At 31.4% G+C, this 144,179-nt stretch overlaps 5 protein-coding genes and 1 long non-coding RNA gene across 6 annotated transcripts; 1 reads left to right on the top strand and 5 right to left on the bottom strand.

Moving 5' to 3' along the window:
• Positions 1-7,808: 7,808 nt before the first annotated feature.
• LOC145313342 (uncharacterized) lies at positions 7,809-22,772 on the bottom strand. Its single transcript, XM_080152705.1, has 26 exons — positions 22,654-22,772; positions 22,462-22,555; positions 21,656-22,300; positions 21,218-21,305; positions 20,851-20,945; positions 20,362-20,420; positions 20,194-20,262; positions 19,566-19,622; positions 19,193-19,359; positions 18,924-19,043; positions 18,352-18,448; positions 17,722-17,886; positions 17,142-17,201; positions 16,738-16,859; positions 15,716-15,819; positions 15,043-15,107; positions 14,186-14,319; positions 13,843-13,949; positions 13,260-13,370; positions 12,465-12,608; positions 11,350-11,485; positions 10,721-10,879; positions 10,438-10,541; positions 9,811-9,880; positions 9,093-9,288; positions 7,809-8,614 (listed from the first exon to the last, which is right to left on the bottom strand). Exons 1-26 carry the CDS (start codon positions 22,733-22,735, stop codon positions 8,436-8,438), a joined length of 3,429 nt encoding a protein of 1,142 aa, XP_080008831.1. The 5' UTR covers positions 22,736-22,772; the 3' UTR covers positions 7,809-8,435.
• Positions 22,735-46,490, bottom strand: LOC145313333 (uncharacterized). The gene is made up of 29 exons (XM_080152695.1): positions 46,384-46,490; positions 45,882-45,981; positions 45,431-45,570; positions 44,990-45,138; positions 44,480-44,749; positions 44,144-44,284; positions 43,244-43,474; positions 42,890-42,987; positions 42,497-42,558; positions 42,269-42,337; positions 41,986-42,027; positions 41,495-41,656; positions 40,952-41,005; positions 40,393-40,513; positions 39,589-39,694; positions 39,179-39,293; positions 36,974-37,067; positions 28,233-28,323; positions 27,744-27,841; positions 27,301-27,365; positions 26,903-27,039; positions 25,808-25,914; positions 25,017-25,127; positions 24,667-24,817; positions 24,013-24,141; positions 23,539-23,697; positions 23,338-23,441; positions 23,156-23,225; positions 22,735-23,085 (listed from the first exon to the last, which is right to left on the bottom strand). The coding sequence occupies exons 1-29, from the start codon at positions 46,481-46,483 to the stop codon at positions 22,795-22,797; spliced, it is 3,567 nt and encodes a 1,188-aa protein (XP_080008821.1). The 5' UTR covers positions 46,484-46,490; the 3' UTR covers positions 22,735-22,794.
• A 129-nt stretch (positions 46,491-46,619) lies between these two features.
• On the bottom strand, positions 46,620-69,027 carry LOC145313351 (uncharacterized). The gene is made up of 34 exons (XM_080152713.1): positions 68,909-69,027; positions 68,041-68,134; positions 67,541-67,662; positions 67,179-67,258; positions 66,605-66,673; positions 64,823-64,877; positions 64,465-64,667; positions 64,306-64,380; positions 63,029-63,142; positions 61,299-61,396; positions 60,610-60,668; positions 60,239-60,295; positions 59,322-59,468; positions 58,672-58,847; positions 58,340-58,405; positions 58,118-58,243; positions 57,737-57,800; positions 56,939-57,026; positions 56,431-56,526; positions 56,150-56,231; positions 54,392-54,472; positions 54,081-54,190; positions 53,667-53,731; positions 53,272-53,408; positions 52,612-52,705; positions 52,165-52,288; positions 51,806-51,866; positions 51,459-51,592; positions 49,930-50,014; positions 49,576-49,734; positions 49,099-49,202; positions 47,693-47,762; positions 47,212-47,372; positions 46,620-46,737 (listed from the first exon to the last, which is right to left on the bottom strand). The coding sequence occupies exons 1-34, from the start codon at positions 69,021-69,023 to the stop codon at positions 46,704-46,706; spliced, it is 3,405 nt and encodes a 1,134-aa protein (XP_080008839.1). The 5' UTR covers positions 69,024-69,027; the 3' UTR covers positions 46,620-46,703.
• Positions 65,963-66,587, top strand: LOC145313371 (uncharacterized). The gene is made up of 4 exons (XR_013877317.1): positions 65,963-65,997; positions 66,083-66,147; positions 66,223-66,291; positions 66,421-66,587. It is a non-coding gene; the product is annotated as an uncharacterized LOC145313371 (long non-coding RNA).
• Positions 69,028-69,626: 599 nt separating the features above from the next.
• Positions 69,627-91,333, bottom strand: LOC145313360 (uncharacterized). The gene is made up of 32 exons (XM_080152724.1): positions 91,210-91,333; positions 90,623-90,716; positions 89,624-89,696; positions 88,370-88,514; positions 88,014-88,078; positions 87,560-87,695; positions 86,744-86,826; positions 86,159-86,262; positions 85,649-85,707; positions 85,440-85,490; positions 85,206-85,352; positions 84,604-84,693; positions 84,152-84,214; positions 83,647-83,743; positions 83,374-83,425; positions 82,803-82,892; positions 82,590-82,659; positions 82,053-82,147; positions 81,616-81,689; positions 81,020-81,197; positions 80,504-80,610; positions 80,104-80,168; positions 79,535-79,671; positions 78,829-78,935; positions 78,453-78,563; positions 77,898-78,071; positions 76,456-76,570; positions 76,041-76,199; positions 70,897-71,003; positions 70,414-70,483; positions 69,922-70,215; positions 69,627-69,764 (listed from the first exon to the last, which is right to left on the bottom strand). Exons 1-32 carry the CDS (start codon positions 91,295-91,297, stop codon positions 69,717-69,719), a joined length of 3,348 nt encoding a protein of 1,115 aa, XP_080008850.1. The 5' UTR covers positions 91,298-91,333; the 3' UTR covers positions 69,627-69,716.
• Positions 91,334-102,251: 10,918 nt separating this feature from the next.
• Positions 102,252-103,871, bottom strand: LOC145332296 (uncharacterized). The gene is made up of 2 exons (XM_080177261.1): positions 102,936-103,871; positions 102,252-102,611 (listed from the first exon to the last, which is right to left on the bottom strand). The coding sequence occupies exons 1-2, from the start codon at positions 103,460-103,462 to the stop codon at positions 102,428-102,430; spliced, it is 711 nt and encodes a 236-aa protein (XP_080033387.1). The 5' UTR covers positions 103,463-103,871; the 3' UTR covers positions 102,252-102,427.
• Between the last annotated feature and the right edge of the window lie 40,308 nt (positions 103,872-144,179).

Here is a 144,179-nt window from a genome sequence, read left to right on the forward strand (position 1 = left end):
GACATCGTAAATCAGCAGAATAGTTAAAAGTTTAACTAGGAAGTTATTAGATTACTTTGATAAAAATAAAGTGTAACTTTTTTCTTCTGATTATTATCCCTGTTTTAAAATTAAGTATACAAACTATATAAAAGTATGCCAAAAACTTAGTTTTAGTAAAATATCATGAAAAAATAAATTTCTTAGATAAAAGAGCTTAAAATTATAAAAAAAGTTTACTTTGTACTTCTCAAAATCTTGACCAATAAAAAGATAATCTTTCCTGATAAGGAAATAAATTGTAGGCTATGTTCTATATGTTACTTTGGATGTGGTCGAGGTGTTTGTTCTTACTCATATATTACATTTTTTTAAACCAAATTATCTTTAAGTTTTCATGGCCATTTACACTTACATGGCCATTATAGTGTTTGTACGTTCCAGTCATATTTTATTTGCATTTAATAGTAATATATATATCAGCATAATTATTTAAAAAATTATATAAGTATTGAAAAGCACTAGTTTATAATGTTATTTATATAAGGTGTTTTGTCTGTAGGTAAAGGTCTCGGAAAATGCCAGTCCAAATTGGTTGTACTTTTTCGAGTCATTAGGGGTGGTTTTAAGCTATTTTCTCACTTTTCTAGCCCTACCCTAGAGATTGTTGATAAGATACATTATACAAGCACTGTGGAGATTAAAAAACATTTTCTGAAAATGCAAATTTATACCCTTATGAATTGTTTAATCCTTGTAGTACAGTTAAAGGATCTCTGTCTGTGTGTACTTAAAGATCTCGTTAAACACTGAACCGATATAGTTCTCCTTTACATGGTACCTTCTTATAGTCCCTGGAAAGGTTTGTACCTATTTTGGGCGAGAGTACCAAAACTCTCAAAAAAGAAATTGCCCCTCGAAAAAATTAAAATAAAGAATGTGTTGTGATATTAGGGTAACACCGGCAATGATAAAGCGAGTTAAGGGTTCTCTTTAAAAACTACCAAATATCTATAAAAATTAGCTAACTCAGATAAAAAAATTACTTTCATAGGACAAAATCTTAGTTTTTTTCATCTTTACAGTTGTTCATTATGTTTCTTAAACATTTATTTTCAGTTAGTCTTAAATGTAAAGTAAATGCGTTATAGTTTTAATAGTAACAGCTGGGGGTATTAAATAAACTTTAGCTTTACTTTATAACTAAACTAGCGAAGCACCCTTAGAATATAGGGGCTCTGCATTATAGATGTAGAAAAATATAGCCTAAAACTATCTTAAGACTCAAATCTATAAAACATAACATATTAAAACCATCCTAGGGCCTTTGTCAATCTTTCCTGAAATCTATAACCCATACGTTTCAATAGTTCTTGAAATCTTATGCTAACGAGAAAAACCTTACTACTATCCTAATATATAAAGTAACTAGCGGCTACGCCCCTAGAGGCCTCTAGGGGCACTTGAGGAGAGAGTCGAATTTAATAATTTACGTTTGACGTTTGTTTTTCGTTGAACTCTCTTTCTAAAATTGAGAAATTTAAAAAAAATTTAATTTCTCTAGGGAGGGTGGTGTCACCCTCCCCCAAAATAGTTATAAACCTTCCCAGGACATATGAGAATCTACCCTGTTAAGGAGAACCCAATCGGTTCAGCAGTTAGCGAGATCCTTTGGTACAAACATACAAACACACAGACACACAAACATTCTGTTACTTTATTATAAGGATAAGCTTTTTTGTCTGTACCGAATGATCTCGCCAACCGATGAACCGATTGGGTTCTCCTAAACAGAGTAGCTTCTCATGGATCCGAGGAAGGTTTATAACTATTTTGGGAGAGGGTACAACCACCCTCCCAAGAGTAATCGCTCCTAGAAAAAATCAACCCCCCCTTCCAAAAAAATATTACTAAATTTTATAAAAACTTTTTTTTGTAAACTAAATTTTAAAAATGGTTTTTGGGATTCAACTACCCCCCCCCCCCCCCTTAAGTGCCCCTAGAGGCCTCTAGGGGGCGTAGCCGCTAGTATATTATAAAATACAATAGGATTACTAAAAATATTTAAACGTATTAATTTAAATATTTTTTGTGAAGATATAAACACTTTTTAGCTAAAGATGAAGTAAGTTGGTGAGCAGCATGGCAAGAAAAGTGAAAGTGGAGACCTTTTTTCACTGGCCTAGCAATGACTTGCCGTTTTAATATAGAACTCTACTTTCAAATATATCATATAGGTAATTTTCAATTAATTTGAATATTATATGCTAATTTTAAAGAGTCATAAAAAGTTTTTGTTTAGTTTTAAAGTTAACGTAGTTGTTAATTATTTGATATGCTTTAGACATCTTTATCAAAAGATAAATTTAAAGAAGGTGTATCAACTATTTTTTTTATAGCTAGCCGGTTCTTTTAGTAAGTAGTAGATGTAAAATTTTTCATAGAATTCAGATATGCAATCGGTTTTTTTGTAGACCTCTTATTTTTTAAGTAATTTAAGTTTAAAAAAAAAAAAAATTAAGTCGATTTTAAGGTACTAAAATGCAACAAAAAAAGAAAGAAAATGGTCATTATGGACAAAAATAGTAAGATCTTTAATTTGACACCTTACTTTTTCAATTCTGTCAGGTAATTATTGAAAAAATCGATTTTTTTAAACCCACGAGAATAAAAACTTTGAACTTAATTTTATTATTTCACAAATAAAAAAATATGGGTTCATATATACCATTAGAATCAGAAAAATATTACGAATCCATTGTAAGCAAAATTGAAAAAAAAAGTTTACAATATAGTATATAAACTACAATAAAAGGAATTATATGAAAATATCATATTATGTTGTACAGGCAACGTCTTAATTCTTCAATTGAGTATAAAAATGGGAAGGGGGTAAAGAGGGGGTAAAGAGGGGGTAAAAAAGGGAAAACAATAGTGTTGTCTGAACAAAAAAAATAATTGGCCATTTCTGTAATTTTTTAATTTTTTAATTTTTTTCAATTTTGCTTACAATGGATTCGTAATATTTTTCTGATTCTAATGGTATATATGAACCCATGTTTTTTATGTCTGTTTGAGAAAATATTTAGGTCTAAAGTTTTTATTATACCGAGGTTAAAAAAATAGATTTTTTCAATAATTACTCAACAGAATTTTAAAAGTAAGGTGTCAAATTAAAGATCTTACTATTTTTGTTCTTACTGACCATTTTCTTCTTTTATTTTGTTGCGTTTTAGTACCTTAAAACCGACTTAATTATTTTTTTAAAAAACTTAAATTACTTAAAAAATAAGAGGTCTACAAAAAAACCGATTGCATATTTGAATTCTATGAAAAATTTTACATCTACTACTTACTAAAAGAACCGGCTAGCTATAAAAAAAAAAGTTGATACAACTTCTTTATAAAGTTTCTTTTCTTTTATCTTTTAAGGCAATTTTTATCTTAATATTCTTCAAAATAACATTTACTAAAAAAATAAAACAAAATTTCAAATGATTTAGTTGTAAAAGTGGGAAAAAATGGAATTAAAAATTATCAATGGTCAAATTATTTCGTAAAGGTTTCGTGAAAATTCTTTTTATCTTATACAATCCAGGGAGGGAGGGGACATTGGACTGTTCAGAGTTTATTTCTCTAGTCCCCAAAGCAGTGTTCGGATTTTGGTGCGGCTCCGGCTCCAACCTAAAATCAAGAAAAACTCGACATATATTTTTCCCCCATAAAAAAAATATTTTTTATTTTTGACTTTTGAAGGTTTGAAAAGTTCAATTTTTGATAAAAATGGACTTGAAAAACTTAAAAAGGGCATTTGCACATGACAAAACAGAGTTACCAAATTATAATTTATAAAAAATCTCTTTATTTATCTAGTCCGGAGCCATTTTTAACGAAAATTACGGCTCCGGCTCCAGCTAAATATGGCGGCTCCACGGCTCCCGGCTCCGAAAAACTGCCCCAAAGTGTTGTAATAATGTTTTCTCGTATTCATTCGAATCCGGTGGATAGGAACCGGTTCTCATGCATACGAAAAAACTATGTCTAGCATCGTATTATATCCAGTTTTCTACGAATATAGAAATGTACAATCATAACATTAAAACTAGTTTTTTAGCCGGTGCCTTCGGCACCACGGAGCTAAAAAAACTAGTTTTAATCTTATAATTGTACATTCTATATCCGCGGAAAGCCGTTTATAATACGATACGAGAAATAACTATTCTTTTAATTGGCGTCGGCTTAACAATTTTGGAGACTTTTGATTAATTTTGATTGAGTGGGTGTCCAAACGCTTCAACCACTAATTGTAATGAAATCTACAGAAGTTTTTTTGACCATCATCATTGGGTGTGGCATAAATTTATCCCTGGGTAAATGATTAATAAAAAAATTGCTGCCTTTTGTTAAGGCTCGGCAGCCGCAACAACAAACTGCCATCAGCCGCACTAACAATACGACTCAAGGTCAGCCGCGTGACTATGTTGACAACTAAGTAAGCCTCAGCCTCCCTAAGCTTCGCGGCTCAATGACCCTGTCTTTCGTGTAGACGCATAAAACCCCCAGAACGTAATTTATTTTATAAACGAAAATTTAAAAACCGACAAAAAATGGCATAAAAATTAATTTATTGCATTTAATTTATAATACATTCAACTCCTAGGGAAAAAAGATTAGTTATCTATCGCATCGTACTCTAGACAGCTTTCCGCGGAGCTTAAAAATTAAAAATGTACAATGAATTCCCATTTCGTTAGCCCCGAGTGACCCAAATAATTTTCTAGATAATCCTTTCGGCCAAAAAAAAATCAAATACGTATTTACTGTTTAATTTCAAAATCAGTTTCACTGACTGCCACAAAAAAGCCTAACATTATATCAAGATCCATTGCACTGATATCAACCTCCATTAGGGTTACAACAATTAATACAAAACGACAACAAATTGTAACATGTAATAGTAATAAAATAGAAATAAAAGCAGAAATATAATAATTATCCTCTAAATCATCCTTGCCGATATAATTTTTAATCTACCATTCCATTTTGCCTCTATTGGTAATGATATCATATATGCCAAAAAGATTTTTTCTAAAATACCATACAAATTTAAAGAGAGACGAAAGGGAATTTTTTTTTATCATCGACATAATAGAAATCCTCAAAGCTATTTTTAAATACCTACTAATCTTAAAAACTGAAGAAAAAAAAATTTTATCTATAAAAAAAGTTTTAACCTCCTAACTGTGTAATAACCAATTAACCTGTTTTTCATCTTTGTTTTAACTAAAGTAGAAAAATTGATTTAAAGTTGATGATATTTGATATTTAGTGAGTAAACGGCCGCAGTGTCAGAACTTAATAAGATTATGTTTATAGCATACTTACATTTTTAAGGTCTTGTTTATTATAACATTATACCTTGTTGTCCTAGGAATCATTTAACAAAAAATGAATTATTAGGATTGTTAAATCAAATAAAATTTGTTGCAAAAAATTTTAAAATGGATATTTTGAAATGGATAAAACAATCCTAATATTCCTAGATTAACGATAAGAGATACAGATGGACTGACCCTGATTATAAAAGTCTTGCCTTTAAAAACAAGGATCACAACATCCATAAAAGCGAAGCTCTGAAACGGTAGGACAAACGAACATTAACACTTCTAGAGTGTCAGAACTAAATAATCAAAATATAAATGTATCTAAGTCGAAACAAAATTGCTTGCAAATTTGTCAAAAACTAAATAAAAGATAATGCTTAAGGACATACTTACATTTTTAGGGCCTAATTAAAGAGATGCTTCGCCTATAACAGTGTACTTTGTTATCCTAAGAATATGTATTCCAAAAATCACATTAATCGCATAATTTAATTATATCACACAAAAATTTGTTGTTAAAAATAGACGTACGGACATTCTGGTAACGATTATAGAGTTTTAAATTTTGTAATCGATAGGACAATTCTAACATGTCTAAATTAACGAAAAGAGCTATCCGTTCCGGACCAGGCCTAATTATAGAAAAGCTTAGCTTTTGAAAACAATATTGTTTTAAAATAACATAAACTGGTCCTACCAATCATTATTAGACAACAAATAATATTTAAGGGCATTACCCTAACCCATTAATGACAATAGGGTCTTAAACGACGCACAATTTCAAATCTATACTATCAATCTATTTTTTTATGCTGTCCTTTTCAAATATTTGTAAATAACTGAATAGAGCTTCAAGTTTTGTCCTCTACATTGCTTGGGCTCTCACTTAATTTGATGACCAGATGAAATCATATTTTCATGTCAGAGGTGGAAAAAATAGGAAAAAATTTCCACACCAGGTCTAACTTTTTTCTTTTAAAGAATTAAAACATACTTATTTTTTATTAAATATAGCATTTATTATATATTTTTAGTTTCTGCTAAGTTTTCTTTAATTTTAGTTAGTTTACATACAATTTTTTTGATAAATTGTTGTGCGTCGTCTTCGACGCATCCGGACTAATCATTTTAGCCATTGCGTCCTTTTTGACCTTACAGGACTAATCATTTTATGATTTTACTGTATAATCTCCTATAATCTGCTAGTTGCTTCGCCCCTAACCTCTAGGGCGGGTGGGTGATGTCAGGAAAATAGCATAAAACCATCCTAAGGTATTTATAAAGCTTCCCTGATAAGTAAAACCAATTCAGACCTGCAATTTCTATAATCTATGGCTTGAGACAAAAAACCTTACTACTTTATAGTATAGAATACAAAAAAAAGCAGCGGGTACGCCCCTAGAGGCATCTAGGGGCCCTTAGGTTGCGGGAGGAGTCAAATCCCCTCTTTCATCATAATTTTTAAAAGAAATTTTAAAAAAAAATTATTTTCAATTTATTTTCTAGGGGTGATTTCTCTTGGGATGGTGGTGGTACCCTCCTTCAAAATAGTTAAAAACCTTACCAGGACCTAGTAGAAGCTACCATGTAACCGAGCACCATATAGGTTCAGTGGTTAGCAAGGTCCTTTGGTACACACACAAAGACATACAATAACCTGTTACTTTATTTTAAGGATATAAAAATAGTAGCGCAGATAATCTACAACTAGGGTCTGTCTGTACGTCCACCCGCCTGTATTTCCATAATTGCATCCAAATAAATAATAGCTACCTTACAACTAGGGAATGTATGTATGTCTGTCTATATATCAAAAATTACAGCCAATTAAAGACTGTAATAGTTATTTCTCGTATCGTATTATAAACGGCTTTCCGCGGATATAGAATGTACAATTATAAGATCAAAACTAGTTTTTTTAGGCATGTTAGAATTATCCTATCGATTTCAAACTTTGCATGGTGATTCCTGTGGTAGTTAGGTACGATCTAGAAAGCGTAACAACTCAATAATCATTACCAGAATGTTCGTACATCCATTTTAAGCATGTTGATTTTTTACTTTTTTAACAACAAATTTTTAAGTGATCTAATTATACGATTGTTCTGATTTTTGGTATATTAATTCCTGAGACAACAAGTACAATATTATAAGCAAAGCAACTCTATAATCAAGTCCTAAAATGTAAGTATGTCCGTAAACATTATCCTGTATCAAGAAGTTTTTCAACAAATTTACTCACAATTTTGCTTTGACTCTTATTCATTTAGGTTCTGATTATTCAGTTCTGCCATGTGACTATACAAGTGTTAATGTCCGTTTGTCCTACCGTTTCAGAGCTTCGCTTTTATAGATGTTGTCATCCTTGTTAGACTAGAAGTACTGTACACAATTTAGTGACCATCACTGTTGTATGAAACAAATAAAAATAATTGATATTCAACATTCAATGCAAAATTGTTTATTATATCTTTATTTACAAAAATAATCATTATTCTATTATAATAATAAGACACTTTTTATCAAAATTTTGTGAAAAAATAAGATTTACTTGTATAGGTACCCTATGATATAAAGTGATAAGATTTTTTTGAAGCTAAAGGCTATTTTTCTGACCTCTTCCTTCCTTCACTAGAGGCTAGGGGCGAAACAACTAGGAAAGAAATAGCATAAATTATGTTGAGAATTTACTAAAATTTTATTTTATCAAAAACTTACATAAGGGCTGAATTTCACTAGATAGGTATTCTAATAAGATAGAGATTTTTCATAAGTATATTGTTTTCCAAAATTATCATTTAAACTTATTATTTACCCTATAATTATAAAAATTTAAAGGCATGTAAAATTTTTGCATTAATAATGAAATAACTATTCAAGATTTACATAAAAACATAGTACATAGTTTATTTTGTTTATACAATAAAATTAGGTTTACTTATTTTAATTTCGACTTTTTCGGGAACATTATACTACTGTGACGGTTTTGCCAATCTTAAAAAAAAGGAATTGAGCATTTTAATATTAATAATACAAATTGGGTTTTGAACTTCTACCAATTGAGCAACATAATTATTCTGTATTGACAGCATCAACTCTGGTAATAATCTGAAACTGGCTGATAATAACCTCCTCCTTGACTGGTATTTCAGAGGCGGGTGTCTTGATGCCGGTCAGCGTGTAGTCACCTACATCAACGCCATTACCGCCGCTGGTTTCTACAATGTGTACGTTTTGTACAGGTATAGCTGTCACTAGATTTTAATACTTAAATATGTACAAAATAAATTGATGGGATGTTACACCAGATTGTAGTGTACTCTAATAAAGCTGTACTCGCAGCTGGTTAAAAAAACCTCCCCTCCTATTGGACGAACTAACTGAACAATAAATTGAGTTTATGTTAGCAACCTAAATTGACGACGAATTTTCTATATCCATGACAAAATAAATATGATTAAAGATAACACTTTGTCCAATAATGCAATAAAACATTTTTAGACTTAAATCATTTTTTAAAGCGTTTTTTTAATAGGATCAATACAAAGATATCCAAATGCGAAGGGGGGAAGAGGTGTGTAGCCCATAGATTTATAAAACTACAACCCTTTGAAAATACTCATTTTACCTCTCTCCCCGTACCCCCCAAAAACGGAGACGTATTTGAATTAATATCTAAAAACAAAAAATATTTTTTTTATGATTTAAAATTTAATATCTAAGTAGTAATCCCTGAAGCAGTTTCAATCATCGTTAAATTATGATGTGTCGAAGCCATCGGTAAAACACCAGTTTCAAATCCATCGTTTTCAGCTAGATTATGTTGTTGTAGCTGTAACTTTGATGGAATCGTCCCTTTCTCCTTGTGCACTTTTTTCCTGTGGATCTTGAGTGCGTCCCTAGTTTTCACTCGTACACTACATAACTTAAAAAGTAAAATAATAGTCATAATTTGTTCTAAATTCACAAGTTAACAAAAGTTATAAGCACATGGTCCACAGGGTGGGGGGGGGGTACATACTGTTATTTAACCCCTATTGTTTAACTTTGCTGTGACAACAGATTTACAGTATAGATACATTTACAGATAACTACATCCCTCCCTTTTCCAAAGACCTTTTTATTCTCCTAGAAAATTGTTTTCTGAAACTTGGCTGTGTTAATATAACCGACACCATTAGTTGATTTTCAAAGACCTAATTAAGCATCGGCACAAGATAATTGGGAAAGGAAAATACAGATATTTAACCACTTCCCCCTCTAGCGTTTTACTCTAATTATACCAAATTGTTACAGAAACACTCTTGAAAAATGGTAAAATTCGACAGGACGATTATGAAATACCGTAATTAATGAACTTTCCATGAAAAACAAGACGTACGAAATTACGGAAGCCCAAAATTGTTTAGCTTAAAAACTGAACTAATACTAAAAGTTTGAAACTTACATCACAAGAATATTTTCTAGCAGTTGTATGTGTGGCTATATGATTCTCTAACACTTGCTTCCTCAGAAACCTAAAGAATAGTTACAGGTTTTACAAGGTGAATTAAGAGCAATTAAATAAAGTACAATTTTCTTTGATTCTATCATTTTATTATCTTCATAATGGGTAGCGACGTAATTTTTATATTTTTTTCCTATTAGTGAGTTCTCAACTAAAGAAAACTATTCCATTCGGTCATTGAATGGAAAACATCTTAATCTCAATAGGGAAGGAGTGGGGGATATTTCAAGTTTTGGAAGTACAGAAGTTTTATTGTGGTGGGGGGAGGGGGGGGGGGTACCTGTCTGAGTATCTGTCCATGTTTTTTAGGGATTATCTTCAGGTAATTAATGTGATAAGATAATGGCTGATAAATTGATGTACATCCCCTATGATAAAACACAAAATTGCCCCTTCTGTAGATTCAAATCAGTGGTTGAAAAAGACTCAACTAAATGAACCAACCAATCAAAATTTAAGTCTCAAAGTTGTTAAGCCAACAGAAAATAAAGCGTTATTAAAAAACTTTGGGACTAGTGCGATAGACACAGACAGCCCATTGTCCCCTCTCTCTCTGGATTATCTTACCTTAGATGACAGTGTGGGCATTGATGTGGCCGTTCCATAATTGGATTGTGAATTTGAATGTGCCTTCGCAGATTCTTCTTTAAGTTGAATGCTTTGCCGCAAACCTAAAACAGGAATGAAAATTGTAATAATTCTTGAAAAAAATTAGTATTTTTTTTGTAAACTTTAAAATCTATAGGTAGATTATGGGCAAAAACACAAGTATCAATCAAATTAAAAATCATGCAATTGAAAAAAATATAAAATTTGTATTTATTTCTTTTTGTAATTAAAAAAAATGTACCTCACAACTAAACTCGAGGTTTGTATTATGTGATTGTTCATGTATGACCAGGTCCCCCTTCCTCTTGAATGTTTTGGTACATTTTGTACACACAAATGGTCTGGCGTCAGTATGTACGTACTGTACATGGTTTATTAGGTCCTTGTGTGATTTCAAATTCTAAAATACAAATAAAATTTTTATTAAGTTTGAAATAGTTTGATTTTTAAAACTTGTTTTGTATTTTTTTAATGTATGTTAAACAGCCTATCATATTGTTTAATTTAGGAAACAACAAATTATTTTCCCCGGTATTGTTTTGTCCGAGGGTTGAAAACTAGCATACCATCAAAATTTTAAGTCCGATTAATTCCCGCGGTATTATCCTCTAAGAAATTTTTATTTCAATTTTGAAAATTTGAGTACCCCGGTCCCCCCCCCCCCCCCCCCCCCGACAGCGAACTATGAACTCAGCCGCAGCGCCATTTCCGCTAGAAAAAAATGTATTGCAAAATCGAATCAAATCACAGGAATAATTTTTCATTTTTTATCACAGACAACTCTAAGTTTTTTATAACTTTATCCTCATGTAAGGCTTAATAGGCTAACCAAAGAAATTTTATATTTGGATTTGTCCTATTACAACTTACCATGGAACATATATGGCAGATAAAATCTTGTTTTTCACAACTTGTTTTAGTATGGAAAACAAAGCTGCGGTAATTGTTGAACTTTTTGTTACACTGGCCACAGCCTCGAGTCACGGGGAAGGATTTTCCTTTACATCTAAATTAAAAATGTTTGTTTATTTCTCTCAAGAATTGATATATTATTACTTGGATTTTGCACCAAATTTCATCTACTGGATGAAAGTACTGGCCGACAAATGAATTCCATATTAGCAAGCTAAATTTACGACAAATTATCCCCTGTCAATATACCCACGTGTATCCTATATTCATTCTCTCAAGGAGAGCGAATTGTTTAGTGTTTTATCTTATAAAATACAAATTTTTTTAAATTATTGTCTTAAATTTCTAGTTCATATTCGATTTATTTGTCTAGATAAAGAAGTTTAAGAATCAGATTAGATAAGTTTTATGTTGCTTCACTGAAAAAAAAACTTAGGCTAAGATAAAGTTTATGCACAACCATAAATCCTGTAGGTTAAAGGTTGGACAAACAGATAGTTATACTTCTTTTGAAACATACTGGACCCTATTCTACTTTCAGGCAGCTTGAGTTAAAACTAGGGATGGCAATCCGTCAAATATTTGGACCGTATTCGGATGAGGATTCTTACACGAATCCGTCAAAAAAATGGCGGATTCCCGCGGACTCTAGATTCTAGCAATACTTTAAAAGGCTTTTTTTTAAATTAAAAAAATTAAGTGCTACATATGTCCTAAAAATTAATGTTCTTGGTGTTCTCTATAATTCACTTCCGAGAATCGAAACAGATTTTATATATAATATATATAAAAGCGGGAGTTGAAAGAAAAAATTTAAGACGCTTTTTTTAGCCTACCAATTAAGAATCCGAATCCGCTAGGTATTAAAAAACGGATTCCGGATACGGATTCGGATACCAAAATTACCAAAAATTAGGCGGATTCCGGATCCCGGATTCGGATACAGATTGCCAACCCTAGTTAAAACTTAAAGATTAATGTTTATGATAAACATAGATATTCAGTACTTTTTATTTTTTAAAGCATCATGCGTCTTTTTAAATACAATCTGTATATATTTATCAAATCCTTACTTGGCTAAATGGTAGGCAAAGTAGACAGAACTTTTCTGATTCTTACATCTCTGTTGTTTACAGACAGTACAGTAGTAAGAATCCTTGGCTTTATCATACAACTCTCCATTCTCACAGAGGTTCTCTATTTCAGGGTGATGTGTACTGAAAATAGCAAAAATATTTTCAGTATTGCTTCGAAACCGATTAATATCCGGTGGATTAGAACAGGTTATCAGCCATAATGAAAAATTATGTATAGCATCGTATTATATCCAGTTTTATACGAAAATGAAAATGTACAATCAAAAAATTAAAACCAGTTTTCTAATCCGTGCCTTCGGTATCTTAGGGCTAAAAAATGGTTTTAATCTTATAATTGTACATTTTTATATCCGCAGAAAGCTGTTTATAATACGACGCAATAAATAACTGTAATATCACAGCTCTTTATGAAATTGAAATCACATCACATCACATCCGCTAGCTAGAACCGGTTCCTATATCTTTGCCATTTAAATTGATTTGTGCAATTTATTAATTGGTTTCTATCATAAGTCAACCATAGTAAATTTTAGTGTTGTTACACAAAGTGCCTGTTGAGAGCACTGATACCATGCAGTTATCTAACCTTGCCTTACCCAATATAACCTAACCTAAAGTGACAAAAACACTTAATAAACAATAAAATACCACCCTATTTTCAAATAGTAAACAAAAAAACAGTGGGGGGAGAGTATTAGTGTAAAACAAGGTACTTTTTGTGAAAGCGCCAAAATTTCAATAACCTTATAAAATGTTATAAATAATTTTTACCTGAAATGTTCCTTAATATCCGTATCTTTGATGAAAACTGTATAGCAGACATGACATGGGTAGAGGACAGGAACTATTTTACCAATCAAAGCCTCACAAACCCATTTAGATCTAAAATATAAAATTAGTTTTTAAAGCTCAATTTAGGTTCTATGAACTGGAGTACCAGTTATTAATCGCATCGTATTATAGATAGCTTTCCGTTGATATTAAAATGAACAGTATATTATAAACAGTTTTGTTAACCATGAGGGGCCAAAGGTCCGGGCTAACGAAATTGGTATTAATATTATGATTGTCATTTTATTATTCGTTAAAATTGTTTGTAATTCGATGCTATAAATGATTTTTCAGTATAGCTGAGAAGCTGTTCTAATCCACATATTAATCGGTTAAGAAGCCAAACTGGAGTAACTATTTTTTAGGAGTGTGTTATATGAAAAAAAAAGGCCTTGGATCCTGTACATGATTAATTAAAACCTTCCAAAAAAGTACAATTGTTTGTCCAGCTATGAAAGGGAAACAGTTATAGGAGATATCATTACAAAATTATTGAAAATTTAATAAAAAAAATAATGATGACCTGAGGTTTATAACTCTAAGAGGTTTGTTAACAACACCCCAAGGATCAATAATATCTTCAGTGGTGTCATCTTCTAAACCTTCTTCCTCGTGATCTTTAGCCAGTCCCTGGATGATAAGGAATAATGTTAGATTGTACCTTTGTATTTGATTTTATATTATTATATTTAATTCTTTATCAATTCACACTTAGGGTTTAGAACTATTTTGGGGAAGTATAATATCACAAAATAGTCCCTAAAAAATTTCGCTAATTTTTTACTTTTACATTTAAACCCTAAAATTAAAAATAAGCAATGGTCGACATCACCCCCCCCCCCCCCTCCGTAGAAAACTAAACTTACCACCGAAGGATCCACAAGGCACTGTTTGAGATGTTTGATAAAGATGACCAGGTGAGTTTTAACAACTGTATTACAATACAAACAACTGAATTGTTTACTCACAGAATCGTAACAGCTACCATGCTTTATCTCTCCTGAATACGTATAAAATAACAATACATAGGATTTTCGTTACATTAGGCTGCAGCCGAATGTTTATTACACTTGAAGGGGTACATTTGTGTATCATTGGGATGTACATCAATTTATTAGCCATTGTCTTATCCCTTTAAATCTCCGGCTTTGACTTGTTGAAAAAGAGTAGTTTTGATAGAATATCAATATCAAATCAACATCAAAATTGATGTCAAGAGGCTGGTGGTTGCAAAAGGAACATTTGTTGTAATGTTAGCAACTATTGTCTTTGCCCTATGAGGTAAGGGGAAGTCAACCCCCCTATATAGAATTTGTTTTTAAAAAATAGGCTCTGCTACAGACTGACGCCTTGATGCCTTTGTTTTTAAAAAATAGGCTCTGCTACTGGCTGACGCCTTGATGCCTAGCAAAAAAATAAAAAAAGGGGTGTTGAAGGATTTTTTGCTTTTTGGGGGTGTCCCACCCTCAAAGAAAATAGCTTAAAACCACCACAGGACCAATAGATATATACCCTGAAGAGTAGAATCCGATCAGTTCAGTGGTTACCGAGATCTTCAAAGCTGCAAACGGACGGACAGACATCAAGCTATTTTGTATTATAGATTGTGCTTGCAATTTAACCTTCTAAAAATAAACGTCTTAACAAGTAAAAATTACAAAATTTACAGCTTGAAGTTGCTGATTTCATATTTGATGTCTGTAGCATTGCAAGAAATATTCACCTTTATGTTCTGTATTTCTATGATCTTCAAGATCTTCTTTGCTCACAAAAGCTTCATAACAGGTCCTAAAAATTTAGTTTCTAATTAAGAGAAAAATAAACTTAGGGTATAGTCCCTTTCGTGGCAACGCCCCTTAAGGGGCGATTCGTCGTACTTTCAAAATGGCTTTTGGTAGTTTATTTAGGTTGGGTTAGGTGATTGCCCAGCAGGGTTAGAGCCCCCCGCAGTGGCTTTAAATAGGAGAAAAGCTACTGTTAAAATACGAAGAAACGCCCCTTAAAGGGCCGTTGCCACGAAAGGGACTATACCCCACGAATAATATCATATACACTATACATACAATCAAAGGTGTGCGCGTTGATTTATCAATTCAGGGATGCAGTTTGACTTTAAGGTGTTGGGTGGTGGACACCAAGGGGGGTGTATCCATCCCCCTGAAACTAGAAATACGCCCCTCTTGTTGTCTGTAACACATTCTCTTTAAAAATCACAGCCCCTTCTATTTTGGAGGAAGAGGGTTGTAAAAATCGTAAGTGGGATGTCAAAATGTTCAGGTGAGCATCACGCACCCCACCCCTGTACGCCACTGCATACAATACACTTTTACCTAAAATAGCTTAATATTAAAAAAAAACTAAACTAAGTAAACTTCGCTTTTATTAATCATTTTTACCTGCAACCCCATATTTCATCTTTTTCCACGCCAAGAAGTTGTTTTGTCAGATGATGAATATTTCCCCGACCTCTCACACTGCTTATGCAATCATCATTGGATGTCTATATAATAACAATTGAATTATGTCTATAAGTACAGAGTAGGGAAGTTTTTTAAAATTAAAGGAAAAATAAGGACATATAATAATATTAAGAAAGAGATTGTAATATAGATGAAGAGCGGAGAGAAAACTTTCGATTCAGTTTAAAATCAAGAGACTATTGCTAAATGAAAGACATGGTATCTTCTATTTATAAAAGCAAGAATAGATCGAGGGCCAGTCTTTGCAATATCTTAGTGCGGACGTTCTAAGATATAAAGATTAGATTAAGTATCATTCTTACCAGTGTTTCGGAGCCGGAGCAGCAACATTTTTGGTGGAGCCGGAGCCGTATTTTTCGTTAAAAACGGCTCCGGCTCCGGATTAGCTAAAAATGATTTTTTAAAGTAATATTATAATTTGGCAACGGTCTATTTCCATATAATAAACTGAAAAACTATTGTTACTTAACAAATAGACACACATCCTTCTACTTTTATATAGCTTTAATCAAATAAAAGCAAAATATTTTATATTATTTATTTTATTTTATCAAATTCAATAATGAAAAAAAATTGATATATTAATTTTAAGGTAGGAGCCGAAGCTGGAGCCGCATCAAAATTATACGGCTCCGACACCCTGATTCTTACCTCATGACAAGTTATGTATGTTGAATTATTGTCTTAACAAAATGGATGTAGAATGTAATGGACATATGACAGTGGAAAAATTGTCATAAATTTTGGGTTGCTACCATGAAACTCACTTATTGGTCAACTCATTTATCTAATAGGAGGGGAGGGGATCGTGTATAGTGGGTGGATTTGGGGTATCGTTATTTTATCCCGCTGTGTGTTTCACTTTATTAGAGAACATGAAAAACTGGTGTAAGATCCAAGTAATAATATATCCATTTTTAGCAAACGGCAAACGATACCTTTAATGATCCTGTTGAACTGTCATAGAAATCTTGATCATCCGGACCAAGGATATCATTAGCTTGTTCATCATCAACACCACAATACTTGATATGTTTCACAAACCATACTATATGCTGCACCTGCTCATCAGACAAGAATGTGTTACTCTTGGATAAAGAATATTATACGTGGGTATTATGACAGGGGAAAAATTGTCGTCAAGGTGGGTGGGGGGTAGTTATTTTAGCCAACTACGAGTTTAACTTTATTAGAGAACAGGAAAATCTGGTAACAGACCTTATCTATGAGATTTTTTTAGAGAAACACGTTTGGACTTTAAAAGTAAATCATATCTGGTGTCCAGTTAAAGGTTACTTAGATTTATCATTTTAAAAACATTGGTATCTAATGCACATTTTTTCCTTGATTTGTTTATCACATGTTGGACACAGGAACGTTGTAGGATCAATAAAATACTTTCCTGTCCAACAATTTTGTTTCAATTTATATACTCCAAATTAAGAGATACTTGTTCTTTTCCTCCTGTATGATAGGATCTTTGGTTCTTGAGGGATAAGGGCCAAGGGAGGTCTTTCATTGCAAAAAAAACACTAAGACTTACACGAGTCATTTCATACATATGTTGCTTCAAACAAACAAAAAAGTTATTTATTAATAATAAATTCAAGCGCATAAGCCAATCAAGCTGCCTTTCTGTAAAATAGAGACATGTCGTTGGCGAACAATCAAAAACACATACATTCAGACAAATATCCTGCCTATTCTATACATATAGTATTAAACTCTTCTACAGCGAAGCTTTACCTTCTTATAGGAAAGGTTTATAACTTCCTAGAGAAATCACTCCTAAAATTATGCCCCCACCCCTCCCCCCCCCAAAAAAAATAATTTTCTTTCTAAACCAAAAGGCCTGGAGGGGTGAATCCGCTGAGTACACGTAAACAATTAAATTTATACGACTTGCAAATGAACAAAATTGCCTTGTTTAGATTTAGCTGCAGCATGATCACTCTGGTTATGATTTGTCAATTCTATCTTATCTTTAAAATATTGGTAACATATTGTACAAACAAAGACGACATCAGGTACATTTTCTGAATCTGGGTTGCTATCAAATAATTGGCTTGGCAATGATTCACATTTACTTCCTGTTTTAGAGGACTTCTTATTTTTTTCATTAAATGGCTGCTTTGATATCCAGGGATCTAAAGGGATAAGACAATGGCCGATAAATTACATAAAAATTACCTTTCTGTAGATTACAATTAGTGATAACAACGTTTGGACACAGGTATAAGGTATAACCAACAAGTAAAATAATTCTAAAATAATATTTGTGGGGCAAATTGAGAGGTCGTCAATTTTACGATGTGTTGCCCCCCAACGACAGCTGAAAAACACGTATAGGATTCGTGATTTTTTCTCGAATTAATTTCGTTATTGGTATAAGCTGGTTTGGACACTTAACATACGGAACAAATAGTTCTGTCAAATTAGACTGTCAATTGGGTCTTTGAATATTAGACAATAGTGTCGGATATATCTTAAGAACTTCTACCTGTCTTTTTGTTGTTGTTTATTCAAATATAGTGCAAAAATAGATTAGTCCTTTCCTTTATTTTTTCCATGAAAGTAGAATCTTGATCTCGTGTCACTTTGGTGTTTAACAACTGGCTTTGTTTCTATACATTCATTCAACTCATTTTCCTAAATTATTTAGAGATGAAACTCTTAAAGAATAGTTTTTAAAACAAGATTGCATGAAAACTGAAATAAATTATATAAGAAACAAACCCTATAGAAGGGTTTTTAAAATAGGTGGAGATACGCAAAACTTCCTTCAGATAGACATCCTACAATTTTAGTAGAAAGACTTCCTATTAATGCATAGAAAGGTAAGAATTATTTTTTAATTTTAAGAAAGGTTTGACACAAACAAACTTTTAGAGACCACTGTCTTGGGAGAACCATAGAGTTATACAATTGACGACAAAGCAGTAAAAAAATTTAATGGGTTAAAAACTATAAGCCTTTTTTTCTAAAAAGCATATAAAATAGTAGCTGTACTGGATAAAATGTGTTCAGTTTCAAAACAGTTAAAAATTTGTCTGGAAAGAATAAAAATTTAACGGACATGTACTAAAATTATCATAATTATTGATTGTAAATTGTCAATAATCACCTTATTATGTCCATCAAGTAGAGAATACTCAAAGATGTCGTCAGTTAATCTTCTTCTTTTCCTGTTGGATTTCCGCACTTTGTCATCTTCAAGATTATCATGAACAGACTCTTCTTCAACCTTTATAAAAATATTAATATTTAAACAAATAAATATCTGGAGTTTGTTCGGTGATCAATTCTAATTGTCTGCAATTAAGTAAAATAAAATCCAATGGCTTTGGAACTATTAACTCTAAAATTCTGTCATAGAGGGGTAATAATAGTAACCTCCATTTTAACTTCCTCATTCTCATTGGATAAAGATTCATCCTCAATTTTCCATGTATCTTCTTCTAATGCATATTCTTCATCTACATTTTCTTCTGGATTTTCGTAGATTTCCTTAGATGTTGTTGGAGCATTTTTTCTTGGTCTTCCTCTCCCCCTTTTCTTTCCTATAAACAAAATTCGTTGTTTCTAATTCATGCTATACCATTTATTTTGTAAAAATAATTATGAAATCTTTCCTAAAATGTTCTAAATACAAGTTTTAAAAAAGGGGTCCTAAACAAACACACAAGTCTTTTGAAATTACTGTTCAGCAAATCACTTCAAAAGTTTACAATATAGTTTTAAAAATTTAAAAAAAATAATGGCTCACCTATCAAGAGTACATTTGATGAGATATCTTCTTTTATTTTCTTTGGAGTTCTAGCTTCTAAAATTTCAGAATTTATAGTATTGGTTTAGACAAATGATATTCAAAAGAGCAAAGAATACTTTAGTTCTTGACTATAAAATATTGTACAAATATAACAAGTAGGTATAGGTAGATACGAATATTTCTGCTGCATTGCTTGAAATAAATTAGTATCATTTAAAAGCCTAATGATCTGTAAGCTTTCAAATTACAAGATTTCTAAAAATAATCTACTTTTATATCAGACTTTTAGTATTTGATTTACTCAACCCTTTGATAACTGAAGGTCTGCAACTAATGTTGTATTCTGTCAAAAATAGAAATATATTGGGTGTGTTTAAAGAAAATATTTATTTTTTCTTGAATAATCATAAAAAGTCTTGTTTTGGTATTGTTTGTAATACAGAAAAATTACTTTTTACAGATCTTGTTATATTTTTCAAGAGTAGGTTTTTTTGATTGTTTTTCTTTTTCATATGACTAGTACTTCATCAAAGAAAATGATAATACAAATGCTTCAAAGGTCAATCATTTTTTTAAGATTTTCACTTCTATTCCCCTCTAAGTATTCTGTTTACAAAATACTTACTTTGAATAAATGTATTATCCTCTTGAATAAATGGTCTAATCTCTGTTGTAAATCTATCTGCAGGACATTCTAAAAAGTAGTCAAAAATAATTATTATACAGACAAAATACTTTATTATTCTTCCATACAGTTATAGTAAGTCAAAATTGTTTAAAGAAAAAAACTCACCTAGAAAATGTAAAACTTCAACAAGCTCACTTATAAACTTTTCTGACTTTGCAATAACTCTGGTAGACAAAATAACATAATTGCAATTATTTATTAATCAATAATAAGTATCTTAAATATTCTCATTTGAGATAAAAAGGATAGGCTCTTTAACAAGAACGTCCAAGTTTTGTTAATTTTTTTTTTGGGGGGGGGGGTTTCACTGATTCTTAGGGCGTAATAATCAATATTGAAGGGTAAATTTAAAAAAATTGTGGGGGGGGGGATAATTCAACCTGAAAGAAAACTCAGGCCCATGAAGGCTAAATTCTCAAATATGAAACCAAACAACCCAATTTTTTGACCCCAATCCCACTGTTACATTAGGTCAGAAGCCCATTCTTCTCTTATTTTGACCAAAAAAGTACATTGAAAAGAAAAAAAAGAGATAAAAATTAATTTAAATTTCTTTAACAATCTTTTGATGTAAAAAATGTTATTAATTCCTGCCTGCCAGTGTAAAATAGACATAGAACAGATCTGACAAGAATATAACTTAGGTCTGGCGTATTTATATCTACTTCTGCTTCTGTTGAAAGTATTCTCTGAAATTAAGTAAATATTTTATAATCATATTATCAGTATTTTTTGATAGTTTAGGTTAGATAAATGTTAATGATTGTCCCGCATGGTTACAAAATGGGCCCAGCTTAGTAAGAACTCCCCCCCCCCCCCCGTTGTAAAAGAAAAGCTACTGTGAAAAAACGACGAAACCCGATACTTTGTTTTCTTTCCATGATCCGTAGGTACTTTATACTTATTAAATAATTTAGAATTTAACATATCCTAAATTCAATTGCTGCAAAGTTGTGCTTACCTTGAAAAATGCAGAATTCATAGCCAAAACTAACTTGTGAACTCTAAAGACAGCTGTACCACCTTGGACCCGCCATACCGCATCGCTGTCCTGTCTCAAATAACAGATACTTTGTTTCACTACATTATTTCCCCAAAGTATTTAAAAGAAACCAATTATCAGGTTATTTTAAAACTAAACTTAATATTATTGGGTTGGTAACAAGTATTACTTATTGAACTATAATTTTAGATTAAATTTTCCAGTATGACTACAAATCATTCCCACTGGATTAGAACCAGTTTTGAGCCATGAAACTGAAAAATCATGTTTATTGTAGACAATTTTAAACGAAAAATAAAACTCATCTTTGATTCAAATAGGTATTCTAATTCATCATCTAACTGTCCCCGGAAAACATCTATAATATGATGCGATAAATTACAATTAAGTATCTTTTCCTGTCCGCTAATCAAACGCTGTTCCAACTCTGACAGTAGATGCTCTGTTTTCCTTTGTCCTTGTCTTTGTATTTCATCAACATTAGAAGGGGTATTATCAAAACTCTGTAAATGAGAAGTACCTTCTTCATTGGTTTTTAATAAAATAACTTCACCGTTTTCACTAAGAACAACTCTGTGTTCAATATTGATGTTAGTATTACCAACTATTTGTTCTCCTTCAACATTGTTCAGAGATTGATCATGCACTTCAACAAGATGTTCCTCAATTTCTCCTGCTACTTCTTGATCCTCGCGACCATGAGGTAATATCTCTGATATAACTGGAATAGTCTCAGCTAATGATCTTGGGGTCATAACACCTGATGATGACGTCATAACTATAATTGGAACAGCTGATGTTGCAGCACCTGTAGATGGCACAGCTGATGACGTAATTCTAGTCATAAGTGCAGGCGATGACGTCATCACAGATGAGAGAACAACTGAAGACATTATTGCTGAGGAAACAGTTGATGACGTCATGACTGGTGGGAGAGAAACAGTTGATGACGAAATAACATTTACTGGTTTACTTGGTACATCAAAATCACTTTGAGATACTTTTTCTATCAAGAAATTTCCAAACTGGGCTTCCATTTCCCTAAACGATAGTCAAATATTAGTTACCAAATGAAGTCCTAAAAGTTATACTAAAAAACAACCGTTGATTTGGTGGTGTGATAAAATTCGATACGGATAAATCAAGTTAAATGTAATATAAATTATTATCTTATCTTTTTATACTGAAATCAAAATTGTCACCTGTGAGATTTGGAGTTGTTGTGAACATTAAGTTTATCTCTTTTGGGTTGAAGAGTTAGTTTGCACAGTGTACAATAAGCCAAATCACCTACGCCTAAAAAATATGAACTTAAGGCTTTACTTTTTAAAAATTACTTGTTAAAATTCCATTTCTTGTGAAATATTTTAAAATTCTAAGTGATAAAAACATACCTGGATATTTATCAACCCATTTAAATTCTTCTTTCCATCTTGCCAGGGCTTTGGCACTCATTCTCACCCCTTTTCCTGACATTTTATCTAGGTAACAATAATAAATTTTTAAGAAAGCAATGCATAATAATTAGGTAACTTTTATTCATTAACAATAATTCTAGTTGTGGTAGAGGCTACAATATTAGCTGCAACAATAGGCAGGTCTTCTGGAGAAGTTAACAGATCGTTCCCGCCATTTTCAATTTCCTCTACTCTCATTGATTGTTCTATATTTGTAGATATAGTTTGCGTATTTCTAATTGGCTGATGATGTAAATCGAAGTTTGGTTCTAACTGTGCTATTGCCTGGCCTGCTTTGGCTGTTATTTTGTGAACTTTTTTCTTGTGAGCCCATAGAGCATCTCTAGTTTTTACTCTAACATCACAAATCTAAACATAGTCAAAATAAATGAAATTTGTTTTGTGATTTATTACATAACTTTTAAAATAGGTTACTTACATCACAGGCAAACTTCTTGACATCAAAGTGTGTAGCAACATGATTTAACAACTTCTGTTTCAACATAAACCTGATAATTTCACACAAATGTATACCTATAGGTTAATTTTTTTAAAAACAAATAAGTTTGATTAACTTTGTAAGCAAGAAATGCTGAACAGCTATGATAATCAAATATTTACCTTAAAGTGCAATGGGGGCATTTATGTTGCCTCTCCATGTAAGACATATGACATAGCATGTGTCTTTTCAATTTCTTCAAATGATTGAATAATTTACCACAATGCTGAAATTAAAACAATTACCTAATAATGCAATTAAATTAAGGATGTTGGTTAAAACTTAAAATTTTATTTTATAAAAATATTTAAAAATCTTCAAACCTCGCAGCTGAACTGAATCGAAGAATCATGGTTCTTCTGATGGCTTACAAGATCACCTTTTCGCTTGAAAGATTTTGAGCACATGTTACACACGTGTGGACGGAAGGTGGAGTGTACAAAAGTCAAGTGATTCCGCAGGTCTTTGCGAGTTTTAAGTTGCTGAAAAATAAATTACAAATATTAGGTTGAAATTAATGGAAAATATCCTTAATATAGAGTTATACCTAATGTTTTTTTTTGTGGAGCTAAAGATCTAAAGTAGTATTTTTTCAGGGAAGCTTTAATATGCCTAGGGGTGGTTTTAGGCCTTTTTCCTGACATCCCCAAGGGCCAAGAGTCTAGGAGAGAAGCAACTAGTTGGTTAAATAGTACTTCTATGAATTTATGTGAAAGAAAAGAAAAAAAATTGATTGGTAATTATTAAATGCAAAATGTTCCACCAAACTTAATAATCAATGCTTTTTAAATGCTTACCATTTTACAGATATGACAAATGAAGTCTTGAGTTTCACAATTTGTTTTCATGTGATAGGTGTATGTTCTGAATTGGGTAAATTCTTTCTCACATTTATCACAGGACCATACTACCAGGTGATTGACTCCCTACAAGAAATATAATTCTTTTATACTAGGTTAAGTTACAGGATCTCTGTTTGTCGGTACCGAATGATCTTGCTTACCGCTGAACCAATATGAATGGTTCTTCTTTACAGGTTAGTTTCTCAAAGGTCCTTGGAAGGTTTATAAAAATCACCACCACCCTCCCAAGAGAAATCGCAAATAGAAAAATACTACACCCCCCCCCCTCAAATAAATTATTTCTTTTCATAACTAAAACTAAAAATGGATGGTGGTCGTCTCCCCCCCCCCCTACCTATATATTGTTCTTTTTCTTTTTAAATATAAAATAAAAATCTGGGTTGTCGAAATCAACCCCTTCTCCCCTTAAGTGCCCCTAGAGGCCTCTAGAGGCATTTCCAGAAAAATATGAACTAGATAAGTAAAATTAAATATGTACTGATGACAAATGTCAAAGTCGCTCTTAATAACATAATTTAAGACTGAATTCCCATTATTTTCAAATATGTATAATACCTATAAAATCATACATTTTAATTCTACCGATACCTGACATTTTTGCATGTGGTGAATGAAGAATATTGAATTCTTTTGATTCTTACAGACTTGTTTCTTACAGCTGGGGCAGGTGTAGCTGTCTGTCTTTCTGTTGTAATAATGACCATTCTCACAACAATTCTCCACATTCGGATGCTCTGCCCTAAGTTTTTTTTTAGAAATTAAAAAAGGCTCCTGTATTTTATTAAGAATAAACTTATTAATTAAAAATAACAGTGATAAGAAAATAAACAGTATTGATTGACTCCCACATCTTCGTTATTAAAAAATAAAAAATAGGATTCTATCAAGTATTGTATTCTATTCTTTTTTGATAATTATACAAAATAGAAAACATTTACCTGAAATGTTCTTTTATTAGTTTTTCATCAGTGAGGACTTGATAACAGACATGACAAGGATATATTATTGGATAAAAATTTCCAGTTAAAGCTTCACATACCCATCTAGACCTAAACATAATGGAAAAATTAATCCTCTTTCCTTTGAATTCAGGGAAAGGGAAATGGGATTCTGACATCCAATTTTAAAGGAAAATTTACCCACAACCCCCTTGACTTTTTTCTCCACTTCTTACCCACTCCCCTTCCGTTACATAAAAAACAAGTTATACCCCAACAAAATATTAAATTTTGCGGCAATTTCAATTGGAATTAATTGGCTGAATAGAAGACCCTACTTTCTTTGCTGAGTGTGAAGTACAACTCGGATGTCTGTCTAATATTTGACAAAATGTTATACATAGAGAAAAAACCTGTTAGTTTCACACTAGTTGCTTCGCCCCTAGGTTTGTCCCATGAGTGAATAAATCAAGGATGTTGCACAACATGTTACCTCCTTTTTAAATTTTTTTGTTCAAATTTTTTGGGTTGATCATTACTTTGTATTGTATTTGTCTCTGAATACTCCTTCTAACGTTACTTTTTAAATGATTTAGCTTAAATTATAAACAGAGAAAAAAAGTAAGAGAGAAAAAGTAAAAATTACCTACAAAATTTAGAATTAAACACAGAAAGGGTCCTACGGATATTACAACTCATTAAAAGAAAAAATGGATTTCCCAAAATCATTCAGTTAATATTATTATCTATAACATAATCGGCCCAAACCTACAATAGCACATCGAATTTACCTATCATTAATAATTCTGAGAGGTTTGTTGACCACACCCCACGGATCAATAGTATGGTCAGTAGTGTCATCTTCCTGAAAGTCTTCTTCTAGATCTTGTTGTAATCCCTAGATAAAATGATTAGATGGGCTGGTTAATATGCAAATATTTTTTTAAAATCTACTTTAGGTTGATCTAACTTTAAATTTGCATTTGACAAGGATAAATGTGTACGTAAGTAGCACTTGAAGTAAGCAATAGTTTAGATGAAAAAAGAAGAGCTAGGTATTGAAAAAAATTTGTAATCTAAAGTAATTTTACATATTGTATGAAATATTCAATAATAAATTAAAATGTTAGGTAGTTGATAAATGGATAGACAATTAGGCAGTAAAGTTAAACTTTACTTTATGTTTATATTTGTATACCTAGATAAATGTACTGTACTTTGTAATTCCGTCCCCCACCCACCCCCCCAATTTCAAGTTTAAAAATTAATAGATGGGTAGATTATCTATCCAGTAATTTTCATATTTAATATCAAGAAAAGAATATTACATCCTAAAAGCTTTTCAGATTCTTATAATTATGTACAAATCTTGATGAAAGTTTAAAAGACAAACCTAGTTTAAGAGAATCATGACTGTGTAGTTTTAATTGATAAAACATAATTGGATCTACTGCAATTCATGGTAAAATATTGCTGGTAACGAATATTGCCAAAAATCTATTAATTTTAAAGGCTGCTAGCTGCCAAACGGCTGAACGTACAGATCATGCCCGCACACTGTTTTAAGCAGCATAAGAAGGCCTACAAATAATCTGGAATAGCCATAAATCAATAATGAATAATTATCTCGCAGTGCAGAAAAATGCGCGAAAAAGGCCTATTTTACGCGTTTTTTCTTCAGTGAAGCTTTTCCTGTGCATAATTGGATCTTGGCTATTTCAGATTATTTGTAGGCCTTCTTAAACCGCTTAAAATGGTGTGCGGGTATGATCTGTACGTTCAGCCGTTTGGCAGCTAGCAGCTTTTAAAATTGATAGATTTTTGGCAATATTCGTTACCAGCAATATTTTACCGTGAACTGCAGTAGATCCACATAATAATCTTACTAGTTCAGGGTCTATTGAACATTTCTTTCTGTGATAAATAAACTTGACAAGGTGACATTTCTTGAATACAAAGTTACAAGCAGGACAGGTAAACACCTTGCTTGCCATGTCATACAGGGTCCCATGTCTTACTCGTCCTAAAACAAAGTTTCTAATATTCAATTGTACATGTGCCCCCATCAAAAAAAAGATTAAAATCTCATGTCAATAGTTAACTTAAAACTTTGGATGTTACGGTTCAATTTTGATTGGGTTGTAAAATAAACTACCTACCTATCTTTCATGTAATGTATAAGGTGATTTTGTTATTTTTTTTTTAAATTAACGTGTTTAAGACATTTAATTCCACATTACCTATTTATAAAAAATGTATTTACTACAATTCAAAATAGTTTCACCTTCATGGTCTTTGGTTCTATGATTTTCTAGCTCAATTTCAGTTTCAAAGCCTTCATAACATGTTCTAAGATAATTAGTTCTCAGGTAATTAATTCTGGGATTGCAAAATTTAAAATATCTATTTATTTTATTTTAAGACTTAAGTTATACTATAATATAATACTAGCGGCTGCGCCCCTAGCATCTAGGGGCTCTATATTTAAAGGGCAGAAAATAGCTTAAAACCATACCCAGACTAATTTATAAAAATAAAATATCCTAAAACCACCTCAGGGCTTATACTAAGCTTCCCTCTAAAGGGGAACCATATAGGTTCAGTGGTTAGCGAGATCCTTCGCTACAAACAAAAAAGCTTAGTACTTTATATTATAGGATACTATTTTAAACATAATATAGTTAACAATTATAATACATGAAATATGTATATGAATAAAAAAGTTACCTACAACCCCAAATCTCAGCTTTTACTTGACCAAAGAGAAATTTTGAAATCTCTGCAACTTTGTCAGGACGGTGATGGTAACAGTCTTCTTGATTTTCCTACAATACACGATTAAGATTTAAAAGCTTAATAATAATCAATTTCCAACCCAAGGACGTCCAAATGGTAGTAAATTTGATGAAGTTTTTAGAGATTTGTTTTGAGAAATTTTAAAAAGGGTTGACATAAACACTTGAAATACAATAAGAAAACAAGGATGACAAAGTCAATAAGAAGCGATGCATAAAAAAATCATAGATGGACCGACAAAGTGATTTAAAGAGTTCAGTGGTCATGAAAGAATATATTTATATAAAAATGAAAACTTTCATACATATCTTGTCTCTAGAGCATTACTAACTGGCAAAGCAATTAATAGAGAAGCTTTACTAGAAAAAGCTTTTTTTTGACACGAATGGCCAGACTAACGTCATAATTTGTTTTTCTGACCTTAGTGGATTTATAAGCTTGAATTAACTCTTCATCTTTATCTCCAGGACAAAGAATATCATTTGCTTTTACATCATCTTTTCCACAAAACCTTGAAATAAAATTTTTAATGGACATATTTTATTTGTTTATTCTAAAAACTAATTTACATAAAATATCTAGATGGTTCATCTGATCCCCTTTTCGTCAAACTTGGTAAGGGATTTTTTGCAGACAAAAACCTTTGTTTACTTTTCATTAAATACGAGATACGGGCAACAAAAATTGCAAAAATATTTTCTGGAATGTATCTTCACTGCTATCTTATTAGCTGATTTAGAGAGTATGATCCTGGTTATCTCTTGAAAAAGTACAAATTTTCAAAAACAAAGAAAACTATGCCAAAACAGTATGATAAGAGGAAAGTAAATATACATAAGTAGCGAAGCTCAAACATCATGAAGGGAAAAAAAATACTATAGAACAGTGTAATACAAGAAAAATTGGGAATAGTCCATTTCGTGACAACGCCCCTTAAGGGGCGATTCGTCGTATTTTTAAAATGGCTTATCAAAATAGGTTATTTTAGGTTAGGTTATATTGGGTTGTCTGATTTTTATCAGGTTTTAGGCTATTTTTATATTTTCCACTTTTTTCCCCATATCTTTGGGTGTTTATGGTCCAATTTTCAAATTTTTTTTAGTTAAAGATATCGAAATAAAATTTCCCGTTGTTTTAAGAAAACAACAAAGGCGGTCAGACTGCCTTTTTTGCAAGTTTTTGCTAATTTTATATTTTTCACATTTTCCCCTATATAATTGGTGTATATGGTCCGACTTTCAAAATTTTCTCAGTTATAGATATTAATATTTAATTTCCTGGCGTTTTAAGAAAAGATACAATGGCGGTCAGACTGCCCTAAAGCAGGTTTTTTTTTTATTTTTATATGTTTTACATATTTCCCCATATCTTTGGTATTTTTGGTCCAATTTATAAACTTTTTTGCGATGACAGTATCAACATATTTTTTTTACCCATTGTTATGAGCATCTAGTATGTAATTTACTTTAACTGTCGTCATCATACAAAATAAAACAAGAATTCGTGTTTATTTTCTCCAATAAATCTATTCTTGATTAAAAGATTGAAAAAAATATTGCTAAGAGGATAATACCATTTATTTTAATATTGATAGTCTTATATTTCCACTAATTGATGAAAAATGTCTTCCCTAATATATTATGCATGTCAACAAAGCATTTAATGGTTGAAGGGTAATTTATTTTTAAGTGCATATACATAATTGTGGTAATAGGTTCTAGAAAAAAATTATTTATATTTAATGGTTGGATAATTATACCTATCCTGTAAAACAAAAAAAAATATTTACACTAAAAAAGGATAAGTGGGTATAGTCCCTTTAGTGGCAACGCACCTTAAGGGGCGATTCTTCATATTTTTCGACAGTAGCTTTTCTCCTATTTCTAGCCCTTGCAGGGGGCTCTAACCCTGCGGGGCCAATTGCCTAACCCTGTGGGGCAATCACCTATGTCATTATAACCTAACCTAACCTTAAATAACCTTTAAAAAGCCATTTTAAGGGCGTTGCCACAACAGGGACTATTCCCGGATAAGTATATATTTTTTATTTCAACTCATACAGACACAAATTAATAAAGATAATGTGAAAATATAGCATAGCGCACTGTAAAATTAGTGTAGATGTCTAAATTTCTTCATCATTTTAAGACACTGATATTTATAATTGTCTAAAACTATTAGGTAACAATATGATATCTATGAAAATGCTTGAAAAAAAACTTAAAATGACATTATCAAATATTTTGTTTTAATATTTTGATTTAAATCTCAAATATTTAGCCACTCTGTTCCAGTAGATGACTAGAGAATCCAAAAGACTGACAGCAGACAACCCCAACCATAAGCCAAGAGCACTGCCAAGCTCAACAACCAGATCAAAGAACTCTATGCTGTGTGTAGCCTTCTTAATGGTAACTTGATTCATCCACACAAGCTCAAGAAGTGCCTCTTCTTTAAAATTTCCCCGGTATGTCATTAGTCTGGGCCTTATATTCATAACCATACAAGGAGGTAGGCAGGCTTTCATACATTCCAAATCTTGATTTATAACTAAATGCCAAAGTTGAAAAGTTATAGCTTGAAGTTTATCCTTGTCAGAGAAAGGTTTATTTGGCAAAGTACACTGATTTTTAGGAGGAGATTGAAGAAAACCACTACTAGACAGTTGTTGATAATAAGGAGCTCTGAACCAAACAGGTACACAGTTATACCATTCTATAAGCTGTTCTTTGACAGCATTCTCAATACATTCACCATATGAGAACCTCTTTTTATCATAATTGATACATGTTTTACCATCATTAAGCAAATTATTTTCAATATCAATACTGATTTCATAGTTGGCAGCTTCAAAAAGTCCACCAGAAGTTGGGCCTACACTCATCCAAGCTTGAGAATTCTCTTCAGTTCTGAGGTTGTTCTTGCGATTGGGATCAACTAATAAAACTTTTCTGTGAGTTTTGGTCTTCATTTGCCAAAACTTAAAGCTGTTGGTGTAGTTTATTTCTTTACAGAAGCCATGAGGAAACAAAAATTTTATGTTTTCTGTTATATTCCTTTCTGGAACAAGCCAGTTGTTAAACTCCTGTGTTAGCATATCAGTGTAATCTGTCTCATAGAAATAATGAAACAGCTCTTCTGCAGTGATGCTTTCATTTGATCCCATCCAACCCAAATGATTAGTATTCTGGATCTTACCGGACAAGTAATCTGAGAAGTATTTGTAACCATTCTCATTGGCTTTTAAATAGCTAAATTGACTTTCCTGACAAATATATATAACTGGTAATTTGTGTTCTTCAAGAAGAGGTAAAACAGATGTTTGAATAACTACTGGAAACTGCATGTATCTCACAACAGATTGAATCATTTGAAATATGAAAATTGCCAGAGCTAATAATTGAAAACAAAGTCTGCATTGACTTGGTCTTAGCATGGTTGGTGTGAAACTATTTTCTGTCCACTATCAAATAATTTTCAATTTATTACTTTCTATAAGATATCATAAATGGAATAATTATAGGGAATTAAAGAGGGAATTAAAAATGAAGTAGAAAGAAAAAATTATTATCTTTATCATCTATTTTATAAGAAATGTTACCCCTGAATTACCTAATGTTTTGGAATTTTCTAATAACATTGTGTTATAAACATTTCTCCAATAATGAGGAGTAATTAATGAGTTTTAAAAGGTTCTTGAAAAAAATAACATTTAATAACAATAATAATAAGTTTTATTTATAAAAACCAGAAGCAGGATGGGATTATGTGCATTATTCTCTAGCATTGAGATATGTATTCAAAGGGGCAGAAAAGGGCTGCTAGAAAAAGCTTAAAATCAATCGTCCCAAGCTAAGTAGTTATTAAAATCTTAAGCTTAAGGTAAAAAACCTTACTACTTTATATAATAGACTAGCAGCTTCACCCCTAGCCTCTAAGGGCGAAGCCCCAAGAGGTTAAATCAAACCAGATTTTCGTATTTTAGATAAAATAGTTATAAACCTTCCCGGGACCTATGAGAAGCTACCCTGTAAAGGAGAACCCGATTGGTTCAGCGGTTAGAGAGATCCTTCGCTACAAACAAAGAGACAGACAAACAAAGAGACATCATTCTACTTTGTATTATAGACTAGCGGCTACGCCCCTAGAGGCCTCTAGTGGCACTTTAAATGTTTTTGTTTGTTAAAGTCTCTACAATAATTCTTTATTATACGATACCTTATTATGTTTTTTGTCATTTCTCTTGGGAGGGTGGTGGTACCCTCCCCCAAAATAGTTATAAACCTTCCCGGGACCCATGAGAATCTACCCTGTTAAGGAGAACGCGATCAGTTCAGCGGTTAGTGAGATCATTCAGTACAGACACACAAACATCCTGTTACTTTAGTATAAGGACTAGATCAGTTCAGCAGTTAGTGAGAACCTTTGCTACAGACAAAAATAGCTTAGTACTTTATATAATAGGATTAAGGATAAATATGGGATAGACGTAGTAACTGAATACCATTATTAAATATCTTAACTCCATAAGTTTAGAGCAATGCCATCAGCAGCAATACTGTAGATAATACCTAACAATTATCAAATACATTAATAATCTAATAAAGTTTACATAAACTACATTAGTGGGAATATATATGTATTTTTCATACTTTAAGGAAGTGTGTATGTAAAAATTTCTCATCTGATTATCAAATCCCAACATTTTCTTAACACCTTTAACTATACTGATCAATCAAAAGCGTCCTATTACCAGTTATATTGTGGATTTATGCCTTGGTTTTGCAATATTAAAGCAAGGATTATGTTAAAAGTCGGCTTACCTGTTAGGAAAAATAGAGAACTTTAGTTTTAGCTATAAAAGGGAAAAAAGACAATATTACCTGCACATCTTTATACTCAAGAAAAATTACTCCTAATCTTAAGGAGTAAAAATTGGTGAGATTATATGAATGAGATGATGTTAAGGTTTGATAATCTTAAGAGAATTTTTTTGTGCACAGTCCCTTTAAAGCTGGATAGAAGCAGACTTTTAAGGACTTTTAGCTATACTGATCAAAACCACTAACAAAATTATCAAGGACATGTGACTTGTGACTTGATTTGGTAGCTTTTTATTTAGAAAATAGAAAAATATGGCCAATCATAGTAGATCTGTTAAGGATTTATTTCAAGCCATGTTTTACCATTTTATTCAACTTTATTTTTTATAAAAAATAGTTTTAACATAACAAGAAATGCAAAAACACATATTATTTTATTTCAAGTAATTTGTCTAATTAATTGGAACATTTCATTTCTTAACTTATAAACATTAATCATATTATCAGAGAAATTACATTATACATTAGTACAATTTTTTATTATGTAGATAATTGTCAAATATAAAGGATTTCAGATTTATGTTTATGATAATTACTTCTTAGCAGGTTTTTGACCACACACCCTGAACACTACATGCCAATACTCCACAATTGAATCTAGAAGACTCACAGCTGACAATCCCAACCACAAACCAAGTGCACTACCCAACTCTACAATAAGATCAAAGAACTCAATGCTGTGCACAGCTTTGTTTATGGTCACTTGGTTGCCCCAAACAAGTTCAAGCTGTGCTCTGGCTTTGAAATTGCCTCTGTATGTCATAAGTCTTGGTTTTATATTCATAGCTATACAAGGAGGCAAACAATCCTTCATACATTCCATATCCTGATTGATTACAAGATGCCATAACTGAAATCTGATTATCTTAAGTTTGTCTGGATCTTTAAAAGGTGTTATTGGATTAACACATTGGCCAGTAGGTGGTGTGCTTAGTTTACCATCAGGAGAGAGTTGTTGAAAGTAAGGTGCTCTAAACCAAACTGGCAGACATCCGTACCATTTCATAAGTTGATCATAAACTGCTTTTTCAACACATTTGCCATATGTTGTTCCCCTATTTTCATAATGGATACAGGTTTTACCATCATTAAGCATATCATTGTTTATTTCAATGCTTACTTGATAATTTGCAGCTTCATAGAGACCATTAGGCATTGGGCCAACACTCATCCATGCTTGAGAGTTTTCTTCTGTTCTAACCAAATTCTGTCGATTTGGATCAATAAGCAAAATTTTGCGATGAGAAAAAGTTTTCATGATCAAAAATTTATAGCTGTCAGTGTAATTCAGTTCCCTACAGAAGCCATGTGGAAAAAGAAATTTTACACTATCAGTAACAATATTTTTATCTTCAACCCAATTGTTCAACTCTTCAACAGTCATGTCTGTGTAGTTAGTTTCATAAAGAATGTGAAAAAGTTCTTCAGCAGTAACATTGTCATTGGTTCCCATCCAGCCCAGATGTTCAGTTTTCTGAATAAGTCCACCCAGATAGTCAGAAAAGTATTTGTATCCATTTTCATTGGCTAAGAGATAGCTGAACTGGCTTTCCTGACAGACATATACAATTGGTGTCTTATGCTCAGCAGTAAGAGGAGAAACAGATGTCTGCATTACAATGGGGAATTGTAAATATCTTAGTACAGATTGGACCATTTGAAAAATAAAAATCATAAGTGCTAAAACTTGAAAACAAACTCTCCATTGTTTTGGTTTTAACATGTTGCTGAGCTAACAGTTTCATACAACTGAATCAAAATAAGTGTGGTTTAGTATTTGACAGGAATAATGTATATTTTGCAAGCATTATAAATTCCTTTTTTTTAATAAATCATTTATCAAATAAAGAAAATTTTATATAGATGTAATAAAATATATTCAACCTGTTTTTTTTAATTAGGCAGTTATATTTTTGGATTTATTTGCTCCCATTAACATGAATGTAAAACAAAAATCATTATGTAACTTTATTGACATTTTCATAAATATGTAAATATGTTGAATTTACATAATTACCTTTAATATTGTAATTGGTGTTTCTCATAGCTGGTTAATATAACTTAATCCCATCCCCTCCACTGACCACAGAGGAACTTATAGATCAATAATTAAGGACAATATTAACAACCAAAATTGACTACAAAACTTTCACCTATTCTATATCCATTCTTATATCTCTTAAATAAAATGTTTTTCCAGTTTTCACTTAAGTCAAGAACAATCCTTTAGTAAATGCTATTTTAATGAAGTCATTTTTGATGTTCAGAGTTCATGACGTTTACTTTCATGAAAACACGTGAATTGAAAATTTATAATTAACAAGATTAGTTTTCATAAAAACTGATGACTTTTTAATGTGAAGAAATATTACTATCCTGTACATACATAAGAATCTAGAAATTGTGTTCTGCAACTCAAAAGCAAAAAAATAAAGCCATTCTCTAGCTCTATTAGAAACAAAGTTAAGATTAGAAGTATCTCTTAATCTTATATACAGGGAGGAGGGGGATATTTGACTGTCAAATACAATGGTACCCAAAGTTTTATAATCATCTTATTTGTGGATCAACAACTTTAGGTACTTTTATTAAATAAAGATTTGTTGCTTTATGATAAGTAGTGTCCAAACTTTTCAACTACTAATGTACAGAAGAGGTAATTTTGTAGATCATCATTGGGGATTAAACTTTCTCTATTATCTTACACCCTAAGATCCCTGCTTATATATTGTCTTATCCCTGAAAATTCCTACCTATACGTTTTAGATGTCTAAAGGGCAATACAAATGTCGAGAAAGCACTAAAAAAATTAAATTGATGGAGGAAGTGAAAACTAAAAGACTTTTTATAAATAGGCACAAAACAGGAAATTTATGGGGACATTAGGGGGGTATGAAAGAAGACTTTATTATATATAATAAGTTATATTCCAAGGCTTATTTTTATCATAATTATTATTTTTGACAAATAAAATGACAAGATAATTCAATACCAATTATTCCAATTATTGGATGAAATTTTTGTTATTGCATTAGTATGATACATACCTAGTAACCTTTTTTTTATTGGAAAAGAATATAATATTTTGAGATTAAATTAGATTTCAATCAGCTTTGGTGTTCTAGAATAAAGAATGAATTTGCATATTAAGTTTACCTAATCTAAAAAAATCATATATGCTTATTAAAATATCAATAAAAGAACCCCATTTGTCTCTCAAAAACTAAATTAAAACAATGCAATATGTTGTTAAAGAGAAGCTACATTCATGGATTTTTAAGTACAAGGATTGATAAATTGATACTTTTATGTAAATAATGTTTTTAATAATATAATAATGCATGCTGTTAATAACAAATTATAAACATTTATTAAGTGTTTTGCGTAGAAATAACAAAAACACAAAAGAAAATAATTATACCTAGTTACATAAAATTTTTAATTTTTTTTCTTAGGTTTTTCATTCATTTATCATATTATAATGAACAAATCTTTAGAACATACATAACATCTCCTTCAGTGTTTAGACTTATTTAAACCTCAAGTAATCATTTAAAACAACTTCAAAATAACAATAAAACACTTGTTTTGCATTTCTTACAACCATTAAAATTATCAATAGATAATCATTTTTCATTAAAGCTTTTACTGTAATGGTTAACACATTCATTATCAAGTCCATTACCGAAAAATTATATTTTAAAGGTACATTTAATTGTATCTCATAACATATACTAGAAAATGTTTTCAGTTGAGGCCTTAAAATGATATGAGTAATGTAGAGCAGCTCATGATTTATTTGCTTACACTGACATAAGTTTGTAGAATTGATTCTTTCCTTGGCATATTAAAAATCTTACAATCGCATTATTCTATTTTAATTAAGAAAGTTCTAAATAAAAAAAGATATTTTTCTTTCATTAAAAATAGTTACATTATTAAATTTATAGGTACCTAATATTATTAAATGGTATGTAAATTAAAAGACTTTATCAATGACTAGCAGCTACTTCCCAAGATGTCTCTAGGTGCACTTGAGTTGTGAGGAGGTTATGGAATTGACTCCCTTCATTTTCAATTTAGTTTTAAAAAGAATAAGAATTTTTGAGAGGGGGGGGGGGGTATTTTTTTAATATGCAATATCTATTGTGATGTTAAACTCCCCTAAAATAATTATAAACCTTCCCAGAACCTAGGAGAAGCTACATTGTAAAGGAGAACCAAATCGGTTCAGCCAGACATCATGTTTCTTTAATGTAAGGATTTCTTCGCCCTTACCTGATATGTTTGATAAACCACACAATATGTTGAACCATAATATTTCTATCACAGGTTGAGCATTTAAATTCATTCTTGCCAATATGATATTCACCTACAATCAAAATTTTTAATTATTTTAGTGCTTTGATTCCTTTTTTTCTTATGGTTATATAACAAACAAGAATAGTTATGTCCTTAGCAGCATAATAAGCAAACACACTTTATAAAGTAAACAAGAATGACAAGTTAGACTAGGAGTTGAAAAAAATCTTGAACTCTTTAAAAACTAGGAATCGAAATCACAATGAAACTTTATAGAACTGTGCAGAACTTGAATATATTTAATCCCTGAAAATCATGAAAACTTTAAAATCTAGGAATCGATCTAGCATCCCAATTAATTGACAATATGAAGAATGAGAACTTATTTAATCCCTGAAATTTTCAGGCGTCTATCTTGAAATGGAGCCGAGAAAATTACGTTTCCCCAAAAAACGTTTCAGATAGACATACGGACAGGCGGACATTTCAAATTATAGAGTAGCTTCGCTAGGGTGAGGCGGGGCATTACCGGTAATTTTTTTGGTTTTTTGAAAAAAAAATGGGGTAAATATCAATATTTTTAAATGGGACCAAGACCATTAGAAAGCTTACGGAAAGGACTATCAGGTCCTAATAGGACGTTATCCTAGGACTTTTAGAAGTTTGTCATAATTGGACTCAAAAAAATTACCGATAAATGCCCCACGGTGGGGCATTGTGGGTAACGTCTTTTCAACCTAAAAAAAATCGATGAAAAACGGCCAAACGGCCAGTCAAACATAAATAATCATAATTAGTATAGGTTATAGGGATTATCCACATAAAGATCGGACTATTCCTTCTATGTCAAAAATCATTTTTTTTTAAAGACGAGAAATTTTGATTTTTTTTTCACAAAAATTTTCTTAAAAAATAAAATTTAAATTTTTTTATATAAAAAAACCTGTTCTATTCAATTTTTGGCCTAATTCTTAAAAAGGCCATATTGAATTTTAGATTTTACCAAAGAAAACCTGAAAATTGATCTTAAAAATCGAATTTGAATTTTTTTTCGACGTTACCGAAAAATACCCCGCGCGAACTTTGGTCATTTTTGAAAAAAATATTAACTCTACATTTAAGCTCTCAACGGATTTGGAAAGAGCGGGCAATTCTTAGTTCAAAAGGTTTTTACGGATCAGTTCTAGGTCTTACCAATTTTTGTGTAGGTCGATCTTTATACACCTAGGTGAAAAAAATTTTGAAGAAAAAAAATTTTCGTCCGACTTTGAGACCCAAAAAATACCTTTAAAATTCATCTCACAAAAATTTCATTTTATACTTTTTTGTAGGCAAATTAATAAGAAACAAATTTGCTTTTATGTTTTTTTCTGTCAGTTGATTAGAATATGGATCAAAATGTCATTTTCTGAAGGTGGGTAAAAAATTACCGGTAATGCCCCTTACCGGTTAATGCCCCGCTTGACCCTACTAACTAGAAGAGTAAGGTATTATATGAACGGAATAACTTGAAACTTAATGAAGAATTTCAACAGAAACATGGATCGAGGGAAGCTAAGCTTTGTAAAGCACTGTTTTATGCTTTACTATTACGATAATGATAAACATTCAATATAAAAATAAGGCAGTAGAGTAAAAGGCAGCAGATTGAGAAAAAATGAACCAATCAAAAAACGTTTACGAATAAAAATTAAATTATATTTTTTAAAATTCCTATTCTCAGAAGCAGGGTGTCGGAGCCGTTTAATTTTGATGCGGCTCCAGCTCCGGCTCCTACATTAAAATTAATATATCAATTTTTGTTCATTATTGAATTTGATAAAATAAAATAAATAATATAAAATATTTTGCTTTTATTTGATTAAAGCTATATAAAAGTAGAAGGATGTGTGACTTATTTGTTAAGTAACAATAGTTTTTCAGTTTATTATATGGAAATAGACCGTTGCCAAATTATAATATTACTTTAAAAAATCATTTTTAGCTAATCTGGAGCCGGAGCCGTTTTCAACTAAAAATACGGCTCCGGATCCGGCTCCACCAAAAATGTTGCTGCTCCCGGCTACGGCTCCAGCTCCGGCTCCGAAACACTGCTCAGAAGTTTATAAATTTGGAGAAAATGACTGACGGACATACTACTGTTACTGAGCTTCTATTTCAAATAAAAATAACAAAAAATACCTTTCTTTTTATTTGTTTGGCTATGAAACTGTTTAATATGAGGATTTAATTGTTCTGGGCTTGCAAAATATTGATAACAAATATGACAAACTGTAATACTTGTTATTTCCTTCTTGTAATTTAAATTAGTATCATTTAGTGACATTAGCATTAACAGTAACGCTACCGAGGGTTGGGTTGAAGTCTAAACCACACCCCGTTATAGCAAAGCAATTAAAATTGGTACATCCTGCTGATACGTCCCCTATTTATAAGAAATGAATTAATTCACAAAAAAATTCAATGAAACTTTTAGACAAAGACATTGCAAACAAAGAGTCTTAGTTATTTTAGAAATTAATTATAATCTTTTGCTTTTTATAAAATATCAAATTATATTATCTATGCCTAACAATTATACTAATTCTTTCCTTTTCTGGATTTTCTAGATTGTCGAAGAGGTCATACTTTAAAGAATTTGATTTAGCTCCTTTGAAACTTGACCGCTTAGTATTGCCAGATATGTGGAAGGTGTACCTTAAAATTATAGTTTTTTCTTCTAGAAAAATAAATATTAGAATAGTTATTTCTCGCATCGTATTATAAGCAGCTTTCCGCGGATATAGAATGTACAATTAAAAGATTAAAACCAGTTTTTTAGCCCCGAGGTGGTTATGATTATACATTTTTATATTCGTGGAAAACTGGATATAATACGGTGCTAGACATATTAGTTTTTTCGTATGGATGAGAACCAGTTCCTATCCACCGAATTCGAATGAATACGAGAATAGTTATTTCTTTCATCGTATTATAAACGGCTTTCCGCGGATATAGAATGTACAATTATAAGATTAAAACCAGTTTTTTTAGCCCCGAGGTGGTGAAGGCACTGGATAAAAAAACTGGTTTGTACATTTTTATATTCGTAGAAAATTGGATATAATACGATGCTAGACATAGTTTTTCGTAGGGATGAGAACCAGTTCCTACCCACCGGATTTGAATGAATACGAGAAAAATAAATATTCAATTATCGTTATAAAACCATAATGGAATAAGTTATAATTAATGTAGTTTTGACAAAATAAAAGTGTTTGATAAGTCAGTACCTATCACTTTGTATTTTTACAAGAATGAAATAAATAACAACAGAAGAATTCTTAAAGTGTATTTATGTGGGCGTAGCTACTATCTTATTAGAAAAAGGTTATGAAGGCAAATATCTAACTTACTTATTGTCTCTGTTATCACGGGCATTGTTTTTCTTCTTTTCATATGACAACGCAAAATCTTTATCTTCAACTTTATCATTGTCTTTATGTTGGTTTTCAAAGCTTTCTATATCATTATCATCTAAAAAGATTAGATTTTCATTATCACTTTTTTTACCTATATATTAATTCAAGAATTTCTTTTGACTAATCTCCTTTATTTTCTCCCTTTCATCGACTAACCATTGTTTACAATTCAAATTCAATAAAATATTTTTACAACTTGTTTATAACTTAAACTAGAAATTATCTTCTTCCAAAAAGAATCCAAAGTTGACCACATTAAAGTGTGAAACATCTTAGTTAAAGCTTATAAACAGATTTTTCTATTGGTTAATTAATTGAGATTTTGTTCAATAAAATTGTATTTCTTTACGTCCATTTTTTTCTTTTAAACTTTTGAGAGAAAAAAATAAGTTTTTGGCAAATATCTCGTGATTTTTTTATACTCTTCAAAATAACCTTCTATAATTGTTTATAAAGTTGATTGAAAATATTTAGGTAGTAGACTTAAAATTACCTGGTTGATATTCCAAATCATCTTCTTCGTCCTCTATTACTGTAGCTTTATTCTCTATGTATATTGTATATATGCAAATACAAATTAAGCAAAACATATATAAAAATCAATAAAGTTTGTGTATTTTTTAAAGGCGTAGCTTTTCATTATTAGGATCGGTTCGTTCTTAAAGGTTAGCTCTTTAGAAACGTAGCCACAATATAATTGTTTCCAGAAAATCTGTACGTCCATTTAAAACATTTTTAACTTTTTTTGACAACAATTTTTTGATGATTTCTAGTACAAAAAAGTCCAATATTATTATAAGCTAAGAGTAAACATCTCTATAATTAAATCCAAAAAACGAAAGTATGTCCTTTATTTATACAGTATCCTATATTTAAGCAATATTACAACAAATTCATGTTCAATTTTGTTTAAACTTATTAAGACTGACACTCCTCATTATTGTCCGTTTGTCATTCCTTCTTATTTTAGAGTTTAGCTTTTATAGATGTTCTATACTTAATGTTGATTATTATAGGTATATCTTTAAAACTGTACCTTCGGGTTTCCTCAAGTTTCTACCATCCAAACTACTTTGATTAGAATGTGTAATCAAATTTTTTTCGACATTATTTGTAATTTGTATTTCTTTGGTATTAGGTGAATAATCTTCTACTTCAACTTTGATATCATTTATATCAGATAGTGATTTTATATTATCTAAAACATAAGGCTGTAAGAATTCAGGAAGGAAGGGAGGGGACAATGGACTGTTTTATACACTAGCCCAAAAGTTTTAGAATAATGTTTTCTTATTCGTTGACTAATAACTTTGGGGACTTTAATTGAATTTTGATTGTTTGGTTCATTAAGTTGAATTTCAACCATTAATTGTAATCTACAGAGGGGGTAATTTTGTGTATCATTATTGGGGATGTATACGGTACATCTTATTGGCCATTGTCTTTATCGCTTTAGAGCCCTGGTAAGAATTTAAAGAAAGCACAATAATGATGATATTCTTGGGGTTTGTGATTAATAAATAATACCTGTTCTAGTTATGTTCTCGAATCCCTCTTCAATTTGAACACCTATAGAATTAAATTAATTTAAAAACTAATATTTTTAGTAGCGAAGCTACTCTTATAATATGAAATATCCGTCCGTATGTCAATCTGAAACGTTTTTGGGGAAACGTGATTTTCGCAGCCACTTTTCAAGATAGTACTTTCATTCTTTAAACTAAGGTAATAATTGTGTAAATGCGAGTTTCCTAAGATTTTGGAAACCGCTAATCCATTAAATGCAATATTTGAAGAAAAAAATTTTTACCAGATGAAATGTCTAAAGCTTGTTCAGAACTATTAACAACCTCTGTAGATACTGTTTGAACTGGAACCTCTAAAGACAAACAAAAACAAGATATTAGTTTATATGAAAGCTTATCCCTTTTTCATACCAATGAAAATGATTACTGTCCTTTCTTGCAAAAAAAAATAAAACATACCTATAGAAAGGCTTTTTAAAAAAATGATTCAATAACAGAAAAAAAGTGTTTACCTAAGATACTTAGAGCATTTTTAATATCATCTATCAATCTTTGATCACCACAAACCATAGTTCTAATTTATGGAAAGATATTAACTACCTACATATCTTTATTATAAAAGCAATGTAATACGTTACCCTTGTTTGATTTTTTTATGCTTGCCAGGGACAAGGAACGGGGATTTTGACAAACAATTCTCAGTGAAAATTTCCCCAAAATCCACTTTTTTCTATTCCCTACTTCTTGCCCACTTCCCTTTAATTACAAAACTAAAATTTAAAGCAAATGAATTTGCTGAATTACGGCCCCTGGTGTTTGCGCCCAACAAGTCGCCATGAATTGGGTTAAGACACTTTAGTATAAAATAAAAAAATGTTGCCACTAAGTCAATAATTATATCTTTCCTTCCAGTATAGAATAAGAATAATAATGATTTGACAATTGTTGGACTAAAATCTGGAGTATAAATATCACAGTCTATCTCCCCATCTACAAGGGTTCTCTAAAACAAAATTATCATATATTCTGTTAACAAAAGTAATAAGTATATTTTGTGTTAAAGAAAGAAAAATTTGAAGAAAGCCATTCAACCGAAAGTTACGAAATGTTTGCTAATAGAGATGCCTATCTATTTTCATTCTCATTTGTGATCTATATTAATGTTACAAGAGAACTTAACTTATAACAATTATAATATCTATTATTGGCTTTAAAACTAGCCCTTTCTATAGTATTTAGAATAAAAAAAGTATGATTACCTGAAAGACCTTAGAATTCAAGGCTAGAACAAACTTATGAACATTAAACTGAGTTCTAGTCTCTCTGGCAACAGTGTCCATATCTTTCCCGCCATTTTCTTTGTGTCCACAGCGCCAAATGACATCACTACCCTTGCCAAACAGCAACCGTTGTTCAAGCTCCACTCGTAAATGTTCTGGATATTGTGAGCATGATCTAATCATGGCCACTTGCGGCTGTTCAGGTACATTCTAAATCATATAGTAAAATATTATTTGAATTGTGTTAGTTTGTAGGAAGTTTAAAGTGTAGGTACTTATATAAAATTTTCTTTGATATAACATAACATAAATCTGCCTCCAAATAACTGAAAACAATTTAAAGCACAATTAAATTCTACCACGAAAAAGTTGTTAAAAATTTCATAATATTTATTTTCCAAAAATTTAAATTACGTCATTTGAAATTTTATGTTTTTGTTATGATTTCTAGATAAACATTCATGAAATATAAATTACATATTTTTGTTACTCACATTGACAAGCAAACCAAAAGGTTTTTTTGACATTTAATATACAGGCTGGGTACTGCCTTTCTTTCAAAATAGTATACAGGAAAAAAGTGAATGGTACTCAATAGTATGTAAAAATTTTATAAAATAGCATGCATTTTATTGGTAAGATAGTTAAGGTTACGTTCATTTTAAGGGGGTTATTGAGCGCCCGGGGTTTGGGGAGTGACTTCTAAACTAAAAGTTAGTTTATACCCATAAAACATAAAAGTCCCAAAAAGCTGCATGGTTCATCAAATGATTCCAGAGTAATAATTGAAATGCATAGGTATATAGTATGCATTTCTAGATTAGTATTTAAAACTCGTGGAAATAGTATGATGTCTGTTGGAGGTATTTAATAGCAAACCTTGTCTTGTTCCTTGGAATCAACTGGTACAATGTATTCGTTCTCCGGCCATGCGTTGGAATCCAAGAATTTTGGGTCATCCTTTACTTTTTCTTCCACTATTATTGTTTGTCTGTTTGGGTAATTAAGCTTCAGAAAATCCTGAAAATAAAACAATGACAACTTCAACAAGTAAAGAGTTTATTATATATCTATATATATATTTTAAGGGTGTAGCTAGGATATAAAAACGTCATTTTAGAAAATAATAATTTTATTCTTAACTACCTACTTAAATCTATCAGTTTTTTTTCTTAAAGTGCAGTGCAATACTTTCACGTAAAAGACAATATTTACCTTTTTGAGGAGGGAATGCTTGTTTATTTGGTAATTTTTATTTGTTTGCAGTAACCGTTCATTCACTGGCAATGAATATGATATTGGAATGCTTTGTGACGTCACAACATATGATCCCATTTTTCTGGCGGCTGTTTTGACGTGTGGCCGCTGACTGACTGAGCTGTTTATGTGGAATGGTCGTTGAATGACGATTGGAGTTTGTTTGCTTGAAATATTTTCCTCCTCATTTTTTATAATTATCAACGGGGTAGCAGCTATATTATGATCCTAAAATCGAAATAAATTTTTGCATTTCTTTTAATTTCTTTTTAGTGGATACATGCGATTGTATGTGATAGTGCATATATAAGATCTTGTTAACCACTGGACCAACAGAAAATTACTTTTCAAAAAAGCTTTACATCCTATTTGCAGAAAGTGTAACAACAGGATATAATGAATATCAACTTTTAAGATAAGGACTTTAAAATGATTAAAAAAAATATAATTTGAAGTGTATTAATTAACCTGACTAACAACCTCAGGATTAACTGCAAGAATTCTGACAAACGAGTCATGAATGTCTGTTCTTGCTGCTTGGCTAACAACAGGAGCATCAAGTGTACAGATAACTTGGGTACCAGTGGGCCAGTCAGAATTGTGAACAACTATGGATTCTACAATCAAATGCTCTTGGTTTAAAAAAAATCAATAACAAGGACAAGTTGTTTAAAAAGGAAAACTAATTTTACCAAAAATTTACTATAAACATTTTCCAAGTATCTAGAGGGTTTCTTTCATTTTAGGTATTATTCACTCTAATTTAGCAGCTTAAACCGCAGCTGCTTTAATTTTAGAAATCCGAAGCCAACGCCAAGCTGCCCTAAACGGACGGTTTATTAATGAAAATTAACTTTTTTACAATTCTCGTCAGCAAAACTGGTATTTTTTCTTTAATCAAGAGCTTTCCTTCAATATGTTCTTCCTGGTCTTGTTCATTTGTATTTTCATTATCTTCGGCATTAGTTTGTTCAATTGCTGTTATTGTTTCGTCATTTTTATTTAAGGTTTGTTTTTTAGATTTACTTTCTTCATAGCCAGTTAATTTTCTAAAATAAAAAAAGTAGATATAAAAATAATTACACCAACACATTGTTTAAAAGGATAGTTGCATGAAGTGCATTTAAAACGTTTGATGGTAGAAAATTGAAATTCTTTCAAATATGTCCTGTAAAAGTAGTTTAAACTATTCAACATAAAAAAATATGCAGTTCACTAAATTCAGGTTTAAATGCACTTCGTGCAACTACCCCTTTTAATAAAACATGAAACTTTTGAAAAACGTCTGGATAAAACCAGAAATGTGTGTAGGCAAAAACAGTTCTATGCCTTTTTTTCAAATAGGCATAAAAAAACTTACATGTGAGTTTTAGAACTCTGATGTCTGACAAGCTGTGTGTGCTTTAACTTCAGTGTTATTTTACATGTTGGACAAGAAGCATCATACTTGGATTCTTCCCCTTAAATTTTCAAAACGTCAATTTGTATTAATTTTAAGAATTAAACAAATGAAAAGGATATGTACCCATGAACGAGATCTGTACAAATTTTCAGTTAGTTTTTTTAAGAACTATTAAAAAATAACTTTAAAGTATTTAAACAAAAATGTTAGGAAGGTTAAAGGAGCAATAGATAGTAGAAACGACCAAAATCTTATATTGTTTATCCAATAATACTTCAAAATCTATTCCTTATTAACAAAATAAATTCTCTCTAGGCAATTTTGAAGAAAAAATTTTTTAACATACATGACAAGACTACGTTTTATGGTAAAAATTCACAATTTTAAGTGTTAAAAAATAAAAATTAGGGTAAATTGACATCTGCTTTACATACCTAGAGATTTTAATCTATGAATTTACCTTCTTGATTTGTAACAATTTCCATCCAAGGGAAAAGTTGCTTCCAATTAGCAAGTGTACTCTCCCGATATTTTCGCGGCTTTTTAGTTTTGCCCGCCATTTTGTTTTTATCTGAAATATATCATTTTGTTTTACAATTTTATTAAATATAATCTATTATTAATGAAATACAACAGAACAAAATTCAATAACAAACAAGACACATAATTTACTTTGTTAAACAGAAACATAATACATTTGATTCCATATTTTATTTTGGTTTATAAGCTATTTGTAATTTCTATAGGTAATAAAAGTTATTTTTCAATTCAATGATTTCTTTACAATGGAAAATGAACTATTTCGACATGTTCCTCCTAGTAAAATATTGCACTTTATAATTATATCCAATAGGTTATGCTTGCTGATTTATAATTCAATCGCTTACAGCCAATAAGCATCACAAAATCAGGGAAAAGGGAATGATATTCTGACCAACAATTCTAATGGAAAATTTCCCCACATCCCCTTCCTTTTTCCTCCCATTCTTACCCACCCCTCTTCTGTTAAATGAAACACAATGATTTTTTTTAGAAAACTTTAAAAGGTTGCGTGATTTTTTGTAAAATTTATTGTTAGAAAAGCTACCCCTGTCACAAAATACATGATTATTTGAAATTTATCGGAGAAACATACCAAGCTTTCACTTTGGTTGAATCTAATCCCTTTGAATGAGAATATTATAATCAAACACAACAATAACTTTTAACTGATTTTGAGCTAGCTATATAAAAAAAATCTAAAATAGTTTTCTTTGAATAAGTGTTATTATTTCATAAAAGTGCAATTTCCTTGACGTTAGAGTTTGAAATAACGGTGTTGGCAGCCACGGCGGGCAACGTTTCTACGTGGATCATTTCGGCGGTGGGCGGCAAGGGTCCTGTCATCTTGTGCACTTTTTTCCTGTGGGATCGTAGGGCATCTTTTGTTTTTACTCGTACACCACAAATCTAAAAGTATATTATTTCCATTTTCTTTTAATTTTTCAATATTTATTGTATTCCCCCAACTCTAAATATTTATGTAGCACACCTGGCATAGCAACAGTAAGAATAATTTTTAATGACAACGAGCGGATGCGATGCGTGTTACGTCACAGATGTAGGTAAAAATAACGTTACCTCATCAACCCTATCCCCTCCTACTTGTTGAACGAACTGACCTATAAGTGATGTCCTTGACGTCAATTTTTCCCCTGTCATAATATCCACGTAATTAACAATTCTATTTCCATTGTAGCGCAGCAGATTTAGTAAAATGTTGGTTTTACCTCGCATGCAAATCTTTTAGTCTCCGCATGGGTTGACATGTGATTGTCTAATGTCTGCTTTCTTACAAACCTAAACACACAAAAGTAACATGAGAAACATGAACACTTTAGCCACCAATTAACTAAATCCAATTATAAAAAGTAGTAGGAGGTTTTTTTGTGTGCTTAGTTGACCACTAAACCAATAAAATTTTCTTTGTGGGTAACCTCATAAAAGGTCCAGTGATGGTTTTGTGATATTTAATTTCTAAAGAAGGTGTATCAACTTTTTTTTTATAGCTAGCCGGTTCATTTAGTAAGTAGTAGATGTAAAATTTTTCATAGAATTCAGATATGCAATCGGTTTTTTTGTAGACCTCTTATTTTTTAAGTAATTTAAGTTTTTTAAAAAAATAATTAAGTCGGTTTTAAGGTACTAAAACGCAACAAAATAAAAGAAGAAAATGGCCAGTAAGAACAAAAATAGTAAGATCTTTAATTTGACACCTTATTTTTAAAATTCTGTTGAGTAATTATTGAAAAAATCTATTTTTTAACCTCGGTTTAATAAAAACTTTAGACCTAAATATTTTCTCAAACAGACATAAAAAACATGGGTTCATATATACCTTTAGAATCAGAAAAATATTACGAATCCATTGTAAGCAAAATTGAAAAAAAGTAAAAAAATAAAAAAATATAAAAATGGCCAATTGTATTTTTTGTTCTGGCAACACTATCGTCTTCCCTTTTTTACCCCCTCTTTACCCCCTCTATACCCCCTTCCCATTTTTATAGTCAATTCAAGAGTTAAGACGTTGCCTGTACAATATAATATGATATTTTCATATAATTCCTTTTATTGTAGTTTATATACTATATTGTAAACTTTTTTTTTCAATTTTGCTTACAATGGATTCGTAATATTTTTCTGATTCTAAAGGTATATATGAACCCATATTTTTTTACTTGTGAAATGATAAAATTGAGTTCAAAGTTTTTATTCTCGTGGGTTTAAAAAAATCGATTTTTTCAATAATTACCTGACAGAATTGAAAAAGTAAGGTGTCAAATTAAAGATCTTACTATTTTTGTTCATAATTGCCATTTTCTTTCTTTTTTTTGTTGCATTTTAGTACCTTAAAATCGACTTAATTTTTTTTTTTTAAACTTAAATTACTTAAAAAATAAGAGGTCTACAAAAAAACCGATTGCATATCTGAATTCTATGAAAAATTTTACATCTACTACTTACTAAAAGAACCGGCTAGCTATAAAAAAAAAAGTTGATACAACTTCTTTAAGTATTAGTGGATTCAATATAAAACAGTAATTGATTTTTTCATCTAAGAAAATTTTGCCCCTGTAAGCGTACCAAAAATGACATTATTGGTAAGGCATTATTCACATAAATAACAAGAGTTTACCTCATAGAACAATATGTACACTGATGTGGTTTATCCAGGTAGCTTAAATGGGTTTGTATGTGTGTTCTCAAAGCTCTCTTCTGATTAAAAGCCTTTCCGCAATGCTAAAAAAAAAATATTTTTGTAACACATTCTTATGTACCTTCAAACATTACCTTCTGACCAGATAATATCAAATAGGGCCATTTTAAAATTTAATTGAATATCATTTACTTAACTAATAAAAATATTCTGCTTTTTCTATAGTATCTATTATTTTGTTTTTTTTCTTTTACAAGAAAACAAAAGCTATTTTTGGTAGGGTGGAGGGGAAGTAAAATCTTAGACATATATATATTTCCAAACATTTGAGGGTGTCTTGCCAGGGCACTTGGGAGGTGTGGGGTATAGATGTGTAAGCACCCATCATCCCTCTCCTCATTGGGCATCCCAGAGTCAACACTCAACAATCTTTTATAATCTCAAACTTTTATTTACCTCACAACTGAAGCTAAGTATAGTGTTGTGTGACTGTTCATGAATGCCCAGATCTGCCTTTCTCTTGAATCTTTTTGGACACTTGTCACAAGCAAAAGGTCGGGCATCCGAGTGGACGTATTGTACGTGTCGTACAAGATCCTGTCGCGATTTTAGCCCCTGAACAAAAAGTCAAATAAATTTCTTGATTTTAAAAAAAATTTGAAGAAAAACATTTTAGGTTGGTAGTGTGTTGTGTTTTTAACATACCCAAAGAAAGTAAACAGTTTTAGGGAAACTAACATTTTTAACTATAAAAATATATTTTTTCGTCAGGTGCAATATCCTTGTAATTAAAAATAAAACAATACTTACAACAGAGCAAATATGACATAGAAACTCATTTGAATCACAATTATTCCTTTGATGGGCCATGTAGCTTCGGTACTTGTTGAAAGATCTGGATAATTTTATCCATGAAATTAAGCATGTAAGTTATCACAAATCAGTCTGATCATAAAGGGAGAGAGTCTTTAATGAACAAAGAAAAAGGGGGAAGCTAGCATTTTTTCTTTTCTTAGTAGTTTGTTGACTGTTCCTATTTGCCTGCCAATTGTAATCATTTAGTTGTAAATAGGATCAATCAGAATCAAACGTGTAGGTACGAAATAAGTGAACAATAATTTTTATAGGTAGTTTTGTTTCACACCAGGGTTGGCAGATAAAAAACCCACCCCAAAACCCATCCGGGTTTTTTGCCCTTTAACCCACCTTAAAAAACCCATGGGGTTTTAGGTTTTTGGGGTTTTATTAAAAAAAAAGTAAAATTTTTCAAAAATAAGTTTATTTTTCATTGTTTATATAAAAAAAATGTTTTTCATTGACCCCTTGCATGTATTAACAAAGGAATAGACTGCTGTGCTTTATTTTGCCATTGTCACGGGCTCAGGAAGAGATATACCAGCAAGAAAAGCACGTACAGTTTTAGGATCTTTAGATTTTTGCATTTTTTCTGTTTTTCCTGTAAATAGCAGCCAACTTTTCATCTTTTTTATGTCCTAACCTGTTTCTAAATATTAAAAGAATGGACCTAATTGGTTTCATGGCACAGTGGTTTTCTTTGTATTTTTATAGTAGCTATTAATAGGTTATTTTAGGTTAGGTTAGTTAAGGGGTAATGATTGCCCCGCAGGGGTAGAAATAAGAGAAAAGCTACTGTGAAAATACTATGAAACTCGCTGCGCCATAGAAAGAATCGTCTATTACATATTATATATAATATATTATTCAAGCTTTTACAGTATAAAACCATAAAAACCCAAAATCAGGGTTTCGGACCCGGATCCGCAAGGATCCGCATATTTTCGAGTCCAAGGATCCGAATCCGGATCCGGATCCTTGGACTCAAAAAAATGCGGAAAAAATGGAAAAATCTACCTAAATTTATATACAATCTCAGACATTCTCTTGATGAGAGCCAATCTTTAAGGTTTAGGGTCAGACTTGAAAATTAAAAGTATTTTTGACTTCGAATTAAAGAATAAATATTTTTTGAAAGGTTTGGTGATTTTATTTTTATTGTCAAGGATCCGGATCCGGATCCGCACTGACCAAATTTTGAGGATCCGGATCCGGATCCGCAAAAAATCAATGCGGATCCGAAACCCTGCCCAAAATACCCCAAAAAAAACCCAAGAAACCCCTAAAACCCGGGTAAAACCCCTATTTTCCACGACCCCGGGGTATTTTTAAAAAAACCTGGGTTTTGCACAGCCCTGTTCATAACCGCAGGATAAAATGTAGGTAGTATTTGTTAGGTATCCTTCCTTTTTTTTACACTAAAATGTATAATAATGGAACATTTTGAAATTTAAAGAATCAATTAAAACAGCTTATTATCATTCCTGTTGCACTTAGGACAGCTCTTGCTAACTGTAAATGTTTTCCCCTGGCATTTTTGTAGGTGATAGGTGAAGTATACTGAGTTTCTTTGGTTTCTACACACTTCTTTCTTACATACTGGACAACTGTAACAATCCTAAAAGAAAATTTAAAGAAACTTTAAACTTTTATTGAACAAATGAAAAAGGTTGATTTGTAAGTATTGATTTCTGAAAATTAAAAGCATAACTCAATCAATAAAAGTTTCATGATAGACAATATCATTGGATAAATATTTCATAAAAGTAAACTTTATTTTAACACTATGAAACTTTCTCTTAGAATTAAAAGCTTTGCATTTATAAATTACCTTGTCTTTATTGTATAAAGGTCCATTTTCTACCAAGTTTTCTACATCCTGATGTGTGGCACTAAAAAAAACAATACTTTTAGGAATATTATATAAACAAAAGCTACTCTAAAAGTACATTGAGTGTCAACTCAACTTATAAAAAGTAAGTCTCAAAATGATTTTGATAGGTACTAAGAAAGTTCATTAGACGATTTTTGAAAACCTTCCTAAAATAAAGAGTTGATCATTGTAATTCCAATTGAGCAAATTTCCATTCATTAGATACATAGATAATATAAGGACAAGTGCCATAGATAGGCAGTTGTATATTAACCTTTAAAACACTATTGACAACATAACAAAAAGTATAAAGGTACCTAAAATGTTCTTTGATATCCCGTTCATCAGCATAGGCAGTGTAGCACACATGACAGGGGTAAACTATTGGAATATACTTTCCAAATAAAGACTCGGATATCCAATGGGAACGTTGGTTTACAACCTTCAGAAAAGCATATTTAAAATTCAATTGACAAATTTTCGGCACATCAAATATACGCTAAAAGTTTAGTGGACTAAAAGTAATTTAAGACACCAGCCATACTAAGGGCAGGGTTGTTTATAATGAAAAAGCCTTTTTGAGAAATGCGGGTAGGCTAAGATTCTTCAGACATCAGCACGTGGAGCTTTTAGAAAAAGTATTTCTTGCCCTCCCATGTTGTATCTCATTCCTGTACATGAAAAAAATCCTAACAACATGAGCTATTAAAGTTTAATGTTTAATTCACAAACTTTCTTTCAACTTTAAAAGATTGAATATGCTTCCTTAAGTGGTTTATTAATGACACCCCAAGGATCAATAACTTCTTCAGTAGTGTCATCTTCTAATCCCTCCTCCTCGTGATCTTTAGCTAGACCCTGAATATATTTATCAAGTGTTTAAATAAGATATATTTTTAAAAATACATAGATACTTAGAAAGACTGTTAGATACCTATGTATGAGTACAAACATATCAATTGTGAAAAAATTGGTTTAAACAAGTAGAGATTTATTAATGTTTAAAATAGGCAAACTAAAAAGTGAGAGAATAAAATGATGATATCATTTTAAAATATACAACATACATAGGTATTACTTATAAATATTAAGCAATTTTTTATATATATATTAAGAAACAGAGAATAAGACAGGATGGATAATAGGATATATAATAGCCAAGATATTAGAATCGTATCTTGTTCTTAATTTGTGTATGCCAGTCAATCCTTCCATGTGTTACTCAGTAAAAGTATTTTATTTAAATATGTATAGGGATAAGATATTTATAAAGTACGCAAAAATATAGAGCTAATACTCTAAGCAACGAAGTACAATAGGAAGATCAATTCATACAAAGATTTTCTTTGTTTTTACTACATTTTGCTGTTATTGTTTAACATGTACCTAAGAATAAGAATTAGGTACTAATATCTAAATCTTACCACCGAAGGATCCACGAGACATTGTTTGACATGTTTGATAAAGAAAACCAGATGAGAATATGTTGTTGAGAGGTTGCAGTACATACAGGTGTACATCTTACTACTCTCGTCATAACAAGGACCATGATACAATTTTCCTGCAACATAAAATAAGTAGGTAAAGTTATCAAAATAAAATATCAACATGAAATATGTTTATGTTATGTTATTTTGACAATTGAATTCAGATATCTAGGATGATTAGGTAGAATAATGTTGTAAGCGAAGTTAAGCATCAATACAAAAACATACTAATCAAGTGCCAAAGGTATAACAATTATAGGACAAAAGAAATAAATTAATCGTCCATTGTCCATCTATATTCTTTTCTGAAGGATAATAGAAACATGGCTTACCATTATGATCTTTAACTCTGTGTTGTTCTAGGTCTGATTTAGAAGAGAAAGCTTCATAACAAGTTCTGAAAAGTAGAATTTTTATTGCAGAACATTTAAGAGAATTTTAGATTTTTCAAAACTGATAATTTTTAAACAGGGTCTGTACAGTGTACATAAGTGTATTCTTCTGAAAGAGTCACCAACGTAAATTGACAAATATATTAAAGGTTAGATTAGCACCATAATCTTAAAATATAAGGATGACTTTTAAAAATAACTTTATTTTAGAAATACGCTTTTTTAAATTGTCCTTTTATTTCAATGTCAAATAATATTTTAACTATTTTAAAAGAATTTACTCTAGGTATAGAATGTGCACCTACTCTATAATTTGTTCACAACAGAATGTACCTGTCCGTAGGTATATCTTACCTGCATCCCCAAATAGAATCACTAGCCTTGCCAAACATGGCAGAAGTAATATTATGAATCTTCTTATTTGCTCCTTTCTTCGCTATCAATGCATCTTCGTCGGCATTATCCTGGGCAATTATAAGTAGAGTTAAAGTAACGCAGCAATAACAAGCTAACATTTTAATAAAGAATTGTTTTAACTGTGAGTAATAAATGCTTTGAAATACAATAATAATAAGTAAATTTTAAACATTTTTTCTACCCAGACTGAAGGACATAGCTTAGTTGAACATTATTATAGCAATGCTATATAAATCCAAATGAATTACCTTTTCATCTTCTTGATTGGGATTAACTTCCTTGATATCAACATCATTAGGTCCCAGTATAGCATTAGCTTTCTCCTTATCCTAATTACAGTGTTCATATAGCAAAGGTTTTTTTTTTAAATAAGCATTTTTAAAGTTTTTACATATTTTTGCTTTGGTTTTCCGGAATATGAACTCGTAAGTGTCAACTATTTATTAAATTATTATACGTTGAATTGCATTCAAGAAATGTTATCCTAGGAAAGTCATTAAAATTCATGTTCAATTTGTTTCATGATATTGTATGCGATCAAACGTTTTCTCAAAGTCAAAAGTACTTAAATTACACAAATATTAAATATTCTTGTTTTCTACTAAACCCCGAACAAACATATTATGCAAATCTGAATTTTCAAAATAGCAGCTTTATTATTCATTTAGGATGATTTTACAATAAATATGAAATGTAGATGCCTCTTTTGGTTACAAAACAAAGCAACAAAAAAAAGGTTTTTTGGCACTTTTCTCCTCTTTTAAAGATTGATTATGATAAAATAATATTTTTTTAAGGGATTTATGCATTAATTATTATGAAATATAGTATAGGGTAGAAATTAATGATTTTTCTAAATAAGAAATGATTGAAAAAAATAAATTCGATCCCTATCACTTTAGAGGACAGCTGCTGACCCCCAGTCTTATGGATGAACCTAAATACATGTTAAAGATAAAAATTACCCTGAAAATTATACAAAAATGTTTTTTTATGTGTTAAAAAAATGCATTTTAAAATCTTGATTTTGAGGATGATGACCTTTCAGATGCTTCTGTTGGTGGTGATGGTGAGCCAAATGTTATCTAAGTACATGCCCATTACAACAACTTGTCTATTAACCTATGTACCATTTTTTGTAGTCATAGCAGCCTTTAATGGAGCCTTCCGACAAGAAATATAACCATCTTCTAAAAACTACAGTATTCACCTTATGAATTGAAGTAAATAAAATTGCAATTATTTTCTTTTTTAATAATGCTGGGCTGGAGGATGCTATAACTACAAAAATTGGATCATAGTTTAATATATAAGTTGTCATCATGGACATGCACTTTGATAACATTTGGCTCACCATCACCACCAATAGGGGCATCTTAATGGTCATCATCCTCAAAATCAAGATTTTAAAATAGATTTTTTCAACACACCAAAAAAACATTTTTGTATAATTTTCAGGGTAATTTTTATCTTTAACATGTATTTAGGTTCATCCATAAGACTGGGGGTCAGCAGCTGTCCTCTAAAGTGATAGGGATCGAATTTATATTTTTCATACATTTATTATTTAGAAAAATCATTAATTTCTACTTTATACTATATTTCATAATAATTAATGCATAAATCCCTTAAAAAAATATTATTTCATCATAATCAATCTTTAAAAGAGGAGAAAAGTGCCAAAAAACCTTTTTTTTGTTGCTTTGTTTTGGATTTGCATAATATATTTGTTCACCAGTATTACCCCCAAATGCTGTTTTTGAGATCTTGTGCTTTATTGGTGCTGACTAATTAAAAAATAACAGTGGAATTTTGTAACCAAAAGAGGCATCTACATTTCATATTTATTGTAAAATCATTCTAAATGAATAATAAAGCTGCTATTTTGAAAATTCAGTATTGCATAATATGTTTGTTCGGGGTTTATATCCAGCAAAAGGTTTTCGACTGTAAAAAGAGGGCATAAGGATCAAATACTTCTTTTATTTTCTATTTTATGAACATACCTTTCCACAGTAGCGTAGATGTTTCACAAACCAAACCAGGTGACCAACTTCTTTTATCTCATCACATGTAGGACATTTGTACCTAGATTTACAAAATATTATTGTTAGTCCTATATAGAGTAATTTCTTTTACAAAAAATTATATTTAATTTTTTGAACTTCTTATCATCGATATAATAGTTTCCAAAAATCAATTTGGGCGCCCAACATCCTTTTGGGCAATTGGGCCGCCCATGACCAAATCAGGTGCCCAATAGTCCTATTAGTCATCAACTACTTACTTAGTATCATCAATATAATATTCTCCATTTCTTTCTTTAACATTAGAATGATCAGCAGTCTTGTGAACACCAAGCTCTTCCTTAGTCTTAAAAGTTCTATAAAAAAAATATGAATTTTTGGATTTTTTTTATTTCACAAAAAATTAAAATGAAAATTATTCATGAAAGAAGAGTTAAGGGAATTTATCAAGAGAAAAACTTCCAAGGTTTAGTTAGCCCTTAGTCTTTAGTTTTAGACAGATCGGAAGTAAGGTATAGCCAACAAGCGAAATAAATCTAAAATAATATTTTTTAGGGAGAGACAAAAAGGGCGTCTTTACTTTGAAGCGTTACCCCCAAAAAACACAGAAAAATCTGCTGCAGTTACCAAATATTTTTTTGAATCAATTTGAATTAGGTAATACGACCGGGCAGAAAAAATTTTCTACTTTATATTTGATGGTCTGCTCTTATTTATCAGTGAGAATAAAGTTTAAGAAGACTTTAAAATAAATAACAATTAACAAACCTGTAACAAACAACACAGACAGAAATTGCCAGAATCTCATTTGGAGGATTCTCAAACAAATCTTCTCTTAATTGTTTGGAAAGTAAGCCTAAACAAAAGCACTATAATGATAGAAAAAATAACAAAATTCTAAAATTAAAAACAAATATTAGACCAACAGCTAGGTATCACAGCTAGGGATGGGAATCCGTCGAATTTTTGGGCCGGATTCGGATTCCGGATTCTGAAGGAATCCGTCAAAAAAAGTGACGGATTCTTGCGGATTCCGGATTCTTATTTTTGGCGGATTCCGGATTCGGATTCCGGATTCTAGCAGTATTTTAAAAGGCCGTCCGTCACAGAGGTAGCTTTTTTCGTTAATTTATCACTATGTTACTTGGTTGAAGCCTTTATTTGTTTGAAGTGTTGACTTCCAGCATAACTAAAACATTTACATCACATAAGTAATAATTAAAATTTGTTATGTAGAAATTTTATTTTTGATCTTTGCCTTCAAACAGAGGGAGTTGTAAGAAAAAAGACGGTAATTTTAGCCTACCAATTTAGAATCCGGAATCCGCTATAAAAAACGGATTCCGGATCCGGATTCCAAAATTGGCCTAAAATTGGGCGGATTCCGGATTCCGGATTCGGATTCCGGATTCCGGATTCGGATTCCGGATCCGGATTCCCATCACTAATCACAGCATTAATTTGGCATTATCAATAAAACTCAATTTTCAAAATAAAAACAACCTTAAAATAAAATCAACCTTAAAAAATTCTATTTATTTAAAATTCTTAAAATTTGAATTTTACCTTTGACTTTTCCATTTCTCTTTCCCTTCAAGTAATATCTATTTTTTGTATCTCTGTATCTTTCCCTATATAACATGTTTTAGAATTACAAAACAGTATTTACTACATGTCAATTTAACCCTGTAGATTAAAAATATAAATATTCGAAGATTTCTTTATTTGAAATTAATGCATTTAACTTAGCCAGCATTAGCATGGACAGGTACAACAAATCAAGATGGCTGAATGAACAATAGCAGAACCTCTATAGTAGTGGCCCGGGGGGTGGTGGGTCGTCCCTGCTAAACAGTCTGGATTTAATTTCGGAAAAAGCCTCCATAGGCCAAAATTTAAATCTAAATACAAACGCCATATTGAAATTACTATAATATGTGAAACATTCCTATAAGCATCTTCATTTCCACCGCCAAAGCCCGTAGTTCCACCAAAGTCATCACCGCCATCACTAAGATAACTATTCTCTTTGTTTTCATCATCATCAAAAGTGTCCATACCAATATCATTTTCCTAAAAATGAACATCATTTAGCAACCACAAAGATAAAAATTAAGACCTCAAGTAACAGAAAGAAAATGAAAATTTTAAATTAACGTATAAGCTTACCTCCAACTCTAGTAGACCTTCAGCAAAAACCTCCTCAAATACATTTTCATCATCATCCATCTCAACCTTAACATTTTTTTATGGTTAGACTTTATTTAGATAACCATTTAACGAATCTATTTTCAAAATTACCACCTTCATATAATCATCTTAATAAGAGAAAGATTATCAGTTTTAGAAAGCAAGCTATTTTAAAGATTTCATTTGATATTTGATCTGTAAGTTTTCCTTTAATAATAATAATAACTCCTATAGGTTTCTAATAAAACATTGGTGTCTGATTGCACTAACATTAGAAACATAATTCCCTAGCAAATTCCCCTAAAACTTACCTTAATTTTTTCCAACTGATTGGCCAAAGCTGAAGGCACAGTTTTCCCAAGTTTTTCTCTTGTTTCAAATTGTGTCGATGACAAAATTTTTGGCCGATTTTTTCTGGGGCGACCCCGACTCCTCTTTTGGGATAATTCCTGTGGGGGATATTCGTCTAAACTTCCCTCAACTAATTCTAAATTAAAATAATTTTAATTTCTATGTCTTTTCGTGTACAAATATGCAACGCCTGGAAAATATTTTTTTTTACTTTAGGCAACAAAGATTGAAATCCGATGAAAAATGACTAAATCACGAAAAAAGACATAGTATTATACAAGCACACATACATCCTAGTACTATTATGTTTTCCATTATTACGTGAAATCATTGTCTTTCAGGGCTCGGCAGCCGAGAATCAGCCGCGTGTAATCCTCAGTAAAATCGTCATTTTATAACTTAAAAATTTAGCTGGGTGTGTAAAACTATTCCTAAACAGACAATCCATATTTTACGATTTTTTGGGCACAGAAGTAGATTTAAATTTCAGGCCTATGCGCAGCTGAGACGCGACTGCCCAGTGCCGAGCCCTCCTTTATTAAAAAGTAAAATTGGGAAACCGACGATAATTACCCTCACTACCATCTACCTTTTATCATGAAAAAAATACCTAAGTAGTCTTCTTCAATTTCTTCTAATGACTCATCTCCTTTCAACTTTTTATACTTGGATTTTGATGGGAAGATCTGTTCGTGTGGCAGCGTTTTTCTTTTCTGTCGTCGGAATGTTTCAAATGATAGGTTGTTTAAACTAGAATCTAAAATAAATATATATAAATTAATATAACTTTTAAGTAGTACACCTTCTAATTAATTATGGTATTTCTGTTCCTCCGTAGCTTAAAGAAAGTTAGTACCACTAAGTACATTATCTGAGTAATTTTTTTATACGTTCCCATAACTGACAAACAAAGTAAAATAATATAATCAGAGAAAAGTGTACTTTTCAATATCTCAGATTACTACTTTCTAGTTTACTAGCGGCTTCGCCCCTAGCCTCTAGGGGCTTTGCCCCAAGAGGTGATCAAAAAAAAATTTTGGCGAAATTCGTAAAAGGACCAAGGAAATCTTCATCATAAAAAAAGGACCAAGGAAATCTTCTGCAAAAACAAAAAGGACCAAGGAAATTTCCTGCAAAAAAAAGGACCCAGGAAATCTCCTGCAAAAAAAAAAATAAAAAAAAATTGAGGGGGATTTTTTTTTATTTTTTGGGGGGTTTGGGGTGAAAAGAAAATAGCTTAAAACCACCACAGGACCAATAGGTATATACCCTGAAGAGTAGAATCCGATCGGTTCAGTGGTTACCGAGATCTTAAGGGACGGACAGACGGACGGACAGACGGACGGACAGACGGACGGACAGACGGACAGACAGACGGACAGACAGACAGACAGACGGACAGACATCATTCTACTTTGTATTATAGATTATACACAACCAATGCAAAATTGTAGGTTTTTACCAAAATAAATGCAAAAATAATGTGAATAAATATTATAATAATTAATGGATAATTATTTTATTAACCTGTGTGTGAGGATTTTGTTTTATCATATCTCTCCAAACTTATTGATCCTGTGCATTCTAAAATAAGATTTTAATAATCATAATAATGTATTAAATTAAAATGATTTTCAAATAAAATAAATATTTGGGACTTTCCCTAAAATTGCCTATTAGTAGCGACCAAAGAAATTCCCCCTTAATTATGCAATAAGTTGAAAATGCAGGCTGGGGGAGGGGGGTAGTTTTTTCTTTATTAAAAAAACTGCAGGTCTAACCTACACCCTATAAAATCTAATATTACGGATTTGAATCGAGAATCTGAAAACGTCCAGAAAAGACAACACAACACGAAGCTTACAAATTTCAAGCTACAATAAGAAAATGAATTTTACCTAAAAATGCTAGAGCTTCTTCTATTTGATTAGCTAAATCTTCATCAGTTAATATCACACTAAAAATAAAAATAACAAGTAAAAAAGTAAATAAAACTGAGATAAGTATAAATAATACTGAATAAAGTATTGAGACTTATTTTGTAATAAAAATCGCAGAAGCTACATATACAGAAAGGCTTACTATTCCCATTCTTATAATAAAGTAACAGGATCTCGGTCTGAGTGTGTGTACCGATTAGGTTCTCCTTTACAATCTAGCTTCTCATAAGTCCTGGACAGGCTTACAACCCTTCCATGGGAGGATACCCTCACAAGAAAAAAACGCAAAAAATCTAAAAATATAACTATTTTAAGTGCCGCTAGAGGCCTCTGCCCTCTACTTTATTATAAACTAGAAAGCTGTAAGAAGTATAGTTCCTGAGATATTTGAAAATATATCAGTTTATTTTTTTGTTCGGTCATATAGTCAGATAAAGTAATCACTTTACAGTACACTCAAGATAAAGAAAACACTAAAATTGTTCTACTAAATTCTGAAATACATTAAAAGTCTAAATAGATTAAATATAAGTATACCAACTCAGGTATTCTTGATATCAGCTGTTTTTTGAGGGCTACTACCTAAGTATTTACTTCGGCTGCCCTCCAAAAGCAGAGGAATTACGAATGTAACAGCTGATACTAACCTCCCAGTATAGAAGAGACAGAGCACAGATTTGACAATAACACAGCTGAGATCAGGGGTGAAAATATAGGAATCTGTTTCATCTTGGTGCATTACATTCTATACAAATATGTTAATTAATTAACAACAACTTGATATAGATATCTAAACTGAGAACCAAAAAAAAAAGGCAAATCTGAATTTGCAGAATAGCAGCTTTAATAGGATTGATTTAGGATGATTTTACTGTAAATACCTATAAAATGTAGATGCATGTTTTGGTTACAAGTTTCCACCGTTTATTTTTTATTAATCAGCACCAATGAAGCACAAGATCTCAAAAACAGCATTTTGGGTAAAAACTGGTGAACCAAAAAGATATGCAAATCCAAAACAAATCAATGGAAAAATGATTTTTTTGCACTTTTCTCCTGTTTTAAAGATTGATTCTTATAAATTAACAATTTTTTAAGGGATTTATGCATTAATCATTATGAAATGTAGTATAAGGTAGAAATTAATATTTTTTTAAAATAAGAAATATTAGAAAAAAAGAAATTCGACCCCTATCACTTTAGAGGACAGTTGCTGACCTCCAGTCTTATGGATGAAGCTAAGTACAAATTAAAAATAATAATTACTCCCAAAAGTATACAAAAATGATTTTTGATGTGTTAAAAAAATCCATTTTAAAATCTTGATTTTAAGGATGATGGCCTTTAAGATGCTCCTACGGGTAGTGATGGTGAGCCAAATGTTATCAAAGTGCATGACCACGATGACAACTTATATATTGAACTATGGTCCAATTTTTGTATTCATAGCAGGCTCCAGCAAAGCAGTATTAAAAAAGAAAAAAATTGCAATTTTAATTACTCCAATGCATAAGGTAAATACTGTCGTTTTTAGAAGATGTTTATATTTCTTGTCATCAGGCTCCATTGGAGATTGCTATGACTACAAAGAATGGTACATAGGTTGATAGACAAGTTGTTGTAATGGGCATGTACTTAGATAACATTTGGCTCACCATTATCACCAATAGGAGCATCTGAAAGGACATCATCCTCAAAATCAAGATTTTGAAATGTTTTTTTTTTAACACATTAGAAAGCATTTTTGATCAATCTTTAAAACAGAAGAAAAATGCAAAAAAATCGTTTTTCCATTGATTTGTTTTGGATTTGCATATCTTTTTGGTTCACCAGTTTTTACCCAAAATGCTGTTTTAGAGATCTTGTGCTTCATTGGTGCTGATTAATAAAAAATCAACGGTGGAAACTTGTAACAAAAAGATGCATCTACATATTATATTTATAGTAAATTCGTCCCAAATGAATAATGAAGCTGCCATTCTGAAAATTCGGATTTGCCTATTTTTTTGGTTCGCAGTTAAAAATAAACAAAGATGGAATGAATTATGGAGCTTACACAGATTGTTTAGTGGAATATACACAAGAAATTAAATAAAAATATTTTCACATTGCATAAGAATAAATCAACAGTCAACACCCCCACCCCCCACAACCCTCCACGTGCTTCTTGATCACATATTTAAAAGAAATATAATTTTCTATAATTGATAGGAAAAAGGAAGGATGGACTGACAAAGACAAAAAGATGTAATTGTTTATTTACATCTTCACACTAAAATAATCAAAAAAATGTCAATGTTTGAGATATTTTTATTGGACCATGTAAAATTGTGAGTAAAATATTCTAATATTATACCTACCTAATAATTTTACTTACTTTTAGAAAAGGAGAAAACAGTGCCAGGACAAACTTGTGAACTTTAAACTTTGCTCCTTTAGCCTGCCACATTGCATCCCAACCCTGTCCAGTTAAAAACCTTTGTTTTATCTCCTACAATAGAAACTTCAATTAAAATTGGTGGATTTAAAAATTTTATACAAAAAATTAAATTCTGAGTATAAACAAAAACAAAAAACCATAGGGTGAGGCGGGGCATTACCGGTAATTTTTTTGTTTTTTTGAAAAAAAAATGGGGTAAATATTAATATTTTTAAATGGGACCAAGACCATTAGAAAGCTTACGGAAAGGACTATCAGGTCCTAATAGGACGTTATCCTAGGACTTTTAGAAGTTTGTCATAATTGGACTCAAAGAAATTACCGATAAATGCCCCACGGTGGGGCATTGTGGGTAACGTCTTTTCAATCTAAAAAAAATCGATGAAAAACGGCCAAACGGCCAGTCAAACATGAATAATCATAATTAGTATAGGTTATAGGGATTATCCACAAAAATTTTCATAAAGATCGGACTATTCCTTCTATGTCAAAAATCATTTTTTTTAAAAGACGAGAAATTTCGATTTTTTTCTCACAAAAATTTTCTTAAAAAATAAAATTTAAATTTTTTTATATAAAAAAAACCTGTTCTATTCACGTTTTGGCCTAATTCTTAAAAAGCCCATATTGAATTTTAGATTTTACAAAAGAAAACCTGAAAATTGATCTTAAAAATCGAATTTGAATTTTTTTTTCGACGTTACCGAAAAATACCCCGCGCGAACTTTGGTCATTTTTGAAAAAAATATTAACTCTACATTTAAGCTCTCAACGGATTTGGAAAGAGCGGGCAATTCTTAGTTCAAAAGGTTTTTACGGATCAGTTCTAGGTCTTACCAATTTTTGTGTAGGTCGATCTTTATACACCTAGGTGAAAAAAATTTTGAAGAAAAAATTTTTTCGTCCGACTTTGAGACCCAAAAAGTACCCTTAAAATTCATCTCACAAAAATTTCATTTCATACTTTTTTGTAGGCAATTTAATTAGGAACAAATTTGCTTTTATGTTTTTTTCTATCAGTCGACTAGAACATGGAGAAAAATGTCATTTTCTGAAGGTGGGTAAAAAATTACCGGTAATGCCCCTTACCGGTTAATGCCCCGCTTGACCCTAGGTATTGCAAATTATCACTGAATTAAAAGATCTGATATGATTTTTCCTCCAAGTTAGGCTTTTTCATTCATAATTTGCTTTAAAATACCTATAAATTTTACCTGTTTTATGTTATTTGGAAATTGTGCATTAGCTTGTATTTTAGCATATGGTACTGTTAGGCTCGAACTGTTATCCTAAATCATACATAAAATATATTAATATAACAGTATTATTTAGTAACAACTTAATTGTAAAATTATAAATATACAATATCTTACCTCAATGTTAATCATTCCAATTTCGTCTCCTTGGACTTCCAGAATTTTAATTGGCAAGGCCTGGCCGTTAGGCAAGTCCTGCAGGAAATATGTTCCATCTTTTAGCTCAAGAGTCCGCAATCCGGCAGCTCCAGCCGCAGACAAGTTGGCAGACGCAGCCTGAAGCTGAGCAGCTGTTAACTCAGTAGCAAGGTTTGGATATTCTGGAAAATAAATCTTAAATACTTAGGTTGTCGGAATATGAATAATTGGTGTACAGAATTTATTCAAAAGTAATGAGGAAAGTCAAAATGATGATTGGTTTTACAGGATCCCCACGTTGATCATGTCTCCCCTTAAACAAATTTTCCATGTATACCTGAAGCAGAACGAACTATTGTAAAGGTTGATTCATCCATTCCAGATTTATGAACCTGCCAAATAAAAAATATTATATGTTGCATCAAGGGGCTCTAAAATCGAAGGACAGGGATGAACAGAAAAATACCAGAAAACCACTATAAAATTGAAATATAAAAATAATTATGCATATAATCTCTTATATAAAATAAACGCCCCTTAAGAGGCGTCTTTACAAAAGGGACTATACCCATAAAATTGCCTAAAATCCCTCTTGGATCTATATGAAGCTTCCCTAAAAAAAGAGAACACAACCGGTGCGAGAAGTTGTTATCAAAATCTTAAGCCACAGACCCCCCAAAAATTTACTACTTTAAATAAACGGATAAACAACTTAGGTAATCTAAAGATAAATGTATCATTTTTTTGTTTGCTAATCAAAACAACCTAAAGACCGGAAGCGACATTATTCTGTTGTGTGTGTAGCCATTGTTTCTTAGTGTTTGGACTTAAGTAGTCATGGACTTAAACCCGCTATTATATGGGAGCTACTCTTTGTTTCCTTTCCCTTGCCGAGTTTTGGCAGGTGTTCCAAATTTATAAATGTAAGGAATGTCGCTCCTCTGCTGTGCTGGCTTCGCCACAAGCATTCATGTTCCCTATTTTAGAATTCAACAAGAAAGAAAACGTTCATTCCCCCTGGTTAAATGTTCTGTAATATCAAGAAGCCAACCATCACTCATGTAAAATTATTTTAATTTTGAAAAGATTTTTTTAAATTTTTATAAAAAAAGATTAAATCCATTTCAGAAAGATTTAACAAAACATCAAGACTTTTTAAGCTCCGAGCCACCTCGTTTCTAAACAGCTGGCTAAACAAGGAGAATTCAAAGCAAAGTAAGATTTTGTTACAAAAATCCATTTAAAACTTAATTTTTAATTCAATCCTTCACATGTAAAAAATATTTATTTTTTTAGAATGATTGTATAAACTGTTAAGCTGCTCAAAGTGATCAAAGCCCTAATAATTAATAGGTATACTTTTGTAAAGCAGACATTTATTAAAAAAGAAATTGTTAAAAAATAGTGAAGAAAAAATAAGCCCTCAGCAATAAAGTATTATATTTAGAAAATTGTACCTACTGTTGCTGTGATAGGTTGTTGGAACACTAAGAACTTTGTGTTGTTAACAAGGTAAAAAGAAACCAAAATTCAATATGTTTTTGAAATATTATATTAATAAGCTTTATAACAAAGTAAAAAATTATTTAAATTTTAGATTGTGCTGTTATTCTGATTTTATCCTGAATATTGTTGGCCTAGCAGCCTTTAATACCTTTTCTGGTAATTATTTTTTTTAAAAGAAAAAGAAATTTTATTTTTCCAAAAAATCAAAATGCAAAAGTGATTTCATTTTAGTCATAAATCGAGCGCAGTGAGAGTTTGAGTTCAAATTACCACCCCAGGCTCTATAATATACCCCCAGAGGTAAATCATGTTTATTGTAATAATGTTATTTATAAGCTCCGAGAAATTTATGTAATGAATCCAGTCATGCTTGTTTTATACATTTTTAATTTATCTTTCTAAACCTAAAATATTCCCCTTTTATTTTAGTTTTGTGAAAGTTCACGAAGAACATTTTTATTTCAAAGTTGAAAAATGTCAAGCTGTCCACTAAATATGGGGAAATCTGCCTGGTGACGTCCTACACCTGGAGCTGCTTGCTGACCACCAACCGGCAGTAAGGCTGATACAACCCTCCAGAAATCACAGGTTGTACATCTGCTCTACAACTAACCTGTACTTGTGTTGAATCAGAAGCTTCATCTGCACTTATTTCCACAGGTATAGAATGAACTTGCACGTCCTAAATAAAATTAACAAATTTTTTATGGTTTAATAACACTGTATTAAGTACCAACGATTGCGCCTCTAGCGTCTAAGGGGCTCTGTATTAAAGGGGTAGATATAGGGGGGGGGGGGGGGGGGAATAGACTAAACCCACCCAAAGGATTACATCTAAAATCAAAATAGAAAAAATCATCCCTAGGCCTATGTTAAGATTTCCTATAAAGAAGAACTAAATTATGCTGTTGTAATAATAATACTTAAGCGTAAGTGAAAGCACACCAGCCAGCATAATACCTGTAATGAATTTATTGTTACTTAGATCTTACACCATATAATCATGTACTCTAACAAGGTAAAACTTGTAGCGTGCTAAAATAAAGATCCCCCAATCCACCCCCTTTAGCCCATCCCCTCCCCTTCCACTGAATGAACTGACCAATAAGTAATGTCCATACAATTACACTTAAATTGACAATTTTCCTCCTGTCATAATATCCATATATATTGTATATCCATTATACCTGTAAAGTTTTATCTGAAGTAATGATATGATCAGCCTCTGGGTCAGGTATACTCAAAGTTGTCACGGTGTGATGATCTCCTAAAAATAAAACAGTGAGATAACTTCAATGAATTTTTTTGACCCGTGTTCTAAATCTACAATAAAGACACAGAATTTATTTTTGAAAACTGTACATAAAATATTAGATCCTGCATACATTTGCCTTAAATGAAATATTTTGATAGAAACCCACTAATTTTTTATATAGGGAAAGAAATATTTGTTGCGCATCCACTTATTAATATAAAAATTCAAATACTTTAAACATATTTAAACTCTTGATGGAAGTGTCCTATTGTATTTAAAATCTTGTCTATTTACCTGAGACAGATGTAATAGTTTGTATTTGTTGATGAGTTGATGAGGGAACAGCTCTTACCAGGTTCTCAATTATGATTGGCTTAAATTCTGCTCGCATATTATTCTTGCTTATACTAACAGATCTAGAAAAAAGTTAAAGATAGGAATTTATAAATACAAAAATATTCGTAAAAGTAAATTCCTATGACAAAGACAATACTTGTCTAAGTGAATTCTATTTTGAACAACAACAAAAAAAAACAGTAATGTGCCATATGATTTAGTTTAATAAAAATCAAAATCTGTGTAATCAATAGGTACCTAATAAATTTCTTATAAAAATTTTGATAAATCAATGCTTATTACCTATCTATCATATCCCATTTTCTTTAAACTCATCCAGTGGTTAATACACAAAAGAATATACATTGAATTTAAGAAAATTAATAAATGGAATGACGATAATATTATTGACTAACTGCGTTTCAAAATCATAAAAAATCCACAAAAAAATAACCTACATGTGAGATTTTGATTCTCCATGAAGTTGTAGTTTGTCTCTTTTAGGCTGCAGGGTTTGCTTGCACCATACACAATAAGCTACATTCGCCAATACTATAATAGATTTCAACTTATTATCAATGCTAGAAAAGGAAAAACATATTTAGGTATTAAATTAACTACCTCAACTTAACTCTTATTGAATACAAGAAATATTTTAGCTAAAGTTATTAGCTTAAAGGATCATAAGAAATTTGACAATGGATGATAAACTCATGTACATCACCTACACATGGTGGTAAAAAATCACCCCATAAGTAGTTTTAAGTTAGGTATTGTTTAAAAGCTTGGCACAACCAATTTATTCAGTGTGCCCTGAATTTTTAAGCCAATGAACTCAAAAAGGTGTTTACAGAAATTTGGGTACGAGTGTAATTTACAGACCAATACCCAACCCTCCATGGTTGTAAGTTTTGCCGTTTATTATTCTTTGTCAAAAGAAAAAACTGTTTTATCAAATGCCCTTTTAAAGTACAGAAAACAAAAATTCATAGAATAAGCTCAATAAATAAAATTAATAATAGTTATTTCTCGCATCGTATTATAAACAGCTTTCCGCGGATATAGAATGTACAATTATAAGATTAAAACCAGTTTTTTAGCCCCGAGGTGCCGAAGGCGGGGCTAAAAAAACTGGTTTTAATCTTATGATTGAACGTTTTTATATTAGTAGAAAGCTGGATATAATACGATGCTAGACATATTTTTTTCGTATGGATGAGAACCGGTTCCTATCCAACGGATTCAAATGAATACGAGAAAAACGATTCTAATTATGTTTAGTTTTCTACAACGTCAGCTTAAAAAAAACAAGAAAATGTATTTTACCTGGATGTTCATCAACCCAGGGAAACTCATCTTTCCACCTTTTCATAGCTTTATCAGAGTACCTGCGTCCCCCGGTCCCGCCTCCTTTCTCAACAGACCCCGCTGCTAAGGACATTTTTAGGTCTGAAGTTAGTCATTTGTACAACATTGCGTATACATAAATAAATCTCATAATAGCTACAAATTAGTTGTGAAGGAATACACCCCTTAACATATTTCTTTAGTGAGAAAATTAATTTACACTTTGAGACATGAATTATAATAGTAGTTTATAATTTTTATCCTAAAGTAACTTGTGGGGAGTTTAAACCATTATAAAGCTAAAAATCTGAATTTTTTCATAGAAATACTGAATAATTATAACATTACATATAAACAAGTAAGGTAATAAATATAAATTGATTTTAAGGCTGTTTTAATGATAAAAATTAAAATTTACAATTTTACATAATTTAAACTAAAACAAATATATTAGAAATAATCAGGTATAAGGTATAACCAACAAGCGAAAAAATCTGAAATAATATTTGGGGCAAATGGAGAGGTCATCAATTTTACGATGTGTTGCCCCCCAACGACAGCTGAAAAACACGTATAGGTTTCGTGATTTTCTTTCGAATTAATTTCGCTATTGGTATAAGCTGAGAAATAATACATAAATACAACAAAATATATTGATTAAGGCCTTCAAGATTTAATTTCGAAAAAAATTCTATATCCTTTAAACAAACAAAAACTGACAATGACATATTGCTGTAAAGCTACAATATTAAAAAATCCAGGAGCTTCTAATGTGTCATGTTCTTGTTTATATAAGATGTGGCATATTGTCGTCTTCGTTTGGCATTTTCTCAGTCTAAAAACAAATAATATATGAAGGTACCTATTAAATAAAATAAAAATAGGAGAGGCGGAAATTTTTTTAAAATAAACCTAAAACACAAAGGAACTCAACCAAAAAAAAGATGCATTATAATTTACTAAACGTTATGTTTTTTTTAAGTTAAAAATACCTTGATTAAAAGTACAGCCGTGCCATCGCTAGTAGTAGCATGTTGAATTTCAGATGCCTCAATCAGTGTCGCCACCTTGTGGTGGGCAATAAAGGATGTCTGCTGCCCTTCTCCCGGCATTGTGGCAACCACAGTGTGTGTCGGGCCACCGGCTACAGTCACCGTTGCCATGGACACGTCCTGTAGGATTCCAGGTGCAAGTTTGGCGGTCAGAGGAGGGGCTGTGTTGAGTTTGTGCACCTTTTTGCGATGAGTCATCAATGTACCCTGGGTTTTTACTCGGGCTCCGCATACCTAAAGTGAGTTATTTACAAATACAAAATTTTACATACACCTATGAATATTTATACCCAAAACGGCATTAAATGATCGAGCGAAGTCATTAAAAAAATTTTTGCGTCTTGGTGTGGTTTAAAGAATCAATAATAACTTTAGGTATTACGTGATGTCAATAGAAAAAAGAAATTTTAATAAATTGGAAAAAAAACTCACCTCACAAGAATATAATCTCTCATTGCTGTGTGTTGTCAAATGATTTTTCAAGGCTTGTAATCTAAGAAACCTAAAAAAGATTATAATACATATATGTTGAGTCTCATCATTCTTTTTAAAACTTTTATTATTTAATAGCGATTTTAAGATTCTTAAGAAAGTAACATGATTTCTGTCTGTGTATGTGTATCTGTCTGTCTGTGTGTAACGAATGATCTTGCTGAACCGATATGATCATATGATACTCCTTTACATTAAAGCTTATCATAGGTCCTGGGAAGGTTGATAACTAATTTTGGGGAGGGTACCGACACCCTCTCAAGAGAATTCGTCTCTAAAAAAGACCTCCCCCCCAAAAAAAAAAAAAAAATTTACTTTACTTTTTATTTTAAAAACTAATATTTAAAATAGGAGTAATCATATCAAGAGGCCACTAGAGGCGTAGCCGCTAGTGTCAAAAAAATGAGATAAAGCTTTGCTTACCTCCTTCCACATTCAACACATTCATGTTTCTTGCTGTTATCACTTGTATCGTGGGTGCTCAAATGACTCTTCAGGTTGCGCTTCTTGAAGAATGATTTACCACATTTCTGAAATAACATTAATGATAATGATGATAACATATAATAAAATTAGTATATAAAATATAAAAGATTTCGCAATTAAGCAGGATGGGGAAAAACCCAGGGTTTTTTTAAAAAGCCCAACCCATAAAAACCCTTAAAACCCTGGGTTTTATTGTTTTTTTTCCGGGTTTTATTGGTTTTTTTTCATTTAGGAGTCAAATACATTTGATATATTGATGAAATATTAATGTTTATGTTGTTGTAGGTAAAAGGTAAGCAAGATTTCACATTAAACAAGATAGATAATGAAAAAAAAAACTGGCATTTCGATCAATTATAAACCCTTATTAGCAACGGTGCACAAAATATTATGTTAAGGGGGAGGGGAGGTTAAAAGCTTCAAAACATGGAACCTCCTCCTCTATTCCTAAGCTGTCAACACCCCCCCCCCCCTCTCCCAGAAATTATTAAGGTATTCCCCTTTTTACATCCTCTTAATAAAACCACGCTACTGTAACTATTTCCTTTCATAAATTGTTATGTTTTAGTTTAAAAATCAATTACTTATGATTATATAATTTACATAAGGGGGGGGGGGGGGGGCGTAATGACATAAGCTCTTAAACCGTGAGCAAAATGGTCTAAATATTGAGCTAGACCCTTCAAACTTGGTATATAAGCCTAGTCCTATAGGTATTACATCTAAATGGCAAAAAAATCCAAAAAAATTTATTTTTAGGTTAGGTTAGGTAAGAAAAACCCTGCGGAAATGGGGTTTTTAGGCTTTTTTTGGTCTATTTTGATGTGGAAACTTGCCTTAAATTGTTTTTTTCTTAGGGTTTTAACTTAAATACACTGTATCTATTCATATGGACATTATTTAAGATGATTCAGCAAGTCGGGGACCGACCCCAGGGGGCTAGGTGGGTGGCCCGCAGGGGTTAAGTTCATTTTTCCCAATATATTTGTTGTGATACATCAAATTATAGGTTTTTTAGGTCAAGGAACTCAAATTCAGAGCTAAAATAAGCATTAGACTAATCTGAAGCTAGCCCCAGCGGGCTAGGTTGGTGGCCCGCAGGGGTTAAGTGCATTTTTTCTAATATATATCTTGTTATATATCAAACTATAGGTTTTTTAGGTCAAGAAACTCAAATTCTGAGCGAAAATTAGCATTAGACTGACTTGAAGCTAACCCCCCCGGGCTAGGTTGGTTTTCTGCAGGGCTTAAGAGCATTTACGTAACCTAACCTAGAAACTTACTTATATTTTCACAGGTTTTTTTCTTGAATAAACTGTGTCTATTAATGGGGACTTTATTTAAGATGATCCAGCAAGTCGGGGACCGACCCCAGCGGGCTAGGTGGGTGGCCCGCAGGGGTTAAGTGCATTTTTTCTAATATATATGTTGCGATACATCAAATAAAAAAGTTTTTTAGGTCAGTTAATTCAAATTCAGAGCTAGAATTAGCATAAGACTAATCTGAAACTAGCCCCATCGGGCTAGGTTGGTGGCACACATGGGTTACATGCAATATTTCCAATATAGATCTTGTTATATATCAAAATAAAGGTTTTTAAGGTCAAGAAACTCAAATTCAGAGCTAAAATTGGCATATAACTTACCTAAAGCTAACCCCTGCGGGCTAGGTAGATTTTCCACAGGGCTTATGTGCATTTTACCTAACCTAACCTAGAAACTTACTTATTCTTTTTTGTTTTTTTTCTTGAATAAACTGTGTCTATTAATGAGGACATTATTTTAGATAATCCAGCAAGTTGGGGACCGACCCCAGCGGGCTAGGTGGGTGGCCCACAGGGGTGTAGTGCATTTTTTCTAAAGTGTCTGTTGTCATACATCAAATTATAGGTTTTTTATGTCAAGAAACTCAAATTCAGAGCTATTTTAAGCATTAGACTGACCTAAGGCTAACCCCCGCGTATTAGGTGGGTGGCCTGCAGGGGTAAATTTTCCAAATTATGTGTTGTTATACATCAAACTATAGGTTTTTTAAGTCAATTAGGAGCTAAAAAAACACAATAGCAACCTGATGCTAGTTTTTTCGTGGTATGTGGTATACATTAAATTAAAAAATTGTATCCTATTAGCATATTAAATTCTTCCACCGCTAACATTGTACTATCAAAATTTAAATTCTTTCAAATATATGCCATATAAATGTAGTTTAACCAATCAACCAGGAAAAAATATGCAGTTCACTAAATTAAGTTCAAATGCATTTTGTAAAACTACCCCTTTGAATTTCTGGATCTAAAAAACCTATAATTTTATGTATGACAACTAAAAATGCACTTAACCCCTGCGGGCCACACACCTAGCCTGCTGGGGTCTTAAATCTTAAATAATGTTCTAATAAATAGACACAATTTATTCCAGAAAAAAACCATAAAAAAACAAGCAAGGTTCTAGGTTAGGTTAGGTAAAATGCACTTAAGACTTGCAGGCAACCCACCTAGCCCGCTGGGGCTAGCTTCAGATTAGTCTGATGCTTTTATTAGCTGTAAATTTGAGCTTCTTGACCTTAAAAACCTATAGTTGGATGTATGACAACACATACTTTTTTAAAAATGCATTTAACCCCTGAGGGACACCCACCTAGCCCGCTGAGGTCGGTCTTCGACTTGCTGGATCATCTGAAATAAGGTCCTCATGAATGGACAGTTTATTTGAAAAAAATATTAAACGTAAGTTTCTAGGTTAGGTTAGGTAAAATGCACTTAAGCCCTGTGGGCTACCTATCTAGCCCGCTGGGGTTAGCTTCAGATTAGTCTAATGATTATTTCAGCTCTGAATTTGAGTTTTTTGACCTAAAAAACCTATAATTGGATTTATCACAACATATATATTGGGGAAAATGCCCTTAACCCCTGCGGGCCACCCACCTAGCCCGCTGGGGTCGGTCCCCAACTTGCTGGATCATCTTAAATAAAGTCTTCATTAATAGACACAGTTTATTCATAAGGTCCTCATGAATGGACAGTTTATTCTAGAAAAAAAACCTAAAAAAAAAATACATGTAAGTTTCTAGGTTAGCTTAGGTAAAATGCACTTAAGCCCTGTGGGCAACCCAGCTAGCCCGCTGGGGTTAGCTTCAGATTATTCTAATGCTTATTTTAGCTCTGAATTTGAGTTCTTTGACCTAAAAAACATATCATTTGATGTATCACATCATATATATTGGGGAAAATGCACTTAACCCCTGCGGGCCACCCACCTAGCCCGCTGGGGTCGGTCCCCGACTTGCTGGATCATCTTAAATAAAGTCTTCATTAATAGACACAGTTTATTCAAGAAAGAAACCTGTAAAAATATAAGTAAGTTTCTAGGTTAGGTTAGGTAAATGCTCTTAAGCCCTGCAGAAAACCAACCTAGCCCGGGGGGTTAGCTTCAGGTCAGTCTAATGCTAATTTTCGCTCAGAATTTGAGTTTCTTGACCTAAAAAACCTATAGTTTGATATATAACAAGATATATATTAGAAAAAATGCACTTAACCCCTGCGGGCCACCAACCTAGCCCGCTGGGGCTAGCTTCAGATTAGACTAATGCTTATTTTAGCTCTGAATTTGAGTTCCTTGACCTAAAAAACCTATAATTTGATGTATCACAACAAATATATTGGGAAAAATGAACTTAACCCCTGCGGGCCACCCACCTAGCCCCCTGGGGTCGGTCCCCGACTTGCTGAATCATCTTAAATAATGTCCATATGAATAGATACAGTGTATTTAAGTTAAAACCATAAGAAAAAACAATTTAAGGCAAGTTTCCACATCAAAATAGACCTATACCTATAGGACTAGGCTTATATACCAAGTTTGAAGGGTCTAGCTCAATATTTAGACCATTTTGCTCACGGTTTAAGAGCTTATGTCATTACGCCCCCCCCCCCTTTATACATCATCAATTTAGTGGCAAAGCGTTTTCTGAAATTAAGTTTTGAAAGAGAGTACTTTCATAAACATTTGAACAATAAGTAGAGCATCTTTTTCATAAGGGGGGGGGGGGGTTTTAATGCAACCATCTCGTAATCAGTGATTAAATGGCACTTAGAATTCGAATTTCGATCTGAAATTTTTCATGAGTAATCCTTGGTAGGTCTATTTTCCCTAAATCGAACAAAAAGTTGGAAAAAGTAACGGCTGGCGGCTCAGCCGTTTAGCCGTTTTTTGCCTATTTTCAGGGCAAATTCATCATTAATTACGTAGGAATCAACTTTTAAAAACATATTTTGGTTTAATTCATGTTAAATAACCATTTTTGGAATTTCTAGTACCTACAGCAACCGGCTAGAACCGTTTGATAAGGTTTTTGAGCGACAAAAAGCATTAGGTGGAGATAGGTTTTGTGACTAATTTGCTCTTAAGATAGCCGAAAAATGGCAAAACATCTGAGCTGCTAGCCGTTAGCCATTACTTTCCCATCTTTTTGTTCGATTTAGGGAAAATAGACTTACCAAGGATTATTCATGCAAAATTTCAGATCAAAATTCGAATTCTAAGTGCCATTTAATCATTGATTACGAGATGGTTGCATTAAACCACCCCCCCCCCCCCTTACTTCATATTTTTTTACGTTTTTTAGGTAAAATTTGCTTTAAAATGTTATTAGGTCCTAATCTTTGAGTAAACAGAGGTTTAATTTGTAAATTTTAACGTGAAATTTTAATGTTTTTTCAAAAACCCAAAAAACCTTGGGTTTTTTAAAAAAACCCTGGGTGGTTTTTTTGGGTGGGTTTTTTGTATGTCCACCCTGCAATTAAGTATGAAGAACACTATAAATTCATATATAATCCTTTTCTATGCAAAATATTTTCGAATTATAATATTTTTAATTAATAGCATACCTATTAAAATTTAAAAATTAGACAACACTAGAAAGGTCAACATCTTTCTTAGAAAATACAAATAATTTTTAAATTTCTAAGGTGATTGTTTCTAGAGTGTACAAGATACTTGGATTACGAGATGAAAAAATAATCCTCTCCCTCTTTTTACAGTTTATGCTTTCACCAAATCTTTAGAATAGATATGATCATTACCTCACAGAAGAAGCCCGGAGTAGCTGTATGACTCTGCATGTGTACAACCAAGTCACCCTTTCTTTTAAATCTTCTCTGGCATTGCTCACATTCAAATTGTCTCACCGTGGAATGAACATATTTCACATGTGTATCTAATTCTCTCTTTGTCTTTATAACCTTAAAATGATAATAGATAAAAGTGGACGTGAATTTAAAGGCGGTAGAGGGGTGTCAAATAATAGTTTCACGCCCCTGGTGATTTGCTGTGCACGCCGCTGCTTCAACTACTCTTAAAATTGGTTGATTTTTAAGTCATTTTACAATCTATAATCTATATGAAAAACGAAAGAGAATTCTAAAAGCAAATTTATGCAATGTACTTAGTTAATTTAAAATGACTAACTAAATCATTAGAAGAATTTATAAAACATACCGTTGAACAAATATGACAGATAAAGCCATTATTTTGATTGTCACTGCAGAAATATAACTGGTGATTTGTAAAGGTGTTGTACTTGTTGAATGTCTTCTTGCATTTTTCACATGTCCTAAACAATCATAAACTTTCATATCATAATCTTTAAACCTAAGGTTATGGGTTCGAATAATAGCCTAAGCCGCATCACAATGAAGATAAAATGTACTGTCAGTTATTAAAACAAGGCCAAAAATATGATATAAAATGGTCGATTGTTAATGCTAAAAAGGGCATAAAGTGAGTAAGAGAAAAATCTTTATTATCTAAGAGGATAAATAGTGGCAGACAATGCCAACACATTAGGTTGGCTATAAATATTTATCTTTAGTCTACTGAACTATCAACTAAAGATAATTAATATAATGTAAAAATATATCAAACTCTCACTCCACGGCTGCAGAAATCAGCGTCCAGGACTGAAACCTGCGCACCTTGGAGTCAATGACAGCAATGTTGATTTGACGTGACTTACTAACTTTATATTCTATTCCTATGATTTAGACTTCACTTAAAATTGAACAAAAATAACTCTCAACCTACACATCATTGATCACCCCTATTTGAATATTCTAAATGATAAAAGTTGCAGTAATACTTTTTAAATATTAAAATCTACAAATAGCAAAATTCATGATAAATTTGTAGACATCTAGCGGAGAATATTTGAACTACAAAATATAGGTTGTTAATCAAGGTAGCAAAGTGTTTACACGTGACCTTATTACTATTTTACATTCCTCAACAATCAAAATTTTCACCGTTTTCCTAATCTTTAATTTAAGAAAACGTCATTTAATCTTATTGTCTTATACACATTTCTTACATAGTACTGCCAATTTTAGCATATTGGCATCAAATATTAGTCTCTAGACTACTGGACCTAACCTAGAGAGGCTATTTGAGTAGCGGGTATATAATTAATTTTTATGATTAGATACCGCAGCTGCCGAAATCGGTGTCCAGATCCGAAACCGGCGCACCGAGATATAAATATCAGCACAATTTACTAAATTCCTTTAAGGTTAATAAAGAAAATTGCTATAGAAAAAAACTTATCCTATTATATAAATATAAAATTTACAGCAAAGTATGCCTAATATTGCTCTTATAATGGTTCTGATTTACAAACTTTTTTCTTTTGGGATTCTTTAGAGATTTTAGTTGAAATGCATTTTTAAGATTAAAATTTGAGACACCTAGCGGAAATTTTTTACACTACATTTATAAAACAATGCAAATTTAATTACACATGAATCTTTGTTAAGATATTTAACAATTATCAACGATTCAACATGCCCTAGTCTCTACTGTAAAAAGTAAATCAGTAAAATAAAACAATTTGTAAAAGAAATAGTTGAGACACCTAACGACATACCTCTAAACTAAAATTTCCTAACCTTGTAACAGGCCTGGTCTCCCCGGCGCACTTCTTCATGTGATATGTAAAGTATATTGAAGATTTCTGGTTTCTGCACACATCCTTTCTACACAGCGGACAGTTATAGCAGTCCTGGTCCTTGTTGTACAGCCGACCATTCTCTACACAGTTCTCTATATTCACGTGCTCCTCACTAAAAATAAACAAAAGTTTACCTACTTAAATACATTTTTAATTATTTTATTAAGCGACCGACAAGACCTTTCTTTCAAATTTTGAAAAAAGCATAACCCGCGACCATGGCTCAACACGTAGCACATCCGCTTGTCGTTGGGGAGGTGATAAGTTCGAATTGGTTGTCTGGTGAGTGCTACTAAACTTGTTACCCAGAGTGTTTGGTTAGAAAAGGAGAGATTGGGTTCCCCTGAGTTATCCTGGGTTGTTGGATCTGTCGTTAGAGTGTAATGGAGAGCATCCTCGTCCGTTTAAGATAATCAATAAGAAATGGACAGACACTTGAAGAGTAGCTGTGCTATCCTATAAAATCTTTTAATAAATCAATAAATAAACAAACCTGAAATGTTGTTTAATCTCCCGTTCATCTTGAAATACAGAATAACAAATATGACAGGGAAATAGAATTGGGATTAATCTTCCAAACAATGCTTCACAAATCCATTCTGACCTAAAGAAAACAAGAAATTAATTTGCACATTATATAGTTTGATCTTCAACTGTCACCTTTTATAAATAAAACTTATGTAACAAAAATCATAATATTTTTATCATGTTTTATTCAGATTTCATTAAATGCGTTAAATATGAATTTTAACCTACTCCAACCTAGGGAATTATCATCCTAATATTTAGAGGTTGTCTACTAAAGGCAAAATTTCATCTTGCTTTATACTGAAAGAATGATGAATTATACTTGTTGGATATCCTCCTACCTCAGATTAGCAACTCTGAGAGGTCTATTCACCACCCCCCAAGGATCAATTGTGTCCTCTGTTTCATTTTCGTCTACGCCCTCCTCTTCATGATTACGTGGCACACCCTGAAAATAATTCCATAAATATCTCAACCTGTAAAAAAAAACACAAAAATTACTTTGTCCATTGGTGTATAGGTATGACCAAGAACAGCCAATTTAGTGTTTTCTCAGCTTTTATTGAAGATAAACTGTTAAATATTTATATGACAGTTTAAATAAGCATCTTAAACGCAACTATTTACGTCCATCTGTCTGCTTGTTGTGCACATATTTCTCTTCCATCTCTTTTTCTTATTCTTCTTACTTTTATATTTAATAGCTACGCTGCTTCTGCAAGTACGAAATTTACAATATCTTTGACATGCAGACAAGTTACTATAGGTATACGTAAAGTCTAACTCACAGAGAGAAAGATTATTTTCTTTTTCTATTATGAAATTAATTTGAGAACAAATTGATTTTTTTTGGTAAAACAGTACAAGGCAAATGCCGCTAAACAGTTTATTTTTTTCTCGAAATTTCAATACGTTTTGATTATACCATTCTTTACTTTCTTAATTCAAAATGCATTTAAATGGCAATTTATACCATAAAAACACATCAAACCATGTACCTACTTATCTTAGTGAAAAGTGCTAAATTAAACAAGAATAAAAGCATACCAATGAAGGATCAACAAGGCATTGTTTCATATGACGGATAAAGAGAACCAAATGTCCTTTCTTCAGAACCAAATTACAATAAGAACATGTGTACAATCCACTCTCTTCGTCATAACAGGATCCATACTCCAATTTACCTGTAAAAAAAACAGAACAGTTATAACTAGTTATGTCAATAAATCACAAAATATGACATGATTTGTATAACAATTTAACCGTACAATTTTTGAAAAATAAGCAGTTGGTTATTTTTGAGCGTGACAATGAGCGAAAGATTATATATCTGCCCGTTTATCTAAAGATATATGTAGTCGTTACAGGGATATAAATGGATTAGACAATGGCAGATAAATTGATTTACATCCCTAATGATGATACACAAAATTACCACTTCTGTAGATTACAATTAGTGGTTGAAACGTTTGACACTCAACTTAAAAAATCAACCAATCAAAATTCACTAAAGACCAAAATGTTGTTAAGCTCATGAATAAGAAAACGTTATTAGAAAACTTTGGGAACTTGTGAAATAAACAGCAAATGTCCCTGGCCTCCCTAGTAGTTCTTACCTCCATGTGCTGAAGTGTAATGTTGAACCAAAGACTGCTTATCAGCAAAAGCTTCATAACATGTTCTAAAATACAAAAAAAAATATTTAAATTAGATAACAAGGATGACAACACTTATGAAAGCAAAGCTCAATTTCAGATAAAAGGACTTCAACAAATATACCTACTAAAGTAACAGAATAATATTTCTTGCAGTTAAAACAAAATCTGACACATTGTTACTCTATTGTTATAGGAAATTGGAATCCTCATGAAAGATTTTAATTTGATAGGATGATTCTAATATGCTAAATATACTATCAGGGCTTTCCGTTAGGGACAGAAAAGACATTTTTTTGCGGAAAAGTTTACTTTTTGAAGGACTAATATTCAGAAAAACTTCATAAAAATTGTACTATACCTACACCCCCAAATGGAGGAATTAAATCTTCCAAGAAGGAGATCACAAAGGTTTGTGTATCTTTTGTCTGTTAACCGTCCACTCAAACAATCATCTGCGTAGGGATCCTGATATATAATATAATATCTATTATGGTAAAATAGTGCAGCTAATCTAAAATATTGGTTTGTCCATCCGTCCGTCTGCAAAATTAATTTTTATGCAAATGTACCAAATAAAAAACAAACCATTCAATCAAACAAAATTCAAAATTTCAAGAGTTGGAGAAATGTCTTTGCCCAAAACTCATTACCAAGAAAGAACAATTAAGTCTTCCAAACAAAGGTTATACAATCAAAAGGTCTGTTGCCTGGCCCTTTAGGACGTTTTTCAGCAAATCATACAATTCATTAGCAAGATTTGATTCAGAGATACACCAAAATAAGACCTAATGGTGTTAGTGCATCTCGTACCCTAGCTGCATTTAGGATTTAACATAAACAAGTAAACCCTAATAAAAATTAAATATATTCTAACCTTTGGTTCTTCTTTGGGAGGAATGGGTGGATCCAGGTCTCCAGGTCTGAGTAGCGTAGCTGCCGTTACATCATTGACCCCACAAAACTTGAGATGCTTGACAAACCACACCACATGGATCACAGAGATGTCCTGGTCACAGGTGGGACAGTGGTACGTGTTCTCTCCGGCATAAAATCTTCAAAATTAATCAATTTCAATGAATCAAATTAATTCAAGCTGTTGTTTTAGTGTTTTCATGTATAGGAATGATATGCAACAATAATGAATTTTAAGTCCCGCATTCTGTTACTTTAGTGTACGCCCCTACCATCTAGGGGCCATGTATTCAAAGTGAAAGAAAGAGTCTAGAAAAATAGCCTAAAACAATTTTAAGACTTAAATCTGAAAATAAAAAAACAGTCACGAGAACTATGTGAAGTTTACCTAAAATAGAGCACGCAGTCAGTTCAGTAGTTATGGAGATCTTAAGCTTTTCACAACAAAAAAAACTTTACTACTTTATATATTGAATTAAACAATACTTTCTCGCTCCTTCACCAGTGTCCTACTTTATTTCATCCTAAGAAACATGTGATCTCAGAAAATGTACCAACCTTCCATATCTTGGCTTTTTATTTGCATGTTTCTCTTCCATATGGAGATTATAGACGTCACCAAAGGGGAAAACCTAAAACAAGAATAAACATACATATAACTGGATTTGGCTTGAAAAGGTGAAGAACATTTACACAAGATAGAGCATAAGATATTAGGTAATATTTAGGCACCAAATATTAATTTATACCTATTCTAAAAATTAATTTTATATTTTTATAAGTTTAACTACTTTTTACTCAAAACCTACCAGTCAAAATAATCAGTAGGTATTAAAAGACCCAAATGTATCATTTTCTAACAATGTTTATGCTTTATTTGTTCTGACAAGAATAGTGATAGGTAATTCAAAAGAACAGTGAAAGGTGAAAGAAAAATATTTTTATACATAGGTACATAATTTCTCTTTGATATGATAATCTTTGAAAGTTCTGACCTGATAACAAAGATGACAGACAAACAGGCTTTCAACACTGTCAGATGATTCATTATCATCTAATAGATCTTCTCGTAGCTTGGCGGATAGTTGTCCTAGGAAACAGAAAATAACCTTGTAAAAAAACATTGCATTGACCATGGTTTTAGAAAAGTTATTTATGGCATCGTATTATAGACACCTTTTCAGGGTTATTAAAGTGAAAAATTTATAAGATTTACACCAGTTTTGTTAGGCCGGGACCAGTTTTGTTACCCCGAGTGGACGAAGGCCCAGGCTAACAAAATTGATTTAAATTTAATTTTTTTTATATTGGTGGAAAATTGTCTTGAATACGATTCTATACAATGCATGATTTTCAGTATAAATGAGAACAGGTTTTATTCCAGCGGATATATTATAAATCGGTTTCAAAAATTTATTATCTGTTGAAGATTTCATGAAAGATTACCTAATGTCACTTTTACACATGTTAGTGTTTAACCAACCAAATTATTTTACAAAATAATATTACAAATTATAATATATTATTCCTACCTTTATGAAAGTTATTGAAGCTTCCAATTAAGAAATATCTATTAGCTGAATCACGATGTCTTTCTTTTATCTGATAAGATTTTGAAACATTTTATGAAATCAAATATTTTTTGTTTAAAGTAGCCTTATGGGCACATTTTAATTATTTTAGAACCTTTCCTAACTTTGGGTAAAGTCATAAAGCTCAAAACTTTGAATTGTTCCAAATCTTGCCTTGTCTTTCTTTTTCTTTGTACTACTATCAGCTGATTCAATCAGCTGTTCTTCTGTTTCATCAAACCGGTTTTCTTTGTCTTCATCATCCTGTTTTAATAGTTTTTATACAAAGCAACATAAACAATTGTTAAATCTCATGAATTAATACCTAAAAAAAACTTGCTATTAACAAAAATTCTTATGCTTTAAAGCATAGGTAGAAAAAAACTGAAAGAAAAAAAGAATAAATTAATTTTGTGTCTTTTACATTTGAATTTAACCAAGCAAGATTTTGGAAGAGAAATTCTGATATTGGAATAGTTATTTCTCGCATCGTATTATAAACGGCTTTCCGCGGATATAGAATGTACAATTATAATATTAAAACCAGTTTTTTAGCCCCGAGGTGCCGAAGGCACGGGCTAAAAAAACTGGTTTTAATCTTATGATTGTACATTTTTATATTCGTAGAAAGCTGGATATAATACGATGCTAGACATAGTTTTTTCGTATGGATGAGAACCGGTTCCTATCCACCGGATTCGAATGAATACGAGAAAAGTCTTTATTGTTGTTTTGTATAAATTACCCTGTCAGCCTGAGGTACCATGAGATGATTATAGTCCATAAGAATACTTTCCTCCTGTGTTCACAGATAATGGAACATCATATTTAAATTTAATCAAAAAATTTATAAATAAGGGGGTGGACTGAAAGGTTAGTAAACTTAAAATCAAAGTAAAATTGGCATTCAAATGAAAAATCAATGAAAAGTTTGTTTCCAAAGGTCTACCTCCCCCCCCCCCCCCCCCCCACATTTATAATAGGTAAATATTTTCACTGGTTTTGTTGAATTATCAATTCCTGAATATCATCCTCCATCTCTACTTTAACATTAGAATCTTCAATAATCTTTAGCTTGGTCTTCATTCCACTGTCAGCTTTGTCATATGACTCATCTTAAAAATATAATCAAAACATAAAACTTGAAAAGAAATTGTCAATAACCCCATAAGTTTAAACAAAACAAAAAATACCTTTACTAATAATATGAATATAATATTATTAATAATAGTATTATTAAAAATAGTAATATTAAGGACATAGAATTCCAACAAAAATGACAATTTCATATGGAGCCAAGGACAAAAAAAAGGGCTTTTGTCCAGTGGAGGAAAGGAAAACAGAATATGATAAATACTAGAAAACCACGAAACCTTGATATTAAACACATGTATTTGTAGCGTTGTCAAGAGACCGACGGACCAAATAAGTTGAATACTATATGTTAAGGAATATATTCACAACATAAAATCAGCAGTTTTTCTTAAAAAGAAGCTGAGTAAATCACTTTTTTATCTTTTTACCTTCTGAAGTGTCCTGTGCATCATTCTTTGATGGTTTCCATTCATCTCCACTCTCTTCTATGTCTACAAAAATATTTAGGATTTTAAAAAATTCTTTTATAGTGTTCTATTTGAGCGTTTTGTTTAATTTATGTTTAGTGTAGATACTGTAATCCAATGTACGTTGGTCATAAATTGAATTTAGGTGAAAAGGTTGAATCTTTTTTAAAACCAAAAGTTAAAGGATTTCATATTTATTGATTTATTTACGCTACCTGCAAAAAATATTCTAGTATAAAATTCTGATCTATTACCCAATAGGATTAAAAACAGAAATTGCTTATCATTTGTTTTTGTCAACAATTTGATATTTCTTGGCGTAATAAAAATAATTTAAACTTTTCAAATTATATCATATCAATAACATTAAGGGCAATTTTATTGTCTCAATGTTTAGTAAAATTAAATCATACCATCTAATACAGTACGGATTTCATAATCTTGATTTCCATCCACCTCATTATCTCTTTGAATAACATGTGTCAATATCTCATTATTGTCCCCTAAACATAAATAATAATACATTTATGATATCCTCGAAATTGCTGTGTAATCCTTGATTTTTTCTTTAATCATTTAAGTAACAGGATGTCTCTGTGTCTGCCTGTCTGTGTGTGTATGTGTGTAGCGAATCTATAGTTTTCCTTTACAAAAAAAGCTTCTGGTTGGTCCAGAGAAGGTTATTTACTATTTAGGGAGAGATCACAAACCATCCCCAAAAAATTTATTACTATTTTTTTAACCCATGTCTAAGTTCAGGGTTGATTTCCACTCGTTCCCCTTTCTTAAAGTGCCCCCAAAACCTTCTAGAGGCGTAGCTGCTTGAGATATCTGAAAGATATGTTGAACTTTAGCACGCCGTTTTTATTACAAAAAAAAACTATTACATTAACTTAAAATGTCTAGTCAAGTCACACCATGATTGAATTGATTATGCACATGAGTTACATGAATAAGACCAAAATTTTTACATTGTTTATAGTATCGTCAGATTTAAAAAAAAAATTTCACCTACCTAAAATAAATTGAGATTCTGTTGTAACAGCTGTTTTTTCTTCGATATCTTGTTTTAAACGTTTGGGTCTTCCCCGCTTTACCACCCGTCGCTGCAGTTTCTCCTGCCGTTTTCGTTTTCCTCTAACTTGTGAAACAATTTCATCATCTAATAAGATTTTGGTCAGTACATTTAATGAAGTTGGGTATTTATAATTTTAAGTAAAGTAATATCATCACCAATAAAATAAATTACCATTAACTTGTTTGATTGTCTGTTTTTCGATTGCAAATTCTCCGTGAAAGCCTAAAAAAATTTATATTACCATTAAAGAACATATTATAAGGCTCTTTTTATAAATTGTTGCAATTGCTTATGTTGGAATCATTATTAAACGAGTTAGACATTGAATTCATAGCCGAAAATCGATTCGATTAGATAGGAATAAAACAAAAAGTTCTTACCCATTTCATTGAAAGCTCTGATAATTTGGTCTGTAAGTTCTTGACTCGGCAGAATAACCCTGAATTAAAAATCAGTGCTAAATCACTTTTTCAAAACATTTCATATCAGCAAATCATAAGAACCTCAAAGGAAAATGAATTTTTTACCTCTCAATTTTGTTTAACATTCTACTATAGGTGTCATACATTAGGGTCTATTAAAGTAGGACAACTGTCATACTCACGCCAAGGTTTGGTAATAATTTGTATTTAGGGTTAGTGCGAATCTAATACTGATGCATCTGAATCCTAACTTCAGAGAATCAAGGCTACATACAAATACATACATACATGATAAATAGAAGTGGAGGGGGTCATGTTATTAGTCACCACATTCGTCAGATATCAAGTAGGCGCAATAAAAAAAGTCCTTACTTACGCTTTGGTTATATTTTATTTCTGTATATCAATGAGAGCACTATTTTCTACACAACAAGAAAAATATGTATTTAAATTAATCTTTCAGTTTACCTTCCTGTGTAACAAAGGCAGAGAAACGATTTGACAGTTAAAGAACTAAAGTCAGGGGTGTAGATAATACTTTCCTCTTCCTCCAAATTTGTTTCTAATAAACTCTAAAAACAAAAAATATTAAATATTAACTAAATAACCACATTATTAAATTGTTACTGTAGAATTTGACTAGATTAGGTAATAGTTATTTCTCGCATCGTATTATAAACGGCTTTCCGCGGATATAGAATGTACAATTATAAGATTAAAACTAGTTTTTTTAGCCCCGAGGTGACGAAGGCACCGGCTAAAAAAATTGGTTTTAATCTTATGATTGTACATTTTTATACTCGTAGAAAGCTGGATATAATTCGGTGCTAGACATAGTTTTTTCGTATGGATGAGAACCGGTTCCTATCCACCGGATTCGAATGAATACGAGAAATGTTTTTCTTTTTCTTTTATTAACATTTTCTAAAGCAAAAGGTGTTCAAACCCTCCTTAAGCATTTGATGTTTAATATTCTGCTTTAGCCCTTTGTTTTATCTATTTACTGAAAACCTCCTTAAAATTCATTTTGTAAATTTTGCAAAATAAAATTACCTTGATATATGGTGAAAATAGAGAGACAACAAACTTATGCATCTTAAACACTCCTCCATTACATTTCCATAATGCATCATAACCTAAAAGTAAATTTTAAGATATTCTAAGTATTATAAATCTAAATCTTAGAGAAAAAAGAATAAATTTTTCCATAAGGAAGTACTAGAGTATCAGCAATCTGCCAGAAAAGTGTATAATATAAAACACTAGATAAACAATTATGACAACATCCATAAATAAGGGGGGGGGGGGGGTTTAATGCAACCATCTCGTAATCAATGTATAAATGGCACTTAGAATTCGAATTTCGATATAAAATTTTGCATGAGTAATCCTTGGTAGGTCTATTTTCCCTAAATCGAACAAAAAGTTGGAAAAGTAACGGCCAACGGCTGGCAGCTCAGCCGCTTAGTAATTTTTTGGCTTTTTTCTATGGAAATAAATCACGAAACCTCTCGCCACATAATGCTCTTTTCCGACCCAAAAAGTTTTTAAACTATTCTAGCCGGTAGTTGCTGGTACTAGAAATCTAAAAAAATATTTTTTTGTATCATTTCACATGATTTAAAGCAAAAATATGTTTTAAAAAGTGATTTCTACGTAATTTTTGACAGATTTGCCCTAAAAATAGCCAAAAAACGGCTAAACGGCTGAGCCGTTAGCTGTTACTTTTCAACTTTTTGTTCGATTTAGGGAAAATAGACCTACCATGGATTACTCATGCAAAATTTCAGATCGAAATTCGAATTCTAAGTGCCATTTATACATTGATTACGAGATGGTTGCATTAAAAACCCCCCCTTAGAAACCTACCTTCCATAGTAAAAAATCTTCGTTGTATTTCTTGTTGAATAAAAAGCGGAAACTGCGCGTTTGCACTAATTTTTGCAACTGTAGTTTGCCCTGGTTCTGTCTCTTCTTGTAAAAACTCCGCCAAAACTGTGCCAGCCTACAAATCAATTTTTACAGTATTTTTTGCCTTATTAATCACATATTCAATTATTCACTTTAAAATAGAAATCTAAGGTGGATTCTTAAAAAACTTTTTGGCTCACTGCCTCACTAAAATCAGTGAGGCTCTCTAAAAAAAAAGGTGGGGATAATTTTGCCTCACTGATTTTAGTGAGCCAGTGAGCCAAAAATGTTTGATAAGATATATTATTATAATATAAGATATATATTGATATTGATATAATATTGATATATTAGCATTTAATCTTAAGTAATGTGAAGTGTGGTTTCTTTAAAAAAATTATTGATTACTTACAGGTAACAAATGTGTAATATCCGCATCAGTTTCTTCTAAGGTTTCGTAACTTTCCAAGACGTATCCTATAAAAAGATTTAAGGGTTAATGAAGATGGAATAGTCTAGGTTAGGAATAGAATTAAATAAATTCAAATAAATCTTTTTCAGGGATACATATTCACATTCAGCATTGGATCCCATGCTTAAAGGGGGGGGGGGTTAATAAAAAATATGATGGAGGGGGAAAAATGAAATAGTAAAATCTTCTTAAATCATTTTTTCCCCTCTTGGGTACCTACTAATAATATTTTGCAGATGAGGAAAAAATGAGTCTTGTGCAGAATATACACCCCTGATCTTTGATTAGTATGTTACCTCCTTCATTACCAAACAAGGAGACATTAGCTGTTGTTGGACCCTGGATTTCAATAATTTTTGGGGGTGGCTGTGGTTCATGTTGTGGTTGTACTTTTATTTGTGTTGTTGCTGGGGTTGTTGTTGTGTTCCCTGTTGATATCAACTAAAAAACGGATAATTATGTTCAACTCTAGCGTAGAAAAATAACTATTTATAAGGAAAAATTAAATAAAATTTTTTAAACAATAAAGTATACCTATAGGTAGGTACCTATTTAATGAATTTCCATTTAGAAACGAAATTTTACCTAAAGGGGAGTATCCACGAACTAGAGCATGTGATTCTAAGTACCTTCCAGCATTGATCCTAAGTATTTTCTTTTAGAATATAATAGGTCACCATTAATCATTAATATATTGACGAGAAAATTTATGTTTCATCATGTTTTTTAGGTTTTTGATTTATTTTGAAAACTTACAGTAATGTGATATATGTGCTAAATCTTTTACTCAAAAACTTGACTTGTACAGACACATATTTTGACTACGACTTGGGTACAGTATAAATGACTTTCAATATATATTAGTTTATAATATATAACTTATACTTTTATGTACAAGAAATTAATAATAGTAACATATACTTTTATGAAGCTAATTTTTTTATAGAATGGATATTTGATGATACATATGCGAATACTCATGTTATATATGTTTAAATTAATCCATATTAGTGTTAATTTAAACATACATATGAGAAATAGTTAATGTACTTTTGACTTTTTTTAAATTGACAACATGGACAATTAAAGACACCTCGAACTCAACAAAACGCTTGATAGAATTTTGACTAAAAATGCTGGAGATTTTTTTACTTTTCTTCAACTTGAAGTGGTGAAATATAAATTTTCTCGTCAATATACTAATGATTAATAGTGACCTATTATATTCTGAAAGAAAATACTTAGGATCAATGGTGGAAGGTACTTAGATTCACGTGCTCTAGTTCGTGGATAGTCCTCTTTGTTTGAAAAGTACGCTGGCTCTATATAAATCATAAAAAGAGTCCTCTTATTGTAATAATACTTTAAATTAAGAAATCTTTTCTTAACATAAAATACAAAACTACATTGACATCGGAAGAGAGCAAACATGCTCAAAACAATTAATAATTTCTGAATAAATATGTAAACTTCATATTTTGTTTGTGATTTAAACTCGTTTTACTTCAAAAAGCTTGGACGTCCTTGCTTGAATATAGGCTTAAGAATACCTCTAAATTTAAATTTTCTTGTGATATTATCCTTCTTCCAGCAGATTGTTTTCCTACAGAGTTGCTCAATACTCTAAAAAATAAGTTTGTTATTAGTTTTATTATAGCATTTTCTTGCAATCTGTTTTAAGTAAGTATCTTTTTTATTGTTAGGTAATTCTTTGAAAAAATTATTATTATTATGTATTTTATTGATAATTCACAACAAAGAAAAATTAAATAATAATATAAAAATATACAAGGTTTCATACAGTGAAATTATAATTTTTTTTTTGAGTTTAAAAGAGGAGTTCGTTGATAGTCCCCTTTGAATAACTTTTAAAATTACAGTTTTAAAATTACAGTTTTAATTTTTAGTCAAAAGACATGTCGAGAGATGCCAAAGCTGCAGCTAGATCTTCTTTGCTTAGCTCCATATCGGAGGCTTCATCGTCCGAAAGCAGCGAAGGATCGGGGAAAGTTGACGGGTGGTGTATATGTGATGCTTGAGATGTTGAATGTGATGAGTCATCTATATTGACGGTACTGGTTGAGGTACCTGTTGTCATGGTGCGTGTTTGATTACTGGGTGATGATGTGCTGCCTGGTGTTGGGATCATTGTTGAGCAGAATGAGGGGGTGTGATACAGGGTTGGTTTTTTTAAGGCTGTAACCCAGCTGTAGAAAGATTCTGATTCCTTCTTGTTGATGACAGGTAGAGAGGTGACCCGCTTGATGCTGATGGTCTTGAGATAGGAGGATAGGGTGTTCGTGGCTGCTACTGTGGGGTGGACCAGGTCATGGGTGAATGGAACAGGAAGGGTGCGGCCAAAAATTGCAGTTGGGGGGATAAATTCAACTTTCTCTATCTTTAACAGGGGATGAAAAGCCATAAATTTATTTAAATAAAGAATATATTCCCCCGTTTTAAAAAATTAAAAGTTGCCATTTTGTATGCGAATTTTTAGCATACTCTATGACCCGAGAAAAAACTTAATTAAAGGTTTATAAAATACTTACAAATGTGTTTTGGTAGTGCTATGATGTTGGATAACATTTCTTTTTGGAGTTAGGCCTTGCTTACATAGATTACAATATGCTTGGTTTTCCATATCTAAAATCATTAAACAATTTATTTGTCAATGCCAGTATCACTAGAGTCTATTTGAGGGTTTTAGTGGGAATTTGGTATACCTAGCTTTATTCAAATTCAAATATTTACACTTCTAAGAGTCCGAATTCATTAAAATACAAATTTATGAGTAATATAGAAAAATAGGCAACATTTTGAAGTTGGACGTATGTATAGGTGTATGAACGAGATTTTTTTTAATTTATGGTTTTTGTTGCTTCTCTGCTAAATTAAAGTTTTTAAGCTAATCCGAAAGTCAGTCATTTGAAAATCATTAAACCATGCATCTAACCTCAACTTAAGATCACAATCATAAAGCTAGCTTCTTTCTATATACAATGTTCTTTTTCTATCATCGCGCTTTCTTTAAGCATGATTGTCATTATATTCATATATACATTGAAATTAATAAAGCCTTTATTGATTACATGTGTCACTCTTCGATGATATTTATCATTTTATTTCAAAATCAAACCTGGATGTTTCGTAAGAAAAGGGAAATCCACTTTCCATCTTTTTAAATTTTTATCTGTCAGTTTCCTGACATACACTTGGTCCGCCATTTTTAAACTTCTATGCAAATAGTAAAATTATTAATTTCAAATATTTAAATATTTTTACAGTCAATAATGTTAGGTACAAGTATAAAAATATAAAGGTAAATAGGTACACATGTCGCATTTACAGAAAGTCTTGAAATTATATATATTAGCCAGGTAACTTGCATTGTTCAAAGTTTATTAGATATTTAGATGTAACTTTGGTATATTAACAGCTCGATGTAATGAAGGGATAAATAGTTTGGAAAACACAAAATTTTGTTTTAGTGGTATGTTCATAATGTTTAGAAAAAATTTAAAATTTAAGGGGGGGGGGAAGTTTTGACACATTTGCGTAAACCTGGCACCTAGGCTTTATCTTTGGACTGAGAGGATAGGTTATTAGTGATAAAATCATTCTTTTATGATGAATTTCACGAAGTTTTAAGATTTTTTGGATAGGCCTCCAGGATCCGGAGCTCCAGGCATCCAGGTGGTCTCTGTACAAGTAAAAATGAAAAAAAAAAATTTTAAGTTACAGGTCAACTTATAAAACAAAATATGCATCTTTTTTAATATTATTCACATATTAGAAGAAAAAAGATGCATATTTTGTTTTATAGTTGATTTGTAACTTTAAAAAAATTTTTTTTTTCATTTTTACCTGTACAGAGACCACCTGGAGGCCTGGAGCTCCGAAACCTGGAGGCCTATCCAAAAAATCTTAAAACTTCGTGAAATTCATCATATAAGAATGATTTTATCATTTATACTCTATCCTCTCAGTCCAAAGATAAAGCCTAGGTGCCATGTTTACGCAAATGTGTCAAAACTTCCCCCCCCCCCCCCCCTTAGTTACTAGAATTAATAAGATACAAAAAAATACAATAAATTAAAATGTAACTATGCAGTCTATTTTTAACACAAGGAGTAATATTGATTGAAGAGATGTTTTACTTTAAAATATTCAGTTATACAATTGCTGTTACTTAAATTGCAAAATAAGTTTAGAAATTGAAAGTAAATTGTTTTTGAACGCGAATCCATAGTTTATTAGAATCTTATCAAGAATAAATAAGAATTTACCAGTTTTTATGTTTAGTCCCTATCCCTCTCATTAATTTGATAATCCCTGTAACCTATAAGAAGTATTATTTGTTATGCTCATTTGGAAGTTTTTCATCGATTTTTTAGGTTGAAAAAATTTACCAGAACAGGCCACCAATAGGTAATAGGTAATTTCATTGGGTCTTTTTTTTACTAACTTCTAAAAGTTCAAGGATAATTTCCTAATTAGACATGATAAGACTTTTTAATAAGCTTTCTAATGGTCTTGGTTTCATTTATATTTACCCAATTTTTTTTTTAAACCCGAAAAATTACTGGAATAGCGTCACCCTCCCCCCTTTACACTATGTTACGTAGTAGCCATTCTGACTTTCTTTAACTATTTTTTTGTAAAAGGCGTTTAAACGCCTATCACAAAACGCCTTTTCAAGGATAGAATCTTGCTGATATAACCCACTATTTCTTCTATATTCTTCTGTATAATCAATAAAATCATGTAGATTTGTGTCTTCAAACACCCACAGATTTGGTCGTTTTATGTGCTCTACGTGAATAACTATGGCAAAAGACATAGCTCTCAATATCGCATCTCTCAGTTTACTATTATTCAGTGACATACCAGCAAACAATACCAAATTTCTGGCCTGAGCACCATGAAATTGTTTGAGACTTGTAACTAAAATACCTTCTGAATTTCTGATAAAGTTCTTAATATTTTTTTCTACATCTTGATCAGTAGGCTGTTTAGTGGAAGGCAATAATACAATATTTCTGCCTTCAGAATTATATTTTTGTAGATACTGATAAACTTCTCTATCCTCTTCTACATCATCCAAATTTTCAGTTAAAACAACAATAACTTCCCTTGGGCGATCAGCAAAGTATTTTTTCAATATTGCTCTTACTAAGAGACCTGGATCCAACCATTGTGTATTCTCATAATGGTAACAAGAAGGCCCAAAAACATTCTTAGTTGGAGATACTAGGCTTCCTGAATTATCAATAAAATCAAAACCTGCAGGTGTTAAAGATGATGCAAGATGGAGAACATTCTCAGAGTTTCGCATGTTCTTCTCCAAACTAATTCTCACAGCCCCATATTCCCTTTTCATTATTCTAGTCCACTTTATATACTTATTAAATTCTAACCGGGGATCATACCAAAAAAGATCATCTTTGTACCTCTTTTTTATTCTAACTTGATGATTTGTATATGATTTTAATACTACACAGTAGGATTTTGCGCCAGTACTAAAAAAATCAATAATTTCGTTCTGCATTCTCATCTCATCGATAAATACATGATCAAACTTAATTCTACTTAAGTAGTCTTTTAACATCCAAGTAAATGGTACTCTTCTTCCCTCCTTTAAATGACGAGCTTTGTAGCGGAGGTCATAGTTAAGCTGTATTTCTCGGGCTGTGACAACTTTAATTTTTTTATTTGATTCAAAATCAATTTCAGCTATCATAGTCATTAGTGTCTTCTGATCTTCCATTTCACCTGTTGGTTGAAATTCGTAAAATCTGTGGTCAAAATCTTCCTTACTTTCATCACATTCTTTAACTGGATTTGGTTTTAAATCATTAACTTTATAACGGAATTCATATGCATATATATTGGTCCAAATATCAGTTGATGAAAGATCAACATATAATATTGTGTCTGTTGGGAATTTGTTAGCACATCTTTTAACTCTTTCTTTCAAAACATAAGTTTTTCCAGTACCCATGTCTCCATCTATAATAAAAAAATTTGATAGGTTTTTTACCGCATTTAATTGTGAAGGTGTCAACATGTAGCAGAGATTGTCAAAATCTGTTTTTGTTCCATCAACAGCTTTTTCAAGATTTTCCCGGTCGTGTTCACTTTCACCATCAATACCAAGATTTCTGCCTATTATTTTATTTTCTGTTTGCTTACTCAACTCAAGGGGATCTACAACTAGACTGTTTTGTTGATTACTGTGTTTCAGCGAGGAAAGTCCAATCAATGCAACCAACAAATTTTCGTATTCTGTTTGATATTCATCTACATTGGTTTCTGGTTCATTATCTGTTAAAGTTGAGATCCATTGTCTCATATTGTTTAAATTCGATTCTCTTACAATAAATTGTTTACAATAAGAGCATGGCGAATTCATAATTGAACCAAAATCAATGTGAGGCATACAAGCTGCTTTCACAAATTTCCATTTCTCTGACAACATTGGCCCAAATAAACTGCTAAAGAAATTCCTGTGCTTCCTTGTTTGATCAGCTGCTTTCTTTAAAACTGAAAGTGTTGAACCTCTCTTTACTTCGATATTTATTATAAGTTTTGACTGAGGAATAACAAGCAAAGTGTCATATTCATTAAAATTACAATCAACATTACATCTGAACCATTGATATTTGTAAAAAGTTTTTAAATGATCAAAAGGAATAGATTCCAAGACTTTCTTTTGCATTTTACTCCAGACCTATTACAAAGATATGCAAATATGAAAGCTGAAGTTTAAAAAAAAATACTTCAGAAGGCTAGTACTATGAAATCTACCTATTTGAATATAAAATTAGTGATCCTAGTAAAAATTCTATGAAAATACGGATCAATAAACTATGTTATCCAATTTCAAATTTTCTAGGTAACATGAAACTGAAAGTTTACCCAAAAATCAATGATTAAAACCACAGGTACTCTTGAGTTGTACGCCACTGTTAATGTGTCTATTTTAAGGGGGTGTTTTACCCCACTAGTCCCTAGAAGAAAAGTGTAAAAAATCAATTTTCAAAGTTTTAAATCCAATCATATAAGATATTTTACAAAAAGAAATGGATTGATAACTACAAAAAACAATCCCGTACAAAATTTTATACCTACTAATATTCAATTTCCTACAAGTACAAAATCTCCCTCCCCCCCCCCCCCTTATTTACATATTACTATTTGTAAATATAGGATCACTACTCAAAATAACTTATTTGGTGAATGCATTACGTGCAAATATCCTTTTAACAAAATAGGTAAGTATTAGTAAGTAAGTATACTTAAAATATTAAAATCTAAAAATCTTAATCATGTCTAGTATATACCTCGGTATCTAAATTTTTATAAAAAATAAAATGCATATTTTTGTCCCTGAGATACAATCCACGAGGAATCCTCAACAACTCGACCTAACACTTTTGATTCATGTTGATTAATAATCTCTACAAGATCTACATCACTAAGATGTTCAATATCCAACATTTCCATAACATCAAGTTCATGACGATTAAGGTCAGGATAGGATAGATTGGATCCTTTTTTATCTTCATTTCGCATGTTCTTACATTTATCAAGCTTATCTCTCAAACACAAATCAGATTGAAATCCCTGAAAAAGAAGAGCTTCTATCTTCTTTTCTCTTAGTGCGTTCGCTGTAGATTGATGTAGTATGTTTTCAAGGTGACTATCCAAGAATTTATTGCGAGCTCGTTCATTTTCATATTCTAGAATTCTTGGTTTGTCTTCCAAAACAATTTGATTTGGTATTACAATCAATTTATTGTCACTGTCAAAATAGTATTCACTTATTATATTTTTTAATTCATTAATCTTATCGATGATTTTGCATTTTTGAGAAACATTACAATTGCCAAGAAAATGAATAGATTCGTTCAATATTTTCTTCCTCCTTTCTTTAATGTCTGGTTTCTGGTTATCTCCTTCCAAGAGGTTCGCAACACCAAGTCCAACTTTGCAGGTACAATGATTATTCAATTTGTGTTTCTCCATAATGACTGAAAATTTAAACAAATTAGCTCATAGGATGGCATAAATAAATGACCTACAGAAAAATGAAAAATATATGAAAAATACCGAACTAAAGCTGGGCATGGAGTTTTTATCAGTAAAATGCGGTGTTTTGTGAATTTAGAAACATCAAAATATTGAAAAATTGCCATTTCAATTACCTACCTGAATTGTTTACCTAAATTTTCTTTTGTTTTTAATTAACAACACTTTATTAAGAAAGCTTTTTTTACCTATTTCATGGGCAGACAGTAGGACACACAAAACTTAGTCTAAAACGACCTAAGCCTCTAAAAATTTCGCCTTCATTACAATTTAACTTAAATAAATCTGAAATGATAATATTACTTATATAAAAGCATCTCAAACATAATTAAATAAATAAAAAAGTATTTGAATTTTTAAATTTCAATCATCTACGCTCTATATAACTTTAATTTGCGTCGGATAAAAAAGAAAGTTAATTCTTTAAAAGTAAACTATATTAAAATTGGGCAATTTGACATGAAATGTATATCTTCTTTAACTATTTTTAAGTATTATTACACTGTATGTTTATGTTTTTATTTAAAGGCAGAAAGTTTGTTTACTATTTGAAATATCAAAATAAGTTTCCAGAAGTTCGTACTAGATTATTCACTTCAAATTATCCGATAATATATCTTAACAAATATCATATGTTTACAAAAATTAATTACATTATAACATGCAGGAAATTAACATTAAGTAAAATTTAAAATAAAATTTATAGTATTATGAACAAAATATTTTTATTTTTTATTTGGAAAGATGGCCGCTGAAGCTTTGTTTAGCTGGTAACGCTTTTTTGGAAATGTTTAAACAAGGGACCAAAACTCTCCTATATATTTTCCCCAAATAAACAAGAACCTATATCCCCCTTTAAGTAAATTCTATGTCAAACTTTACATTAAAAATAGTTATCAATAATTGCAACTGCAATCCTTTACTTAATTTTAGCATATTTTGCACTTACTAATTATACACAAAAGAAAAGGAAAAAATAAGACATGTTTATGTTTTTTTTTAATTACACGCGGCATGAGCGCATACCATAAAAGAATTATTTTCTCTACACATTTATTCTCTTTATTTAAATAAAATCATAAATTTACAAAAGTCGAATTGTTTTAAATTTTATTTAAATATAATTAAAAATATATATATATGAAATATTTCTGATAAGAACTATTTAAATTTACTCTCAAACATGTCGTGTTATATCAGGGGGAAGTTTGTCTATATATATTTACTCCTAAAACCATCAAAAAAATAACATTTATTTTTCCGCTTAGGGCTCCAATACAAACTTTGGATTTCTACTACTGAGTCTTTTATGAAAAACCATCATCCGAATCGACGTCACATGGCTGGGGCTCGATAGTGAAATTCGCGGGGAACAGAATCATAGTCAGAAAAAACACCCCAAAGGAAGTTTAGGGAATGCCTGTTTTTATCAAACAAAAGGGGGGTGCTTCTTTGACCTAATTTAGATTAATGCGAATATTCTCATTAAAGAATCCCTTTTTTAATCTATCCTTCAACTTAATAACGCCCAAGAAGTTTGTACAACTCAATCCTAATGTTGACAGGATAGAGAATTTGAGCTATTAATTTTTTGTACCAACCAATCATATGCCTTTTTTATAAGCTCCATAATTTAAAGTTAAATAATTGAGCGAAATCTTGATCTTTCTTCTTGCCACTTTTGTGTAGTTGAAAAACGGGATCTTAATAATCAACAGACGAAAACATTTACTTCATCGTAAATTATAAACAAATATTTCATTAATATTATTTATTGACTTTAAACAACAAAGATCAACTATAACAATTTAGGATTTTTTGAACTAGATAGTTTCATTTCGTTCTGACTAATCAGTCATAAATTTGCACTTTTATTCACCAGGTTTTTAAGACTATAGATTGAACTTAATACTCCCACTTGCTCCACTGTGAATTTAACATTGTGTTAAATCAATTACTGACACAAAAACAATTTTCTATAGCTGTAAAGCCGCCGTGGCTGTTGACCAAAAGGATATAATGACCGACAAGGATAAGTGTTTATTTTATTCCTCATCCGATTCTGAATAACAATTAATAGTTTCAAAGGCTTTGGTGGCATGGTGGACATTGAGCCCGCTGCTACCCTTGTTGGCGTATCTGCAAGCATCTGTGTCCCGGTTGAATAGTGGTGTAATGGCTATGCCATGAAAAACATTTGGCTTGCATGGTACTCTAATGGAAGTAGGTGGATGTCTGGTTCTGTCCTGTCTGTGGCCTTTCTGAATAACAACCCTAGAAGTTGTTGGTTTGAGTGTGTCTAAACCAGAAGGGCGGGGGCGAACTGTAATACAGTCACGATAAATAGGTGGTTTGTCCACTCTGTCTGATGCTTCATTGTTTGTGGCATTGTAGAGATTGGTAGCAACTGCTAAGGCATGTTGATAATCTAGTGTGTGTGTGCGATATATGGCGCTTGTATTTACCGAGGCCCAGCGGCCCTTATCCCTTAACCCCTCGTCCGATAATCCTGCTGCAAAACCAGCTGCCGCGCCTGTCATCTTAGCACTCTTCCTGCCGATGGGGCCAGTGTACCCCACCGACAAACACAGCCGCTTTATATCACTAAGCAGTGTGTTGATTGATAACTTGCGCAATCCATCGCTAACGGTCTGGTGTCCTTGACCATTATGCACGGAACTCGTTCTACAAAAAATGTAGTTTTTATCTAGATTTTGGCCGTCAAAAAATAAATATCCACAACGATCGAAAAAACGTTCTATCAAAAACACTGGGCATGTCAGACCCGATTCACTTGCTATAACACTAGAACGGCCGGACCAATTTTGATCATTCTTGGCTTTGGGAAAAGTTACTTTGATAATATTAGTTCCTTTGTATTCATCTTTTTGAAAATAACAAGCTCTCAATTCCTCCATATCACTTAGACGACACAATGTATGGTATTGTAAAATAATTGCTAGACAGGCGCGGAACATGGGTATTGGTACGTCCCAATATGAAGAGTAGGCATTGTGGAGTTTTTCTATCACTTTTCTGATGACAGTTACCGGTATGGGCGTGGCTTTTGCCGTTGGGCGCTTTTCTAGCGCCGCCCGTCTGCTCAATCCCTGCCACAATCTGTGCACTTTTGGCGAGTAGAGTGTTAAAGGTAAACCGAGACAATGTATGAAGGTCTTTATCCCACCAGGCACCTGAAATATAAAATAAAATGGATATATGAAACTGTTTTAACTAATGTTTAACTCTGTATGGTCTGCTAAATTAAAAATTACTACTGTATAATTGGTTTTTGTTGAACGTTCAAGAAACAAAATAAAAGAATAAAAATAAAAAAATATGTATATGTCTACCTGTTGTAAGTATGAATAGGTTTTTCTGCTAATTTCCAGATGGTGGTAAAACTGACAAATATTGTCTGATGACAGGGCATAATGTTCAATTCTCTGCTGTGTAAGGAAATCCAACATGTCGGTTATGATTCTCCCATGTATCTTGGTTGTTGCTGGTGCACGTGACTCGGCTATCAATTGGGAATCTCGTAACTGTTGCTGTGACAAGTCTAATCTGTTGAGAACGGGTATACTTCTTAATGGTCCCCGTCTGTTAATGAACGCAGGTATTGCTGATCCAACTGAAAAAAATACAATAATTATGTTAACTAACAGTATTTCTATATAGATGTATTGACAGATGCACCTGTACGATCCAAATATTAATTATAAAATGTTTATCGTAAAAAAAAAACTTCCAAAATTAAATTGCCAATTATTATAAAGAGCCGTTAAATTCGGATTAAAACAAATGATGAAACCGTGATGTATCTATCTATCTTATATGTTTACCTTTTAACCTGGATTGGTTGAATCTCGCCTTTATCCTCGGATCATAAGTTCTCGCCATTTTATAGTGTGGTGACACTAATGATACACTTGTCAATATTCTGAAAATAAATAGAAACATTAAAAATTTTCTGTCTGTGTTTTTGTACTATATTATCAAACAATGTACCAATGTGACATTAAGGAAAAAAGGATTTGATCTCACTGCAATTTTCAATTACAATATTCGAAAAACTATGTCAGTCTAAACTATATACAATATGTTACTTTTATACTATATTTTCATTGATGAATTTTCAATACATATATCTGTGCTTTGAATAGGTTAAAACTGTCAAATAATATATCACGGTAATTCATAATTTTAAGGACTGTATGGACTAGTAATTTTCAATGGAGTCTGACTAAAAAGTTGCTTATTTAACATATTACACTCATTTTCTACACTGAAATTGAAAGAATCATGTGAAAAATTTAAATTTTTAAATTACACAAGGCGTCTGTTCTATGAAGTAACAATAAGTGTAGCTAACATGGAAAAATTCTTGCGTCCCTGGAAGAGACAATCGTGCGATTCTGCAGAAAAATTAGTTTGAAAAACAAATATTTTTTTAACAAAAGATTGGAACTTATTTTTATTCAAAAATTGTGGCCAAAAGCTTGCTGATTTCCAAAGGGGAACAATAAACAATACTGAAATATTGGGGACTTCTAAAATTTTGTGTAAAATAGGGATGATTAATTTTACAGGTGGTAAACAATAATAAACTATGTTGGGTACCAGTTTGTAGAAAAAAATATTCACTGCTATTGCCTGTCTGTCGGGGAGTTTTGATATGAAATTTTCACATTTGGTGTTGGTAGCCATGGCCATCATATCTATGACAGGTGTTACTTCAAATTTATCACAAATTGTTTTGAAGTCATTGTCATCAATTTGCCACTCGTCGGTATTGGTATTTTTACTACCACTGTCGGCAATTTGTAACAATTTTGTGGATCTACGTTGCCACACAATGTGAAGTCTAATGTTGAATTTCAATTCCTGTTCTTTTATAGCAATTGCAAGATCTTGCAGAATTTTCACTCTTGAACCACGTGCTATAATTGATGGTAGACATTGGTTGTCTGTCAACCAGACCACTGATAAATTGGAATTTAATTTTAGAAATTCGAAATTTGTGGTAAAAATATTATAAATCGCCAAACATTCACGATAAGTACTACTTTGGTCACTCTGCTCCATAGAAAAAGGGAAATCACAGATAATATGAAGTTTTTCACATTCGTACACATATGCCGAAGATGATGAACTGTCACTGACCATTACTGATTGAATGCGGCGTCGACACCCTCTAATAGAAATTCCTGTTGCGCAGGAAATAATACTTGAAAGTGTGAAGAACATTTAACCAAACTCTGGCCGTTGAACTTGTAACAAAAAACAAAACAGTTAATTGAAAAGCAATAATTATATAAAAGTTATATTAAATATATCCCTCGATTTCCCTTTTAGATTTAATTAAACATTTAAGAAAAATATAAAATATTATTAAAAAACCTAGGTAAACAATCTCTGACCAATGTAAGTTCATGCACCATTCTGTCTGTCAAGGCGAGTTTACCCTCCCAACCGGAAGCTTGGACAACTTCTCCCAGCTGTTGTTGGCAAGCACGAGTACATATCCTGACTATGTTTCCATGGGAAACTATCATGTGGCATAGGATGCCGAGGATGTGGGCTAAATCTTTAGTGAGTATGTTTCCTTTCTCATGAGACTTTGCAATGGCAGCTGAAATATCATTAGATACGGCAATAATTTTAAAATATGGCGCATTAATTGACATTTGTATTGTATTGATCTCGAAACCGAGATAATAAATCTGCTGAGTAGGACCCAGTGTCTTTTCAGTTGCCAGTTGCCATCCAGCTGCTGAAAAAATGTAAATAATAAATTTCAAACAAGCCTCCGCCTTGGCTCTGGTCATGGAAACATTTAATGAGTCATCGACGAACACACTGATGTCGATGCCCATTGCATGGCAATATCTTTTGATAGGAATAAGAAGAATATCCATCAAATAGGTAGCTGGTCCTGAAAATATAAACAACTTATTAATCATGTTGATATGTAAGCTGCTGCCAGTCCCTTCTCTGTGACTTGCTGCTAAATAAAAAATGATTATTATACAGGGGTGTATATTCTACATGGAATCCCCTGTTCAGGGGGGGGGGGGGGGGGTATAAAAAATAGTTGGTTGAAGAGAAAAAATGTAAAAATTAAGAAAACTGAAAACATTTTTTCCATTTCTCCCCCCCTCCTTGGTGATAAAAAACTAAAGGGGAGAAGGAAAATAAGAAAGTTTGTAGCAGGGGAAAAAATAAAAAATAAATCTTGTGCAGAATATACCCCCCTGTTATTATAGAAGAAAAACAATGGGCTCACCTGTTCCAAATGGCAGAAAATGAAATTCGTAGAAGACTCTATCTCCGCTATCTGATGTCAGTGAGAAACCAAAATATCCTCGGAATTGTTCATGGATCCTCAAGTGTGTGTACATCGATTTTATATCGACCGCTGATAACCAAGAGTTGGGCACGATCCTTAAATAAAACAAATATTATATTCGTAAATGAAATTTGTCACAAAAAAAACAAATATTTGTTTAATTTGTATTCTTGTCACTTATGAAAACTCCTTCGTCTCGCCCCTTCCCCCCATAAGCCCGGTGGAATCAGAATGGTTAACTGGTCTATTTGCAGGCTTTAGATTTGAATAAACAAATGGTTTAAGTATCGGACAAAATTGCTATACTAGAGGCGACTATTAAACAAAAATTATTGGGTACTAATACTAAAATCTGATGAAATTTGAAAACTAAAATACGACTAAATCTATTAACTTTTATTTTATAATATTTAACATACCTGGGCATGACATTGTGGATATCTTCCATTGTGCAAGTCTCGTCTTGAAGTAGCCCATTCAATGATCTTGAAAGATCAAGGCACATCCTAAGCTTGGATGTACCTGTGGCTGAGTTTTTCTTGACTGCAACAGAAATCGGATTTATGAATTTTGGTTTCGCAACCGTTTGTACTATTACCCCTTTGCGCAACCATTCATCTGTTTGTTCCTTCACGAAAGCAAGTTGTGACCTAGCATTTTTGTTATTTGGTAAATCTATAGCGCTAGGGGGTTTTTTCACAAATTTTGGAACATAACCAAATTTAAGTAAATCAAGAACTTTTTGATCGGCTCCGAGGATATCCTTATAAAAATCATAAGCTTCCGCTGAATGTATGTTGCGTTTCAATGGTTTATAACCACGACTGATTAAATCAGCTATATGATTGTCGATATATTGCACAAAGGATTCATCACTCATGTCATTGTCAACAATTATGTTATCATCCTTGTCACCGGGAGATGTGGTACAGTTAATGTTAATCATAGTATCAATCTGGGGACAGACTTCTGGTGTATCACAAATATTATCACAATTAGGTGTAATATCACTAGTGTGTTCAAGCAAACTTTTGGGGCCGGAAAAATTAGAATCATAAAGTTTTGAACTATCGTATATAGTTTGAGCGCGGCTGCCAGTATCAGCTACTGTGGATAATGCCAATGTTTCACCGTCTGATTTAATAACTGGGGCCGCAGCCTCGATTCACTTGGAAGGTTTCTTATTCTCTTTGTTGTGACATTCCGACATACGGTGACCAACCTTGCCGCATGAGTGACAAGTGCCGGCGAACCGTTTCTGACCTGTATAGCTGTTGTGCTTGTTGTCGCGTTCTTTGCGTTTGCGTTCGTTTTCTTCATACTCTTTTGTGTACTGATTGTACAGAGCTAACTGTTCACCCTGCAACATGGTGCCTACATCGGCTGTAGCCATGCGCAGTACAACCGTTGGTGAAGTATAAAAAACCAACGCCCCAAAACGCAATACATTTTTCAACATCTCTAACGCCATTAAACTTGATTCCATGGACCTGTGCAGCTCGGAATGTAACTCCAATGGTGTGTGACAGGTATAGAGCTCACGCAGAGAGTCCTGAAATATAATAACTAATTTTAAAAACTAATATTATTCTCAGTGTTCTGGAGCCGTATAATTTTACTGCTACTCCAAACTATCAAAATTATTCTCTATTGGATTTAATAAACAAATCTATCTATAATATTCTTCTTTTATTTGGTTAGAACTATATTAACATAGAAGAATTGTGTGTTTATTTGTTGAATGACCATGATTTTTCAGATTAATGTATAACAATAAACCAATGCTAAATTGACTTGTTACTTTTTTGATTAATCTGGAGCCGAAGCCGTTTTTAATAAAAATAACGGCTCCGATTCCATCAAAGATATTAATGCTCCTTGTTCCGGCTCCGAAACATTGGTTTTGTATATAGGATTCTAAAAATGTATTGGAAATTAGATTAAATGAATAAAAATGGCTTGGGTCCAAAATCTATGCAACTACCTTGTAATTTCAATATAATGTCCTTCTTTTAAACTAACTTACCTCTATATTGCTCTTGGCTGATGTGACATCTAATAAAAACTTCTGCAACAATTTGAGAAAAGAATTTTCCTTGCAGAACAATGAATTTATCTTGGTGATACCCGAAAGTCTTTGTTGTTGTAGTATGGATGCATGCATTACCATGAATTGTGGATCACGTGATTTGCTTGGTATACTATTGATCCACTTATGCTCCGGGAGTCTCACTTGTTGCCACCCCTCTGGGATGGGGAAGGGGGTGGCGTTGATGTGATTTGACCTTTGTGTTGCAGGTGCTGTTGTAATCCCTGTTATATTAGAAGATGTGGCTGTGGTTGCGGCTGCGGTGTTGTCCCTTGATTCTTCTAACTGTTTGGTTTGTGCCAATGCATTGGCTATAATCTGCGCCACCATCTCCGGCGATAACTTGTCTTGGGTGTCGCTGGTCCCAGCTTGCTTCTCAGGTTCGGGTTCTAATTTCATAAAGGATTGTACATCTTGTAATCTCCTTGGGGTTACAAATGGCTGACGGAAATCGCTTGTTGTTTGTGGTTGGTTGTTGATGATGGAATAAATTCTATCTTCGTCAGTTAGTAGGTTTACTAAATGTCTTCCTTCGCTGGAGCCCATCGTGTTTCTATTTTCTGCGTGTTGGATCCTGGTGTGAACATTGTCTGTAGAAACATGACGCTGTCTATTTTGCATGGCGGGGCGGAATGCAGCGGCATTATTGTTGTGACCTGTGTTGTGTGAAGGAGCAATATTTGAAAATATTATTTCTGGTGACTGGTCCCTCCTTGGTAATCCATTGTTTGTTGCTGGAACTCTCGCAGGTCTTAGGGAAGGAGGAACACTTGCGGATCTGAGTGGTAATTGATTGTTGGAGCTAGCTCTTAGCTGGTTGTTGTCTGCTTGCGAATTGGTGGCTGTGCCCAATGTTGCCTCGACAAGGTTGTCAACTAGATGTCCTTTGAAACAGAATAAAATCAATATGAAGTATATAACAATTGGTCTAATATTAGGTTTTTTTATACACTATCATTTGTTTTCATGACATCTTATGAATAATTTGAATAAAACAATTTATTTTGGTCAATGTGACTCGGATATGTTGTCGTGAACTAACATTGTTATATAAACATTTTTTTATTCTTTCAATTTTTGAGGATTATGTCAATGATTCTAATATTAGCTTTTATTAAGGATTTCTGTTCATACTGACTTAAATAACTATTTTAGATAAGACGTTTTAATTTGATTAATATACTTAAGTATGTTGTTCTAAACTGAACCCATAATAAATGTAATCCAATAAACTTTTTATTTTATTCTTTCCTGTATTAGAGTAGCTAGATTGATCCTCTGTTTCCTCCTGTATGGTCGGAACCGCTGAAAAAGAAAATAAATATTATTTTTAATACTATATGAAACAACTAATGATTACACCCCTGGGAGCCTCTAGAGGCACTATTAATAGGGTGAAAAATCAGCCTTATCCCGTTTTAAACTCTAATTTTTTAAAGAGATAAAAATAATTTGGGGGGAAAGAAAAGTAAAGAAACCCTCTTCAAAAATATTTTAAAAACTTTTCCAAGACCTGTGAAAAGCCTCAATGTATAAGAGAACAATTTCGATTCGTCAATTAATGAAATCCTTCAGGCTAGACAAAAAACGCTTACTACTTTCTATAATATGATATTTCAAATATTAAATAATTGTAAAGGAAACTTTTTGTTGTTAAACCATATTCCCTTTGATATTAAAATATCGCTGTCCGCCTCTTTTTGAAATAAAATTTATTTAACACACTAAGCGATTTGTTCCCATTAAAGCAAACATTCTTTGTTTTTGAATTTTATTATACCATAATTCAAACTAGGTTAAGTTTTAATTGTTTTAAATTGGTATCCGTAAATTTGAAAGATTTATTGGATAAAATATCATTCTATTTCTGTGGGGTTAGGTGCTTTCCATTAAGAAAAAAAAATTTTAATATGTTAACCTAATATTACCTGGGGACACTGGTTCATATCCATTGTCATGGAATGGGGGTGGAAGATGTTGTTCCACTTTCCCTAACTCAGGGAGCCTGTTGTTTTCATCATTCGCTGCCATTTTAGTCCAGACAAAAAATTATGTGCTGTAGGGATAACAAAATGTTCTTCGTTTGGAATCTGAAATAAAAATAATTAATTATTAACTAATTGCATTATTACACAAGAATCCCTATTATTAAAATGTTAAGTTTTTTGTAGCCATACAGTGTAAATATTACTATTGTTTATTAGGGGAGGGGAGGGTGGGTTTTTTCAAAGAATTTTTTAAAAATATTTTTTCATTCCACTTTATATAATCTTAATAAAGGCCTGTGCTTGACTTCAATAAACTCTTTATTCTTGTCACTGTATATATAGGTAAAGTATTAATAACAATATGGACTGATGCTTTTATATATCTTTGATATGTTACTACTTGGATAGTCGCTGATAAACTAACTCTGGCCAGCTAGGTAAAGAGTGTATGCCACCTCTGTAGGCCGCCTGCCTATAGTGGTAATCTCCTTTCCCCTGTGTCCTTTAAACCAGGGGGTAAAGTCATCCCTTTCCATTCGAACCCCCACCTTATTTTTGAATGAAAACGTTTTGTTTAAGTCAAGACTGACCATACTGGAAGCGAGGGGACTCCGTCCCCTCCCCTCTCCTTTTTCCCAGCGGTCTGCTCATCTGACCTTTCCCCTGTACCCCTGTGGGAGTACCTCCCTCCCCCTTTTCGCCGGCATTGCTGTCTGCCATTGCCAACGGTTTCAACAAAACCCCGCCAACTTTTTAGGGGTGCTCCCCCTCTTTTCCATTGTCAACCCTGGGGCCTCCCCCATATTCTACACTGTGCCTGGCTGGGATACTCTCCCTTTTCAAATGGAATCTTTTGGGTCCTCCCCAACTGTACATGTAAAATCAGTGGTAATGGCAGCCTACCTGGCTGCCCCTACACTCTTTTTTGACCCCTGCCTGGGGTCCCTGCCTATACGGCTGGCCCCAACGGGCCTCCAACAAAATTGACCCCTGCTGGTCATTTCAATCAGAGCCTAAAACGGTCATACCGCAAAAATTTGAATTTCTTTACTTTTTGTCTATAAAAAGTCAACAAATAAATAAACTCCCAATGGGTGGTCTTTTTCCCCCTATGCTCCCGTCCCTGACGCTTAGTCCCCTCCCGAACCCCATGGCCATGCACCGCAAATTTGATGTTGTTTTTCGATAAAAGACCCCATCCATAAAAAACCGACAAAAATGAAAAAAGTTGTAGGTAGTACTAGTTCCATTTTAAAAATTTTATCAATTTTGACATTGTTTTTGTTACTGCCCTGCAGGCCTTTAGGAGCACTTAATCGAAAAGGGTTGAAAAACGACCAGATCCACTTTAACTATTAGTTTTAAGAGAAACTAATTTGAGGGGTTGATTTAATTATCGGTTTCCTATTCTGAACCTATAAAAAGAAGTACTGTCAAGAAGTACCACAGCGGTTAGCAGCTGCTGATAACAATTATATGTCACTTTTAAATAATGATTATGCTGTAATAAACTTAATTAACGTGTATTGAAATTCTAATATTATTTATAAGAAATAAATCGCAAATATAATTAGCTTATTATGAAATATCTTTACCTGATCTTAACCTATAACCAACCACTGCGAGGGCTTTAACCTTGCGGGGCCTATACCTGCTAAACTTCTAAATTTAAAACTATAAATTAAGTTAAGGGGGTTAGCCAGGTTTGTCATTTTAGGCGGGCGCTTTTGGGCGGGCATTTTTGGGCGGGTGGTTTTGGGCCGCCCAATATAAGGTCCTTTTGGGCAGTTATGGGCACCCCCCTTTTGGGGGGAGAGAAAAAGGGAAGGTGGTGAAAAAAGAGGGGGGGGGGGCATATTTTTTGGTTGATATCCTTATACTAAAGTAACAGGATGTGTGTCTGTTTGTTTGTGTGTCTGTGTGTTTTTACCGAAGGATCTCGCTAACCGCTGAACCGATCGGGTTCTCCTTAACAGGTTAGCTTCTCATAGGTTCTGGGAAGTTTTATAACTATTTTGGGGGAGAATACCACCACCTTTCTAGAGCAGGATTTCGCTAACTGCTGAACCGATATGGTTCTCCTTTCCAGTGGAGCTTTTATAGGTCCTGAGATGGTTTTAGGCTATTTTATTTCTAATAATAAGTCTCGGTAGGTATGGTTTTAGGCTATTTTATATCCTTTTTATATGCTTTTTACGACATTTGCCCAAAAGGGATGCCCAAAACCACTTTTGGGCGCCTAAAAACCTGTTTTGGTTGATATCCTTATACTAAAGTAACAGGATGTGTGTCTGTTTGTTTGTGTGTCTGTGTGTTTTTACCAAAGGATCTCGCTAACCGCTGAACTGATCGGGTTCTCCTTAACAGGTTAGCTTCTCATAGGTTAACTGCTGAACCGATATGGTTCTCCTTTCCAGTGGAGCTTTTATAGGTCCTGAGATGGTTTTAGGCTATTTTATTTCTAATAATAAGTCTCGGTAGGTATGGTTTTAGGCTATTTTATATCCTTTTTATATGCTTTTTACGACATTTGCCCAAAAAGGATGCCCAAAACCACTTTTGGGCAATTGGGCCGCCCAATATGACAACCCTGGGGTTAGCCCTCTAAGATTCAATATTATTCTCTGGATATTATAGAAATGATTTGGAATGAAAAAGATTACTTTCACTCTGTTGTAATTGACTTATGATTTTATTTGGCTTCGCTCATGTCATTGCGGGTATACATCTTCTGATGAAAAAGAATGTTATTACAGGTTTTTTTCCAGGGTCAAATATTCGGGGAAGATTATTCCTCCTCCAACATTTCTCCTCAAAGGGAAAAGTAGGTTGCTGGTAAAATCTGTAAAGGTTGTGAGTTTTAAGTTAAAAACAGTAGTACAATGATAAAAAATTATGTCAACTTAAAAAAAAAATTGTTGTCTATAGTTCTTTTCAATAAGAAATACACATATTTAGTGAATATTATCGTTCTACTACTGTTTATAATCCCTAAAACACACACTTTTACGGATTTTACCCACAACCTACTTTTCCCTGTGTCAATAACGGTACTTAATTTTTCTCTGTAAAATGGAGTACAGGTCCTAATACCATTTACCTGATCTAAATGAACACACACATACTACATTAATTACCTCATACTTGGCGGGGATACTGTCCATGACACTCAAACGCCATGGTCCAACAACCCAGTATAACCAAGGGAAGTCAAATGTCTCGTTTTCTGTTTAAACACCCGCGGTATTAGGTTATGTAACACCCATCAGACAACCAACTCTTTGATTGCACGACCATTGTCTGAGAAGTCCTAACTGTGCATTAAGATATATAATTTTTCCGGAATTTTAAAGTTAGGGGGAGATTTGAAATCTGCATCAAATTTTGAGGATTTTTTATAAAATTGGTTTTTTCTATAATTCTTTATCTAAAAGCGGAAATGCAATTTAAGTTAATTAATTTTGGCATCTGTGATTGGTGGATTTAAAAAGTCTGCGCTCTGATTGGATGGCGTACATTATTCAACCAATTAGAGCGCAGGTAGTTTAAAATCCACCTATCCTATTGGTCAAAATTAATTAACTTAAAATGCATTTACGCTATTAGATAAAGAATTATACAAAAAACGAATTTTATAAAAAATCCTTAAAATTTGATGCAGATTTCAAATCTCCCCCTAACATTAAAATTCCGGAAAACTTATATATCTTACTGTGCATGGTACTTAGTTGAGCCTATTTTGAGCCAGGGCATTCCCGATACTCTACTATTAATGTCGCACACATAGTAGCAGTAGGAACCATTATTGCCTTTAGTCATGACGAGGTGTTAAGCCGAGATTCGAACCTATCACCTCCCTGACGACTAGTGGATTTGCTATGTGTTGAGCCACGGACGCGAGTTCAAACATACAAGATACAACATATTTACATTACTAATCTAAACTAGATCTTATTTGACAAACATACAATTTACTACTTAACTTTATTATATGGAATACCTAATTGTTCAAAATAATACACAGTACAAATGAAGGTGCTTTGACTTTTGTGTCAGAACCTAAATTGGGACATAGTGCATTTCATTACCCTAGGTTAGGTAACTTCATTTCACTTTTCAATTAAATCTAAAATGCAGCGGTTTTTGAGAAAATTAGATTTAGAAATTTCAAGTTCAATTTTCACCCACTAGGAGTTACCGCATAATCATGACAAGAAAAGCAAAGATTATTTATTTAAAATTTTGAACAACTTTGCATTTATAAAGTTCTTAAAAAAACACTCCTGAAGTGAGTTAATTAATGGCCATTTTTATCAATTGCTTTGCTAAGGTCACGGAAATTCAGCCTTAAATAAATCATATATAGAGAGGTTTTATGACTGACTTTATAAAAGCAAAGTTGTTCAAAATTTTAAATAAATAATCTTTGCTTTTCTTGTCATGATTATGCGGTAACTCCTAGTGGGTGAAAATTGAACTTGAAATTTTTAAATCTAATTTTCTCAAAAACCGCTGCATTTTAGATTTTATTGAAAAGTGAAATGAAGTTACCTAACCTAGGGTAATGAAATGCACTATGTCTTAATTTAGGTTCTGACACTAAAGTCAAAGCACCTTCGAAGGCACTGTGAATAGTTAAAGTGGAGAAAAGTAGGCTAGTTTTCATATAAATGGTGAGCGTAGTTTTCCTAGTTAACATTCAAAATAACTATAATAATATTTTAAAGTTAGGAAGGTGTTTTAACAAAACAGAATAGGTAATTTGGCATATGATAGAATAGAATAGAATTTATTAACTAATGCAATACATTTAATTATTAAATACATAAAGGGTGTTTAAAAAAAAACCAATCGCTTTACTCTTTTCAACATAAATCCTACAGTTTTAGTCAAAAACTAACAAAAAATGACCAAAATCATGTCCAAGCAATGTCAATGAGATAACACTATTGAATTTTGATTTCTACTCACCTCTCCTGAGCACTACAGCTCGAGTCCTAGCCCTTGTGGAAAATTTTTCTCTACGTGGATAGTGCATATTTCATTACAAATTAAGACAGTTTTATCTTTTTTTAAAAAGAATAAACTGTCTAAAGTACTTGAAATCTTGTAGATAGACCCCATAATGTTTAGAATTTTTGATGGAGCATGTAAAGACCTTTCTATATACGCCTTAATCAGATTTCTGACCCAATCCTAGCCAATTTGGCATTAAAAAGACAGACCCATCAAACATTGAGACATGACTGCTCTGTCTTTTAAAAAAAAGAACAAACCGTCTTAAGTACTTAAAATCTTGTAGATAGGCCCCATAATGTTTAGAATTTTTTATGGGGCATGTCAATATCTTTCTAAAGACACCTTACTCAGGTTTCTAACACAATCTTAGCCATTTTGACATCAAAAAGAAAGATCTGTCACACATCAAGAACTGGAGAGACCTGTCATGTCTAAATGTTTGATGGGTCTGTCTTTTTAATGCCAAATTGGCTAGGATTGAGTTAGAAACCTGGTTAAGATGTCTATAGAAAGGTCTTTACATGCTCCATCAAAAATTCTAAACATTATGGGGTCTATCTACAAGATTTTAAGTATTTAAGACGATTTGTTGATTTTTTATCTCCATGTAAGGAAAAAATTCTACACAAAGGCTAGGACTCGAGCTGTAGTGCTCAGGAGAGGTGAGTAGAAATCAAAATTCAATAGTGCTTTCTCATTGTCATTGCTTGGACATGATTTGTGTCATTTTTTGTTAGTTTTTGACTAAAACTGTAGGGTTTATGTTAAAAAGAGTAAAGCGATTGGTTTTTTTTTAAACACCCTTTATAATCAAATATCTATATTAATCATATTAAAAATTGCATAGCAAGGAGTAATTAAGCCTTGGAGTAGGCCGTAAATTTACCCCTATAACTTATAAATAACATTACTTAATAAACTCTAAGAAATTGGTTTAGGTTGTCAATAAGATGTTTCTAAATGTTCAAATGGGTTGGTTCTCAATGTAAACTTAGAACAAATATTTGATTGCATGACTTTAGTCTCGAAGTCCTAGTAATGATGGTTTTGAGTTGAGCTCTTTATAATATCTAAGCATTCACATTTTTATCCTCTGTTTGTCACTCTTTATGCACTCTTTCCACATTTCATCTCTAGCTAACATTACATGGTCTATTTTGATGCATATAGATTCGAGACATAATTTCCTTTTATTGCTAAATTGTATGGACACTGAAGGGAGCAGAAATCGTGAGCTAAGTTTATGCTGTTGGAATTTCTATGATAATAATAATTATAACTCACTAGGCATACAGGGATAGGGCAATGGACAATGCTTCAATATAACTCTTTTCTATGAAGTAGTTGTAAAATTTTGCATTAAGTAGCCTTATGAATTGGAAGAAATCTAGGAACATTGTTCCATATCTTCATCATAAATTGCCATCTACTTAGTTCATTAACCCTATCCTTATAAAAAGCCAGTCTATCTGTGTGTTCGTTGGCAGTGAAAGATCTTGCTATCTGATATGGTTCTCCTTTACATTGACACTTCTCATAGATCCAGGAAAGGTTTATATATTTATTTTGGAGGAGAGGACAATCACCCTCCTAAGAGATGTTCTGCAGATAGAAATTGCGCAAATAATGTTACAACAAGTTTCTATATAATACTCCGAGTCCACATCAAAGAATCTTTTTTTTATGTTATGTGAAAATACCATTTACTTTATTTGGCTATTTTACAGACACTAGTAGTAAAACTAAACTTTAAATCAGGAAAAAGGAAATATTCATATTTAACTCATATGTACTGAGGATTTATAGATGATTATTATTAGGTATAGATGCGAAAAAAGATTTGTTAAGGTAAAGGTGACATTCTAATATCTAAGCAAGTGAATCTGGCATAAACCTTTCCTGGACCTATCAAAAGTTCCACTGTAAAGGAGAACCATATTATTTGAAACAGAATTCGAAAAGCTTTCTACTTTATATAATAGAATTCTTATTTAAAATCTATATTTTTTGTAATTACTTTTGGATAATTTACTTTTATCTTTAACTCTGCTTAAAACATACTTCTGCGAAAAGATATATTTTATCATTCTAAATGTTACTGAGACCTAGACTTAAGATTTGTTTTATTGGTATAAATAGTAGGTTAGGATACTATAACGGGAGCTATACCCTACAGGGATAAGGGACAATTGTTAAATGTTTGTTGCTTTATTATTAAGATTTCTGAACCAGCTAACCAATTTTAGTATATTAAGAAGAGCTATGTATTAAGCTCTAACATATTACATTCAAATGAAATGTCTAATAATTGAAATCGTCCCAAGCATTGTTATAACTTGATACCTTAAAAATTGTATCTTTGCTGCTGTGTCAGAAACATGACTTTAATAGTTAGAGTAAGGGTATAGCCGTGGTCTAATACATTACCATAGATAAATGGTTGACAACTACTAACCAAGGAAATTTAACTTCTTAGGTCGAAATAGTTCCCTTGTCCCTGAGTAGAAGATTATCCATCCTTGAGTATTATTATGTCTAGCTAAAATAACTAGAGTCAGAATAATAGCTTGAAAAATGGTTATGTTTTACTTGTGAATTATTCTTTTAATGCTGCATATTCTACTGCATTGTCTACTCAGTTTAAAAAATGAATTCTTCTCTATATCTTCATTTATTTCTTTTTTTTAGAACGTCACACCTGGTTTTCTCTTTCCTTGGGGATGCCCGGTTGAGGATTAATTGGTTAAATAACCGTGTCCGTGCCCATAACCAATTGTGTTTAACTTTAAACTCTTTATAATCTAAGATATGTTGCGCTCTAGTTGGATATATTTGTCCCTATTCTAATTTTAGCTCTCACATATTATGAAAATACCAAAACTAAATCTAGCTGTAAACATAAACTAAATTGTACTTATTACTTAAAGTTGTAAAAAACAAAAAAGGGCTGTAATATATTTCTTACATTAGAACAATATTATTTATCTTTACAATTACGTGAATTTTAACATTTAATGAGAAAAATTTAAGGGTGCTTTCTCTCAAAGTACATATCGTGCACTGGCCCCCTCCCTCATTTCATTTTTTTTTATAAAAATTGAATATATATGAAAAGAATTTTTATGGCCAACTACTGCAGTATGTCCTAATTCTTTGGGGCTGCTTTGAAAAAATGAAGCCTAACCTAAACTGAACTAAAGAAATAAACAAACAATCGAAAAACTACCTTGCCTTTATTTTATTTTCTTCAAAAATAAGAGACGTGTTTCATTGCTCAACTCGGCACTTTGAGGGAATAGGCAATCTAAGTAACTTTAACCAGGACTCTAAAACTGCAGGGCTGCTAACTTATTCTATGTGTTAATATTCATAGTTATTAAAAGAAGTGTTACTTTGCTTAGCAGATACAAATATTTCTTTAAGGTTGAAACAAAATTGTCAATCGATATTGATCAGAAATGGCGTTCACCTTCCTAAAACACCTATTTTTATTGTTTAGGCCTTTTACTTAAAAAGGGTCCTGGATTGGTGTAAACGTGAAATAATGCCACACAGTATAATATTCTGTTCATGAAAGAGATTAAATATTTTTTTTCTAGGATCAATATAATTGTGAATTTACCTTTTATCTTGAAATTAGAATTGCAGTTACTCTGACAGACAAACCTTCCCTAGGGAGGTTAAATCAGAAACCATCAATTTTGAAAAATTAGCAAATTAATTGTAGTTTTAATATTTTTCTTATTTATTGCAGTTAATGCCTTTGATATTTAAGGCTATAGGGCACATAAACATGAAAAAATGGCTGAAACTTTGACCTAAACAAAAACAGGTTCCCTTAAATTTATAGATATTATTTTATGTTATGGGTTTCCGAATCTTACTTGACAACCACTGAACCGAATGTATTGTCCATTTTAGGGATACCTCACATATGTCCAGGATGGTTTTAAATACTTTTTAAAAAGAGCCCCTATGTGCAAAAGGCACATACATCGTCTAATATTACATAAGAAATTTAAATATAATTGCTACAAAAACAAGTATTTATTTATGTAACACTTATTTTCGTATTTATTAGTTAATCAAATCTTAAATTGTTTTAATATACACATGCTAAAAAATGCATAAAATAATTTGTAATGTAGGAGCATCCCCTAGGGAGAAATCCTACGGTTTTGTAATTTCATACTTCAAAGGGATTATTATATTTACACTGGGTTAGGAGGCCAACAAAAAATCACGAAACCTTTCAAAGCATTGAACTTAAATAAGAAAATTACAACTACAAGTGATTTTTTGTTGTTGGAATTTTTAGATATTTTCATTCTGTTCATGTTATGGTTTTGGCTATTTTTGGGGGTATGAGACACCTCTAGTGAAAATTTTTCTCCACCTATTTGACATGGTAAAATAAGAAGCAATTTGTCAGAAATTAAGTTTAAGTTTTAACTTTTTTTCGACGTTTTTTTCATCGATTCTGGAGATTTGCTTTGAAGTTTCCCCTTTAGGGACTACTTTTGCAAGGTTAACCCTCTTCTTTTAAACATTCCAATAAAAATACATCAACAAAAGGAATTAACAAGGATAGATTTTTTGTAAGCAGATAAGCAAAAGTTCTCTTTAAGTTTTAGTGTTGTTATTAAATTAACATGAACTGTTGAATACCAAAAATGGTTGATTTGTAGGTGTAGTGGTACCTAATGATAAATGTTAAAATGACATTAAAATTCAGTTTAAACTAAATAAAAAATTTTGGTATTATCTGATAAAGATTTTTTTGCGGATTTTCATGCGCAGCAAATTAAAGAATAGTTTTGCTGTGTAAAAAAAAGTATAAAAAATGAGTCTGAAAAGGGGAGTTTTAAGGGTGAGGGTGGAACGATATTTAGCCCCAAGATACTTTGCCATTTCAGTTCTGGGGAAGGGAAAAGTATTTGAATTTATAAAAGACAATTGGCACAATGTGTCCGTATATTTTCTTTTTGTTGTGTCTGACCATACAGCATTTCATTAAACATTACTACTGGAAATCTTTATCTACGATTTGATAAATATCAAATTCAATTATAGTAGCATTGACAAAAAAATATCTCTAATAAGACCTTAATTTTTTTTCTTAAGTATGGTTTCACAGGCACTTGTCCTCAAATCAGAAAATGAGAAAATAAATTAAATTGCTCTTACCATCCTAAAATACGATTAATCCAAATATTTTTTTTTAAAATTACTGTCGGTTTATGCTAGATATGTTTTTTCATCGCGGTTCGTAACCGGTTTTTATCAAGCTGTGAGTTATGTCCCTTTATCCCTGACTTTCAGTGTGGAAAATCTTTTGAAAAAGAAAAATAGAAATAAAAGTATTTTAATCTAAATTGCAAGTTCTATAGTTTTGTATTCTTATAAAAGAAAATATATATCAAATAAATGGGGGAAATAGTGTATTGTTGTATTTTTAAAAGCAAAGCTTTTCTACAATTGGAATCGGTTATTATGTCTGTAACAGCGGAAAGCTCTGATCGTTAATTTAGTCATTGTTCATTTGATTAAAACTTTTTAAGACTCCTGTGAAAATAAGGAACAATTTAAAGTCTTTATAAACCTTAAGAAAAGTCCTAAAGCCTACAGTAAAAGGGTTGATTTTTATCATTAATAGCAATATTATATTTATATGTATTTCTTAATAGTAATTTCTGGGATTATTAGCATAGCAACTCTATAATTAAGTAAGAACGTCTTTAAGTATCCTGCATTTTAAGTGGTTTTACGATTTATCAAAATTCAATTTTTATCCTCCTAATATATAAAGTGATAAGGTTTTTTTTGTCTCTAGCTTAAGATTTCGATAACTACTGAACCGTTTGAGTTCTCCTTTTTATAGAAGCTTTTTATTTGGTCCCTGGAAGGTTTTAGGCCATCTAATTTTTATATTTAAGCTTAGTTTTAGGCCATTTTCCTACTTTCCTTACTGTTTCGTATACAGAGCTCCTAGATGCTAGGAGTGCTGCCGCTAGTAAATAATATTATGTTTCTTCAATATTAAAAGGATTTTTGCAAATGTTCGTTTAAATTATTTTTATAATTTGTATAGCTTTTTTCAGTGAACATTTGATCCTTGTTTTAAAATGATAAAAAGTATTAAAACTATATCAAAATGGTTTTAACAAAAAGATATTTTATAATGCTCTTTTAAAAATGGTAGTTCCTTCCCCCCTAGCCTCTAGGGTAGGACGGGTTTGGTCATTAAAATAGCATTAAAAAACCTAAAGATATTTATAAAGCTTCCATGAAAAGTACACCCTAATCAGACAAACAATTTGCGAGATCTTTAGCTTAATACAAAAAAAACCTTGGTACTTTGTTTTAAAGGATTATAAACGATTATTTTAATAAGTAGGGCCTTAAATAGCGTTATAACGTTAAATGTTCAAATATTAAAACATACTTTATTATTTTCTTTAGATTCGACTTTTTAATGCAGTTAGAAATAAAAAAAATATAAAAAAATTAAAACTATTTTTAGGTTTTCCATAATTCATAATTATGGAACTAAGACTAACAAACTTTCAAAAATAAAATTAATGTATTTTTAATTCAAAATTTTAATGACTTGCCCCAAAAATTTATCATTTAAAGCCAAGAGAACTGGTCAATTTATTCATAATTATGAATTAAGATTCCATAAAATTGATCAAATTTGAATTGCTAATGATATATATTTTAACAAGGGTAATTATGTTCATAAGTAAAAAGAACAAGCTGTAAATATATCAATGAAACAGTAGTGACTCAATTATTAACAAATGAAAAATAACATTAAACTACAATTCAGTAATAATATGATCTTATGGTATATTTAGAAAATAAGTTTAAATGACAAATATCCAATCAATAGCAAATCGGCTGCATTTGTATGTGTCCTATCAATAATTTACAATAGTAATGTTTCAATGTGCTTTAATGCCTATAGCGATGTACTTTGTAAAGAACTTGGACGGTCATCAAGACAGACGTACATACAATAGACATAAGAGTAGCTAAGCAACAAAAAGAAATGATTCTCTTCTCCTAAATGAATTGTTTGAATCACTTAATCATCATAAATCAATAATATTATAATACTATTCCTGCATTTTCTTCTCCTAAGGAAATGAATTGCTACGGGTCCATTTCAAGTCATTATACAGGGCTTAATATACCCCCTGAAATACTTATAAAAAATGTTCTAATTAATACCAAAGATATATTATTACTTGCTTAAAAAATTAGGTAGAAAATTTTGAAAGTGTTATAATTTATATTTTTTGTTTATCTAAGAATATAATTAATGATGATGCATGTCTGAATGAGGGTGCGGAGGAGAATGAGGGGAAGGGGGGATTCAGGCAGCTAGAAGTTCTAATTGCAAATGGTATAATTACCCCACCCCCTTTGTTTTCCCCTTTCACCATCCCACATCTTCTTTTCATTAAAGATAAGGGCCACAGGCCCTTCAAGAAAAATATTTTTCACCATCATCATATATAAGTCAAGAAAAGGAAATGGCTTCGAAGCCGATTAATATCTGCTGAATTAGAACCGGTTCTCAGCCAAACTGAAGAATCATGTATAGCATTGTATTACAGACAATTTTCCACCAATAATAAAATAAAAATCTTGACATTAATAACAGTTTTGATAGCCTGGGACTTTAATAACCGAGGAAATATGTATATTATTATTGACCTATAAATCACCAATTTTTCAATGACTCGATCCATTAAAGACCTTGTGTAAATTTGTAAGAAAAAAAAATTCTATGGGTTAAATTTTCTACGAGGATTTTTACTTACGAAGTTTTGTACAATTATTTAGCTTATATCATCTAAAGAAAATTATCATTAACGCTCTATATACTATATTATATTATACATATATATCATGGCAAGTGCCTTTTCTTAATAAGAAGATAGACAGATAAATAATTACTCTTTGCTAGATGGATAGATAGATAAACAGATGGATTTAACTTAAGATTACAATGCAACTGTTTTTTGTCAATTTTTACAGAACAAAAGCTAATTGTGGTTTTTTAGGTTCTAGAAATATATCAAACATTTTTTATCTTCATAAAAGAACATTATTAAAAAGTAATTATAAAGCAAGAAATTTAACTATTAAGATATATTTCTAGAGTATTATTAAGTTTTAATTCCCATTCAGCCACCAACTTTCAGGTTTCTGTTGTTGCAGCCAGTCTAATGATAGCCACAAAAATGACAACTAGATAATGAAACTAAACCAAAAGCTGCAATTTTTAAATCAACAAGAAGCATCTATTATTGTATAATAAGAATTGACGTCATAACTACAAATGACCAACGATAGGCCAGTATACATTTATATTGACCAATGATAAAATGTATACCGGCCTATCATTAATCATTTGTATTGTATGACGTCATTATTTATAAGGAACTATAAAAATGCTTCATCAACAAGCTGCTGATTTGTTTTCCCTATACTTTGGTTATGCCACGGCAATTATATGCTGTATGCTAAAGGCTTAGCTTTAAGTATAAAATTTTTTATCCTCAAATCTAGACACCAGCCGCTAATCCTTTCATCCGCCTAATTTTCATTTAAGACTAAGTCAGGTACCCTAAAAATCTATATCTGCCAAGCCACGATTTAAATCGTATAAAGAAAAGGACTTTTTAACTTATTTTATGTACAGTTCTTTAGAATATTAATTATAAAATATAAATCTCACCCATGTGAATATAACTTTTTTTATTTACTAGGATGATAAATAACTATTACACTTTGTATTGAGTAAAGAAATTAGTAGTGGGGATACAATAATGTTAAATAATATTTAGTAAAAAACATCAAAGTTATTATAATCCTATGATATGAGGTATTAAGTTTTTAATGTTTGGTTGTTAATAACTTTAAATATTAAATAAATTGACATTTCTTTTTCAGGAAGCTTCACACAGGTCCAGCATGTTGCATCTCTAAATTAAAGTCTTGGGATAGTTTTAGGCTATTTTTGCGTTCTCCCTTACATTTATTAGCCTCTAGATGCTAAGAGTTCTTGTGTTTTATAAAATAGTTTAGCAAGTTATTTTCTGAAATAAACAACAGAAGCAATGAACATTTTTTGTGTTACAGAGTAAATTTACTTTCAGTACTGACAAAAAAAAATGATATTTTGTTGTATTGAAGTGTAACCTAAATTAGTTGCCTCGTATTTCAACTTCTCATTGCCGCGGAAACAAAAGAAAATTCAAATCATGCCCAGATTAGAAATCTTAAAATAGAGCACATTGATTTCTTAAAGTGTTAGTATAATGTAAGCTAAAGTTTTCAATCAGTTTTTTTAATTTTATTATAAAAGCTGTTCTAAATATTTATAAAGAAATTAGTTTTAGAGTTTTTTTTATATAATTTTTATTAACTTTGAATCCTTGCTTTTCATGGATATTTTGTTCTTGCAATATTGTAGTATTAAATAATTCTTTTCTTTGACATGTTGATAGTTTTTTTCTGTTCAGCTAGTTTTGACAAAAATTTTCTTGTTTAAGAAGATAAGATATTGTACTATAAGATATCATTATTTTTAGCAGTATTGTCAAAACTCTAGAGCACTTTTTTCAAAAGGTTCTTTTAGACTTTTTCCTCACACCTTTTTATATATTTCATATTATGTTTCATGTGTTCAAAAGATATTAGTTGGTTCTTTACTAATGCCAACTTATGCATTTAAACTAAACTTATTTATAAAATTGTCACATTGAAAAAATAATTGGTTTTTTATTATTAAGATCATAATCAAATATATTTTGGATGTGTTTTTGGTTTGAACATATAATTTTAGTCCCAATGCAAAGCTACTCTATAAATTGAAATGGCCGTTTGTATATCCGTAAAAGTAGGAATAATTTATATACTTCTTAAACATCTGATTTTTTTGTTATGACTTGACCGAAAAGGATTTTCTTGGCTGCTAATAAAGCTTGATCGTAATTTCTTTTGAATATTTTTTTTAATGTAAGAAAAAAATATTATTAAAAAAATTAGGCGAGGTTTTTTTTTTGGGGGGGGGGTGGGGGGGGGTGTCCAACCCTCAAGAAAATGGCTTTAAATCACCACAGGGAATGTTGGTATATATACTAAGGGGTTGAGCCTGATCGGTCATCGAGATCTGAAGCTTGAGACAGACGGACAGACATCGTTCTACTTTGTATTATAGATTTAATTCGTCCACCTGTTGGAAGTTTAAATGCTATCATCCTTGTCTTATATATACTTAATTTTTATTAAATTTGTATGAAAACTGAAATTGCTTGTTTAAAATACTCATACAAAGCTTGTTAAAAACTGTTACATAGTAAAAGTCAGAGAAATGTATGAAACAAGAAATTTTTAAACCACTTATTATTATTATTATGCCACACTCCATAAGTCCAAAAATGTTCTAATCATGCATACTAGCATTAGCAAGGATGAAAACATCCATTTAAATTACCTACGCATCTTTATTATTGTGCCATTTGTTAATTAAAGATATCTTATCGATTTACACCCCCTTTAAAATAAACATTTTAAAATTAATTGGGAAGGTTATATTTTTCTAGCGACACTGTAAAAGGAACAATATCGGTTCACTGGTTAGCGAGTTACGTTGGTACAGACAGAATCCTGTTATTTATATAAGGATAGAGTAGCTACATCTACAAAATCTTGACTATTTAGCAAAGTTCTTTAAATTTTCAATAAATTTGAAGTTTAACTAGAAAAATGAAGTAAATATAATAGTCATTAAATAAGCATACTTCTTATATCTTCAAATGTATTCTTTTCATCATGTGTAGATTGTGTTGACTTTTAAGTTTTATAAAACAGATGATTAGGTTTCATAAAAATTCTCTCTGTACCTGATGTTTAACTTACAGACCCTTAGTTTAGAGAACCGTCGCTGTCAAAAATGTGTTTAAATCTGAAATATCTACCTATTTATGGTTGCCACACTCCAAAACTGTGTACAGCCAGCTTCCTAAAATGCTAAATACTTCTCGTCATATTAGCATCTCAACTTATTAGCATCATATTTTAGACACACAACTTTCTCTCTCCTTTGTCAGCAAAAATTAAAGGATGAAGATTTGAATTTTTAACTTTCTTATTTTTAGAAATGCAAATATTCAACAATATCTATTAAAAATTATGATATCAAAAAAAATTAGAATGCTCAAATTTTTCATTTTTTAAGGTTCTTGTACAGGTCTGTTTCTTATTTATGTCTAATTTTATAGTCATAAGACTTACCAGTGTAACAATGTCGTACAATTTTTTAGAGAATTGTCCACGAAAAAGGAAATCAAATTACAGGATTAATTCTTCAGGGCCAGCAAAACATTATAAATCTATAAATTTTTAATTTCCTACCCGGTGACAACTGTCTATTTATAACTACGTTTTCTTTTTTTTCCTGTCCTAAAAATTAGACATAGAGGAAAAACTACCAAAATGTATGCCCAAAAAATAACAATTCTGTAGGTTTAAATAACCAAAATTGAATGCAGTGATGCTGTGTGCGGTTAAAAGAAATTAGAAAGAAAAATGTATCTATCCATCTATCTTGTAGGAGACCGTTATAGTGAAATTACAATATGAATGTAAGTCTAGAGCCTAAAAGCATTTGGGAGGCTCCTTTACCTCTAGGCACTAATAGCCCTCTATTAGAGTGTGGAATATGAAAGGATTTATATTTGCTTGTGTGTTTATTTCCTAAATTTCGCATAGAGCTTCTATTGTAGGAAGATATTACATTCTTGATAATGGAAAGATATATAATTACACCTTAGTTTCAGAGTGTTTGATTTCGTTTATGGTCTGTTTTGTTGAAATTATTACAAAATCAGGAATGGTATGTTTTGTATGAGGTTTTAAATATAGGATGTTTTCGAGAATCGAAACAGTACAATTATAAGTAGTTAACAAAGATATCATTATAAATCATATTATAAAACAGTCATTTTAGTAGATTTATATGATATTTTAATATCCGATCAAGGAAACAACAATCCAGTTATACTCCTAACTGTCTTATATATCTTTCTAGAGATTATTTAGCCTCTAGTTACATTGCAGTCTAATAGGGTGGACTTGTTTTTTATTTCCTGGTAAAATTTATGTAAAAATCATAATCATTTCATATGTAAAAAAACAAATAAAAGTTTCTTTTATGTTATCTGTCATTTAGATATTGTATGAAAATATAGAAATATAAAAGAATTATACAGAAAGAATATCTTAATCCAGATTCTACAGCTGCCAAATTCTAAAGGCGGCAGCAGGCAATGACTATAAATGAGAGCAATATTGCGACTATTAATGTTCAAATAAAGGGCAGCTAATTTGGATGGTCAACTTACTATATAATACTAATGGTTGAAAGTTAAAATGAAATCAACGTGGCTCTTTTATATAGATAATGACTGCTAAAAGAGATGTCATTAAAGCTTAGCATAAATTTGTATAAAAACAATATGAAATGATTTTAAATGTGAAAATTTCACCAAAAACAGAAAATATGGCCACTCTTGGGCTGCAAGCAATTGGTTGTATGTTCCAAGTTCAAGGAGTTTTACCACAAGGGACCAGGAAACTATCTATCTATCTCTGGATATCTAAATTTCCTAGGGTTACAAGACATATCCTTGGGGTACGCCACAGGATGTATATAACTGAGTCACAACTATTACATAAAACATCTCCATAGAAACATGACCCAGGGCTTATTACTCTTCAATAAAAGTAAAAGTTGTTTCTTGTTTAGTATTCTTTATTGATCGAAAGGTTGTATTTTTTCTTTAATTTACCTTTCTAATTTTATTGAGATTACATGATAGGAAAAATTAGGATATTTTTCTGAAATTTATTCTTTTCAAGTATTACTGCAAAAAAATAGATATTGGTACTTTAATAAATCTTTACAATAACTAGTATATTTAGTGTTTTTATAAAGTGTTCTTTAATAGTAATTCCTATTAGTTTTCAGAATACATTACTTTAAATTTGACTCTTTTAAATTTAGATTAGTGAGGACAGTAATATGACATAAACAGTCCTTAAATTAAGGCAAATTAAGGAAGGGTAAACACATAATTTTGACCCCTTAACACCCGACATTAGCGGAACTTAAAATTTACTCAAATTAAGACTGTAATACGCGGGTTTTCTTTTTACAGTATAGCTACTTTACAACTGAATTTGTCCTCATGTCCAAAATATCTCAATTATTGAAATATTAAATATCATCAAAGTTGACTTGTTATTAACATACGAGCAAATTTTTACTTATACACTAAATAAAACAATATCTTGATAAAAAAAACTTTTGTAAATCTCCACAGAAGACTCATTATTGAAGAAATCATATAAGAGCCCTATGAATATTAAAATATAACATAATTGAGTATCTCTTAATTCAATCTTTTGAATTCTATAAAGCTGTGAATCAATTTATTTCATCATTTTATGCAATTTTCGCTGTAACAAACTGTCAGCAACCTTGTTATTTATATGCAAATGACAATTATAGGTATGCCAAGGCAGCAACCGCATAACAACCAACTAACAACCATCTCTGCCGGCCAGTTTCTAGATTTTTACATTGTTCTTCTAATTTTTATGACACACAATTAAGGACGGTTTCTGGAGTCAAATTTTTCGTTAAAACAACAGAAAATATAAGGAAAGAGCTGCATTTATATCTTACTGTCACTAATATGTCCTTAACAAGTATGAAACCCCCCAAAGCAAGGACTGTTGCAGCAACGTTATGGGCGGCGGTGGGTGGTAAAACCATAAAAGTGGTTACAGCATTTTTAAGTAGAGCGGAGCACCTCTATGAAACATAATATTTTCACAGGAAGGGAGTAAACATTTGGATTTTTATTATAGTATTCCCCAAAGTTTTATAATAACGTTTCTTAATCGTTAGCTTAAGAACTTTGGGGACTTATATAATTTTGAATCTTTGATTAGTTATTTTATTAAGTTGAGTGTTCAAACATTTCATTCAATAAATGAAATCTACAGAATGAGTAAATTTGTGTATCATCATAGGTTATTTATATCAATGTATTGTCTCATTCCTTTTAGATCCCTGTAATTTTTATTATTGTTGACTTACATTAAAAAAGGACATACAGGAATAAAACTTTTTTTTGTTTATGTCATATTTCTAATATTAACCCATTAGTGCCGAGCGCCACTTTTATGGGCCGATCGAGCTGTAAGTTTCAGGGAAGCTTTATAATGGTCAAAACGGAATTCGTTTTTTTTTGTTTTGCTCTAGTGGCGTGCACAGGAAAGTTGCAAAAAAACCCGGTTCGGCTTGGCCATAAATACCAACCAGGCATTAACACCCGTTTTTGGTGCTTTCCCCCAGTTTTAAAACCCGGTTGACCTGTATAAACCCGGTTATTTTGACCAAAAATAGAAAAATGTAATTTTTGAACGCCAAAAGTGAGATGAACACTTTTTAGAACTTTGATACGATCCGTAATTGAAAACTACACAACCTCATGTAATCTAAAGAGCTACAAGTATAATACGAAGCGATTTATTTCAAATTTCGTGTTTAGCCGGCGATTTCGGGTAAAAAAACCCTGTTTTGTTGTTGTTGTCAAAAAAGATCTATTAGTGAAACCGGGTAATAAAAATTTCAGACTCAAAATGGAAATGCCGAACCGGGCCTATATAGGGCGTAAAAAAACGATAAAAAAATCATATAAAAAATAATAATTTAAATAAAACGAATTCACAAATAGATGTACTTGTCAATAAACATTAGATTTCACGAAAAAAATCAGCGACTTTACTATAAAAACAAAAAAGTTAGATGGGGTATTTTGAATTGTCATGATTTTCAAACTTTGTTGATCTATACCAGCAAACGGAAGTAAGCTAAACTGCCAGCTCCAGGGGGAAATGAAAGCCAGGGTAGTAGAGGGGGGATTCATACTGAGAATGATGCAATTATGAAGCCGGAAACCGGTTTTTTTTCCATTTTCTGGCACCGGGTTTTAAAACCCGGTTCGGCACTAATGGGTTAAAAACACAAATTGCCTAAATTAACTAAGCTATCTCTTGAAGGTGGCATATTTAAGGATTTTCATGAATATTCTTTGTTATTACTGTATAAGACCTTACTTTTCTCCAAAATATTCGATATTGCTGTGCTGAAGATAAAAAATACGAGATTGTTCTGTTTAGCCAAAAAAATGTTCTTGTTTTCTCTTTATATTTCTCAGTTCCTAGGTTATTAGATGGCCAAATACCATTTGAGATCCAGTAATGTTTTTAGTCTGTTTTACTTTTAGATTTAAAACTTAGGAAGGTGGTTTAAAAATATTTTTCTAGTCCCTCTCTTCCCCCTCGAAAAGACCATAGAAGCCTGGGGCTTAACCGCTAGTAGATAATATTTCTGTAACTGTTAATACTTTTTTTATTGTATTTTATCTTGAGAATACATCTCCACGTCATTGAATTTCTAAAGATACACGAATGTAAATTTACTTGAACCTGCACTCAATAAATCTTTAAGAATCTGGTTTCTAAATGATAGGGTCAATTCTATACAATACTACACATTAACAACTTTTATAGACTATCAAGTGTTCCTTAAATATTGTAAACAATTGAATTATTGCTTGGAATAGTTTGATTTATGCATCGTTGTCGATTTAGATCCGAAAGACAGCAAGGGTACTAATTATATAAACATAAGTTTTATAGTCATGATGTCATTTGATTAACACAGTCTCTGTTATAAAACTTTAATTCGCCTCTAGGGGGACTTATTTTTTTCAAATAAAAAAAATAGTATAGTGTCATTTTATTAGGGACAAACACTCTTAGAAATGTAGTGGTATAGTAATAAGCCTACTTAGGACCTGTGAGATCTTACACTGTAAAGGAGAACCATACCAAACCGTCCAGCAGTTAGAAAGATCCTTGTTTGGTACACATACAGATAGACATCCTGTTACTTTTATATACGGATAAATAACAAAGAAAGTCCTTTAAGAAAAATAACATATAAATGATATGCCAGCAATGATTACTTTTAACCTATAGCATATTTAGCAAAATAATAGTTATTTCTCGCATCGTATTAAAAACAGCTTTCCGCGGATATAAAATGTATAATTATAAGATTCAAACTAGTTTTTTTTAATCTTATGATTGTACATTTTTATATTCGTAGAAAGCTGGATATAATACGATGCTAGACATAGTTTTTTCGTATGGATGAGAACCGGTTCCACCGGATTCGAATGAATACGAGAAATACTTTTAAAATCTTTTTCAACAACATAGCCAAAAATAAGTAAAAATGATATTCGGACGCTTCTGAGAAACACCCACTTGTAAATTGTATGTTTTTATATAAAATGGTTTTGTACACCAATAAACTTCAATTTAGATTACAGCATTAAAAAGGTTTAGTTTAAGAGTGATACAATTGTAAAGTCTATAAAATGTAAAGAATAAATAAATTCAAAGATAATAGTTATTTCTCGCATCGTATTACAAACTGCTTTCCGCGGATATAGAATGTAGAATGTAGCCAAAGGCACCGGCTAAAAAAACTGGTTTTAATCTTATGATTGTACATTTTTATATTCTTAGAAAGCTGGATAATACGATGCTAGACATAGTTTTTTCGTATGGATGAGAACCGGTTCCTATCCACCGGATTCGAATGAATACGAGAAAAAAATTTAAAAGCGAATAAATGTCAAATAATTTGCTACCAAAATGATTCAACTTATGAACAACGCGATTTATTGAGTAGATGTTTATTTTTCATTTCATCTATCTGTAACAACATCCGAGAAAATCACATTTCTCTCGTAGTACTCCATTTTATGGAACAGACAATGAAAGTCATAGAGTAGATTCTCTTTGCTCATAGGAAACATCACTAGAATTTTCATACATATATCTTTTATATAATCCGAGCAACTTACATTGCTTTTATATATTTCCTATATCAATCAAAGTTTAGAGGACAGACAACTTGAATTGCATAGAAGCTTCGCTATTAAAATGAACAGATAAGATTGTCCCTCTCCAAACGGAGAAAGAAAAACAAAGATAAAGAAAGTTGATTAAGATGTCTCTATGTCATCAAAGTTTGACTCGCATTACAATATTCAATAATTACCCTCAGGCAGAGACAGGCAATATTACCCAAAAACAAGGATGACAACATCTATAATAGCGACGCTCTAAGATCTGTCGCAAAACAAATAAATTGCGTGAAACTTAAAAGATAATTCTTACATTTAAAGGCTTAAGTATTAATCTTAAGCTTTGTGTTTATCATTGTGCCCAATCGTCTTAGTAATTAATATTTAGGGTTTTGATTGGGGATTTTTTTGTTTCTCTTAAGGATGTAGAATATGCCAGGGGAAAAATTGTAGTCAATTTACGTTGCTTTTTCCCATGTCATTTATTGGTCAGTTCGTTCATATAGTAGGAGGGGAGCGGATGGGGAGATCGCTATTTTAGCCCGCTACAAGTTTCACTTTATTACTGTACATGATAATCTGATGTAAGATTCAAGAAATAATAGATCCATTGTTTCTCTGTGAAAGTTTGACAATTGTTTTTCCTAAAACAGCTCCCTCCCTGCCTCAAGGGTAGTTTTCTTATTTGTATAGAAAATTGAAAAATTTGAATACAGATTAAGTGAGGGGAGGGAGGGGAAGAATAATTTATTTTCATAAGTTTTATCTAGAACAAAGAGATTAGATATTGACCTCTACTATATACATGTATGAAACAAAACTGGTTTAAATCGTATAATTTTTTCTTTTTAATATCCGTGGAAAGCTGTCTCTAATAAGATGTAATAAATAACTAATAAGCTTTCTGTTATCTCTTTTCCTTAATTTTTTTTTCTTTCCCTCTTATGTTTAATTTTATCTTCACAAAAGTTTCCTTTCTATATTTTCATTTTTTCTAGTATAATTTCTCTTTTTTTGTACCTTATTTTTTCACTCAATTATTCTTATTATTCCTTCTATTTTTTCAAAAGCTTTATATTTTGCTTCTACCAATGGATGTAGAATATACGTGAATATTATGACAGGGGAAAAATTGTCGTAATTTAGCTTGCTAACATAAAACTCATTTATTGGTCATTTCGTACATCCAGTAGGAGGGGAGGGGATGGAATAAAAGGGGGGTAGAAGGGAGAAATAGTCATTTTAGCCCGCTGTGTGTTTCACTTGAACATGAAAATCTGGTGTAAGATTCAAGTAATGATATATCCATTTCTTACCCATGTAACAATTATATTTATCTAATTTTCTATTTTTAACTATTTTCTATCTATCTATCTATTTGTATGATGTGGCTGTTCTGATTTGAAATTCAAGTTTGACATCTCATAAATATTGATTGAACTTCCATCCAAAGCTTCTTGATCAAGTGTGTTGTATGATCGTTTTCTACAATTTTTGAGGTAAGGGTTTGAAATTCCAAAAGAAAGAATTAAGGAAGGAGCAAAAATTATAAACAGCTTTCCGTAGATATTAAAATAAATTCTATTTTGAACAATTTCTTCAAAGTATTTTCTATATTATAACCAATTTTATTATTACCAATACAATCTTAAATCACATTGATCATAATATTCAATTGATTAGATTATTTTTGAGGAAGGTTATAAAATGATGAAATTATATTATATGTTTATTTATGATTATAATCAATATTCAACCACGATAATATATTAACTAAAATATATGTATGAAACAATTATTTTCTGGTGTATACTTATGTAGCTCTGAAGGCTTATACAATATACATATTTTTGAAAAAAACAATAAGATTCTGTTCAAAATTTTATTAAAGGTAAAACACTATTCAATTCTTTTCGAATACATATGCAATAGTGAAATTGAAAATAAAAGAGAAGAAATACATAAAAAAAACTAATAAAACAAACTTCTTTTTCCTAAGTAAATTTTAACATCTTTTTCTTCCTTGCTTAGAATAAGTATTTGAAGAATATGTATGTAAAGAACTAAACTTTCATAAAGTAAAATCTTTAAATTTTAATATTAAAGCATAATTATTTTGTATAATTACTTTCAAAATACAAAAAAAGAACACACAATTGTTTTAAAAATTTGTACAGGGAGTATTTAAACTGAAAAAAAAGTTTTTAAATACTGCATTTTCTGCAGTGAATTACTCTAAATTAGCATAAAGTTGAATATTTTTCAACTTTCAGTGGCATTTAAATACTTTAATTAAGCATAAAATGGCTATAAATGCCATTGGTGCTCTAGGACTTACTTAGTTTCTACATTGAAATGGATACATTTTCTAAATATTAAAGAAGCTTTACAAATTGTCTTAAAAAATCAGCCAAGTGACGTCATAAAAATGAAGGATTAGAAGAGAAACGGGAAAGAAAACCCCTAAAAAGAGGTGTATAATTTCTTATTTTTATGACGTCACATTGCTGATTTTTTTAGACACTTTGTAATGCTTCATAGTAAATATCAAGGATAACAACATCCATTAAAAAGAATGTAAACAAATCAGACAGACGGACAAACATACTTGACCAATTAGAGATTTACAAAGCTTTTGGAATTGACAAACACCGAATATTACTTAGGAAAATAAAAATTAATTTGATGCTAATATAAAGTAGTTTTATTGTACCTAATCGTAATAGAAATTATCATTCTAAAATTCAATATCATTTTAGACGTTTTTTCTATTGTTGGTCTGTGTCATATCTTTTGCTTTCAAGATGCACGCAAGCAATAATACACAATGGGTTGCTTAGAGACAAAATAAATCTTTAGAAATTATTGGAATATTCACGGAGGGAGGGGATTAAACTGTAAATTGCACTGATACCCTAAGTTTTTTACTTACAAACTGTGGGCACTTTTATTGAATTGCTATTGGTTGTTAAAAACTATCTTTCCAACCATTAATTTTAATGCACAGAATGGATTGTTTTTTTTTAATTCTCATTTGGAATGTACGTCTTATCCCCCAAGATCCCTGGATATATTAAACATAAGTTGAAATACGACACACGAAAAAAAACTATTTCATATTTTGCACATACCAGGTGCCACTGTGTGGTTGGACAGTAAAGTAAAGAAATAAAGTAAAGGCAGTTAATTCAAACCAAAAATTCAATTGAAATTGCCTAAAATTTTAGTAACAGAAAAGTGGGGTAATTAAGTCAAGTTTGCATAGATTAAATAGTCACAAATAAAGGTATGAAGAATTTTTAAAATATTTTATTTGCTTTTGTTTTTGTGGTTGTTTAAGCTAAGCTTTTCTGTGACCAAGAATCTGTTTTGTGTTAATCTTATACATACTTAAAATGATATCAAATCTTTCATAAGATTCCTGTAAGAATAAAGTATAACTTTAAAGATATCACAGGCATTTGAAAACTTTAGAGGTGATTCCTAGGACGACATTGTAATAATCAGACTGTAATTATTTGTTTTTGTTTAATTTCTTTACTAACTTAAAAATTTAAATTCTGTTGCTGTATTTCTTTATTACTGAAAATATTTTGTTTGGACACTCCCTAATGGAATGGTAGCATTTTATTTACATAGCATTTTACATTTTAAAAACTATTTAGGGGTGCTCTTAAATTTAAAGCAAAATAGAATGACTGCGCCCCTAGTATCCAGAGGCTTTGATTTCGAAGGAAGTAGAAAACATTCTTTAAAGCACCCTGAGACTTGAAAAAAATTAAACACCCTAGACCTATGTGAAGCTTCCCTTTAACCGACATAAAAAATTGGAAATTAGTAGATTTTCCTCATTTGTGATACAACAGAATAATAAGACTAAAATACTTCTAATGTAGTTTGTTGCCTTATACCTAAGAAGCATTTCATTTACATATATTTACTTTTATTTTACATATTTATTAAAAGTGAAGCATTTCTGTAATTATAGCTTGTTCGTCACTACTACCAGAATATTTTCATACTTACTGTTCAAGTTGGAGATGTATAATATAATGTATCTATTTGGTAATTGTACATAAGTTTTGGTTATTCTCATTTTTGGTTAGGTCAGGATAAGTTGTGATACAGTATATGATAAAAAATTTATATTTTCAGATGCTGAAATAAAATTTAGGTTTTATAGTTTAAGTTTTAGAAAATATATACATGAAGTAATTTACTATAGAACAAATAGCCAAATTATTTAAACTAATAATTATTTGATTGATTGATTGTGTTTAGATTATAATACATACATATATGTGCATTTCATGATTAATGATGAGAGTGGTTTGTGCGCGCGCAATTGCCACAACAAATTATGACCACAAAATGGCTGCTCGCGTGTGTGCGTAAAAGTGCGTTGAAGTAAAATAAATAGATTTAAGAAAAATGGATTAGATCTTTATGTATAGAATTTACCATATAATTTCTCGGGGCGGGGGGAGGAGTTGTTGGAACGCTTCCTAAAATGGTTATATACCTTCCCAGGACTTATGAGAATCTACCCTGTAAAGGAGAACCATATCGTTTCAGCGGTTAGCAAGATCATTTGGTACAGACAGACAAACAGACAGAGATCCTGTTACTTTATTATATGGATTATTATCTGTTACCTCTAGGTAGATACACCTTCCAAGGGGTTCTGCCCTCCACTCCACCAGTACCAAGGTTCTACACCCCCTGGTAACCCCTATCAAACAGATGAGTTAAAAAGTCACATCCTCTTAAAACATTTTTGTTTGCACACGCCTGGTTGTAAGTGCTTGATGTAGTAATACATTATCCATATTGCATTAGATCCATTTAACCAATACATATTCTGTTTTTACATATAATTAATCAGGATTGAATCATATTCTTTAGACCAATTATTATGCCTGCGTACCAGTGTTAAGTATAGATTAGATTAGTATAACTGTAAGTCAAAATTAATATCATGAAAAAAAGCTTTCTGTGTTATCTTTTTAAAGAACAAAGCACTATTGTTATTTGCTTATTACGTTGGCTTTTTAATAATTATTAGAGTTGTGATAAATATTCTAGATTACTACCTATGCATCTTGTTTATTCAAATTGTGTTCAATACAGCTTTTCTTTCCTTATCCACTTATAGATGTTTGTCTTTAAGGATTTAAATTTAGAAATCTGCTTCCTGATGTTTCAAGGGTTTTTCATACATTCATAATTTATTAACCCAATTTTTGTACGAGGTTAGTATTTTCTGAACTTTCGAATGACAATAAAATGAAACGTACCTGTACTAGAAATGTTTCAGAGTTCGGCAGCTGCGCGTCAGCCGACTGCAGGCCTCAGGGGGAACTAGCCGTTGACAACTGCCGAGCCCTGGTTTTTATTACTGTGCTAATGTCTTATTGTTTTCAATTAGCTGCATGAAAAACTGGATTGGCAATAATAAATTAACACTTTTAACAGTTATAAATCTATCTCAACCATAACATTTATAAATTAGTAACTACTGCTGCTTCATAACGAAATATATTTCAAAGAAAAAAATCTTCATTATCAATCGCATCTGTAATAGAAAACAACAACATTAATAAATGAAAATAAAGCATTAAGAATTATACAAAAATAGTCAAAATGTTAAAATATATCATAAAAAATAAAATTTTAAATTCACAGCTACTGTTTAGATCTTTACTATAACACAACTAAACAACAAATAAAGGAGAAGCGGTCAAACTGGCTGTGTAAAAGAGAGAAAAAGGGAAGGGTATATAGTTTGAAAAAAATATTTTTTAAAAACAATTGCAACTGCATTTTGAATCAAGTTCTACGATTTAACAATGGTTCAAATTTTCTAATATAAAATTTTTCTCGGGCTAATCTTATCCAAGGATTATTACTTTTAAGTTGCTCAAAAGGAACAAATTGTAAATGGCAAGGGTTGTGGCCATTTTGTAAAAAACGTTGTCCTACAGTTTTTACAGAATTTGGTTCAATTGAATTTTTGTAATCTCTGAATCTATCCACTGCTTTTCGTCCTGTTTGTCCAATATATTGTGGATGAGATTTACAAGTTCCATTATCTTTAGTACAAGTTATACAATATATAATATTTTCCGAATTACAAGTCAAATTAGATAAAATGGGAATAGTTTCTTTTGTTACAGAAGATACAATGTTGTTAACAAATTTAGGTGAAAATTTACATAACATACAATCATTACCACATTGTTTAAAACCTATCTTATTTCTAGAAGGTCTTTTAGGAACTAAACTTTTTGGCAACTTTGCTCTTATGAGAAATTCTCTCAAATTTTTTGGTTTTGTCCAGCACACCATTGGAGGCTCTGGAAAAATCTTTTTTAATAAAGGATTTTGTGTCATGACCTTCCAGAATTTAAACAAAATATTTGAAATATGTGGCAACCGTGGATCATATTGTAGACTAAGAATTGGGCGGTTTACAATTTTTTTCTTCACTTTTTTCAAGGCAGTTGACCTATCAATTACAGAAACACGTTCAAAAGCTTTTAAAATGTAATTTGGTTTGTATCCACGGGTCAAAAGTAATTCTTTTAAAGTATCTAATTGTTTTACTAAATCTAAATCATCACTGCAAATGCGTTTCAATCTCAAAGCTAATGAATAAGGAATATTTTCAGTTATATGACTAGGGTGACAAGAAGATGTAAGCAAATAAGAACATTTTTTGCCAGGTTTAACAAATAAATCAGTTTTAATGTAACCTTTTTTATCAATTGATATCACAGTGTCTAAAAATTCTACAGATTTGGTCTCGAAATTGTAAGAAGCTTTAAACTTGAGATAAGGATGAAAATTGTTCAAATGTTCAATAAACTGTAAAAGTTGTTGCTCAGTGCCAGTCCAAAAGAAAAAAATATCATCAATATATCGTTTGTAAAGGTGGGGTTTGATGCCTTTCCATGATGTTAGCATCAAACATTCTATGGCACCCATGAATAAACAGGCAAAAGTGGGTGCAACACGTGTGCCCATGGCTGTCCCAATACGTTGTAAGTAATACTTATTATTAAAAACAAGAACATTACATGTTAGCACTAGGGTTAAAAGAGTAATTAAGAAAGTGGTTGGGACACTTTTATCACTTCTTGTTTCTAAAAATTTACCAAATATATTGATTCCCTCGTCTAAGGGAATATTTGTGTACAAATAAATTAAATTTTTAAACATTTTTATTCGAATGCTATTAATTTTATGGCTAGATGGTCATTATTATGATGATTTACCAAAAAAGCTTTATTAAACACCCTAGTTTAAAATTATAATATAAATCAACATAAGAAAAAAGTTAAATGAAAATATGAAATTTAAAAATAATATTTTTTTATCTATTTATCATTTGCCTAGCCTAAAAATTCGACATACCATTGCTTTCCATCAATGTCGTCACTTTTTTCGACATTTAAATCTTTTTAGCAGTCAAATTAATTATTGCTTAATAAATATAACTTTTTGCCGTCATGTTTTTTGACTAACAAATCTTTTTTTCTCTTTAAATTTTATGGTTATAAATCAGTACTTTTCGCAGACAATAAATCATGTAAAGTTGGTGAGTGTAAACCAACCATATCCCACAAAACCTAACCAAGCTTCCCGCACAAGTGAGATACAAACATGCTATATATGAGTATAGTTCCCAACCAATAAGTCATAAAAATATTCAAGGAAAAGATTTCAGTAATAAAAGTATCAATGTAGAAAGGATAAAAATAAATTTAATAAGAAAGAAAACATCCTTAAAAACAAAGCTCTGAAACAGTAGGACTAACGAACATTAACACATGTAGAGTGTCAGAACTGAATAATCAAAATATGATTGCATAGAAGTCGAAACAAAATTGTAAGTAAAATTGTTGCAAAACTGCTTAAATACAGAATAGTTTTTAAGAACCTCACATTCTTAGGTCTTGATTATAGAATTATAGGAATCTATATTCTAAAAATCAGATGATGTCTAAGTTAACGAAAAATGCTAGCCCGATCCTAATTATAAAAAAACTCGCTTTTAAAAACTTTATTTTATAGTCTGTATATCTTTAATTGGTGAGAAGAAGCTTGCCCTGCGAACATGTGCTTGCTAAAATAATTTCTATGGTTTTAGTTCCCATCAACTTTTAGACCAATTGGCTTTGAGATGTTCTTGTAAATCAACAAAACTACAATTTTTACCTTTTTAAAGTTAAAAGCAATAGATCATTTTTAAAAGAGAACCTTTTATAATTTGGAGAATGTCCGCCTATCCTGGAGTCCGTAACAGTTAGCTCTTTTCGTTAATTTAGACATGTTAGAATAGTCATATCGATTTTAAACTTTGCATGATGATTCCTATAACAGTAAGGTACAATTTAGATAGCGAAGCAACTCTATAATTGTTACCAGAAAGTTCGTTCATCTATTTAAAAAATGCTGGATTTTAACTTTTTTTACAACATTTTTAGTATGATATAATTATTAAAATAGACATATTAGAATTACCTACCAATTTCAAACATTGCATAGTTATTCCTATAAAAGTAAGGTACAATTTAGAAAGTGAATTTTTAACATTATGATTTCAATTATATTTTTAGGTTCTGCTAAAATATAAATTCAAATATGTGAAGTTAAAAGAACACTTTTAAAAAGTTATTTATAAGTGCAGTGACTCGGAACTTTTAATAGACTTCACACACAAAAGACATTTAGATCTAGAGAAAAGACATGTTCTACACTTTTGCACACAAGAACAATATGTATTCTCGGCAGCGAAAATAGGTTTTAAAAAAAGTAATCTTTTAATCTAATTTTCATAATACATACAGTCAGATTAATCGTGTTTCAGTGAATATGTAAAAAATCATTTCTTCTATGATTCGTTAAAGTCTTTTTCTCTAAGCTATTGCTTTTCCTATAAGTGTCAATAAAAAGGCTCTTTATAGTGGCTATAAAAAAGGGGATAATTATGAAGACTTTTAAGCTTTTGGCCGAAGCATCCTGAATGACGTCATATTATAACAATGGACTATTATATTGTGACGTCATTCGGGAACTTTCGGCTAAATGTTTTTTTAATTTATTTCCTTTTTTATAGGCACTATGGAGAGATCCCTCAATCAACCACTGAACCTCTTATTTTTTTAACAATAAATTGAAGAAAATATGAAGAATAAACAAACAAACGAAAAGAGTTATAGAGTGGCCATGCTCGTAAAAATCTTGGAGAATGTATCCATGATTATATTTATAGTGTAATGTAGGTATTTACGAACAAACCCTCGTTATAGAGTAACTTTGCTGCTAAAAATCTGGGAGAATGTAGATATGGTTCTATTTATGGTGTGAGAGTATGTACAAACAAACCATCGTTATAGAGTAGATATGCTGCTAAAAATCTCGGAGAATGGAGATATTGACGGTGTGAATGTATGTACACACTAACCCTCGTTTTAGAGTAGCTATGGTTCTAAAAATCTGGGAGAATGTATCCATGGTTCTATTGATGGTGTGAATGTATGTACACAAAACCCTCGTTATAGAGTAGCTTTGCTACTAAAAATCTGGGAGAACGTAGATATGGTTCTATTTATGGTGTGAATGTATGTACAAACAAACCATCGTTATAGGTTAGCTTTGCTCCTAAAAATCTGGGAGAATGTAGATATGGTTCTATTTATGGTGTGAAAGCATGTATTATATTATGATCGTTGATGTTCATTCAGTGTAACCATTTCCTAAAAATCTGCGAGTAATTAGTTATTATAAAATATCTAACGAAAAAACAACTTTTTGTTTTTTATCCAGTACGACTCTGGCTCCGATTTCAAAACCGGTTCAGAGATATGCTGGTAAAAATAAAGATGAACTTTAGATGGTTAATCACTGTTTTGTTGGCTTGGGTCTTCAGCCTTTTGGAACTTAAAACAGGAATTAATCATTTAGTTTATAAATTTCTAACTAAACTTTTTTATTTGAATATTCTGTAAAACAACAAATATGCAGATATTGTCTTAAAATTGCTGGTTTGTGGGGACACTTTGGACTCTTGGACACGCTTCAATTGCTGGGAATTCTCATGCTCCACAGAAAAATCAGTATCATTTCCTCAATTCTACTATCTATCTATCCAACATTTTCTCAGGCTATCTATCTATCAACTATTGTACTATCTATCTATCCAAGATTTCCTGTTGGTATCTGTCTATGTATTATTAGTTCTCACTATCCATCTAAGTTTCTTATGGTTTATTTCCACGGTTAATTGGGTCTGGTTTCCACCTGTTGCATGCCACCAACCTCCAAAAGTTTCTAAAAATAAACAAACATTTTATTTGTATTGTTAAAAATGTGTTTTTAAGATTGGTAATAAATTCCGAATAAATAATGCTAATTTGTCCCCCCCCCCCCCTCCCCAACAAATTGTAGAATTGACGAAAATATTACTTTAGATTTATTTCCCTTGTTGGCTATACCTTATTCATGCAATAAAAGTATCTTTTTGATAATATAACAAGGAAAATTTTTTTATAAAAGTTGCGGAGCAAGAACGTACCACAGAGTAGCTGCACCAATTATAATTGCACAATTTATTTAACAGCAAAATAAATAGCCAACAAACCTTTTCTCGAATTCATTCGAATCCGGTGGATAGGAACCGGTTCTCATCAATACGAAAAAAACTATGTTTAGCATCGTATTATAAACCGCTTTCTACGAATATAAAAATGTACAATCATACGATTAAAACTAGTTTTTTTAGCCCGTGCCTTCGGCACCTCGGGGCTAAAAAACTGGTTTTAATCTCATAATTGTACATTCTATATCCGCGGAAAGCGGTTTATAATACGATGAAAGAAATAACTATTATAGATTATAGATTGGTTTCAATAGCAGTATTCGTCAATTCGTTAATATTAAACATATATCCTACTTGATTAAAATTCTGTACAATAATGAATATAGAGTATAAGTAGATATTATGACAAGGGAAAAATTGCAGTCTATTTAGGTTGCTAACATAGATATCACTTATTGGTCAGTTCGTTCATCCTGTATTATAAGGGTTGGTGATGAGGTGAAGAGGATCGATGTTTTATTTTATAAGAGTACATGATAATCTGGTGTAAGATCCAAGTAATAATAAATCCATTTGGAAAGTATAAGTAGATCTTTAACAAGATTGAAGATGAAGCGTTTTATTAACCCTTACTAATCATAAATTAAAGGGGGTAAGGGTGGGTGGTTATCAATGGTTTAGTAGCAAAATAATTGATTATGCCGTTTTAATTGGTATGCAAATATCTTTTAACCACTTGCAAACTGTTACCAAAAGTTTATGTTCCAATAATGCAACTAAAATGGATATAGGATATACGTGGATATATCGAATTGACAGGGGAAAATTTGTCGTAAATTTAGCTTGCTAATATGGACCTTATTTATTTATTGGTCAGAACTTTCACCAAGTACGAGGGAGGGAATGGGGTTAAGGGGTTGGATGGGCACAGGTCTCCTTAGCTATACATTAGATTTTTAAAAAATCTAAAAATAAACTGACAACGTGACCTTCAAATAGGGTCAAGTGGTAGTTAGAATCTGTTGAAAACAAAATTCTAGATGCTTTTTTCTTGCCAGATATTGCAATTTTAAGTTTTTATGAAGACAGCTTAATTCGCGGATTTAATACATATGAAATGTTGTTAGGCTATTATGGCTGCGCTTTTATGGAATTTTTTCCTTGATTTATATTTTTTTTATTAACTGTGCCGTATGAAAACTTCTTAGATTGACAGCCACTTTCAACAAATGTCATTGAAACCAAAATATCTTGTTTGTGTTAAAACTTTTATTTGCAATGCAAAATATTTTTATTTTAAGAAGCGCAGCTACTCAAATTTATAGCTTGAAATGTATGTTCGTTCTTCCGTATCGATAAGAGCGAAATATGTTCTCTTAATGGAGTACCAAATTTTAAGTTAAGATATCACTGATTTCTTCCATATCTCTTACAGGGCAATAGGCTTCTTATTTTTGTGTAAAGATTACCCTGAATAATGGTAATCTATTATGTAAATTTCTTTGTCTGTCTTTTTGTACAGTACTCATTGGTTTTCAAGATTTTTCTAACCAAAGACCACATTTGACCGTCCGTTTGTCTGAAAACTAAAATCTATCAGAAACTGTAAATATCTCGGCTGTCAAAAGAGATAGGCATCTAACACTACATTAAATTCACTTTCTCCTTAATTTTATGTTATTATACTATATTCCATAGTTACTCATGGATGTTAATATCCTTGTTATTTGTAGCTATAAAAATCCAATGCATTTTTATAGATTTTTGCGGAGATAACACAAAATGCAATACAAAATTACTTCATGAATTAGATTGAAAATTAGATAAAATTTGTATGTGTTAAAAATTAGTTTTTTTTTCTGAAAATAATTTGACTTTTAGTAGCTTTTCACTAACTAGGGTATGTCTGTACTGACGATCTTACCCACCAAAATTTATTGTTAGCTTGATAGTCACAACAAAGTTTAAATCTTTAATTATAAATTGAATTTAAGTGCAAAAATGAATTCCCCAATCGTATTTAAAAGAATGCCAAATGTAATTATAGATACTTAAATTCAATTGAGGCTTCATAAGTGTTATTCGTAACGCATTCTCTTATTCCTATGCCTAATTAGATAAGTGTTATTTAATTAATGTGATTTGTGTTAATTTATGGATTATATAAAATTTTAAATTTTGACCATAAGCTTCTGAGGAATTTGTATATTTACACTTCGTGATTAATTTATTCAGTAGTAATCATTTCAAAAAGCTGATACTTCTTATAATATCAAACAAGTAGTAGGATGTCTTTCTACTCGCATGGTAGTTTTGGTTAACCTTCAGACGATACAGGTAAAGAATAAGAAAGAATCATAATTTAGAAAGTTTTTGCGTCAATGATTAGGTTATATTGTAAGAGTACTCTAAAATAAAGTAAAAATTTAGCATTCTAGACGCCCAATTTATACAATATTATCAGGGAAATAGGGATATAACAATAGATTTATAAATTATAGCCTAATCAATACAATACTCGTGTGTGGATTATATTAAATATTGTATTTACATATCTCTATATCCCTGGAACATTGTGGTAGCCTAATCAATACAATAGTCGTGAGTGAATTATATTAGATATTGTATTTACATATCTCTATATCCCTGCAATATTGTGGTAGCCTAATCAATACAATAGTTGTGAGTGAATTATATTAAATATTGTATTTACATATCTCTATATCCCTGCAATATTGTGGTAGCCTAATCAATACAATAGTCGTGAGTGAATTATATTAAATATTGTATTTACATATGTCTATATCCTTGCAATATTGTGGTAGCCTAATCAATACAATAGTCGTGAGTGAATTATATTAAATATTGTATTTACATTTTTCTATATCCTTGCAATATTGTGGTAGCCTAATCAATACAATAGTCGTGAGTGAATTATATTAAATATTGTATTTACATGTCTCTATATCACTGCAATATTGTGGTAGCCTAATCAATACAATAGTCGTGAGTGAATTATATTAAATATTGTATTTACATATCTCTATATCCCTGCAATATTGTGGTAGCCTAATTAATACAATAGTCGTGAGTGAATTATATTAGATATTGTATTTACATATCTCTATATCCCTGCAATATTGTGGTAGCCTAATCAATACAATAGTTGTGAGTGAATTATATTAAATATTGTATTTACATGTCTCTATATCACTGCAATATTGTGGTAGCCTAATCAATACAATAACGTGAGTGAATTATATTAAATATTGTATTTACATATCTCTATACCCCTGCAATATTGTGGTAGCCTAATCAATACAATAGTTGTGAGTGAATTATATTAAATATTGTATTTACATATCTCTATATCCCTGCAATATTGTGGTAGCCTAATCAATATAATAGTTGTGATTAAATTATATTAAATATTGTATTTACATATCTCTATACCCCTGCAATATTGTGGTAGCCTAATCATTACAATAGTTGTGAGTGAATTATATTAAACATTGTATTTACATATCTCTATATCACTGCAATATTGTGGTAGCCTAATCAATACAATAGTTGTGAGTGAATTATATTAAATATTGTATTTACATATCTCTATATCCCAGGAACATTGTGGTAGCCTAATCAATACAATAGTCGTGAGTGAATTATATTAAATATTGTATTTACATATCTCTATATCCCTGCAATATTGTGGTAGCCTAATCAATACAATAGTTGTGAGTGAATTATATTAAATATTGTATTTACATATCTCTATATCCCTGCAATATTGTGGTAGCCTAATTAATACAATAGTCGTGAGTGAATTATATTAAATATTGTATTTACATATCTCTATATCCCTGCAATATTGTGGTAGCCTAATCAATACAATAGTCATGAGTGAATTATATTAAATATTGTATTTACATATCTCTATATCCCTGCAATATTGTGGTAGCCTAATCAATACAATAGTCGTGATTGAATTATATTAAATATTGTATTTACATATCTCTATATCCCTGCAATAGTGCGGTAGCCTAATCAATACAATGGTCATGAATTAATTATATTAAATATTGTATTTACATATCTCTGTATACCTGCAATATTGTGGTAGCCTAATCAATACAATAGTCGTGAGTGAATTATATTAAATATTGGTCAGTCCAGATCAATATCTTTCCGAAGGCAATTCAATATTATTCATAAATATAAGAGGATGAGAGATAGAAATAGAGAGTAAGAAAGAGAGAGAGAGAGAGAGAGAGAGAGAGAGAGAGAGAGAGAGAGAGAGAGAGAGAGAGAGAGATTGCCACAAGTAATAAAGAATGATAAAAGAGGAAGAGAAGGGTCAAAAAGGGAAAAATATATATAAATAAAACAAGAAGAGTAAAGGGATAGTTTCACGAAGTGCATTTAAAAAAAAATAGTGAACTGTAAGTTTTTTCTATTTTAAATAACGTAGTAGTGCATAATATAAAGTTATTGATTAAAATTAAGAGATTTTACCATGGATTTTCCTTAAAAAATGAGTTTTTCATTTTTATTTTCAACTTCGTTGCGTGTTATATATGGCAAAAACTTTTTTGTCATAAATACAACTTTAGATAGCATTTACTAGTTAATACAACAAAATGCACATAACAACAAAGAATGACCAATAAAATATTCAGTATGGTACTTAGAGTAGTGATCTTTTTATATGTCTTAGTAGAATATATTAGGCATTTGATAGATATGATTGTGATAAAGAATTTTAACATTGACCTGACCAAACTTTTTTTATTTGACAATATCTAAAAGAGTTAGTGATTTGCAACATAAATTACATGAGAATGGTCTTTTTATATATATATGTTGTATGGTTAGTTGGTATTTCCGCGTGAGATAATGTGTATATTGTAAGTAAACCGGACGGTTTTCTTTAT

This window comes from Acartia tonsa, chromosome 1 (genome assembly GCF_053477335.1).
Source record: "Acartia tonsa isolate MP-2025a chromosome 1, ASM5347733v1, whole genome shotgun sequence".
Taxonomy (NCBI): domain Eukaryota; kingdom Metazoa; phylum Arthropoda; class Copepoda; order Calanoida; family Acartiidae; genus Acartia; species Acartia tonsa.

Coding starts and splice junctions, on each gene's coding strand:
- LOC145313342 (XM_080152705.1), bottom strand. CDS start 22,735: ATGTCAGGAAAAGGGGTGAGAATGAGTGCCAAAGCCCTGGCAAGATGG. Junction 20,421..20,850: donor TGTCTATTTTACACTGGCAG/GCAGGAATTAAT, acceptor TTTGTCTACCAG/AGTTATTGCAAAGTCAGAAA. Junction 11,486..12,464: donor TTTGCCTACCATTTAGCCAA/GTAAGGATTTGA, acceptor TTTTTAATTTAG/ATGTAAAGGAAAATCCTTCC.
- LOC145313333 (XM_080152695.1), bottom strand. CDS start 46,483: ATGGCGGGCAAAACTAAAAAGCCGCGAAAATATCGGGAGAGTACACTT. Junction 43,475..44,143: donor ATTCCAAGGAACAAGACAAG/GTTTGCTATTAA, acceptor TATATGATTTAG/AATGTACCTGAACAGCCGCA. Junction 42,338..42,496: donor AAATGCTCTAAGTATCTTAG/GTAAACACTTTT, acceptor GTTTGTCTTTAG/AGGTTCCAGTTCAAACAGTA.
- LOC145313351 (XM_080152713.1), bottom strand. CDS start 69,023: ATGTCCTTAGCAGCGGGGTCTGTTGAGAAAGGAGGCGGGACCGGGGGA. Junction 58,848..59,321: donor AATTGAAGAAGACTACTTAG/GTATTTTTTTCA, acceptor ATTTTAATTTAG/AATTAGTTGAGGGAAGTTTA. Junction 47,373..47,692: donor CTAAAAGATTTGCATGCGAG/GTAAAACCAACA, acceptor ATATACTTTTAG/ATTTGTGGTGTACGAGTAAA.
- LOC145313360 (XM_080152724.1), bottom strand. CDS start 91,297: ATGGCGGACCAAGTGTATGTCAGGAAACTGACAGATAAAAATTTAAAA. Junction 89,697..90,622: donor AGCACTACCAAAACACATTT/GTAAGTATTTTA, acceptor CTTATTTTTTAG/AGTATTGAGCAACTCTGTAG. Junction 78,564..78,828: donor CTCAGAGTTGCTAATCTGAG/GTAGGAGGATAT, acceptor TGTTTTCTTTAG/GTCAGAATGGATTTGTGAAG.
- LOC145332296 (XM_080177261.1), bottom strand. CDS start 103,462: ATGATTAACATTAACTGTACCACATCTCCCGGTGACAAGGATGATAAC. Junction 102,612..102,935: donor ATCCACAATGTCATGCCCAG/GTATGTTAAATA, acceptor GTTTTATTTAAG/GATCGTGCCCAACTCTTGGT.